This window comes from Adiantum capillus-veneris, chromosome 12, assembly GCF_014529385.1.
Source record: "Adiantum capillus-veneris isolate H3 chromosome 12, ASM1452938v2, whole genome shotgun sequence".
NCBI classification, from domain to species: Eukaryota; Viridiplantae; Streptophyta; class Polypodiopsida; order Polypodiales; family Pteridaceae; genus Adiantum; species Adiantum capillus-veneris.
Window position 1 is genome coordinate 7,383,477 of NC_140942.1, and position 144,179 is coordinate 7,527,655.

Genomic DNA, 144,179 nt, shown 5'->3' on the forward strand with positions numbered 1-144,179 from the left:
ATAAAGAGAACCCTCACTCATGAAGAGTTGAAACCAGATGGCTAGCCTATGAAGTCTGCAACCGATGTAGTCAACTATCTAAATGAAACATTTCAGCATAGATCCAATACACAAAGAGTTTTTTGGCTAGTTTCCAAGGATGCCGTGCGACGCAATGTCCAATGGTATTGTCAGCATATTACAGGCTCACAATCATTTCATTGCATTGATGGATATTCACAGGATAATTCATGCGCTCTATGATATCGAACACTCTCATGTTTTCGTGATTCATGTATCTGTGGGCAACGGAGAAGATGCAAGAACAGACAACATGTAGAAGAATGGAAATATTTGATAGTCCAACCATTATTGGAATCAGACGATCCTTGCAGTGATGAAGATGATGATGCCGAAGAAAACAATAGTTCTGATTTCAATTTGCCAATGCATAATGTCTCTAACCTCCCCATTATGAAGGGAACCCTGACTGTTTGTGTGAATTGTTGTTTACTACTGACAACTTTCAGTCAAGGCAGCAGAGAAAGGACATGATTTCTATCTGATCAAATGCACCAGAAATATGTACCAGATAGTGAAGGCACAAAAGGATGCATTGAACAACAAAATTGTTAGAGGGGGGAAAGTAGTTGAAGGCTTGTACTTGGCCAAGTTGAAGGCAGTTTTAATACATACAGCCTTCTAGATCATACACCTCTAGTTATGATCTACTCACACCTTGTAAGAGCAATACGGTTTCCCATGGACTGAAATTTATGAAAGATATACAATAGCATGCCATATGATGATGAGAGTGATCAAGATGCACTAATCATGTAACAAACAATACCAAACACAGAGGCAGAAAGTACCAATAGATTTCTATTACGATCTTTGATAGTACTTGGGTTAATTACAAAAAATTCAACCATGTACTTCTTTTGATAGCCTAATATCTTTTTGTTTCTCTCTTGAGTTTCCTCCTCGGGGGGTTCACCATTTAGTACCCCCCTGTATAACGTGCATTCGTGGGGTATTAAAAAAACCCCTCTTTTAACATGTCCGAATAATAAAATGACCCATTATTTTAGGAAATTCTCCCAAAGTTGAATATAAAAACCCCTTATTTTAGTGTATCTCTGTAAAATTGCCTAAAATTTTGCATTTTAAAACCCCTCCTTTCGAACTCACGTTATACAGTAACATGATTACATAGTGCATCCCTCGAAGTTTCCTCTCTTTCTGTTCTTGTGTTCTGATAGCAGGTACCAAAGAATAACTTGGATTAATCACCTAATCCCAATAACTTAGCATAATTACCAAAAACCAACCATGTCCTTTTCATTGCCTAATATATAGTTTCAAACTTGGCACTGTATAGTACCAAAATTGGTAATGTACAATCCCAAATAGTTATTGAACCAAATGTTGCAATACCAAAGATGAATAGTACCTAGTACCAAAATTAGTATTGTACCAACTGTAACCCACTTGCATGATATTTTAGTGCATCCTCTCTTGATGGCTAATGTCCATAGTACCAAAATTGGTAGTATGGTGCTATGAAGTACCAAAACTGATACTATGAAGTATCAAAATTGGTACTACGAAGTACCAAAATTGGTATTGTATATTGCTATTGTACAATACCAAATAGTTACAGAACCAAATGTTGCAGTGCTTAACATGTATAGTACCAAAATAGTACATAAGAAGACCAAATTGAAGTTAACAAGTTAACAAGTTAACAAGTTAAAAAGTACTCTACTGCAAGTAGTTGGAAATATCAAAATTACCATAAATGGTAGTAATATTAATAGTTGGATATTGAACATTAGTCAGTAGGTCAAAGTAGTGACAATGTTCTGTATGTTAGTAGCCAATTAGGATACATTATATATTTGGGGGGTCAAACCGATACGAATAGCCTTCCATCTCTACAAAGTAATCAGCAACCAGTGGGGACAAATCATCTTCAACATCATGGGTGTTTCATAGAATAGGCAAGTGGGCAGGGATCTCTGATCCACTCAACTAACCAAGGCTCTACTATATCGGCGAGATACGAGGAACCATCGGGCTCCACTCTTGGCTCAAAAGAACGGATTGGCAAGCAATTGTCGTAATTATTATTCAAAGACTTGTAGCTGTAAGCTTTCCAGTTTTTGAAACCTTAAAGGTTGTATAAAGCTTAATCAAACTGATATGATTATTGAAAAATCAATGTAGAATTGTTCGACCATGGCAAATTTTGGTATTTTTGGAATCTTAAGCACAGCAAACCCCGGGCTAGAAATTTTCAAATTTAAATTCGAACAAAAACTGATCCCGCTAGTCATTCCGGAAGATTCAATGTAAAATAAATTATTAAGAAAAGTTGAAGGGTTACAGTAATCTGAAGACTTTATTAAAGGTCTCCCATATATTTACAAGATATTTACCAATTAAGCAAAAATAGGTCAAATTATAGCAAAATTGACATTTTAAAAGATGGCAGGTAATGGGAGGGTCATCACTGACCAGCCAGGGACTCATTTAGTAGTAAGGGGCGCCATCTGGAGCTATAGGGCTGCTTGAGCTACAAGCAACTGCTTTTTCCAGCCTGTGAAGAGATTGTGGGTGCCAAAAAACTATAAATAGGACCCCTTGCTTCATAATTTGACAGACTCGAAGCCTTGACACACTCTCTCTCATCTGGAGAGACCGCTACGCAAAAATCACTATAGATTAAGCTCTAGTTGATTAACTCAAACGGTAATTAGCCTAATCCTTTTTAATTAGCAAGGCTAGATTAATCTATTTTCTTAATAAATTAAAGATTAGGCCTATGTATACTCATAAATCCTATCTTAATTAAATATTCTCTATTTATTATTATAATTATTCTTGGAAATATTCAGCTAATTAATTATCCTATCATATTAGGACTAAAATTATTCAAATTAACCATAAATTAATGGAAAATATATTAATTAAGCTTAGATTAAGTTGAGGTAATTATCAGAGCTGCATTAAATAGTCATTAAGCTAGTAAAATTATCTTATAATTTTCTAAGTAATTTTCATAATTGATTAGGCAGAATTGCACTATTTTTTAAAGAAAATTAAAGGGAAAAATAACCAAATTGATTCCAAAAGCTTTGAGTTATTTACCAGTGGTTAATTATATGTTAAGAAACCCTTGATAATTATTTCAAGCTCAGATAATTAATTTACCTAATTACTTTAGCAGAAATACTCTATTTTTAAGACAAATTAAATAGGAGAAATTAGTAAATTGATTCCAAATGCTTTGAGTTAATTATTAGTGGTTGATTATATCTAGGAAAAACATGATAATTAGGAGAAGCTCAGATAATCAATTTATCTAATTACTTTAATATAAATACTCTGTTTTTAGGATAAATTAAATAGGGGAAATTAGTAAATTGATTCCAAATGCTTTGAGTTATTTATTAGTGGTTAATTATATGTTAGGAAACCCATGATAATTTGGAGAAGCTCAGATAATTAATTTACCTAATTACTTTAGCAAAAATACTCTATTTTCAGGACAAATTAAATAGGGGAAATTAGCAAATAGATTCAAAATGATTTGAGTTATTTATCAAAGGTTAATATGTGTTAGAAAACCCGTGATAATTATGTGAAGCTCAGATAATTAATTTATCTAATTACTTTAGCAAAAATATTCTATTTTTAGGATAAATTAAATAGAGGAAATTAGCAAATGGATTCAAATTGAATTGAGTTATTTATTAGAGGTTAATTAAATGTTAGGAAATTTGTGATACTTAGTTCAAGCTCAGATAATTAATTTATCTAATTACTTTAGCAGAAATACTCTGTTTTTAGGACAAATTAAATAGGGAAAATTAGCAAATAGATTCAAAATGACTTGAGTTATTTATCAGAGGTTAATTATACCTTAGGAAACCCGTGATAATTATGTTACTCTCAGATAATTAGTTTACCTAATTATCCTAGTAAAATTATATTATTTTTAGTGGAAAATAAAAGGGGGAATATAGTAAATTAATCCAAAAACCCTTGATATAAATATCAGAGGTAGAACACACCTTGGGGAATCCATGAGAAATACCCAACCTCAGATAAATAGTTTAGGTGTTTATCTTCAATAAAAGTAACCGATTTTGCATATAAAATAGACAAGGAAAATTAGAAAATGAATAATTCCTAAAGATAGAACATTCAATTACAATTTAGGGTGAGTAATCCATTAGCCAATAGAAATTTATAATTCACTAAGGCTAAAATGGAATACAGACTAAAGATAAACCTAGTTAAAGGGCTTCCCAAATTAAATGGTAATTATGGAAAATTACTTATAGCATAAATAAGTTACATGAGGAATATCTCATCAAATTGACCATTAAAGATACCTACTTACTCCAAAAATCCTTATTTTTTGGTACAAATGGAAAAAGAAGATTATTCAATTAAACTTCTAATGGATTAAGTCTGTTTATAAGGCGTCCAACATGGCTCCAAAGAGAACCAGGGAAAATCCTCTTACCGAGGAAGAGGATGTTATCAACAAAAGAAACAAGGCCACTAATGACCATGAGGCTGGTCCTAGCCATAGGCCAACGGAGGAAAGTCTACTGGCTCCCGCCCCACAGCACATGGACGAGCAGTCCCAGGTGGATTTCTATCTTGTTCATTTAAAATCTTTTAAAGTTTATTTTTAAGTTAGCATTGCATACGTAAGGTTAGGAAGGATAAGCTGGCTGAAAACGGAAGGTAACTTCCAACGTGCATTTGTTTATAATGTAGGAAAGAATTGTTTGGGTTAAAATTGGCTGAAATAGGAAAGATATGATTGATCATCCTTAAGACAGCTTGTCTCAAGACACCTCCGACTCCTTAGTATAAATTGATGATAATGATTGGCTTCCTAGCCATGGATAAGTCGGTAACCCCCATGAACGTTGAGTTTCTACTCCGTGTCATATCTTGATGTTTTTACATAAGTTAGGATACCGTTTTTTATCTTAGGGGAGCCGCCCGGTTGTATGGGCAACTGGTTTGGTGTATGGGCACCCGGAACCTTGGGTGGGGGTTTATCCACTCCGGATTGTGAATAAGGAATGGGTGCCGTCTTCTTCACCCTTAGGTGGTCTTGAAACAAGAAGAGTACTGGTCATGGTTATTATGGACAATGTTTTGATTGACAGTACCCTGTTTTAAGTTTAAAGATGTCTGTTTGCTAAAAGAATGTTTTCAATACTGTTTTCAAGGGCTGTTTTAATGAAATCTTGTTATGAAGGATAAAAGGAATCATTAGTTTAATTGTGATAAGAATGTGGTAGTAATTAAATAACAAAATAATCATGTGTGAGTGCGGGGTGGTAAGTGGGGATTGATTAAGGTTGTCAATCATGGACGGGTGGACCTGATTAGTTAGGTAACTATCCATCCCTGAGCACTAAAACGTTTAGAAAACTTCTTCACTTGGAAGAGGAGTCCACCAGCGGCTGTGCCCTCACTTCTATTAGGGGGAAAAAAGCGTTGGTTGAGGATACCTTAGCCCAATTGTGGCAGTTATAGGGCCGAAATAGTTTTTTTTGGACTTTTAAAAGGTTGTCCCGTTTCTGCTGCGAGACAGGACTAGGTCTTCTTCTAAGGCTATAGACCCATGCCATTGTCAATGGTAAAGGTCTATTCCTTGGATTTTTCTTGTTTAGAGACTCTGATTTTTATCAGACCTAGAGACCTGTCAAGGATCCCATCCCGATCTTGGTATTGGCGGGTTGGGGATTTCACAGTAGCACGTGTCTTCAAGAACGATCATGTTGCTAGCATTGAATTGTGGGTGTTTTTCCCACACTGTTTACAACTTCTTCAGGAAAATAGGCTCATGCCATAATTTATTGTCGACGTACGGAACTCATTTATACTATCCCATCAAATCTCACGATCCTCCTGAGAAAATATGTCTGCTCATACAAAAGAAATCATATAAGACTTAATCAAAACAAGGCTGCATATCAGCTTATTACTGACTTACTCCAAGTTACATTACCTTTGATGAATTTTGGGTTCTTCATAACTTCTGGGAAGCAAGTACTCAAGATTTGCATCAGCTTAGGCTTCATGCAACAACTCCAAATCATAATGCTTGCTCGAGCTGCCAGTACTTCCAAGAAATCTTGGGCACCTGGCCTCAACTTACAAAAACATAAATTATTGGCACATATTCCTTGTAATGCTTGCTTGAGTTCCTATCAATCTTTTGGTAACCTAGACCAACTCTTCAAGACCACCCCATTGACATCAAGAATAATCAGTCTGTTCTTTAATGCAGGAAGATCCTTTGGAGCATTATACTCTATAACAGTAGGCTCATCTAACCCTAACAAACAAGAATAGGCAAAAGAGACAAAAAACATATAATTGCTTATTAAACACTAAAAGTAATAGGCATATCTGGCTCAGAACAAATGGCTGAAATAAGATCGATAATACAATGTGACACAACACATGCATTACATCTTACACGCACGGGTCTTAGTCACACACACTTGAGAGAGCTTCTTTTTTATACAAAATATATATGCTAGAGGAGCATCATCATCACCTGTTTATGCTCATTAACATCAACCCTTATAGGGGGGTCCTTGTCTCCCAAAAACTAGGCCTTGTGCACTGCATCATCAAGAGGTAAGCATTCCTCAAGCAGCTCCTTGCTCACACCAGTATGATCCACCTTTGGGTCCTCTTCCTTTAACACTTTATTCCCACCCGTGTCCACCTTAGGGTCTTCCATAATGGGATCCCTGTCTCCATCCTTCTTCTCCGGTAGTGACTTGTCATCATCTACTTCCCCCTTCTGGTCCTTGCCTCCATCCTGTTGGTCCTTGTCTCCAACCTTCTGGTCCTTGTCTATATCCTGTTGTTTCTTGTTAAGATGGTCCTTGTCTACATCTTGCTGGTCTGGTAGCACCTCATGGTCTGACTCTTCCTTGCAGTCATTTACTCCCTCATGGGCCCCTGTGGTGGTGTCCTTGTCTTCATCTAGCTTGTCTGATTGCACTTTTTTGAAAAGTAACATTTTGTATAGCTATACACCCCTTGCAACATCAAACATTTTGATTATAAGATGAGAAAATAGAGCAAATTCAAGTAAAATGAGCCAAAGGATTCCACTAATATAATTTCATTGCCTCCATGTCAAATGTAACTCCCAATATAGTCTTTTTATTTCACCCACAATTATAGAAATCATTGTGTATGTCTAAGTACATTCAATCCAATCTAGTTTTCTTAAAAGTAGCATACCAAGACCTAAAGCATACTTCATGCTTTAGGTCCTATATTTGACAAAATTAAATACTCTACCAACCATAGTGATAATTTTTTAAGGTAAGTTCAGATGATGACAATTGGTTGTGAGTCTAGCTCTACTTCCTTCTCTGCCTTCTTCTCCTCTTTTATGGTCTTCTGCTGATGATCTTTTTATAAAAAAATTTTCTTCTTGTGAAACGTGCATCCTTAGCCATATTTCTATCCATATAGCTCATTCTAAGTGTGGAAGAGTGAGTTTGGGAAATGGGGGTGAGCTATTTATAGTTTCATGAAGCAAGGGAATGATGAGACTGTGGTATGATAGCACTATGGTATTTGAGCATACAAAACCTTACAATATTGAAAGCATGACATTGGCATACCTTTTCATATCCAACCACACAAGTGTTACAAAATTGAAACCAACAAGATTAACAGTTCTCACAAAACAAGTAACTGTCGTTGATATCAAAATATTTTATATAGAATGCCAATTGTAGGCAACAATGGGTACAAATTGCCAACACATTTGACAATAGGGTAGGGCTCTACTAAGGAGTATCCTTTAGCTTGGAATTAGATGCACAATTCCTTTTGGAACTTCCTTGCATAAAACTTTCTTTTCACTCCTTCTTGGAACCTGCAAGCCATATTATCAAAGGGAGAAAGTAAGATTATGACATATACCAAACAAAAGGGATATTATCAAAGGGAGAAAGTAAGACTATGACATATCACTATCTATATAGCTTCTTGCCATCTATCTCAAAATCAAAAGCTAAAGACAAGTCTATCTCATCATTTTGTAGATCCTGCCTCACTTGTTGCAATGTGCAGATGGATCTTATTTTAAAGTGGCTACTAGGTATTCAATGTTCATCCACACATCAAAGTCTTTGATGGGATTCTCAATATAATCATCCATGTTTTGATCTAGAGGGATTCATTGACCACCGACATGATGCCAATTGCGTGTAATAAAATGACAAGATGAAGCTTTTGGTGTGGATCACATCTTTACAAGTAATGGAGCTATATTGCACTTTGCTAATCACTTGATTTACTATTTTATGAGCCCAACATTCATCTGCAAATTCTAACACATCTTTTGTGTCCAAGAACTTTATTGACATCATTGTTTTAAACATTTACAAATCTACCTTTGCAAAAAAATCCACAAATACAATGACGAGCATAAAATTTGATAATTTCCTCTATTTGCCTACGATGTTAGCCTATACACATTTTTGAATTTCATAAAATATTTTTCACCTGTAGTTTTAACTTATTCTCAAGCTTGGTAATGGCCACTCTCCACTCCTTAAATCAAGCAGTGCAAGCTTAGAGACTCTACACCAATGCTTCATGGATCTTGGTGATTTATAGAAATGATAAAAAAAGAATACCCCCTCCTCTGCAAGAAACCCACAGGTTCTCCTTTTGTAAATCTTCTCGCTAATGGAGCCATGCAAACATCTAAAATGTCAATGACACACTTGAGTGGATGCATTCCTCTATGCTTCAGGGAACATAGTAGCACAAAATACTCATAAAAAATATGACAACCATAGGAGCATAGTAGCACAAACAAGAAAAATAAAAGTGGATAGAACAATCAATAATCTAGTGTAAACATATGAATCACTTGCAATTTTCTCTATGCAAAGGAAGTATGGATCTCTTGAGATAGAGTTGAGGCTCCATGTGCAAATAACCGTGTTGCACTAAAACTTCCTTCACTATCTTTTAGCTCCAAAAAGCTTGAAATATTTTGCTCTTCCTTTCTAGCATAGCAAGAATTGATTTTTCAAGAAGTATTTCCGTCTCTAGCTCTACTACATGATTATTTAGCTTCCCTTGGCTATGGATATTGGGATCCACAAATTATATTCATCTAATGTGTCAAAGGTGGTGATGGTTTCAATGGATGTGCTATAGCATTTCAACCAAGTGAACTACATTGCTTGAAGAAGATGGCACACAAAAGATCAAGGTAAAGAGAGGGTAGCAGGAAGAGGAGGGAGAAGAAAGTGGTCAGATAAAGGAGGGAGGTGGGAATAGAAGGAAAAAGAAGGTCATGAGAAGATTCAAAAATTTCTTTTGGCCAATGAAAGATACCTTCTTTAGGTAAAAGGATCGCGTAATGGAAAATTACCTCACATTGTTTGTCAAAGAAAATTCATGTTAGAAATTCAAAAGTAATTTTTAAATAGAAGGTTTTGTAACAAAAGCCCTCCCTCATTGGTGTAGAGTACTCTCTATCTAAACATTGAAAGGCAAAAAAATGACCTCAAACTTTTCCTATTGACAAAGGGGAGTGAGGCATGTTGGACTGTGTGAGATATTTTTCACCTTCATATGGAGCCTTTCCCTAGGCGTTTATGTATTCCTGGATATCTGAAATGATGCCCATACATAGGTACATAGCCCATGGATGTTTCTACACATGTTCCACTTGCGAGCTTCTAAAAAGACGCATATAGTTTCTCCACTTGATTCTCCCCATTTGGGCTCATCCTTGAGATCTCTCACGCCTCATCATGATGCAAGAAAAAAGCTCTAGCCTATGACTATATAAGAGGCACTCTTGTAGTCATTTTCATCTTCAATGAATCAAGATCTAGTATGTTATTTTCATACATGAATGTCTCTTGTGTGTATCCACCATAGCTTCACAATCAATATCATTGTCTATAGTGTGGTTACCATTTCCTAGTTGCCCCCTAGATCCCAATCTACTCATATCTATGCTAGACCTAGTGTGCACACACTTTGGTCTTCATTCAACTTTCCTTCTCTCCCTCCTAGAATAATCCCTAAGTAATCCTTGTTCAATTTATTGAAGGCACTTCCATGGGCCACTACCTTCATAATGTCAATAACAAGAAGTAGTGCATAATAATTAGCTTTCTCCTCTAAGCCATATTTATCTTTGCCCCCATTTTAATAAGCCCTTTTTTCTTGAGTCCAAGAGTTGATAGGTATCTACAAGATCTCTTTGATGCATGCTTAAGCTCATCAAGGTCTTTTAAGCTCCATTATCTGCTCATTGCTCTTTGGTAGACCATCTCCTTTCTTTTGGACCCTCAATGAGATGTAGCCTTCTCTCCCTTTGGTCCCGTGTTGAGATAGGTCTAAAAGCACATATCTATATTCTAACTCTTGTTCCCATTCCTTTTCCCACATTAAATGATCAGCTCAATACGGAAAAATCATTTGGGATAGGTAGATATTAGAGTTTATGACAATTATTCTCATCCCAACTGGTATCAGATCCGCCTTCTGACCCGAGCCACGTCCCTCTCCTCTCGTGTGTGCAGGTCTCCTAGCTCAAGAATGGAATTGAGAGTAATTGACCTTTACAAAAATCAAAGTAGCAAGAAGAGGGAAATTGTGTGCGCATTAAGCTAAATCGGGGCAACGGCAAGGGTTGCATCACAAAAAAATTGGAGTAAGCCTTGCAAGGCAAATCAAAGAGAAAATTCAAGGCAAGCGAGTGAGCTTGAGGGCTCACAAGTGAAATTTGGGCAGCCAGTAAATCAAATAGGGAGAATTGGGCAAAATTTGCAAGCAAAACAAGTTAGATTAGTGGACACCATTAATGAGCAAATCGAATCGATAAGGGGCAGTAGAAATGACCTAGCGCAGATCTCGATACGCAGTTAGCAATAAATTGGGGCAAGCTCGCATCGATCAGCCTTTGTGAATGCATTTGCAGTAGGTGGGTGCCCCCTCTTGCAATTTCTGATCACGAGATAGCTTCAAGATCATCTCATTGGCCCTTAAACGGCATCTGATGTTCCTGTCTCATTTCACACATCATCTTATATTAAACACACTATGTATAAAATTTTCTTTTGAATAAGGTGTTTTTTTAATTCTTTGGTGGGCTAGTGGAGCTTCACACATCAAAATTAGGCAAGATCAAGCCCAACATCATTGCAAAGCTCGACATCAGCAAACTCAATAGTGGAGCTTCACACACTAAAAGTCACCATTAGCTCAAGATTTTGATCTCCACACACACATGCGTACGTGCCTCAAATTAAGAAATCTTGTTTTTTGGCACCATCAATCTTCAAGATTTAAGCAAGTAAAAATTGGCAAACTCATTATCAATCAAGCTTTCCAACCTTTTTCTTTCTCAAAGCGGATAAAATTATTTAATCCTTTCCTGTGAAGAGGTGCTTCATTATTTTTATTCATGAAGAGTGACTTCACAATCAAGATTATTAAGCTCACATCTGCACTATTTTCTTTTTAAAATTAGGCAAGACACTACCATAGAGAGAATCTCTCTATCGGTAAGACCAAGTCCTTGACATTTTTCACTAGCACTTGCATCATGGAAGAAAAAGGAATTATAAAGTTTAATGGGGAGGGCTTTCATAACTGGAAAACTAAGCTAAGGGTTTATTTAATGAAGGAAACATTATCGGGCATAGTAAAAACACCTCTTAGTGATCACAAAGGCTCACAAACCAGGGCATCTACTACACTCAATCAAGAAAAAAATGAACATGCACTTGGCATCATAATTACTACACTCCATGATAATTATGTACATTATGTAGATGAGTGCACACATGCAAATGAGGACTAGCAAGTTCTGGAGAAGAATTTTGGAGCTAGAACCAAACGGAGTAAGTTTAGCCTAAAAAGGAAACTTTACAAAGTCACTATGCTCAAGGGGGAAGACATAGCCAGTTTGGTCAATAGGCTTAAAGCATGATCATACAATTGACCTACATCCAATGCCAAGTAGAAGAAGACAACAAATTTGCAGTCCTCATTAGTGCACTTCCTTTCAACTATAACCATATAGTCACTATTCTTGAAGAAAAGGAGCCAATTCCAACACTTCAAGGTGTGGTAAGCTCACTTCATGTAGAGAAAAAGAAGCAAAAAAAACCATCTCAGGGAACAAATGGAGCTTTTTGGCAAGGGGAGGCAAATCGTCCATAGATATTACATCATCTTTCAACGTTCAAAAGAGCTACGACTGGGGTAAAATCAAACATGTAGCTAAGGATTGTTACGTCAATAAATTCTGGAGAAACTGCGGTAAGAAGGGGCATCCTCCTTCTAGGTGATATTCAAAGGATCAAAGTAATAACAGCAACAACAACAACAATAAAGGCAAGAAGCCAATGAAAGGAGCGGTTCATGTAGTCAAAGAAGAAGAATCAGGGGAAGAAGGGGAGATTTTTTTTGTTACATATATAGTTTGAAGATCCATTTCTACCTTCTCTAGTTCAAGGGGGAGTATTATTTGTCATCTTGTGTGGATAGTCCTTGTCATCCTTAGTGGAGCGTCATCTTGTGTGGATAAATGGGTCTTCATTATTTATTGCATGCCCAAGGAGAGGATTGGAAGGTGGGCATGGGAAATCCTTCTACACTTAGTGCAAGCTTTGAAGTGACACATAATATATATATATATATATGCTTTGGCTACTTTGAAAGACGCCTGGAGATGAGAGTTGTCAGATATTGGTTGTCAAACCTTTTGTATATATAACCCTATATACCCCTCCTTTTTGTATATGAATTATTCTATGTTGTACAGATATTGCATTGTACATTATTGTACATTGAGTGTGAGACTCTATCTCTCTATATTTCCCTCTCTCTTTCTATATTGTGTGTAGTTATGGATGCTCTAGCCTTCAAACCTCCCTAAGCTTAATTGCACCCACCACCCAATCCCGTCAATGATTACCCTTGCATAAAACAATTTGAAGACATGACAATGCATCTACAAAGCAATAGCCAACCAATCCAATCAAGATCAGCATGCAAGGAATGAGGCAAGTTTGGGTACCAAAGAAGATTTTGCAAAAAAACCTAAACATATCTAGATACTTGAACAACAAACACACAACAACATGACCTATCGTATACAATCCTCTAAACGAACAAACCAACAAAAAGGACTTCTCTAGTAGAAGAAACAAACTCCACTTGTCATTCAACACTTAGAGAAAATACAAAACCATTCCTCAATTAATGTGATCACCATCACCAAGACCATTAAGAAAGATTCCAAAAGTAAAATTCAATGGATTTGGAAGCACAAGCCACTTACCCAACAAAGTCTTACCATCAAGCAAAGGGCTACAAGCCACTTTCCCAACAAAGCCTTACCATCAAGCAAAGGGCTCTACAATTGCAAAATCTCTTATTTGGTAATAATTTACAAAAAAACTCACGATCAGACACCCCTTGAGTACATTTCTCAAGACCACTAACTTGCACATCATATCCTTATATCTCTCAAAGCCACTACTCTTGACCGTTACTTTGTTTCTTTTGGGTGGTTATGGGTAGTGGTGGAGGTGGTTGTCAAGCCCATTGAGGAGCCTTCATTTTTACTTTTTCCTCCTCTCCTCTTGTACCTATTACTCTTTGGGAGTTGGCTTGTCTTGTTTCATTTTTTCACATTTATTTAGACATTGTAGGATCCTAGTGGGGTTGGAATTCCGAGCTACACCTTGCTGGGTAGCTCATTCCCATTCCTCAATTGTCATTATTTCTGCTTCTATCCTTGCTTATAAATTGGAAAGTCGGACTCTCTCATCCTCTACCCTTGTCCACTCCTCTTATTCCTACCTTCTTGTTTCCTCCTCTTGCTTCCTTTGCATCTCTTTTTCTACCTCTTTCTTCTTTTGCTTCTCTTCCACTCTCTTGATAATTTTTGCTTCTCTTGATGTTGATTTAGGATCACTTGGCATGACCTTCCTAGCTCTTTGTTGTATGCATGGGAGAAACTTCCTTGGTGTGGGTTTATTAGTTGCATGCACTCCAAGTTGTGGATCTGGTGGCATCATCTCTGAATTTAGAATGGGCCCCGTGCTCTTCTTTGGTGGCCCTTCTTTCATTTGCCTCTCTTTTTTCTTCCTCCTTTTTTCCTTTGAGCCTAGAGAACTTCTTCAGTATGAAGTACAAAGACGGGGATGGGGGATATAGCAAAGGTGTACAGGTGGCATGCATCAAGGGTGGTAGATCACTAAAAATCTATCACATGGTGGTTGAATCAAGGGTGGAAGATCATTGAAAATGTATCACATGGTGATTGAATCAAACCTTTTGGATGGTGGTGGACGTTGTGGAGCAAGGGGAGAGGATACTCCAAGATGTGGAGGTTGTGGAGCTTATGCAGGTTTCTCTATCATTGGTGTTGGTTTCAAGTTCTCTGTGGTGGACTAGGTTGCATTTATACATCCATATACTTATTTATAAACTACATATAGATCAAAGTATATTTCAGTTAAAATAAACTTTGATTGAAGCCTGCTTTTTTAATTTGATCAAACTACATATAGATCAAAGTATATTTCAGTTAAAATAAACTTTGATTGAAGCCTACTTTTTATATTAAAAAAGGCATCGAGAATTCAGACAAACTATCAAGGGCCCTCCATTACCTCCACGAGTGCTCTTCAAGAGGTTGGGTCCCTAAAAAGACATAAGAGAAAGAGGAGGAGAAAGATCAACCAGAGGGAGGGACTAAGGAGAAGAAAGATGATGCAAAGAGAGAGGTTGAAGAGGATGAAGAACTTGCAAAGGGAGGGGTTGAGGAAAAGATGCACCATGCAAAGGGACGGGCTAAGGAGGAAGAGATGAACCATGCAGAGGGAGGGGTTGAGGAGAAAGATCATGCAGAGGAAGGGGTTGAGGAGGAAGATACACAACATGCAGAGGGAGGGGTTGAGAAAGAGATGCACCTTGATACTCCTAACCCTCAACCAAAGTTCTCGACCATTCAAACATAAGACGCTTAGCCTCCTCGTGCTACAATCGTGCATGAGCCTCAAGCAGACCGTACCAATATAGAATCCAACACCTCTGCTATGGACACCTCTAGGATGGAAACACAAGAGTCTCAAGGGCCTAAGGAGAAGAACCTTGACAATATCGGCACTGGACATGTCAACTTCAATAACAGTCAAACCTTGTATGGACCCTTATTAGATGTAGACATGGTTGTCTTGTTAATATCGAATGTAGTAGAATAAAAGAGTCATCCCAGTTTCTAACTACTTATACATTCCACACAATGTTTGTAGAGAGTGATTATTTTGGACATCAATGGATTGCTACTATTGCGAGAGACATATGTATGAGTTGTAGTCTACATGGAGTTGAGCACTTTTTGGATAGGCAATCATAGGGTCATTGTTTGACTAGACACCAACGGATTTTTTAATTTTCTTCTTCCAAGGTTTAGGATTGTAATTTGGACTTCCATTTAGTCCCAAAATGTGATGGAAATGGACCATGAACTTTGAGAATAGCGGAATTAAGAGAATTAGAGTGAGCATTTTTATGAGACTACTTTGAGAGGATAGAGTGTGAATTTAATTAGTGGTAGCAACATAACCATTATACTTAATTAACTTGGCATGAATAATAATTTTGCAAGAGAGAGCATTTAGAGAACTTGACAATAGTTGAAGACCGGTTCATGTGGATCCGGTCCCCCCTCCAATAGGCCTTGTATTATAGATTCTTCCATAAAGAGAAACTTGGTATAATACAATTTTTGTGTTCCTTGTGACCTAGGTGATGCAATGAAGATGGAAAGCTTCATGCATCACAAACATAACATAGACTTTGTAGAAAGAATTAACCATCCCTGGCCTCAGTCCCAAGGCCTCAAACACCTTCAAAGGTGGAGAGAGCTAGCGGGGAATGAGGGTAGGGTAGAGGAAGAAATAATATTCATAGGAGAAAGAAATAGTTCCTCACTTATCATTAGTCTTCTTGCTTATCATACATAATAGCATAGTAATGAAGATGGAGAAGATGGCAAGCTTAAGCATTGAAGCATGGCTCTTGGTTGGATTTGCATTCCATAGCCAAGAGTGTTGGTGTAGGCTCTCAACTTCTCAATAAGCTTGGGGAAGGAGATGGAGTTCCTCCACTTTCACCAAGTGAGAATGTGTGAAAAATGGGTGTGTGAGAGGGTGTATACCCCCAAGCACACCCCTTGCTTGCTTTTCTTGAAGCTCATTGGACCCCTCTAAGCCTAGCCAATCACATGCACAATGCATTTCAAGCAACATGGGTAGCATTAGGACAAGTGTCCTTCTTACCTCTTTGAGAGAGAGAACTTGAAAATATCTAGATATTTGTTGAATTGAACTAGAAGCTCATTGGACCCCTCTTTAGCCAAGCCAATAGGATTCAAGCACACCATGTGGCTAAGCATAGGGAGAGCTTGACATGTGTCCATGTGCCCCTTGAGAAAGGGGGTTCCCTTTGGGTGAGTGGGAGGTTAAGTCAAAGATTCCCCTAACTTTGGGGCTTTCCCCCTCCTTTTTAGGGTCCATTTTTGACCCAAGCACCTTACCCCCCATGCACGGGAAGCTTCTCAACCACCTTCCTCATCAAGCATGACAAGCACCTTAGTCACCAAGAATGACAAGCACCTCAAGCACCTTACTCATCAAGCATGACAAGCACTTTAGTCAGCAAGCACGACAAGCACCTCAAGCTTGGGCCGGGTTCCCACCTCAAGCACAGCCCTAGCTTGCCTAAGGTCTAAGGACTTTTAACACTAACCTTTGGAGGCCTTTAATGACGCTAACCCTAAGGTATTTTAAGCTCCATTAGATGCATGTTTCTCTTTGATGGACTATCTCCTTTTGGACCGTATTGAGATGTTACCATCTCTCCATTTCTCCTTTTGGTCCCCTATTGAGATAGGTCTAGAAGCACATATCTATATCCTAGCTCTTGTTCCCCTTTTATCTTCCCATATTTAATGATCAGTTTAATATGAGAAAATCATTTGGTAAAGTTAGATATTATATTTTATGACATTACCTCTCTCTTGAAATCATAGTCGTCCTCGACTATGAGGTAGAGAAGATAAAGTCTAATCATTAGTCCATGTTTCTTAGCGGGTAGAGGATCCCTTTTTACCCTACGACATCATTCAAGAATGGATGAATAATCCATTTGGTGCTCAGAAGACTTAGTTGCCGCAAGCATATCTGCTCTTTAGTCCATATCATACTTCCAAAGTAGAGTGACAAGTTCCACTTGGTGTTTGGAAGACGTCACGATTCTAAGCATGCATACTATTTAAATTTTTTCACAATAAATAGAGAACTAGTCTTATAAGACGAAAACATTATTCATTTAAAATGCATTTTCATATGCTTACTTTAAGGCATCATTGTAAGCATTGACAAGGTTCATGTTATCCTTAATCTAGGTTCCTTGCAGTCCATTTAGCATCTTTAAAAGGATAATTCTTTAACTTAATAAGGTGTTGTCAAATAATCTTGCTGTTTCTTAATACCTTGTCTTCATGTCATAGGATGGACTCAGATTGAAGTACTTCTTCTTGATCTTTGATTTTTGGAGGGTCTGCAACTATTGCTTATTTTGGTGGTGCTCCTATGTAAGGCTTACGTAGGCTCTCATGAAAAACATTGTGCATGAGCCAATGGTTGGGCAACTTTAATTAAAAAGCCATCTCATTGATTGGCTTAAGAATTTAAAAAGGACCATGGTATCTTTTTTCTAGTTTAGCATAATACTCTTGGTGGCCCGTAGTATGCCTTAGACGAGTCTTGAGAAACTTTAACAAGGCCCAATCATTTTCCTTAAAGGTTAAGGCTCTTCTGTGCTTCTTAGAAGCATCCCTTTTTGCCTTTGCTTTGAGATGGATATAACCTCTTTAATCTTTGGAAAAGATTTTTGTGAGTCTCGACTATATTCATCAGTAGCGAAGATCTTCTGTGGGACGGATATCTAACCTCACTCCTATCTTATTGCAAATGTAGCGAGAACCACGAATAAATTATCAATCCATGGGACGAAGCTCACTCGACTAGTGCATAGAGGTTACAAGAGGTTGTCAATCTCTTGGAAAACAACAAGCGACTCACATCTAACTCAGGCTACACTCAAGTGACTAAAATCACCAAAAGCCAATCGCTCATCGGCAAACAATTCACATCCGTTACAGCATCAAATGACATCCAAACGTAACGGAACTTCTAGGACATGTTTATAAGACCTAATCACACATGCTTATGGTCTCAAATCCACTTTAGATTAAGTGCAAAAATCGTGATTATTAACAGCAGTGGATTTTTGACCTAGTCATTTTCGACCCAGAATGCATCTAAATGCTTAACAATGATGCCCCAATACCTCGCCTATACTTAGTTTTTTATTTTGAAGTGTAAATTCCTACTTATGATGAAATTAGGCTGTGGGTTGGCGATGCCAAAAGCTAGAAATACCGTGAAATGCTTACGTCAATGCGTAGAGCTCTTACCTGCAACGCAACAGACGCAACTGCAATGTGACAACCAAGGAGGGACTAGGAAGTGCGGAAGGAGAGAAGTGAGCGTCATTAGCTCACGCTATGTATTTCATTATCCAAAACTTAGTAATAACTTACAAAAATTGGCTTTTATACCTTAGCCAAGGTTTTTGGTGGTCAAAACTAATAATCTGGGAGCTCTAACTAAAGACAGGTTGATACAATCTCGAAGCTTGTAGCCCCAGCTCATCAATTACAAAGTTTATCTGGAAATTAGGAGTTACAATATTCCCGATTCATCAAAATAATAATTGTTTTTACAATGAGAGCTCCAAAAATAGTATCCAGGTTAGCTTGCTACTAACATTCCCCCCCTCCTCACCTGTGTCGTCCCTTGACACAACTTTATGGGTTGAAATAATCTTCGAGTTGACGGGGCTGGCGGGGTGGTCTTTAAGTGCATGTAAAGCTTTCTCATATCTGACCTTTCTTTCTTTGTCTGGAACCTACAAAAATTGCATAGTGACTCTGTTCTTGAGCTCGATGATTGAGTAGCCTACGAATTTGGAAGTTAGGTTGTTGATCATTGGCCCAAAAATCTTCGTTCGCCAAGTAAAAAACCATGTGTAGAAGACTTCCTCAAATGCCAACATATTATGACATGGCAAGAACATGCAGCGGGCGTAGAAGCCATACAGGACTTCTTCAAAAGGTTGGCCACTTAGGTGGTAGCATAGACCCTTATTGCCCTCAAGGAAGGACATCCATGGTGCTCCTGCTTGCTCTGGTTCATGAAAAACTTCAATGCATGTGAGCAGCGTTCGGCAATTTTGTAGAGCATAGCACATGAAAGATCACGGAGACTTTTGAAGAATGCCATGGCGCCCATTAGGGTTTTCACCATGTATTCCTTTTTTGGTGTTCCCTTTTCTAGATCTGGCAATCTCGGATAATTCAGCCAGGCAGACCGCTTCTTTGTCATTGCCTCATGTGCTTGCCACGTCCTTACTCTTGGTACAGGGCAAAAAGTTGGGTCTTTTTTAAGTGCCGCAGGTGCTCTTGTGGACAGAATAAACTATCTAGGATTCTTGTTCAGCCACCTCTTTCTCCACTTGGGGTGAACTTCATTTGCGCCTTCTGCTTGCATGTCTTTATATAGTCGTTCCTTAACATGTAGCACCTCTACCTTGATCAAGGGATATGGTAGTGATTGTTGATGCCATTGTGCATTGATTTGGTTGGGAGGGAGTTGAGTAACATTGATAGAATGGAGAACTCTCAACTCCCAATACATTACTACTTTCCATTGCTCATCTGTCTCCTAGGCAACCTTCTCCTTAAGTGCATCTTCTTCAGCTTTTGACAGCTCGACCATTGGCACTTCATCGGCTTCTGTTAATGGTACCTAAAATTCATCTCTCCACCTATCCCTTCTGTCGGCTGTGTTTCCATCTCAATGAAAGAGACTGAGGGAATATCAATGGGGTTGTTCTGATGTACCTGCTTCTTCCTGCGTCTCTTGCTTTCCATCTCGCAGTAGCTGATTAACTCTCTTGAGCTCTGCTATCTCCTTGAGCAGCTCTTCTTCTCTTTGTACTCACATTAATGCAAGCTCTCTACGTTGTGACTGCTCTAGCTTGAGATCTTTATTCTTTTTCTCCAGTGCTTTATACACTTCATATGTACCTTTGATCGAGGCAATTGCAGGATTTTCTCTTATCTATCGCAAGAAGGTTGCCTGATCGTTGATCATCTGCTCTAAATATTACAATGAAGCATTTGCTACGTCTAGCTACACTTGAATCTTTTGAACTGACAGAGTTGTACTTAAGAGTTCGTTGGTAACCTCTGTCAGTTGTTCGTCTTTGGTTTTACTGGCATCTGTTAACTTCGTGAGAAGTTCTAGCTCTTCCATTTCCTTTTGTTGCTTTTCTCTAGCCAGCTCGTTTTGTTCAGCTTCAGCTTTCAACTCTTGGATTTGTCTCTGTAGATCAGTGATGACATTCATCTTGTCCTCCAGTTCTCCTTGTAGAGCATCTATCACCATCTCCAACTCTCTAGCCTTAGCACTACGGCTAAGTGCTGATGATCGCATTTTCTCTATCATCTCCTACATCTGCTTTGCATATTCATTTACTTGAAGAATTACTTCATTATTTGTTTGCGATTCTTCAATTTCTGTGAGCTACCTAGATGTTTCAGCAATCTCTTGTGGCTCCGTTGGTGGGGTTGTGGCGGTTGTTTGTGGTAATGACTGGGTTTGTTCCTCCCCTTGAGGCTGTGTGGTTGCCTCAACTGCTTTGTCTTCTCGAGGCTTCATGGATGCCTCGTCCGTTTCCTATTGGGTGGTGGTAGATGGTGTGGCCTCGGTTTCTTGTGCCTTTGGTTGCTCAAAACTTGTTTCCTCCTTGGGTTCAGGACTTGCTGCTCTTTCTGGTTCTGGCTCTTTTGCTTTGGTTTGTTCATAAGTAGTTGGTGATGGTGGAGGGCTTGGCATGGGGTGGTCTTGTTGTTCTGTAGTAGCAGGTGATGATGGTCTGGGAGACATCTCACTTTGCTCGTGTTGGGCCTCACTTTGTTGTGTCACTTCGGCTTGTCTTTCTTGCTCGGCCGCATCTTCTCTAGCTTTTCTTTTAGCTTTAATGCTTCTGCTTCCGCGTATATTTTTTCCAAAAAATCCCTAGGGTTTTCTGCTTCTTTCCTTGCAGGGTTCTTTGTTCTCGGTCCCTTTAGCTCTTTTGGTACCCGCTTTCTAGGGTCAGCACCTGCAGCTTAGTGGCTTCTTTCGTAGGTTTATTTTTCCCTTTCAAACCCCTTTTTTTTTTAGGCTCTTCTTGATGTGCGGCCACTGCTTTCCTTTTCATCTCTTCAACACGAGCTCTTCTTTCCTCATTGTCTAAGCTTTTGCTGCTATGTGCTACAGGAGAGCTCTCGTCAGATTCTTCATCATATTTGTAAGCTCTTTTTGTGGACCTTGTGGTTCGAGGGGATAGCTGTGTAGACACTATCCATGTGTTTTGATATGGGATAGGTGGCAAATTTTATGTCATGCTAATAGCATGGTATGCTATTCTTGTGAGTACCTCAGGTGCTCCCAGATAGGTTATCTTGCCCTCTTTCTTTGTACCCTTCAGTGTGGATAACACATACTGTGCGTGATCAAAGGGTTACCTGGTTGTCAACTTCAACACTTGTGTGAAGATAGTTGCAAGTGCATGATTGGGTGTCGTATACCTTGGTGGTCTCTTTGCTAGAAAGTGGAAGTGTTGGTGATACAATCGTGCTGGCTCTTCCACTTGTTTCTCGATGAGATCAGCAAATGTTGCCACAGCAGTCTCCTTGGTGAAGGTACCTACTGTCTTTCTGTCTCTAGCTCTCATGGTCATCCCTTCTATCGGCAACTTGAGAGCTTCAGCCACTATTTCTTTCATAATTACCACTTCTACCTTGTGCCCTTGCTGGTCAGTAATTTGGGTTGTTCCATCTTCCTTGATTGTGGACAAAAGCTCATAGGCTTTCTGAAAATCTACACCACATGGCTCTTGTTTGTAGAATTCTTTGAGTCGAAGCCTTCTGTTAGCTTCTTTCATTTTGGGCTTTGCCGTGACATCATAGACCTCTTTTGGCAGAATCTGTAGTTCTACCTTATGTCCTTCTTCACTTTTAAATCTACCTGTGAAAACCGTTGTGTTGTTCTCCTCAAGCTGTTCTTTGGACAAATAGGTTGCTTTTGCTGTCTTTACTGAACTAGGGTCCAGTTGGTATGGTGGCAGCTCTTGCAGCTTCTCCTTTTGAGAGACCCTCTTCTTGGCCTTTTCCACAGCTTGCATGGCTCATGTTATGTGAATAGAGTGCCAAAGTTAGAAAATTTCTGCAAATTCGCTATAAAATTCCTTCAGTCTGAATTGCTAACAAATTGAGTTTATTTTGCTTCAAATCAATTTTTGAACATGCATAAATGCATAAAAACATGTAAAGATCAAAATCATGAAGTCCAAGCAAAAATTTGCAACAAAAGTAAATAATCGTGATTATTTACAGCTGATGAATTTTTCCAACTTTTTGCAATTTTGGCATCATAGACTTGAAATACATATCAATTAGATACTCTGAGGGAAGTGCGGGCTCATTTGAGTGCACAGGGTAAGAATGGTGCCAGTGTTAGGCTTTCAGTCTTTAAAACAATAGATATAAAGAAATTTTGAGATTTTGAGCTCCAAATTTGTTCAAACTTGGTTAGTGGGCTTACGACATCATGTGCTTTGGTCCCATGAGGGCAAAGTTGCAATTTCCCCCCATTCTGGCAAGAAAGTAAATAATCGCGATTATTAACTTTTTCATCAAAATGAACATTTTTTGGTGCAACTTGGTTCTACGCATGATGTAGACCCTGTGTATGTGATATGAGGAGATATGGATCAAAAAATGTTACTCATAACTTAGAAATTGTTTTGAAAGGACTTCTTTGCGTTTTTTGACAATTTTCCAAGTTATCATTGATCAATTTGGCTCATACTTGAAATGTGACATGTAATAGGTGTGCACAAGTCATAGGTAAGGTGATGGTATCATTTTCAAGCCAAAATATTCCAAAAGTAAATAATCGCGATTATTTATAGCAGTCAACTTTTTCTTGCAAAACTTGAGAATTTTGACCTAAACATATTCTACACACCTAAAACAAGTCATAAATTGAATTTGGTAAAGTTTTGTGTTGCTAGCATCACTTCGTTCTTTGTCGACTCTGAAATCACCGATTTTTGTGACTACATGGCCTGTAGAGTTGCTGCAAGGCTCACTTGCTCTTGTGGCAACAGAGCAAGTCGGATGATGGGCTCGGCGGGGCTGGGCGAGGGACTTCATTTGAGTCTCTCTGTGGCGGAGCACGAGTGTCTATTTGTGTCTGCTACTGCTGGCGGCCGGGACGATGGCGCGACCTTTGCTACTGCAAGCTGTTTTCTGCTTTCTGAGGGCTTTCCTTGATTGATTTTAAGAAACCAACCATATACATTGTATATAGACCCAGTCTATAAGCTATCAGTGGATGGCATCTGCCAAAAACCTAGATTTTCTACTTGGGACCCCCCTTGACCCTTGCTGAATGGTCAGCTGTTGATATAGAAGTGTTCTATCATCTAGGGGCATGCTACAATTCAAGTCTCGTCTAATTTGGTTGAGTTGATAGGCCGCTATGGTCAACTTTTGATCATAGGTCTTCGTGTACTGCTTGAATTCTACGGTTTTTTCCTGGGGTTTAGAATAGCCACCAACCGTACATAATGGATCATTGATAGGTATAGAACTTACCCTTCATGTCTTGTGTGAGACGGCGTTGTAAACAGGCAACTGTGGACTCCAGAAAATGCACGCAAAGAAGGTCGAAAAGCTCTCTCTCCATAGGCGACAAGTGGAAATGAGGTGATTTTAGCCGACCTTGGGTATCTATACTCGGACTTCCTGAACCATTTTTCCCCAAATTCTCATGTTAGTCCTACTAGGCCGTGAAATCTATGTTAGACTCAAAAAAAATTCCAATTGGATTCCTGTAGCTCATTCTACAAGAATTTTGCAAAAGTAGGTCTGGCCACCTAATTTAGGCTTCCCACTTCCATTGCCGATTTGATTGAAACTTTTTGTGTATGTCCGCATTGTCCTTTTGATCATCAGTATGTCTTCGAATTTTCCATCTGAGCTCATTTGCTATTTATTATTAATTTTTGATTTGTTTATTGAAAACATCAAAGAAAATAAAAAATGCACTAAAAAAGCAAAGTGCAAATCCAATAATTAAGAAAAGCCATTGAAAAACACAGCTTTATTGTTTTTGTTGGATTTCTCCATTTTTAAGTCTCAATATCAAGAAAAACGATCAAAATTAACCAAAAAATACTACTTTTTGACGATTTTCTCATAGTATATACACTATTTACACTCATCGGGGAGATGTTATCAGTTAAATTTCCCCTGTTAATGGTTTATAAGGGTATTATTAGGTAATTTTGTAAAAAATCACACTTTAACATCAAACTTTTTTCTCTCTCTTCAAACATTGCCCTTAATGACTTAGTTCCCTTCCACCCCTCCTAGATGGCATACTCCGGGACGACTATGTGCATGGGTTGAACAATCGTGTCTATGCATAGCATTAGTTGGCTCTACCATACTTTGAAGATCAATGCAATAAAAACCATTATGTTCTGCAAGAGTTAGGTCTTGAGTAATTAACTCAAGGATTTTTTATGTCGAGGTTTTCTGATGTTGCCTTCCAAAGAGTATGTAGCTTATGTGCTCGTTGCTTGATTGTACCATCAGGATGCTTTCGCACGCTGATTTCCTGAGTTGTTGATATCAATAATGATTGTTGTCGAGCTTTTACCCGCCATTGATATTTTGCTTTGTCTTGGTCAGAATGGTGTGGTGGAGTTTTTTGAGACTTAACTCTCCATTGCTTGATCGGTTTTACAGTTTGCGAAGAAGATAAATGCTCCTTATTCTTCCAAATCCATTTTGTGCTAGGTTCCTTGCTTGGAGATGCTCTTCCTTGTGTTTTGAACCTTGGAACCATCTTTGTTACTATCGATGATGTTTTGGGCACCCAAATTTGATTCGGCTTGTCCTTAAGCTATGCTTTTGTACCCAAGTTTACCTGACTCCTTGCATGCTACTTGTAGCATTTTTGTCGATAGGATGGATAAGATTGATTGCATCATGGTTTGCTCTACTGGTAACCTCCTTTCCATTTCTCTTTGCTTGGTGCAATTGGAACGATGAGTTGTCTACCTTTAGGTGATAGCTTGAGTTGATTAGTATCCCAATCTGGTACTGCTTTGTAAGTCCACATCCATGGAATTCCAAGAATCGTTGTCTCATTCATGTGTTCATCTGGTAAGCATACAAACTGATGAGGGCATGAACATCCATGTTCTATCACATTTAAGTTGACTACTCCCAATGTTGGTGTTGGGTTCTTGTTGCATCCTTTGATAGTCGTTATTCCTGCTGTTAAAACTTGACTCGTGGCTTTCTTGTAGGTGGAATAACTGACTGCATTTACTCGAGCTCCCATGTTGACCAATGCATTTGTGTATGACTATTCAGTTGTACTTTGATGCGAAGGTCCATTCCATCTAACCATTCATTATCTATTGACACTGCATCTTTCTGCAGTTCCCATTGTCGGTCATCTATTTCCAAACTGTTGATGGGAATAGGTCACTTTGTCGATTTTTGAGAGCAGCTTTCCTTTTGAGTACTCAAAGCCAAGCTTCTTCTTGGGCTTCATCACTAACCTACTGTTGTTTTATCTTTCTTTGCTTAGCTGCATGCATCCTTTCTAGCACTTCATTGGTTAGTGGCAAATTGTACTTCTTTAAACGACATTTACTAATCCAATTGGCCATTGGTTCACCATCTAGGGTGGACAACTTAACTGCTCCACTTGGAGATACATCTTCAATGCTAAACGGTCCGTTTCCCTTTTTCTTAAACTTGGGAATGTCTTGCTTAAGGGAATAGACTAAAACTAAGTCCCCTTTTTTGAAGATTTTTGTAATTAGATGGGAACTAAAAAAGTGTTTTTGTTTTTGCTTTTGTGCATAGATGTGAGCTACAGTAGTTAGCTTTTGCTCATATTTTCCCAAACTTGGAATGTCTTTACTAAAATAGACTAAAACTAAGTCCCCTTTTTTGAAGATTTTTGTAATTAGATGGGAACTAAAAAAGTTTTTGTTTTTGCTTTTGTGCATAGATGTGAGCTACAGTAGTTAGCTTTTGCTCATCAATTTCTAAATCTTCAACCCGTTCAAGTCCGTATAAAGATTCTTAGCTACCCTTAGTGTCGGCAATAGAAAATTGCAATATGGCATCAAGACCATAAACAGGTTAAAGGTTGTTTTTTGGATAAGCCCATGGAGATTCATTTCCCAGTCTGTAACCACATACTCATATAAGTATGCGCTTGTCCAGGGGTTGTGGGAGTTGTTGTTATATGACCATGAACCCGTTAAGCAGATACTCAATTACCTCATGAGAGAAATGAGTTCCCTATACTCAATTTGATTGGTATTCTCTTGTGAAAACATACTCATATAAGAATGCGGCAGTGGTCCTGGCATCATTCTTTTGAGTTGCTTTAGCCTCGACCCACTTGGTCAAATAGTCCTTAGCTACAATGATATATTGATCTTGGGTTCTATAAGTAGGTGGTTGTATTGGCCCAACAAAATATATACCCCATTTTGCGAAAACTCTAGCCCCCATCATTGGTCTTAAGGGCATGCTATCTACATAGGTTGTCATTTTTGCTCGTTGACATGCATCACACCTTTGACATTTTTGCTCGTTGACATGCATCACACCTTCGAACATATTCCTTGGCATCTGCAAAGAGTGTTGGCCACCATATGCCTGCCATTAAGATTGCTCTTGTGGTGGTCTCACTAGAAAAGTGACCTCCAACTAATCCAGCATGTGCTTGTTCTAAATGGAAATATATTTGTCTTCATTTGCACAAAGATGCAGATGTTGATCCTTACCTCTCTGATACAATTGGTTTGCAATAAGAGCATAGTCTCTTGCTTCCGTTTCAATTGCTCTTTGACGACGTTTACTCATATCCTCAGGAAATGTTCGGCTCGATAAGTAAGTAACTAAATAGTTACTCCACTTAGGAACAGGTTTCATTTGGAACAATGTTACATGAGGTATGGGTGTTTGTTTTTCACATTGAGGACAATATTTCACAAAAGAATGAACATCCCTCCTCATAGTTGGCCAAAATACTCCAAGTCTCAAGATCCTTTGCATAGTTTGATCTTTTGCAAAGTGAAGTCCTACTATAGTAACATGTGCTTGACTTAGGTATTGGGTTTTCTCCTCAAGATTAATGCACAACAGCATTATTCCATCTTGATTTCTTTTATATAGCCTACCAGCTAGTAATTGATACATAGTCGGTTGCTCAATTAGTCCGATTGTAATAGGAAGTGGTATTTGTGAATCCACTTGATCTATGATCATCAATGATACCATATTTTTCGACCATCGAGGTATCATTTCAACGGAGAACAGATCCGCAATCTCCATACAAGGATTGTACATCCATGTCCATATCAGGAGATAGATTGTCTAACCAAACTTCCTCTATAGAAGCTGACTTCAGAGTTAAGCTCCCATCATTAATCTCTCTAACTTTATCCCATAAGTGTCCTGGCCAGTCTTCTTCTATGAATGGAATTCCGACTAAGGCATCTTCACTGTCCGGCACTATTTTGGTTCTTTTGTTTCAGGTGGGGTTCTACCACCACGTTGAATTTTTCCTTACTGGTTCCTACCACGAGCTCCTCAGGTTTTGCCATACTTTCGAGCTTGGGTTTTTGTTTTTCCAGCATCTCTTGCGTGATTCTTACCAAATTTTAATAAGCTTCAAGCTTAGTTGCTTCCATGTCTGGAAAAGGATATTTTTTCCATTTGTTTTCCATGTTTTGGCCTACTTTAAGTCCTGCTTGGTAAGCTTCCAAGGCTGCATTAATAGGCTCAAAATTTTTGTCTACCAAAATTGATCTTCCAGATTTCATGATGGTTTCTTTGATTTTGTGTCCAATTTCTTTCACCTTTTCCTGGAACAGCTTCTTTGCTTTCTCCTCGATTTCAGCCCTTTGTTTCTGTTTTCACATCTCATACCTTTTGTTTCTGCTTCTTGATCTTTTGAGAGAAAATTTTTGTATTTTCTGAATGATCAAAGGAGTTATGTTTCTTTTTCTTAGCTTGGGCTCTGGTGATTACCTCGATTGGAACAATCGGTTTCCTCTCAGATGAGCTACTAGGTATCACTTGGACTACGTTCAATACTGTTTTACCCTTGTTTAAAGGATTTTTTGGACAATCTTCAGGGAAGTGTCCTCCCTTTTTGCAACATTGTATGCAATAAGCTTCAATTGGCTTGAGGTTCTTGTCAGGCTCTGGGAATTCATTCTTCCAATGATCATCTGCACCACAGTTATGACAGTTTCCTATTCTTGGCTTAATCATGGGTCTTACCATAGGAGGTCTAACATTTGATTAGTTACATAATACATTGGTGCAAGCTCTGGTGTTGCATAAGTCACAGGTTCTTCCAATGGTGGTGGATGCGAACTATACCAATCTCCTTCTACCATTACTGTAGATAGACTAGGCTCAGCATAGGGTGTAACAGGCACTAGTGCTTGTTCATCTATGACTCCCTTTGGATGCATGTACTTTACAGACACTTCATTATGTCCTGGATATGGAGGTTGTTGGCCCAACACATGTTGAGGTCTTTCTATACCCATCGGTGGTCTTTGAGCTAGGGCCATATTAGGCTGATATCTGTACATGGGTTATCCTTGCGGCCTCATAGGCACGTACTGAACATTCCCATCATACTTTGGTCATTGGTCTCATGGTTGGTCCATTTACCCTCAATTGTACACCATTTCTGCGGCCTAATTGGTTGTCCTTGTTGAGGTATCCCTTGTCCTGGTCCCCTCATAGGTGCTTTTTGCATGTTATCCATCATGTCATGCATCCTTTTGAGCATGTCTTCTATGGCTGAAAGCGGTGCTGCAGCAGCCGTTCCTACTTGTGCTGGTTTAGTGGATGTTGTTTTCTTGCTTTGGTTATCCTTAGGAACATCTTCTTTATTGAAAATATCACAATAGCATTTGACACACACTCTTCTAGGGTTGTATGCTTCTTGCTATACAGTATAGCATGAAGTTCTTTGTTTAGCAGTCCCTCTAGAAACAATGATACTAGTCTTTCTTCTGTAGGTATCTCGAGCTCTGGGCATCTTGCAATGTATTGCTATCGTATTTTGTTTGATCCCCGTTATGGAACAAGCAGCAAATCCTTGAGCTAATGTATTTAAGTCCATGATTGACCTTGGTGGAATGTTTTGGAACCATGTCAATGCTTTCCCTTCTAATGTCATTCCAAACCCCTCGAACTGAGTATGGAAATCAAATATGCATTTTGCACTTAGCACTTATTTAAAGCTTGCTAAGTGGTCATATGGATCCCCATATCCATTGTATTTTTTTACCCATTTCTAAAAATCAGCCGTTCTGACACGTCTATAAGTCCCAGTCTCCTAGCAGTTGGGTCTTGTTCCGATTTTGGAAATAGTGACTCATGTAGCCCTGGATGGCCTTAGTGTCACCCGATTTTCTTCGTGATGAGGTGGTTTCTGGTTTCTTAACATTACTCTCAGAAGATCTCTCACGCTATTCTTCTCTTGGAATAGTTTATGGTCCTTGGCCCAACATCCAATCCCTTATGGAGTACCCTTGGTATTTGATTTGTTCCACCTCCTCAGGAGTCATCATAGCAAAGTTATTGTTATAGCAATCCCTAAATAGGTAGGTTGATAGATCTATTGAACCCTTATCTTTGATCTTGAAGATATAGATGATCTTTATGGGTGTTAGTTATCCTGATTTTGCATGTGAAGTCCATAGCAGATCTTTGACGTTTCTATCCTCCCAACAATAGATTCCGTTCCAAGGATTATCCGTACTAGGCCGTTTTAAAGCTTCAAATCAACTTGATCATATCCCTCACATTCTAAAGTAGGTGGTCCTTCTTTTGCTGCCATATCCGAAATTATGGTATTTACTTCTAACCCCCATTTGTCTATCACGTCAGGGTTTTCAACTTGTAAATACTGAGTTCCGTTTCTATCCATGTACCTTTTTTTCTTTTTTTTTTGCCGTGATTTCCTCTTCAAACTCAATAACATGGTCATCAATGCGAATAGCATACTCTTCATTAGGATCCAGGTAAACCTGAGCTACATGGCAATTAGTCTTATAAAAAGAGAGTATATGCTTATAGCGCACTGTCATTCCGATTTTTGAGTGAGTTGAATAGGAAGACATTTCAGATGTTGAATCTAAAACAGTGTCTAAGACATCCTCAAGGATAGTGTGCAAGGGATTGCCTTGATTCACACTTTCTTCGGTGGATACCCTACTGGAGGTTTCTCCAAATATGCCTTGGTTTTCTAGTATACGACTAGATCTAAGGTTCATAAATACTTGTGAAGCCTTGGATAGAGTACTTACCGTCGGATTGACTTGTTGTCAATTTCTTCCACTTGGCTTGATTGCAACTTCTGTCAAGCTGCCAATTCCTTGTCTGCAACCTGATTCTTGTATCAATTTTGATCAAGTTGGCTATTCTTTCACAAAGACTGTACAATTCTTGCTAACTATTGTGACTGGTCTATGTGTGAGTCAGCAATTGAGACTTTCAGATTCCACTTTTGCAAAAAGTCAAAGGACTAATCTGCACCCTGAAAACTGAGTGAACATGTACCAATTTGGATTCAATTGAACCCACAATTGCCTGATGGCCTTGTGTTATGTTGGTCTAACACTGTACAAGTTCAAAAGTCAAAAATGGTGTCTCTGTGTAGCAGTAGTAAATAATCACGATTATTTACTTTTCTCAATTTTTTGTACTTTTTGGCTTGATCTACCAAGTATACACTCTGTTAAGGTCCCTATACAATTTTCACTAAGTTTGAACTAAATTTGTTCAAGTTTAGCAATTGTTCGTATCCGCAGACTCGGTTTTCAAGAATCTGGCTTAAATCTCATTTTTGTGATCCCAATTTCACAAAAATTGACGTGTGTGGTCTACTTGATGTGCTTTAACTGGTGGTATACTCAAATGTGCAAAATTATCAACTTTTGTAGTAGATGTAAATAATCACAATTATTTACTCTAGTTATTTTTTTGCAAGCTTTTGTCCCAATCTTGACACAGGTCTGTTAAGCACCTCAACTTAAGCTCCCTAGCCAAGTTTCATCAAGTTTGGATTTGTTCAAATGGTCATCAGTTTTGTATCTGCAGACTGACTTTGCAAATTTGGCCACAATTTTCAATCCAATGATCCAAATCTTACCAAATTTGATTTGTGGGCTTATTATAACATGCTAAAGCAAGTGGTATGCTGACTTGGTCAAAAAAGTTAAAAAATAGGGCAGATGTAAATAATTGCGATTATTTACTTCTGGTAAATTTTTGTATCTTTTTTATCAACTGAGCATGTACACATGTCTATCACATCAATATAAGCCTATAAATCAAGTTTCATTGAGTTTGAACAAAAATTTTCCCAATTTACAGTCAGTGTAGACTTTAGTTTTTACCCAATTTTTGGTCAATTTGGTGATCCAAGTTCTAAGGTCCTTTACAAAAGTTGTTTGTACATATGCATAGAGTCTTTGGTATTAACCTTGGTTAGTTTTGAGCTGAAAGTAAATAATCGCGATTATTTTCTTTAGGCCTAAAATGAACACTTTTTTAAACTTTTTCAATGGACAGTCTTTTTATGAGCTATTTTAAGCCTCTTAGTCAAGTCAAAACTTAATTTGGCCTAAAATGTCAAGAAAAAGTAAATAATTTGAGTTTTTGCAAACTCTTGAATTTTTTACCTCAATGTGTCCTTGAGCTTACCCACTGGTTCATATAACTTTTAAAGCATACTCTCTAGTCAGATTGGGTGGTTGGCAATCTTCTCGTGCTATTTATGGCCGTAGTCTTGAAGTTTTGCAACTTCACATAACAACTCACAAGTGATTCTTTTGGAGGGAGCAGTGTTCTAAAACTCACCTCGGAATCTACTTATCCTACTCCTAGGTTCTACTGCAATGGGGTTGTGGAAAGTGTCCACAAACACTCGTTTTCTTTTTCTTTTTCTTTTCTTTTTCTTTTTCTTGGTTTCTTGAGTATTGATCTTAAGACTTATTTCATCTACCAATCATTCCCAAAATCCTAATCTAATTCTACAATCCTACAATCGTCAAGACACTCAGCAAGTACGATAACTTCCAAGATACCTCTACACAGCAAAAGACAACAATCTCAAGCTATGCGGTTTTAAAAAGAAAGTTTTTACTCTATGAGATCCTAGAGGAAGTTAAAGGATAACTTCACAACGCGTTCGTGTTTTTCCCTAATTTAGGTCTCTTCGATCCCCGACAGCGGTGCCAAATATGGGACGGGTGTCTAACCTCACTCCTATGTTATTGCAGATGTAGCGAGAACCACGAATAAATTGTCATCCATGGGACGAAGCTGACTCGACTAGTGCATAGAGGCTACAAGAGGTTGTCAATCTCTTGGAAAACAACAAACAACTCACATCTAACTTAGGCTACACTCAAGTGATTGAAATCACCAAAAGCCAATCGCTCATCAGCGAACAATTTACATCCAATATAGCATCAAATGACATCCAAATGTAATGAAACTTCTAGGACATGTTTATAAGACCTAAGCACCCATGCTTATGGTCTCAAATCCCACTTTAGGTCAAGTGCAAAAATCGCAATTATTAACAACAGTGGATTTTTGACCTAGTCATTTTTTACCCAGAATGCATTTAAATGCTTAGCAATGATGTCCCAATACCCTGTCTATACTTAGTTTTTTATTTTGAAGTGTAAATTCCTACTTATGATGAAATTAGGCCACGGGTCGATGACGCCAAAAGCTACGAAATACCGTGAAATGCTTACATCAATGCATAGAGCTCTTACCTGCGGTTGCAACACAACAGACGCGACTGCAATTTGACAACTGAGAAGGGAGTAGGAAGCACGAGACGAGAGAAGTGAGCACTATTAGCTCACATTGTGTATTTCATTATCCAAAACTTAGTAATAACTTACAAAATTTGGCTTTTATACCTTAGCCAAGGTTTTTGGTGGTCAAAACTAATAATCTGGGAGCTCTAACTAAAGGCAGGTTGATACAATCTGGAAGCTTGTAGCCTCGGCTTATAGATTACAAAGTTTATCTGGAAAATAGGCATTACAATATTCCTGATTCGTCAAAATAATAATTGTTTTTACAATGAGAGCTCCAAAAATGGTATCCGGGTTAGCTTGCTGCTAGCATCTTCCCATGTACTTTAAGTAGAAAGGGACTTTTGGATCTTCCCTCTTTAACCTTGAAAGGTGCTTTCTCCATAAAAGTATGTACAATGTCATTGTACGCATACTCTAAAAGAGGTAGGTACTTCTCTCATTGAGAACGTTGATCTAATTCCATGACATAGGCTTTTAGTAGATTCAAGAATTGTTAGATTAGTTATTTCGCTTTGGTCATCCGTTTTTGGATGTTTGGCAAGCCATGATACTTGAAAATTTGAGATCTGAAGAGGGTTTCCGTGTGATGTGTCTTAATAGTCAGCAAGCGTGACAAGCACCTCAAGCACCTTAGTCACCAAGCACTTAATTGTCAGGCAGCAAGAATGACAAGCACATCAAGCACCTTAGTCACCAAGCATGGCAAGCACCTCAAGCACCTTAGTCACCAAGCACGAGAAGCACCTCAAGCTTGGGCCAGGTTCCCACCTCAAGCACAGCCTTAGCTTGCCTAAGGTCTAAGGATTTTTAACACTAACATTTGGAGGTCTTGAGTGAAGCTAACCCTAAGGTATTTTAATCTCCATTAGATGGATGTTGCTCTTTGATAGAGTACCTCCTTTTGGACCCCTATTGAGATGTAACCATCTCTCCTCTTGGTCCCCTGTTGAGATAAGTGTAGAAGCATTTATTGCACATTGCTCTTTGGTAGACCGTCTCCTCTTAGACCCCTATTGAGATGTAACCATCTCTCCTCTTGGTCCCCTACTGAGATAAATCTAGAAGCATGTATTCCACATTGGTAGACCGTCTCCTTTTGGACCCCTATTGAGATGTAACCATCTCTTCTTTTGTTCCCTTGCTGAGATAGGTCTAGAAGCACATGTCTTGATTGTAACTCTTGTTCCCGTTTATTGTCCCACATTAAATGATCAGTTTAATATGAAAAAATCATTTGGGTTAGCTAGATATAAGATTTTATGCTTTCCCCCTCCTTTTTAGGGTCCCTTTTTGACTCAATCACCTTACCCCCCATGCATGGGAAGCTTCTCAAGTACCTTTCTCATCACGCATGACAAGCATCTCAAGCACCTTAGTCAGCAAGAGCGACAAGCACCTTAGTCAGCAAGCACGACAAGCACCTTAGTCACCAAGCATGACAAGAACCTCAAGCACCTTAGTCAGCAAGCACGACAAGCACCTCAAGCTTGGGTCAAATTTCCACCTCAAGCACAACCCTGGCTTGCCTAAGGTCCTAGGTCTAATGACTTTTAACACTAACTTTTGGAGGTCTTTAGTAAAGCTAACTCTTAGGTCTTTTAAGCTCCATTAGATGCACGTTGCTCTTTGATAGGCTATCTCCTTTTGGACCCCTATTGAGATGTAACCATCTCCCCTCTTGGTCCCCTTTTGAGATAAGTTTAGAAGCACTTCTTACACATTGTCTTCGGTAGACAATCTCCTTTTGGATCCCTATTGAGATGTAACCATCTTTCCTCTTGGTCCCCTGTTGAGATAAGTCTAGAAGCACTTGTTACACATTGCTCTTTGGTAGACAATCTCCTTTTGGACTCCTGTTGAGATGTAACCATCTCTCCTTTTGGTCCCATTTTTGAGATAGGTCTAGAAGCACATGTCTCTATTCTAACTCTTGTTCGCGTTTATTTTCCCACATTGAATGATCAGTTTAATATGAGAAAATCGTTTGGGTTAGCTAGATATGAGTTTAGAGAACTTGACAAAAGTTGAGGACCGGATTCATGTGGGGCCAGTCCCCCCTCCAATAGGCTTTTGTATTATAGATTCTCTCCTTTTGGTCCCCTACTGAGATAGGTCTAGAAGCACATTTCTCTATTCTAACTCTTGATCCCATATATTCTCCTACATCAAATGATCAATTTAATATGAGCAAATCATTTGGGTTAGCTAGCTATGAGTTTAGAAACCTTGACAATAGTTGAGAACTGGATTTATGTAGAGCCGCGGTCCCCCCTCCAATAGGCTTTTGTATTATAGATTCTCCAATAAAGAGAGACTTGATATAATACAATCTTTGTGTTCCTTGTGACCTAGGTGATGCTATGAAGATGGAAAGCTTCATGCATCACAAACATAACATAGAATTTGTTGAAAGCATTAACAATCCCCGACCTCATTCCAAAGGCCTCAAACACCTTCAAAGGTGAAGAGAGCTAGCGGGGAATGAGGGTAGGGTAGAGGAAGAAGAATCATTTATAGGAGAAAAAAAATAGTTCATCGCTTATCATCACTCTTCTTGCTAGCATTCATAATAGCATAGTAATGAAGTTGGAGAAGATGGAAAGCTTAAGCATTGAAACATGGCTCTCGGTTGAATTTGCATTCCATAGCCAAGAGTGTTGGTGTAGCCTCTCAACTTCTCAACAAGCTTGGAGAAGGAGATGGAGTTCTTCCACTTTCACCAAGTGAGAATGTGTGAAAAATGAGTGTGTGAGAGGGTGTTTATCACCAACACACCCCTTGCTTGCTTTGGTATATCCCTCCTTTTTGCTCAAGATTGAAGCTCAACCTGGACCCCTCTAAGGCTAGCCAATCACATGCATAATGCATTTCAAGCAACATGGGTAGCATTAGGACAAGTGCCCTCCTTACCTCTTAGAGAGAGAACTTGAAAATATCTTGATATTTTTTGAATTGAACTAGAAGCTCATTGGACCCCTCTTTAGCTTCATTAAAGGCCTCCAAAGGTTAGTGTTACAAGTCCTTAGACCTTAGGCAAGCTAAGATTGTGCTTAAGGTGGGAACCCCGCCCAAGCTTGAGGTGCTTGTCATGCTTGGTAGCTAAGGGTGCTTGAGGTGCTTGTCATGCTTAGTGACTAAGGTGCTTGAGGTGCTTGTCATGCTTGATGAGGAAGGTGCTTGAGAAGCTTTCCATGCATGGGGGGTAAGGTGCTTGAGTCAAAAAGAGACCCTACAAAGGAGGGGGAAAGCACCAAAGTTAGGGGAATCTTTGACTTACCCTCCCACTCACTCAAAGGGCACCCCCTTTCTCAAGGGGCACATGGACATATGTCAAGCTCTCCCTATGCTTAGCCACATGATATGCTTGAATCCTATTGGCTTGGCTAAAGAGGGGCCCAATGAGCTTCTAGTTCACTTCAACAAATACCTTAGATATTTTCAAGCTCATTCTCTCTCTCTCTCAAAGAGATAAGGAGGACACTTATCCTAATGCTACCCATGCTGCTTGAAATGCAGTATGCATGTGATTGGCTAGCCTTAGGAGGTGTTGGTATACTTGCAATGCCCACCTCTCTCAATTTTGCCACCACAATATATGTTGCATAGTTTGTAAGGCCCCCATATGAGGAGAAGCCAATGATGCACATATATTTGGTGGATTCCAGTTTTGCACGCTAATGAGATCTCTATTTGTGATCATGGATGGTACGGAGCAAATTCAGGGCCAACTTTTTATTCCTTTCGCCAGAATATTTTGGCCGGACGACGATCGAAAGACAATCGTAAAATGGTTGTCCGGTGGTCGGTGGCTGGTTGTTTGTAGTCTTTGGCCGGTGGCCGAATTTCCTTGACCAGTGGTCGAGTTCTAGAAGGACTTGTCTACCCAAAAGAGGCTACACATGGGCGCATGGGTGAGTCTTAGTTGGACGTGGCTATCTAAGGGTGGCTGCAGATGGGCGTTTAGAGGCTCCCTTACATCTATATAAGGAGGCCTTCTCATGAGTAATTCGATAGAATGGTGTGCACACTTGACGCACACAACACATCCTTGTGTAAGGATTGTTAGTCCCTTATATTCCTACTTGCTCTAGTTGTCTAAATCGCCATCTAAGCTCTACCTTGAGAGTGCATGGATGGATGACGCCATCACTTTGTAATAGTGTGCTAATCTAAATTTTTTGATTTGCCACTAATCTACTTTGCATCGTATCTCTCTTTACTCTCCTTGCTACTAGATCCTTATTGTATTCCGTATTTCTTACATGGTATCAGAGCACTAGGTGCTCCTAGCTAAAAAAGTACAAGAAGTACTTGTATTACTTTTTAAAAATCGATTATGTTGGCGTCTTCAAGTGTTGTTGCCGGTGCTATTCTACTTCGCATTTGTCCACCAGCATTCACCGAAGGAAAGCTTGACGACACCAACTACACATTGTGGAAATTCAATTTTTTTGCAATTCTGGATTCATATGAATTTTTGGATACTGTGTTGGGGCCAAATGGAGCAGACCCGGAGCCCACTGCAACAAATGATCCGGCAAATCCAAGAGTTGTAATTCCCCCGGATGCTACTCTTTTACATGCTTCAAAAAGAAGGAATGCAGATGCATTATGCGCCATTGTCCTGTGTGTAAGATATTCTGTCCTCACTTTGGTTCAGAATACCACTAAAGCACATGAAGGTTGGAACATATTGGCTCGCCAATATGAGGCGCACAATCACACCAGAATTCAAAATTTGGAAAATCAGCTTGCTGCTCAGAAACTTGCCCATGAAGAGAAAGTGGAGGCCTTTATCAAGCAAATTAAGGACCTCCAAGATCAATTAGCTGATGTTGGTGTGGCTATTTCTCCGGAAGATTTAGCTCAGCGCTGCATTCGCATACTTCCGAGACCAGATATGATGGTCTTGTTACGACACTCAACACTCAGGTTCGTCCAACCCCTTTTATGTTTGAAGAACTCAGTGCAATGTTGCTTGAAGAGGAGCTGCAACTCAGGACGAGGGATGGTGGAGGTGATGCTGCCTTCACAGCCAATGCAAAGGCAAGGGGACTACGTCAAATGCTTCTAAGAAGAAGCCCAAGAAGAGGAATTTTCAAGTAGTTGTTTTTACTGTGACAAGAAGGGTCATGCTATTAAAGACCACAGAAAGAAGAAAGCAGACAAGAAGAGCGGCACCATGAAATCTTCTTGGAAGGAAAGAGAATCCGCCAACAATGTTGAAATAGACCTTGAACTATGGGCCGTCATACAAGAGATATGCTCATCAGTACAAACTCCGCTTGTTGATGGTTCCTGGATTCTAGATAGTGGTGCATCCCGACATAAGACTAGTAAGAAAGACTGGTATAGTTCCTAGAAGCCTCTATAGGAACCCATAAGTGTAATTGTTGGGAATATGCCAAATGTCTAGCCGAAGGGTCTGGGATAATTTCTTTTTTAGTAGCTATAGGTGAAACTAAAGAGCTCTCTAATGTGTTGTACGTGCCTCAAAACAAGAAGAATTTGTTGTCCATTGATGCAATCACTGATCGTGATCTTGAAGTCCGTTTCAAGAAAAATGGAGCAAAAATCTTGGATTCTAAAGGCAACACAGTGGGAAAGGGCGTAAGATGCAACAACCTCTACGAACTTTCTGCACTTACGGTCACTACAGAAAAAGGTACAACTCAATTATGGCATGAGAGATTTGATCACTTAAGCATTGCTGTGCTAAAAGAGATGTTAAAATCTAGGATAGTGGCACACATGCCTCAAATCTTAGATATGAATGAAGTTTGTGAAGCTTGCATGATGAGCAAGCAACAAAGAAAGGCATTTCCACAAGAGAGTAGAAATACTCAGTCTCCTCTAGAGTTGGTACACGTAGATCTCTGTGGAAAAATGTCTATTGGGTGGATCTTTCTACTTTTTGCTGTTAGTCGATGACTTTAGTAGAAAGATGTGGGTATATTTTATTTGTGAGAAGTCTGAAGCTTTTGGAAAGTTTAAAATGTGGCAAAAGCTTGTAGAAAATGAAACAGGAAAGAAGGTGAAGAAGCTTCGTACAGATCGAGGAGGAGTACAGATCAAGGAGGAGAATTCATCTCAAATTAATTCAACAACTACTGCAACAAGCATGGCATAAAACAACACCTTACTACAGCTTACACACCACAACAAAATGGAGTTGTGGAGCGTTGTAATCGGACGGTGGTAGAAATGGCAAGGTGTACGCTCAAAGCGAAGGATATGCCAGATTCCTTTTGGGCCAAAGCAATAAGTACATCAATGTACATTCTCAATCAAAGATACACAAAGGCTTTGAAAGGGAAAACCCCTCAAGAAGCCTATTCTGGTAAGAAACCTTTGGTCTTGCATTTCAAAACATTTGGGTGTTTCTGTTATGCACATATTCCTGATTCACAAAGAATAAAGCTAGAAGCCAAAAGCAAGAAGTGTGTATTTCTTGGATACAGTGAAGAGTCTAAGGCTTATAGACTCTATGATCTAGAGGCAAAGAAAATACTCACCAGCCAAGATGTGGTTTTTGAAGAAGGGCCACATACGGTGGAGAAACCAGGTTCGTCCACTTTCTCACAAATGAAGGAATAACTCACCATGTGCCAGACCAAAGTCAGGTAAAAAATTAAGAGGAGGAGTTGTTCAATGATGATAACTCAAATAAATCTAACCAACCTATCGCAGCATCACAGAAAAAGCCACTACCAAAGTGGGCTCAACAGCATTTTGATGCTTGAAACCCTCAAGTTCACAATCCTCATGAAGAGGAGGGGGGTTTGCGACGATCAAAGAGAATAGAGGAGCAAAGGAGAGCCTCCGAACACATCGTCAACATGGCTTTCATGACAGAAATTGTGGGCTATGTGAAGGAGCCAGCCTCCGTCGACAAGGCCATGGCTGATCCAAAGTGGAAGGAGGTGATGCAGTCTGAGTATGACAGCATCACAAAGAATGAGACTTGGGAAGTAGTGGGTCGGCCTTCAAAGAAGAAAGTCATCGGCACAAAATGGGGGTACAAACTCAAGCATAAAGCTGATGGCTCTTTGCAAAAGTACAAAGCCAGGTTAGTAGCACAAGGATTCTCTCAAGTCGAAGGGTTGATGTTTGTGACACCTTCACTCGCATAGCTGGAATGACAACTATTCGTCTTGTGCTTGCTCTTGCTGCTATCTATTTATGGTTTGTTTATCAAATGGATGTTGTGTCTGCATTTTTGAATGGAATTCTCAAGGAAGAGGTGTATATTGAGCAACCACCAGGGTTTGAGATGCCCCATTCAAAATAGAAGGTTTGTAGATTGAAGAAGGCTTTATATGGCCTGAAATAGTACTCCGAGAGCATGGTATGTCAAAATTGATAAATTTTTAAAAAAACTTGGCTTTAGAAGAAGTGCTTCTGAAGAAAATTTATATGTGCTTAGAGAGAATGGAAAACAAGTCATTTTATCTTGTACGTGGATGACTTGATAATCATAGGTGACCACAAAGAGCTCATCCAACAAACTCATGGAGTTTGAGTTCTGAATTCAAAATGACAGACTTGGGTTTGTTGCATTACTGTTTGGGGATTGAGGTTTGGCAATCCTCAAAAGGTATCTTCATCTCTCAACAAAAGTATGCAACAGAGATCCTAAAAGCTTTTGGCGTGATGGATTGCAAACCTGTGAGAACTTTAGTGGAGGTGAATGCAAAACTTTCCATGGAAGATTTTTCTTCCTTAGTCGACATTAAAAAGTATAGAAAACTTGTGGGAAGCTTAATTTTCTTGAGCAACACTAGACCAGATACCTGTTTTGCAGTAGGTGTTTTAAGCAGGTTTTCCAACCAACCAAGAGAATCTCACTGGAAGGCAGGTATGCGAGTTCTTAAGTACATCAAAGGTACTCTGGGCCATGGCATTGCCTATGGCATTGGCACAAACACTCTTAGTGGGTATTGTGACTCCAATTGGGCAGGAGATTGTGACTCTAGAAAATTAGTTTCTGGATTTTGTTTCTCACTTGGTTCTCGAGTGTTTTCTTGGATCAGCAAGAAGCAGCCAACCGTCGCTCTTTCTTCAATGGAATCAGAGTATAAAGCTGCTTGCTTTGCAGCTTGTGAAGCAATTTGGCTAAGGCGAGTCCTCATGGACTTAGGTGTTTCTCTTCATTCAGCAACAACACTTCAATGCGGCAACCAGAGCTGCATGGAAATTGCCAAGAACCCCGTCTTCCATGCACACACAAAGCATATTGAGGTTCAGTATCATTATGTTCAAGAGCTAATTGAGGATGAAATTGTGGAGATAGAGTATTGTCCTACTGAAGATAATTGTGCAGATATCTTCACCAAAGCTCTAGGAAAAGACCAGCTACTTCGACATCTTCATCAACTTGGAGTTGGCAAACGGCCAACATAGAGCATCTTTGGGTGTTCATTGAGGGGGAGTGTTGGTATACTTGCAATGCCCACCTCTCTCAATTTTTCCACGACAATATATGCTGCACGATTTGTAAGGCCCCCATATGAGGAGAAGCCAATGGTGCACATATATTTGGTGCATTTCAGCTTTGCACGCTGATGAGATCTCTATTTGTGATCGTGGATGGTACAAAGCAAATTCAGGGCCAATTTTTTATTCCTTTCGTCAAAATATCTTGGCCAGATGACGGTCGGAAGACAATCGGAAAATGGTCGTCCGGTGACCGGTTGTCCATGGTCTTTGGCCGGTGGTCAGTGGTGGGTGGTCTTTGGTCGGTGGCCGGATTTCCTTGGCCGATGGCCGAGTTCTAGGAGGACTTGTCTACCCAAAAGCGGCTACACATGGGCGCATGGGAGAGTCCTACTTGGACTTGGCTATCTACGGGCGGCTGCACATGGCCGTTTAGAGGCTCCCTTACATCTATATAAGGAGGCCTTCTGTAAGGGCATGGGTCGTACGGGCAAGGCCACCGGCACGGCCGGACAGTGTGTACACTAGGGGGAGGCTATAAGATAGCACGGTTGGGTGGAGACTAGCACACGTATTACCACCGCCCTTTCACTGGTATTAGAGCTATTTTTGAGAAAGAGGAAAAGCGGGTTGCATGTGCATGCGATGTGTTGCTTCTCTCCCATGACCTGCATACAGCGACGCCTCCCCTGTGCAGCAAAAAGAAACAGACACAGTTTTTTGTGCTCGCACAAAGACAGACAACGATAGTGCCCCATCTACGTCCTCCACAGTACACGACTAAGGCGGGCGACCAAGGCAAACTCGACGGCACGGAGGCTCCGAAGGCTTCCGGTGGTGCCCTTGGCTACGCGCATAAGAAGGTCCGCTTAACTCTTGCATGAAGGAGGGTTGAACCCACCCCATGAGGATAAGAGGCCAACACTTTACCATCAAGCTATTGACCCTTGTTTTGTATAACAAGGAAAGATAGCATACTTGTGTTGAAAAGAAAGCTAGAAGGAAAGGGAAAGCTTCAAACTTCAAGGAAGTAGTTTCACCCTTCCTTTTCACTTCTTGGAGGAAGGCAAGTTTTCCTCCAAAAATTCTTTTTTCCTCAAAGAGGTAGCTTCAAAGTGAACAAAAGCCTTCAGTAAAACGACAAGTTTTTGTGAAGAATCAACAAAGGTGTTCTTACGAAGAACGAAACATGAATCGCTACAATTCTCGCAAGGCGAAGTTCGCATGTAATGCAAATCGCGGAGCGTAAAAAACACAAAGACTTCAATTTCACAAAGTACAAGTTGAAATATTTTTTTTCTCTCTTTACATTAGTGTGTGTTTATCATGGCCAGTGAGGATATCCCACCTACACATACTTTTGATTTTGAGCACATAGATCAAAATCAGAGCACCACGGGTGCTGTTGACACTAATATGCATGACGATGATGACCTTGGAGATCATGACCTTGTAGATATGGCTACTTTCAAGATTTTGGAAAATTGCCGGCCAAAGAAACCCAAGCTCGCATGACTCAAGGAGTCCAAGAGACAAGTGCTTCAAAAGATGCAGGAGGTAGCAATGTATTACTTAAAAATATTACCATTCCTCAGTTTCACGGGGAAGAGCGTGATCACAACAAGGATGCGGTCAATACATTCTTACACAAATGGAGTGATATTCATAGATTAAAACACACCCCGAATATAAAGACGACTGCAAAAACAAGTCTATCTCTTAAAGGCAAGGCCTATAAGTGGTGAATGACATTTCCAATAGATGCATGTCCGCCGTCTTGGGCTACGTTTTAAGCTTCTTTCTCCAAAGAGTTTTTGGACTCTAATGAAGAAGATAAGAATTGGTTAGCATGGGATGCATGCCGCATGTCTGGCCTCTCTCTCATACAGTACCTTTCAAAGTATCAAGAAATCATATTGAAACTAGAAGGTCTAGATGAATTCCAAAAGATACGGGGTTTTATAGGGATCTTGACAAAGACTGTCGTCTTCATGTCAAGACCCAACATCCAAAAACTTTGGAAGCCATCAGGCATGCCCAAAGATATGATGATGACCAAGAGAGGAAGGGAAATGTTCCCTACTCTAAGAATAATTTTGCTAAGAGCAATGTGGCTAAGAGCCAATGGGGGTGAGGTAGATCTCCCACATGTTCCAAGAGGAATAAGAGACAATCTAACTCTCCACGCCCACAACAAGCTAAGAAGCCTAAGCAATCATGAGATACTTCACGTGGGTCTCTCAACACTGCTGATTTTTACCGTGCAAAGAAACACAATTTGTGTTTTAGATGTCTTTCAGACCAACATAACAAGAAATATTGTCCTCTTTTGCAAGGCAAAGGAAAGGCCATGCACACGATGCAATGCCTCACATTAGATTTATCTCCTAAATATTGTGCTTTAGAGGTTCTTCATATGGAAGAAAAGCACAATTGTTGTGTGCCTGCTTCAATGTGGCAGCTCACCTTTGGCCCCCATGATTTGATTCGCATGCATGGTACGATTAATGGAAAGCTAGTCAAGAAATTGAAGCTTACATAGACTCCCTGCTCCCACAAGTATGTGGTGGAGCAGATGTCTGGCAATGACAAAGAAGTATGGGACACAGTAGTTCGAGGGGTTGAGCTTATTGTTTAAGATCATACGATGACCCTTGACTTTCAAGTTATGAACATGGACCGTGCTGATGTAGTTTTAGGATGGGAGTGGTTGCATGGTTTAGGGCACACATTGCACACTAGTTATGAACACAACTCCTTATCCTTTATGGCCAATGATAAACATGTGCTTTTGCTTGGTGAGAAAAATATACCATCTGCACCTCTTATATGTACAGTCAAGCTTTCTATTTTGCCGAAAGCAGATTTAATAGTTGTGTTACTGCTTATCTCCAAGTCTTGTGAATTCTCAAGAGCAAAGTGTGGTGAATTCTAGTAACAGTATGCAAAGTGCAATGAATTTAATGATAAGCAAAGTGTTAACAAATCTAACGAGCAAAGTGCTCTCAATTTTAATTCTATAGAGCAACGTGCAACTGTTGTAAAGCAAACATTACAGGAATTACAAGATTCTCCATCCTAGCATAACTCTAGTCTACTTTCCCCTTTTGCATGGCGAAAGTTGACTCACTTACTCAGGGAGTATAGTGATGTATTCCCAAGTGATCTACCGCCGGGTTTACCCCTACACGTGATGTGAAGCATGGCATAGATGTCTTGCCAGGCACTAAACCGGTGAGTAAACCACCTTATCCTATGACTACTAAAGAAGCCAAGGAGGTTGAGAGTCAGTTGGATGACTACCTCACTTGTGGTTTCATTAGACCTAGCACTTCACCTTGGGCATCACCAATTCTATTGGTAAAAAAGAAAGATGGTACTTTGCGCATGTGCGTAGATTATCGCGGATTAAATGCCATAACCAGCAAGAACAAGTATCCTCTGCCTCGAATGGATGAGTTGTTTGACCAACTCCATGGGGCAAGATACTACACAAAGATAGATCTTCGTTTAGGATGCCACCAGGTGCGTATCCTTTTGCAAGATATCTCCAAAACTGCCTTTAGAACACGGTTCAGGCATTTTGAATTTTTGGTTATGCTTTTTGGTCTAACCAATGCTCCAACTACATTTATGACACTCATGGATAGTGTCTTACCTATCTTGGAAAATTTGTTGTGGTTTTCCTTGATGACATTCTCATTTACAGTAAGACTGAAGATGAACACATAGAACACTTACGATTAGTGTTCAAACAGCTACGAGCTCACGTGTTGTTTGCTAAGCAAAGCAAGTGTGATTTCTTTAAAACAGAGATACATTACCTCGGTCATGTGATCTCTTATTTTGGCATCAAAATGGACATTGACAAGGTCGCTGCCATTCTTTGATGGCCACATCCCAACATGATTGAGGTGCTTCAAATATTTTTAGGCATGGCTGGTTTTTATCGACAGTATATGCGTGATTATGCCAAAATTGTTGTTCATATGAAGGATCAACTTAAAGCAAAAGGTAAGACCTTTTCTTGGGAAGAAGCCCAAAAACGTATTTTTGAATAGCTCAAGGTAGCCATAGCCACTACTCCCATCCTAGCAATCGTTGACCCACTTAAGCCGTTTGTGGTAGAGACTGATGCTAGTGATAAATCAATTGGTGTGGTACTTATCCAGGAGGGAAGATCTATAGCCTTTGGAAGTAAAAAGTTAGATAGAGCTCAACAGAATTATTATGTCTATGAGAGAGAGCTCTATGCCACAATTCACGCTTTACGAAAGTGGCGACACTATTTATATGGTGCCGAGTTTGAAATAGTTTTTGACCATAAGAGTATCAAATGGTTTACTAATCAAACGGACTTGAAGGGCCGTAAAGCTAGATGGGCAGAAATCCTTCAAGTTTATGATTGTAAGCTATGATATTGCAAGGGGTGATATAATGTAGTAGCGGATGCACTAAGTCAGATGCTTCAGATTAATTCACTTGCTTTCACGGAAATAAAGAGTGGATTTTTGGAGTCATTACGTGGCAAGTGTGCACAAGATCAATCATAGACTAAAGTGTGGAGTGCAGTTTTAAAAAGAGATCCCTCACACTCACATGTCTTTGTACAGTCAGATCAACATGTCTCTGCACGCGCAGATAAAAACTCAAACACATAGAGCTCCATCCCTACTCAGGAAGAGCTTAAGCGATGGAAGAATTTTTTAGTTAATGATGGCTACTTACTCCACAAGGGTAGAGTATGTGTGCCAAAGGACTCAGACACTAGGTGCCAAATCTTATTTGAGTGTCATGATAGGCAAGTGCTGGTCATCCAGGTATTTGTAAGACGTATGCCTTAGTTCGATGGGAATTTTATTGGTCGGGCTTACATCATGATGTTCAAGAGTACGTACTAAACTGCCAACATTGCCAAGTTAATAAGGCAAAGCACCTCAAGGTAGGTGGCCTTTTACATCCTTTAGAGATTCCACAAGGTAAGTGGGAGAGTATCTCTATGAATTTTGTAGTAGGACTACCTACTACAAATCATAGCCATGATGCCATACGGGTAATTGTAGACCATCTCACAAATATGGGTCGATTCATTCCCACTAAGACTACAGTTAAGACACCGAAATCAGCACGGCTATTTGTAGAGCATATATATAGACTCTATGGTCTTCCAACTAGTATCATTAGTGACAGAGATTGAAAGTTCAATAATTACTTCTGGAGAGCTGTGTTTCAAAATTTGGAAACTAAACTTTATCTAAATACGGTTGATCATCCAAAAACAGATGGTCAAATCGAAAGAGTTAATCAAGTGCTAGAGGATATGCTACGAGCGTACGTTAGCAAGAAGCAAACCAATTGGGAAGACTACTTACCTATATTGAAATTTTCTTATAATAGTTCAAAGCATGTGACTACAGGGTTTAGTCCATTTATGCTTTTATATGGATTTCAACCTAGATTACCTGTTTCGGTGGGGTTGGCTAAGGAGAAGATACAACAACGGAAGGATTTTCCCGAGACCATTTTGACATGCTTTGAGTTGCTCGACAGAATGTTAAGCAAGCTCAAGATCGTTATAATAAGTGCACAGATGAGCATCATCGTATTGCTACTTTCGAAGAAGGAGACAAGGTTTTCCTCAAAGTTTCGGAGCATTCAAAAAGTGAAGACGGAAAAAGTTGTTAAACTTTCACCACGCTATTGTGGACCGTTTACCATTCTCAAATGTATAGGTCAAGTAACCTATAAGTTAGCTCTTCCAAAGCACTCACGAGTTCATCCTGTTTTTCATGTTAGCCGTTTACGAAACAGCTAGGACAGAATGATGATGTCATTAACACAGCTGTGTTAGTTGACCTTATCAAACCGCCAAGCATCCCTCATGAGCCCGAAAAGATTTTTGATTCTCATGAGCTTCGCACCAAACATCATGTCAGACGACATGTGTTGGTAAAATGGCTAGATAGACCTGAAGAAGATTCTACATGGGAGAATGTCTCTGCACTTAAGAAACATTTTCCTATGTTCGTTTTCGAGGACGGAAATGGTTCTCCAAGGAGGGGGGGGGTAATGTAAGGACATGGGTCCTACGTGCAAGGCCACCAGCACGGCCGGACAGTGTGTACGCTAGGGGGAGGCTATAAGATAGCACGGTTGGGTGGAGACTAGCACATGCATTACCATCACCCTTTCACCTTCTCATGAGTAATTTGGTAGAATGGTGTGCACACTTGACGCACACAACACATCCTTGTGTAAGGATTGTTAGTCCCTTGTATTCCTACTTGCTCTAGTTGTCTAAATCGCCATCTAAGCTCTACCTTAAGAGCGCATGGGTGGATGACGCCATCACTTTGTCATAGTGTGCTAATCTAAAGTTTTTGATTTACCACTAATCTACTTTGCATCGTATCTCTCTCTACTCTCCTTGCTACTAGATGCTTATTGTATTACGCATTTCGTACAAGAGGGTCATATGAGCTTCAAGCTTGAGCAGAAAGGAGGGGTCTACCAAACCAAGCAAGGGGTGTGCTTGGGGGTATAAACTCTCTCACACACTCATTTTTCACACATTCTCACTTGGTGAAAGTGCAAGAAATCCATCTCCTTCTCCAAGCTTTTTGAGAAGTTGAGAGCCTCCACCAACACTCTTGGCTATGGAATGCAAATCCAACCAAGAGCCATGCTCCAATGCTTAAGCTTGCCATCTTCTCCATCTTCATTACTATGCTATTATGTCTGCTATCAAGAAGAGTGATGATAAGTGAGAAACTCTTTCTTTCTCCTACGAATGTTTCTTCTTCCTCTTCCTCTTCCCTACCCTCATTCCCTGCTAGCTCTCTCCACCTTCGAAGGTGTTTGAGGCCTTGGGACTGAGGCCAGGGATGTTTAATACGTTTACAAAGTTTATGTTATGCTCGAGAAAAATGAAGCTTTCCAGCTTTATAGCATCACCAAGGTCACAAGGAACACAAATATTGTATTATACCAAGTCTCTCTTGATGGGAGAATCTATAATACAAAAGCCTATTGGAGGGGGGATCGGCTCCACATAAATCTGGTCCTCAATTGTTGCCAGGTTCTCTAAACTCTCTCTCTTGCAAAAGTATTGTTCATGCCAAGTTAATTAAGTATAATGTTTATGTTGCTACCTCTAATTAAGTTCATGCTCTATGTTCTTAAATATGATTTTCTTATATTAACCTAATCATTTAATGTGGGAGAATAAACGGGAACAAGAGCTAGAATAGAGACATGTGCTTTTAGACCTATCTCAACAAGGGACCAAAAGGAGAGATAGTTGCATCTCAATAGGGGTCCAAAAGGAGATGTTCTACCAAAGAGCAATGTGTAATAAGTGCTTCTAGACTTATCTCAGCAAGGGACCAAAAGGAGAGATGGTTGCAGCTCAATAGGGGTCCAAAAGGAGATGGTCTACCAAAGAGCAATGTGCAATAAATGCTTCTAGACTTATCTCAGCACGGGACCAAGAGAAGAGATAATTACATCTCAATAGGGGTCCAAAAGGAAATAGTCCATCAAAGAGCAATGCACATCTAATGGAGCTGAAAAGACCTTAGGATTAGCTTCATTAATGACCTCCAAAGGTTAGTGTTAAAAGTCCTTAGATCTAGGACCTTAGGCAAGCTAGGGCAGAGCTTGAGGTGGGAACCCGACCCAAGCTTGAGGTGCTTGCCGTGCTTGCTAACTAAGATGCTTGAGGTGCTTGTCATGCTTGATGAGTAAGGTGCTTGTCATGCTTGCTGACTAAGGTGCTTGAGGTGCTTGTACTGCTTGATGAAGAAGGTGCTTGAGAAGCTTCCCATGCATGGGGGGTAAGGTGCTTGAGTCAAAAAGAGATCCTACAAAAGAGGGGGAAAGCCCCAAAGTTAGGGGAATCTTTGACTTAACATCCCACTCACCCAAAGGGAACCCCCTTTCTCAAGAGGCACATGGACACATGTCAAGCTCTCCCTATGCATAGCCACATGGTATGTTTGAATCCTATTGGCTTGGCTAAAGAGGGGTCCAATGAGCTTCTAGCTCAATTCAACAAATATCTAGATATTTTCAAGCTCTCTGTCTCTCTCTCAAAGAGGTAAGGAGGACTCTTGTCCTAATGCTACCCCTGTTGCTTGAAATTCATTATGCATGTGACTGGCTAGCCTTAGGGGGGTCCAATGAGCTTCAAGCTTCAGTTACAAGGAGGGGTTGACCAAATCAAGCAAGGGGTGTGCTTGGGGGTATACACTCTTCCACACACTCATTTTCACACATTCGCACTTGGTGAAAGAGAAATTTATCTCCTTCTCCAAGCTTGTTGAGAAGTTGAGAGCCTACACCAACACTCTTGGCTATGGAATGCAAATCCAACCAAGATCCATGCTTCAACTCTTAAGCTTTCCATATTCTCCATCTTCATTACTACACTATTAGGTATACTAGCAAGAAGAGTGATAATAAGTGAGCAACTATTTCTTTCTCCCATGAATGATTCTTCTTCCTCTTCCCTACCCTCATTCCTTGCTAGCTCTCTCCACCTTTGAAGGTATCTAAGGCCTTGGGACTGAGGCCGAGGATGGTTAATGCTTTTACAAAGTTTATGTTATGATCGTGATGCATGAAGCTTTCCATCTTCATAGCATCACCAAGGTCACAAGGAACACAAAGATTGTATTATACCAAGTATTTCTTTCTGGGAGAATCTATAATACAAAATCCTATTAGAGGGGGGACCAGCTCCACATAAATCCGATCCTCAACTATTGTTAAGTTCTCTAATTCTCTCTCTCTCTTGCAAAAGTATTGTTCAAGCCAAGTTAATTAAGTTTAATGTTTATGTTGCTACCGCTAGATAAGTTCGCCCCTCTATGTTCTCAAAGTAGTCCCACAAAAATGCTCTCTTTAATTCTCCTAGTTCCGCTATTCTCAAAGTTCATATGCCATTTTCATTACATTGGTATCATAGCTATTGGTTTCTCTTTTCTTTCTTGAGAAGAGATGTCCTTATGTTGTCCATGAAAGGTTGGGCATGTTTATTGCAATAGGGTAAGTGGGACAGGGATGTATTATCTTGGTTGAGAAGGACTTAGTTCGAGGTACACCGTTGGGAACTATAGTCTTCATAATGAAGTCTCTCGGGACTTGCCATTGGCTTAACCATTAGTGAGCTACTAGCAAGCTCAATAGAAACTATAATCAACCATGCAATGTTAGACCCTCTCCACTAGTCTTTGCAATCAACAGTGTCTAAAACACGGGTGTGGCTTCTTGAGAACTAATTTTCAAAGGTAAAGAAGAGTAGCGACTAAGGTTTTTGAGGGTACCAAAGCACAAAGTAATTTATGCTTAACTTTAATTAGCATGGCTGACAATAACCAAGATAGTAGAATGAATATTGACAACTTTGATTTTGCACATGAAGGTGCTATACTAGGTTGCAGCAAGCTATGGGCAACCCTGCTTTGTAAGCCGAAGCTACTCAACAACTTCGTGCTTCCTTTCCACTCCAAGAGGAGAGAGAGCTTAGGAGGCCTCTTAGTGAGACTCCCAAAAGAAGACTCTCTCCCATAACAAAAGAATCCAAAGAACGAGAAAGAAGGGAATCCTTAAGTTCCTCTAAAGATGTGGGTCCACAAAGACGGTGGTCTAGACAATCGCCAACTCCTCCGAAGAGGAAACAGTCAACCCACAGTGCTTCTCCTCAACACTCCAAAAGGCAAAAGAGGAAACAAAGGAAAAAAAGGGTAAGAAAGAGGTCTCCCTCTTCTTCACCTTCCTCCTCTTCCGACGAAAGCAATAGCTATTCTCCTAGAGAATACAAGAGGGGAGGACATCGCAAATCTTACCCTGCATGGTGAAGGTACCAAAAGCTTAAGAAGTTCAAAGAGGGAGAAAAGAGTATTTCTTTTCGCAACTATGGTGGCACCTTTGGTGCTATCAATAAATTATTGGCCTTCATCCAACAATTTGATGTGGCCTTTGGAGACAAGGGCTTCACGGAGTCCTCTGAGCTACGTCATGTAGCTATGCACTTCTAGAAATCTTCTCGTCATGGTGGGCTAGCCTTCGTGGCAATGGCAAAGTCCCAAAGACATGGAAAACTCTACGAGTTTCCATCATGAAGTAGTTCCTTGCAAGCGATGCAAAGGACAAAGTGCTTATCGAGTGGCAGAGTTAGAAGCTTCTCTCCCATGAGTCTATTCACATGTATGTGGACAAGTTTGGGGATTTACATCTCAAGGCTACTGTCTTTATAAAAAAAAAGACTTCGTAGAGCAAAAGCAACAATTATGTTCGGGATTACCTAAATAAATGGACGAGTATGCCAACTCCCAATGGCCTGGCTCTATCACTGAAGTAATCCACCACACTATGCTTGATTCGCACATCAATTTCCAATACGGGGCTAAAAGGAATTCCAAGCCCATGGAAAACAAAGATCGAAATGAAGCAAAGGGGAAGACAATGCTTAAAATTCTTCCCAAGGCAACTCTATCAGCAATAAAGCTAAGGAAAAAGGAGTCTGCAAAGGCAAGAATTGACTTTCTCCCGAGAAGCTAGAGCGTTATCGCAAAGATAACCGGTGCTTCAAGTGCAAGGAGCAAGGACATGCCTATCATGCTTGCCCCCAAAGAAACGTATGCAATGAGCCACCTAAAGCCTCTATGGTTGAAACTCCAAAAGAGGGTGCTCATTGCCCAAAGATTTCTCCTTTCCTATGCTTCGGAAAAGATGCAAGAGCATGATGCCTTTATTTTGTTTGACCCTGGTTCAACTCGCAACTTCATAACCACGGAGTTGACCACCAAGCTAGGCATACAAACCCACAAGATGGCAGATACATTGAAATATGATGGAGCTATCAAGGGATAAGAAATCTCAGTTACTCCCTTGATTGGAAAATGAGACTTCATGTACAAATCTATGTGGACAAAGAGGATTTCTTCATCTCTCCTCTCAAACATGAGGATGTTATTGTTGGGGCACCATGGTTTAACCGCATGGCTTCCAACATGAAGTTCCCTGAAAGGAGAATCTACTGCACCTACAGGGAAAAGAGCATGTATGTAGATGCTAATGAGTCAGGGAACACCATATCCCTGGTAAATACGCTTGCTTTTTATACATAAATGAAAATCTCTATTTTTGCGTATATGATTTGTATTAGAGAATTTGTAAATGATTCTAATGTTTTCATAAGTAGCAATAAAGGGAATCAAGAGGAATTAGAGTTGTCTAATTTCCTAAATGGATTCCAAGATGTTTTCATTGATGACATCCCTAGTGAGCTACCTCCAAAATGAGGGATGATGACCATGCAATTGAGCTCCTACCAGAAAGCTCACCGCCTAATAAACCTCCTTACTTAGTTTCACAAGCTCAACAAGAGGAGATCACGAGGCAAGTGCAAGAATTGGTGGAAAAGGGGATGGTGAGGCCTAGCTCCTCTCCATTCCATTCACCAGTACTTTTACTTCAAAAGAAAGATGGCACATATCACATGTGTGTCGACTATAGCGCATTAAATAGGATCACTATAAACAAAAGTATTTCCTGTGCCACGGGTAGAAGATCTATTTGATAAATTACAAGTTTTGGCCTGACAAATGATCCAGAGATATTCAAGTCCATGATGGACAAAAATCTTCCGGCCACTCAAATTCTCTTGAGGAGTACAAGCAACACCTCCAGGTAATCTTTTAAGTTGTGAGAGAGAATAAGCTTCTCATCAAGGTCACATTATCTCTAAAGATGGCACCCGTATGGACCCAACAAAGTTAGAGGTGACAAAAGGATGGCCTAATCCAAGGAATCTACAGGAGCTACGAAGATTTATAGGTATGTGTGCATCCTATAGATGCTTCATCAAAAAATTCTCGCTAATAGCAGGCCCATTACATGACTTAACAAAAAAGAACGTTAAGTATTCATGGACTACAAAAGTGCAAGAAGCTTTTGAGAAGCTTAAGAAGAAGCTTATCTCTCAACTTGTGCTCACACTACTAGATCTCTCAAAGCCATTTGAGGTCCAATGTGATGCTTGTGGTCATTACCTTGAAGCTATTTTGCTTCAAGAAGGACATACCATAGCGTATAATAGTCAAAGACTCAACTTCGATAAGCGAGCATTGGGCAAATACAAAAAAGAACTACTAGATGTTCTATATGCCCTAGACACATGGAAACGCTATCTCTTGAGGACTCCATTCATCCTACGAATGGATCACAAAGCCTCAAGGACTTCATGAAGCAAACCAAGCTCTTTGACAAACAAATAAGGTGGGAAATTTTTCTTTTGCAATTTAAATTTCATCTTGCTCACATTGCTGGCAAGCACAATCAAGTGGCCTTTACACTTTCATGACGGCCGAGGGTAAATGTGGTGTCTATAGCAACTCACAATGATCTATCTTTTATGATAGATGAGTATGCTATTGACGAAGACTTTAAGTATGTAATTACATCCTTTGCATTAGGAAAGAAAAAAGAGCCATTCACCTTGAAGGATGGTTATCTTCCAAACGGCAATAGGCTATGTGTTACTACTCACCATAAAATAAGAAAGTCATGTATGAATCTCATGCTTCTCCTTATGCGGGGCAAAGAGGGATTCCATAATCTACTCTTCGAGGAGTAGAAATGTATTTATGTTGGCCTACCATGAAAAGTGAACATACAATGAAGAGTATGTTTCAAAATTTGTGGTATGCCGAAAGTCAAAATTTGACTGAGGGAAGCAACTTGGATTGTTTTAGTAACCAGGCTTAACAAGAAAACACACTCTATGCCTGTCAAAAAATACTATTAAGGCACATCAAACGGTAACCCTCTTCAGATCTCAAATTTTCAAGTATCATGGCTTTCCAACATCCATAGTGTCGGACAAATATCCTAGAATGACCAGTAATTTCTAGAAGGTATCCTTTTCTTCCTCTGTTTCCTCTCTTCCCTTTCGGAGTGACGAGGAGAAGGAATGTGGGTTGACTGTTTCCTCTTGGGAGGAGTCGGCGATCACCTAGACCGCAATCTTTGTGGAGCCACATCTTCAGAGGAACTTAGGGATTCATTAATTTCTCGTTCTTTGGATTCCTCCTCTTGTATGGGAGAGAGTCTTCTTTTGGGGGTCTCATCAAGAGGCCTCCTAAGCTATCTCTCCTCTTACAAAGGAAGGGAAATGCCATAAGCAGGAAATTGTTAACTTCGTCTTGCAAATCAAGGTTACCCATAGCTTGTTGCAACCTAGTAATAAGATAATTCACAAACATGTGGACATCATCATTAGCACCTTCATGTGCAAAATCAAAGTTGTCAATATTCATTCTACTCTCTTGGTTATTGTCAGCCATGCTAATTAAAGTTATGTATAAATTACTTTGTGCTTTGGTACCCTCAAAAACCTTAGTCACTACTCTTCTTTACCTTTAAAAGTTAGTTCTCAAGTAGCCACACCTGTGTTTTAGACACTGTTGATTGCAAAGACTAGTGGAGAGGGTCTAGCATTGCTCGGTTGATTATAGTTCCTGTTGAGCTTGCTAGTAGCTCAATAATGGTTAAGCCAAAGGCAAGCCCCAAGAGACTCCATTATTAAGAATATAATTCCCAATGGTGTACCTCAAACTTCCTTCTCAACCAAGATAATAGATCTCTGTCCCGCTTACCCTATTACAATAAACAGGCTCAACCTTTCATGGACAACTTAAAGACCTCTCTTCTTAAGCAAGAAAAGAAAAACCAATAGCTCTGATACCAATGTAATGGAATTGGCCCATACGCTTTGAGAATAGCGGAATTAGAGAGTTAAAGAGAGTATTTTTGTGGGACTACTGAGAACATAGAGGGTGAACTTAGTTAGCGGTAGAAACATAACCATAGTACTTAATTAACTTGACATGAACAATACTTTTACAAGAGAGAGAGTTTAGAGAACTTGAAAACAGTTGAGGACCTGATTTATGTGGAGCCGGCCCCGCTCCAATATGATTTTGTATTATAGATTCTCCCATCAAGAAAGACTTGGTATAATACAATCTTTGTGTTCCTTGTGACCTTGGTGATGCTATGAAAATGGAAAGGTTCATGCATCACGAGCGTAACATAAACTTTGTAAAAGCATTAATTATCCCCAACCTCAATCCCAACGCCTCAAACACCTTCAAAGGTGGAGAGAGATAGCGAGGAATGAGGGTAGGGAAGAGGAAGAAGAAACATTCATAGGAAAAAGAAATAGTTCCTCACTTATCATCACTCTTCTTGCTAGCATACATAATAGCATAGTAATGAAGATGGAGAAGATGGCAAGCTTAGGCATTGGAGCATGGCTCTTGGTTGGATTTGCATTCCTCAACTTCTCAGCAAGGTTGGAGAAGGAGTTGGAGTTCTTGCACTTTCACCAAGTGAGAATGTGTGAAAAATGAGTGTATGTGTGTGTGTGTGAGAGGGTGTATACCCCCAAGCACACCCCTTGCTTGCCTTGGTCGACCCCTCCATGTAGCTCAAGCTTGAAGCTCATTAGACCCCTCTAAGGCTAGCCAATCACATGCATAATGCATTTCAAGCAACATGGGTAGCATTAGGACAAGTGTCCTCCTCACCTCTTTGAGAGAGAGAACTTGAAGATATCTAGGAGAAATTGAATTGTCCTTCAAACTTGGAGAATACAGCTAATGTTGCCTTCTCGTAGCATGCACGACTTTGTTTCTCCCCCTTTCTCTATCCCATGCTTTGCACACTAGGCTCCTCCCTCTAATGTGCTAGCATCGAGGGTCTATACTCCCCTAGCAACCCTAACTTGAGCTTGCTTAATGGAGTACCCTTCTCGCATGCTATGGATTGATGTCAACTCATACACAAGAAGGCCTCCCCTCCCCCTAAAAGGCATGGGTTTTCATTGTATTGCTTCAGTCCTCACCTTGGAAAAACTAAAACCTTCCATGTATGACTTACTTGGTTGTGAAGGTGTGCCTAGCCGGCTAATGGCAATTGACTTCTTTGTTCCCCTTGTTTGACCTACATAGATGGTTTGGACAAGCCTTTGGCCCCTTCTCTACTACCCTTACTCTCATAACCTTGAAGGTATGCCTAACTCACTGCCATTCTCCAATCAACTCGTGCTAAAATTTTGCACCCAATGCTTGTTTGAGTTATAACTACTCTTTGTTTGGTGCTCACTCCTTTGGTGCTAAAATTTTGCACTCAATGCTTGTTTGAGTTATATCTTCTCTTTGTTTGGTGCTCACTTCTTTGGCAGTTTGCAAGTGATGGGAATGTTGTTATGATGGCCTCCTATCTCCTCATGCCTTCCACCTCTCTAAAAGGTGAAGGATTTTTCATCCCTCACTTAGCCTTGGGCTATACTTGTTGTTTTTTCTTGCTATTTCTTTCAAGTAAGAGAGTCCAAATGGAAAAGGAAAAGGATATGGTTGTGCCTTCTAGTGGTCTTTACTACTAGTGGCTTCTCTCTAGTTCAATTGGAAATTGTTTAGGTTGCGTCTTCTTCATAGGTCATTCATTGTTTTCAATTTTAGCTGCACTTTGAAAATTTCAATTCTCTACCCCAAAGAAATTTGCTATGCTCAAATAACTTGGTTCATATTATGCTAGCTTTGATAATTTTTCCATTAAGCATTGAATAGGTGCTACTCTTCAAACACTTGTGCTACTATGATGTGCTTTGGTACTAGCATGGGTTGCTTACACCTAAGTGGATAAATTTGTGGAGTTTACATTGGAATGGTGGAGGAATATGCTGACTGCACTTTGGAATTGCTTCAATAATTTGATATTGAAGTCAGAAATTTGGTCTGCTTGAGATATATGGTTTCAACTAGGCTTTAAATAACAAGGCTTTCTTCCTTCTCTTATACTATTCATACTCGGCATAGTTCTGAGCTTAATTTGTTAAAAAATGACTGTAGATTGATATGCTTTTGTCTTTTGGTGTTGGCATGTGCTAGCATAGAGGTTGCTTAATTGGGCTCTGATTGATGTCTATCTGTAATCATCTCTAGATTTGAGACCTTTTACCATGACCATGAGACCTTTTAACATGTAATACTGATAAGGTTTGGGTTCATGAGGTTCTTTCCCTTTGGAACTCATCTTAACTTGGAAGTCTAATGGGTGTTGCTAGGTCTTTTGGTTTTCTTTGTCTATATTTTCTTGACTCATAATGTTATCATGCACTTGGAATCATGATATGCTTTTAACATTGATTTTTTTGTTTTAGAAATGCCTTACATTTTATATGTTGGCTTTGAGTTTTACCAAACACCGATCAATTCTTTTCAAGCAAAGGGAAAACTATGCAAATCCCATCAAAGCTAAAAAGGACTAACAAGGTGGGTTGGGAAGGGAAAAAGATGTTTATAGATGGATTTTCATATTTCTATAAAGTTACAATAGCCCATTACCATGCATGATGTCATAGGATCTATGGCAACCTTGTGTCTCCCGTGGCCAAAACCTCTCAATGGACTTTGACTCTCTCTCTCTCTCTCTCACACACACACACACACACACACACACACACACACACACACACACACACACACACACACACACACACACACACACACACACACACACACAAAATAATAATTTATGAGCCATTGCATGCACGGATGAGTTGACCATGGCAAAAGATTGCAACATTTAATTTCCTTTGTGTGTGTGTGTGTGTGTGTGTGCGTGCGCGCGCACATGTATCTGCACTTCCTCTTCCAACCACCTTAAATACCTACTCTTGGCATGAACACGGGCCCTTCCCTCTTGCTTTTGCTCGCTATCTTCCCATGAAGCTACAACTTGGAACTATCGCAACCATGCACATGTTGCGAAAAGTGTGTCAAAGCCTACATATATGCTCAAATTTTTTTGCATGTCGTGGCTTCAGTGGGTTGTCATTCCTAGGGTGCACAAGTAGCTTCACTTTGAGGGAAAATGAATGAATATAAGGTGCATAAAGGATTTCCACGTTAGTGGTGCATGGTGACAAGACAAGACAAACAGTAACCAAAAGCTTTAGAAGTCCTTCCTCACTCTCCAGATCCACATGCACCTAGCTGTGATCATACCTTGAATTAAAAAGGAGGGCTTAAAGTCTACTAGATTTGACAACAGTTCGTTGCGTGATGCTCACAACAATAACCAATTAGAGCTAGGGGGTGCTAACTATAGGTGTTCGTGTCAACAAGGGGTTTTGCAATGCCCAATGATGTCAGTAAGAGTGATGACACTAGTCAATGGGTGTGTGTAAGGGTGATGACTATGCACGCACACGATGAAACAAATGGCATGGCTCAAGAGAATAGAGAGTACCTCATGAGCTCATTTTTTTGCAACTTTTGTAGAAGGTGGGAATCAGCTCTTAGAGATGCCTTACATGAGGGTTTACCTGAGCTAGTTTCTTGCGGAGTTACCATCAGTTTAGTCGATGTTGTATGAGTGTGCGACTAGTCTGAATCTAGCATAACACCTTTAAATAGGAACCCATTAATCACATTTTCGGGACTCTTGAGACTCTCAACATTCTAACTCTTTAGACATCGAACTCCTGATTCAAAGTTTTGTATTTTATACAACTTAGGATCACTCAATCTTGAGCTTTGTAATAGTTGTACTTTCAGGTCAATCTTTCCCAGACCCTTGTATCTGAATCTCATTTTGAATGTGAACATATATTTCCAATTGTCTCATTCCATATCTATAATTTGAATTCTTTTAGTTCAATTGAGTTCCTCTTATTCATTTGGTCTATTTGCAAGTCGGTGGTACTCGAAATTTGTCATCAGATCATCATAAGTGTGAAGTCCTTATTTGGTCATCTGATAGTCTAAACTCATTCAGTACTTTGAGTCTAACTTTAGAATATCTATCAAAGCAATCCAACTCATTCCAACTTCCTCATTGGAAATGCATCAAAAGAAAACTTTTATGATGCGAAAAATGTTTTTTTATAAACATTCTTGTAAAGTTTTCTTTAGACCATTTTCCTTTCTTCATACATGCTAACATCAACTAGGTGTCATTAGCACTTAAATAGTTACATCTTGTAGTTTTTTCATACCATTGTCAACATGGTGGGATTAAGGTCATCTTACTTTTCCTTTTCTTTCATGTCCTCTTTTTTTGTATGAGAATTGCTACGGTTATTAATTAAAGCACCATCCATATTGTCGATTGGCCAAGTAGATAATGTTGGTGACATTATCACCTCAAAAGGTGTTTGAAGTCCAACTTCTTGTACAACCTATGTCTATGTGTTGCATTCATTGAAAGTATGAGAGAGAGAGAGAGAGAGAGAGAGAGAGAGGTGCTCAAATCTGAGCCAATAAACAAGGTGTGAGAAGGTGGGAGGATGACACACAGATGGTTTGAGTTGTGCTCGTCATCATTCGCTGCTACTCTCTCTCTCTCTCAGCAAAAAGGATGGAAGCCATTAGGACGATGCTTTAGGCAATCAAGGGCTTACTAGAGAAGAGAGGGGAAAGCACCTTGTGTCTCACGTCTCAAAACTGCAAGAATCCATTCACATTATTTTTAAATTTATGTGCACAAGTGTCCTAAGGTTACCACAAGGGCTCTTTCGTATGCTTCTCAATTTGCAAGATAAGGCATTCGTGGGAGGCATGCAAAAGACGCTTTTTGGGACCAAAATAATAATTCATTGGAACCTCCTTGCAATGTTGATCTCACATGAGTTATCCAACTCAAAGTAATTGATAAGGATCTAAAGCTCTCTCCACACATAGTATGTGAGATAAAATCGATCTATAAGATCAAACCGCTTCAACCGTTCAAGGCTTTAATTTAGTTTTCTACTGTCAACATGCATGGTATATGGATCTTTGAAATGTGAGACTTACCGATATCCATTTTTTCAAAGAGCTCACTCATGGAGCATATTGTTGGCACATGGAGGAAGACAAACTTGGAAAACCATGGAGTAGACAATTTGAAAGATTTTAGAGCTTTAGAACATGCAACCAATCCTCTGAGCTCAAGCAAGGGCTAAAGGGTTTTGATGGGCCCCAAATTTGGAAACCAACTCGAGGTTTACATGATGAATAAACAAGGCAAGGAGCATCATTTCATTCTATAAAGTTACAAACAAAAGCTTGGATGTAGTGCATGGAAGACTAGTAGTCTTGCCAACCATATGAACTATACTTGACTACTAAGGTATCCATTGACACTTCATGGAAGGCATGCAAGTATGATGGAACTAACTCCACATAAGAAGGCTTTATATTTTACTCGTTCTACAATACATGGCCCTCTATCATCAACATCATATCTAAACTACGAATGATCCTAATTTAGATATGCAAGACATGCACAAGGGTGCATAAGTATATAGCTTTTTCGCTAAGGCTTTTTGCACAAGGGTGCTATAAGATTATACATATTGGTGCACACAAAGTTTTTGATTGGAATTAATTTGGCCCTATACACATTTTCTATTATGTTTCGAATATGGAGATTTATATGACGATATTTATTTTGCCTCTATAAATGAGAAGCAACTCAATTATGATTGGCTCTTATCATTTCTATATTCATGCAACATATATTCATGCAAACTAGTTTGTAGCCGCTTTTATAAGGTTTCATTAGTAAAACACATGCACTGTCCGGGTTTAGTTGTTAAATCTATACTATATATTAAGGAGACTGGTTTTCCAATGCCACGTGTCAAAGTTTGCTGCATCCGGTGAGTTCCGGTTAATATGAGTGAGGGGGAGAGGGGGAGAGAGAGAGGCCGCCGAAGGCGGCCGGCTATAGTAGTTGACTTAAATGACTGTGATCTTCCCGGCTTTTGTGCATGGACTTCCTTGCCCTTACTTAGTCACGAGGGTACCTTGTGGAAGGGTACGTTTACATACAAAAAATCTTGGAGAGCGTCGTTCTTCGACTAAAGGTGCACACTCCTCGAAAATTTGCTCCTTCTCCTTCCTTGCAGATAGACTCTGCTTGCAGGCTTGCCTTCTAATGTTTGCATGACATAGATTCTCTGACTATTCTGCTACGTGCGCTCGTTTCCCTCTTAAAAAAAAAGTAATTTTGGTTTCCATTCTACATGTTCTTTCCATGGGAGTTTGCCTCTAAAGTGATATATTTCTCCTTTGTTGAACAGGTGTTCTGTGGAAATAGGGAGACTCTGGGTTTGGCATGGACATAACTTTAGATTCGGAAGAGTCTGCCTTGCCGAACGAGTCGCAATCAGTGGTATACATTGACAATTCTTGTTTCAACTCTTAGCAAAAAAATATTTGGCTGCTATATACACATTTACATGCATGTTGCGTACAACTCATGTACTTCTGTACATACAAGTCCTATGCATGTACACACAGATACCTAGCTTGGTTTATATGTGGTACATCGTTCACAATGGTTGATGTATGTGGTCGAGAGGGAGATTTTTATCATCGTAAGAACAATCTTCAAAGACTATAAAGATTTTATCCTGCAAGTCTTGAACTTGATTATTCAAAATGGAAATGGAAGAGAGAAATGAAATGAAATGAATGAATGTGTGTCTTTGTGTGTGTGTGTGTGTGTTAGCGAGAGAGAGAGAGAGAGAGAGAGAGAGAGAGAGAGAGAGAGAGAGAGAGAGAGAGAGAGAGAGAGAGAGCACAGAGTTGCTTAGCGCTTTCAATTCCCATGCTTGCTTTCCCTTGTATAATCACACCCACCTGCTTCTTTGCGTTAGCCTGCTTAGTTAGACTTTCCCTATATAGCCACATCTCTCCTTCATGCTTTTCGAGCTCTATCGTGCATGAATTTTAATAGTTTAGATTCTTGTCTGGTGTTGGCTCTAGTATCTCTTAGGAGCAAATTAGGGAGTGTCTGGACGCAGAGTCTGAGAGCAGAGGATCCTTGGGAGTTGTACCCTCGTTGTGATCAATGAATAAAGAAATACCGAAAGGGGTGCCAATCTTTGGGGCCAATGCTACTGGGCGTGGAACTCCATCATGCCATGTCGACTCTCTCTCTCGCTCTCTCTTTCTATTAAAGTTCAATGGTTTTGAAGTTTTCGTCCGTGTGTTGCTATTGATTTCTTGCTTGGAGTGTCCAAGCTTGTTACAAACTCTTTGTCCAAGCAAGTTACGACAATCCAATAGCGTATGGACTGGTCGGCTACAAACTTATGAAAGAAAGATTGGTATTTGCTTTTGATTGCATAAATGGAACGTACACGCATGCAATACCTAAATGTAGACTCTACTGACTCGAATGGGGAATGTTGCCGCGGTAACTCTTCAAAACGAAGCCCCTTCGGGGCTGATTTGATGCACTTTTGGATCTGCCTCGATGAGGGGTTACTGTTAGCTACCAAGAGATAGATCTAGGATTGAATTGCAATCCTAATGTGAGGAATCAAGGGCTGAAATCTGGCTGCAAAAACGCAGCCGATCTGCCACCTAAAGCAGGGCTGAAAACGCAGACGATGATGATGCCGATGATGGACAACAATGGGAGCACTCGATGAGCTAGGGAATGGCTGAGCAGAGACTCAAATGGCTGCCAAAGATTGGGCTGTAGCAGGGAGATTAGCGTTAGCGGATCCGGGCTGTATCCGGCGAGCGGAAGGGTTGAAAATTGAAAACGTTGGTCTGATCTTTTGCTAGCTGGAAGCATTGAGTTGATCTGCAATCTCGGAGCAAAAATGCTAAGAGTATGTGAAAACGTTGGGGCTAGTTTTGGCGCTAGCTCATCTGTCCCAAAACATTGGCTTGCTTGCTCCTCTATAAGGCAAGATACCGGTTATAAACTTTTTAAGACTTAGATAGGGCAAGTTTGGAAGACAGTTATAAAAATAAATCATTAGAATGATTTATTAATAAACTTGACTCCGGTAAAGTTTTTAGGTGAAACATATATCCACGTGGGAATCCAATTGACGCGGGGAATGGCTCGTTGGATTCATCTAACCTAAAACTACATGCATGTCATGCCAGATGACCACAGTAGTGTAACAACATGTCACGTGACACACCCAACCCTATGTGTCCGTGGACAAGCTACAGCACGACCAGGGTTCAGTCAGTCAAGTCAGTCTAGAATAGGAAGTGATCTGGCACTTTTGTGAGTCTATTCGTAGACGGTGCATGTCAAGACACTTGGATTAGATGAATATCCTCTGGTTGCACACATCATGATCATAGAATTCCCATCAGAATCCTTCAGGGAAAATTTCCAGTGCATTTAGCCTATTTTCCCTATTTTTGACATTTTTCACTTATTATTTTTAAGTGACTTTTGTTGGAAAGTAGGTAGGGCAAATTGAGTAAGTTTGTATATAAGCAAACCTAGACTAGTACTAATTGGCAGAAGAGGCAGCAGGAGTACATGCTCAACATGCACCTTCTTAGCAGAACCCCCCAAGAGATCTAGCGTTTTTGGAGCAGATCCGGTACCTAGCGTTTTAACACCAGATCAGCTAGCGATTTGCACTTGCAGATTCCGACGACAGCAAAACATTAGATCAGCCTAGCGTTTTGCATTTGCAAGACAAACGGCGACAGATTTGCAGATCCTCAGCCCTAGCGTTTTTGCATCTGTATCCAACCTTAGCGTTTTGCATATTCTCCACGACGGAACCTCAAGAACCATCAACGTTTTCAGTTTTCAGCAGTTAGACACCGCAGATCAAGTCCCGAACCTCGCAGATCTCACCTTCCCGCAGCAGTTCCTCGCCGCACGGTCAGTTTCCGCAAGGTTTACAGTTTCAGCAGGGAGAACGCAGATTTCAGCATCTGCGTTTTCAGCGTGTCGTCGTCGCATTGTCGTCATCGACATCGTCACCGACATAGAGTCAGAATTCAACAGATAAAGATTTGCAGATTTCAGGCCTTAGCATTCTCAGATTTCAGCCCGTCTCGTCGTCATCCTCATCGTTGTTGACATCGTCGGCAATCCAAGCATTGTAGAGATTTGTGCAATTATAAGTAGACCGCTCTCACCATAGAGAGTGGGGACTTCGGAGGAGGGTTTTACAACGTCTCTGGTGTCGTATTCTCTTCTCTCTATCTCTTAGTCTCATACACTTTCACGCACAGTGTCCATTCACTTTGTTTGTGTCCATTGCACTCTCTCATTAAGAACGGAAGGCTCTCCCTTCCATAAGAACAAAAGGAATCTTGAGCACAGTTTGGAGCACTCATCTTGAGCAAAGTTCAAACATTCATTCCGCTGCACCTAACACAATATCTATCAAAACGCTTGAACAAACCGTTTATGCAAGAGGGAACTGGAAAAGCTAATCTAATGGACTTGTCCGGACATGCAAGTCTTGTGAACAGGCTCACAAACTTGCTGATACTACTACTCCTAGGATTCTAGACACTCCTATCTAGGGATAGGTAAAAAAATTTGGCTCTAGCAATCGATGAAGCATATCCACGTGACACACAGAGCCATGTGCACGTGGCATCCCCTCCCTGCTTAAGGTGAGGGAACTCCATGCATGCCATAAAATAGTCTCAAATGAATGGCCTTATAAATTATGTCCTCCACGGCTACTTTTGAGAGAGAAGCTCCCCCGAGTGATGTGAAAATGTCCGAAACAAAGATAGCGATGATACATCTACTCGCAACCAATGGACTGCCTTCTAGATCAACGATTCCCGTGTTGGTTACCGGTGAGTCTTTGCTACCCCAACTCGGATGGTGTGAACCAAACTATAAACCGAATGGATGCTCATAGAGCGAATGGTTGGATATGCAAACGCTGATGCTCTTGAAGGGTACCAACCAACCAACCTATGCTGTCCCTACGCGGGAAGATTGGCTAGAGCAAGCAGAATGGGAGATGAAGTTGGATATGTCCTCTGAAATGTCTGCGAACCATGGCAAGTCCTCTGTATGATGTCTCATGAAACCGCTTGTAAGGTGCAGCGGAATGAATGTTATTCTTTCTCAAGATGAGTGCTCCATAATGTGCTCAAGGTTCCTTTTTGTTCTTATGGAAGGGAGAGCCTTCCGTTCTTAATGAGAGAGTGCTATGATCACGAACAAAGTGAGTGGATACTGTACGTGCAAGTGTATGAGACTGAGAGATAGAGAGAGAAGAGAATACGACACTAGAGACTGTTGTAAAACCCTCCTCCGAAGGTGTAAGTGCAGCGGAATGAATGTTGTATTTTCTCAAGATTAGTGATCTTTATTGCTCAAGGTTCCTTTTAGTTCTTAGGGAAGGAGAGATTTATGGAGAGTGCTATGATCACGAACAAGTGAATGGATATTGTGCGTGCAAGTGAATGAGACTGAGAGAAGGAGAGAGAAGAGATACGACACGAGAGGTTGTAAAACCCTCCTCTGAAGTCCCCACTCTTGTCGGCGAGAGTGGTCTACTTTGATTGCACAAAGGTGTACAATGCGAATGCAATGGATTGATGCAACTTGGACTATGCCGATGACGACGACGGTGGTGACGACGACGACTTGATGGCTAGAATTTGAGATCTTCTAATCGATGAATTTCGGGACTGTTTCGGTGGCTGAAAATGACTGTTTTGGCTGCGTTTTCTTGGGCTAAAGATGGGGGACTTCTGCAACCAACTGGGGGCTGATCTGCTACTGTTCCATAGGCTGAAAATCTCTGTTTTTGTCGAGGGTCCTTGGTTGAATAAAAACGCTGGAATGATGCAAAGCTTGGCTGCGTTTTGATGGCTGTTGTCGCAGGTTAAAAACGCTGATGATCTGTAGGTCCAGGCTGTGTTCTATGGCTGCAAACCTGCTGCAAAAACGCCACCAAGGCTGATGTCTGCTAGCGTTAGTGCTGGGCTGAAAACGCTGGACAGGGCAACATGTCTGGCGTTAGTAAAAATGCTTAGGCTGAGGTTGTGGGTCGTGGGAAAAATGCCAGAGAAGAAGCTTATGGCGATGCTAATGCTGTGGGAGAAAAATGCCCAAGTGAGGGAGATGCTGTCGATGGGAATCTGCTGAGGGGGTGTACTGCTGAGAAGTTGCCTGTTAAGCGGGAAGCTCCTGCTGCCTCTTCTACCAGAAAGTGCTAACTTGGGTTTGCTTATATATTAACTTAGCAAAATTGCCCTACCTACTTTTGTTGGAAAGTCACTTAAAAATAATAAGTGAAAATAACCAAAAATTGGAAAATAGGCTAAATGCACTGGAAAATTCCCCTAACTGATGCTAATGGATTCTGATGGGAATTCCGATGATCATGCTGTGTGCAATTGGAGGATATGCATCTAAGCTAAGTGACTGGGCATGCACGGTCTACGAATATACTCACAAAAGTGCCATATCACTGCTAATCTAGACTTGACTAGACTGAGTGAATCCTGCTGTGGTGTAGCTTGTCCACGGACACATAGGTTTGGGATGTGTCACGTGACATCCCCTTCTTTTCAAAGTGAGATACTGGTACCGAACTGTATGGCGTCGGGGGAGATCGTCAACAACATCCGGAATCTTGGAAGGGACTCTTCGTCGGTCCACTCTGATGTGTGGGTCGTGCGGTACTTGAACTTCATAAAGGTCTGCAAAGCTTGCTTCTTTGGGCCGTGCCAAAATCGACTCAAAGTCTTCTGTGGCTCCTTTGATGCTTCAACTTCGTCTAGAGTCCTGCTTCTTTCGTCTTCAAGAATCTCCATGGCTGAAAATTCTTGAAACCATCTCCAACACAAAACCATGAACATACCCATTCCATGTAAAGTGAAGGAAAAAAATAGTCTTCTCGAAAGACTGTGTATGCAATGTAGATGAACATAGAGACGGAGTGACAACCCGTTCATCAAACACATGCAAACAATGCGTTCGAATCTTTTCTGTTTGATTGAAATCAATCAACTGTGGCAAATCACAATGGAAATGCCCATGCTTGGTGCTCATACAATCATGTGCTCTTTTGAAAACTGTGTCATGCCAAGGAAGAGACATGGAATGCGACTTCCTGATATACAAACTTGTCAACTTTTAATGAAAAATCCGCATACATTCGTGCTCATCCATGAGAGAAACGTGCTCAACATACAATGTGTCATGCTTAGGAAAAGGGATCACATAAAGACGTCGACTACAATATAGGAAACGATCACGAATGAAACACTCGAACAATGCGTGCGTATCAATCATGCGAACACATAATACTTCTTGTGAGGGTTCCTTGGACCTAGGCTCGAGAGCCAAGATCGGTTCTTCCTGAATGATCGAATCGTCCTGTGGGGGTTCTTTGGACCTCGACTCGAAAGCCAAGATCGGTTCTTCGTGATTGAACGAATCTACAACGAGGTTAGCTTCGCTAGAAAAAGCATCCACTAATACATCATCCTTGTGAACAATCACATCATCTTCATGCAACTCATCATGCTTGTGAGAAATCACATCGGGATCATGCAAATCATCATGCTTATCTTTGTCAATCATCATGCGGAACATTGTCAATCAAATCATCATGCAAATCATTGTCCTTCAAATCATCATCATGCTTCACACAATCATGCAAATCCTGTGTATCATGCTTTGGAGAAGAAGAGATTGAGAGAATCTCCTTATCCCGAATCCTTGCAATCTTGTCCTGCATATTAGCAATGAGAGATGGAGAAGGAACAATGTCCTCTCCATGAATGACAATGGGAGAATCACTTTTGGCATTGAGAGTGAAGGTGTAAGCCTCCCAATCAATGAGAGGGTTATTATCACGAAACCATCGAATGCCAAAATCATATCACATCCTGAGAGAGGAGAAACAACAAATCTTGTAGTGAAGGCAGCTTTTTGAATTGCAAACAACACATCAAGGCATTCCTCCGTGATGAGAGCGTCCATAACGGGAAGAAAGCCAGAGACCTCCATAGGAGATCTCGGACTAACTTCGAGGCTGGCTCTCTCAACAAGAGAGGGATTGATCACGTCATGCATACTACCTGGGTCAAACAATATGACAAAACGGTGCCCCGACGTACGACCATAACATTTAATGAGAGAATCATCAATGGGAGGGTCTTGAGAAACTTTGGGTACAGCTGTGTTATCATTCATTGCATTGACAGATGTAGTGGGTGCTGTGGGTTCTTTAGATTCATTCGATTCAAGCTTAGGACATGTTCGTTTTATGTGACCCTTAATGTGACAATGAAAACAACGACCTTCCTTAGAATAAGTGCTTTGTTCTTCCGAAGTGATGTATCCTCCTACAATTCCTTGTGCTACCTTTTCATCTGGAGTAAGCTTAGGTTCAACAATTGTGTTAGCCTTACCCTTAGATTCATTGGAAGAATTCTTTGATGAGAGACTGTTGGAAGATTGGTTAGAAGAGTTATCATTCTTACCATTCTTACCGTTGTGAGGGTTCTGAGAAGTCTGCAAGGTACTTGTGGAAGTCTTGTTCTCCTTAGGCTTTCCCTTGTTGTGCTTCATCTCTTGGGCGAGAGCAATCGCTACCGCCTTGTTGAGATCGATTAGATCGAATACCTCGACATCGCACTTGATATACTCGTCCAATCCAAAGAGAAGCCTCTTTGCGTTCATCATCCGACATGCGTAATTGGGTACCTAGCTGCAAAACATGATTAGAAAAAGACATAACCGGCATACCATTTTGCTTGAGAGCGCGCCAATCGTCCTTCAATCGTGCAAGGTACTGAGGTGGCATAAACCGCGCCTTGAGTTTGTCTTGGAAATCAGCCCAACTAAAAGAGAGGGGCGTGAAATCGTCGGCTGTCTCTAGGTGCACGGCTAGCTGTGCCTCTTGCCATGTGTGGTACCAATTGATGGCATCACCGGCAAGGTACATAGCTGCCGTCAAAACTTTGCTATTTTCTGTTTTCTTAGTTGTCGCAAAATAAGCATTAAATTGATGCAACCAAGAATGAATAATTGTAGCATCCATCTTACTGTCATACTTACTGAAAGTCAACTTTTGTGTGACTGGATGGTTGGAATCCGCATCGTGGCTCGCGCCACTTGATGAACTTCCACGATCTTTGGGTGGTTCGGTCTTCGAAGCTAGGATGTGGGAAATAAATTCTTTATGACGAATCTCCCTTTGAGCTTCACGTTCATCGCGCTCGCGTTCGAAAGCAAGTCGATTTTCTTCTTGTTTTGCGGCAAGAGCAAGGCACTCACGTTCCTGAGCAAGGCGATTTGCTTCTTGTCTATCCATCATGGCCATCATCTGCGTGACCATTTCCTCTATAGGGTTTGGTGCACTTGGTGGCGTAGATGGCGAAGGGGGAGGGTTGAAGAAATCATCTCCAGGTGGGGACGAGTCTTCGCCGCCTCTCTCATGCTCATCACCTATCACCAGGAGGTGTATTTTTCCTGTTGCCTTCCGTAAATAAGTACTAGATATTTTTATTTATTTTTATTTTTACTTGTTTTCCCTGGAACCCTTGAAAAGGTGCAAGTGGACATTCGATGGCCAGTGTGAAACGGCTGTGGCCGAATAGGTTTCTCACAGCGGGAGTCTTGGTCGGTCAGTCTGGGATTGGTCGGGCCAGTTAGCACTGAATTCTGATGAGTATGGAAGCTTGTGTGCGCCAAATGAAGTTTGGGCCACTCAGAAAGTCACTTATAACTTTATAAGTCAGTGGGAACTAGAGAATTAACTCAAAAGGGGCAAACTGGACACACGGCGGCTCCAGGCAGTTTTGCCACTTCCAGCATGAAGAGGGGGCGCCCAATTTGAGAGAGGAGGCTGATTTTTGAACATAAGTGAGCTACAGTGTGTGTGTGAGTAGTGGGTGTAGGTCTACAGCTTTAATGGAAAGCTTGCCTTCTCCTCTGTCTCATGTAGCGCGATGATTTGCTCTCGTGCATCTCTCTCTCCCCTCTGGCACATATGGTAATGCCCCACTAGATGGCCTACTCAGATGAACATGTATAGTTCTAGGGGTTTATGCGTGTTTGCCAAGGCAAGAGCCTTCTGAACAGGAACCGGATTAGCTAATTGCTAATCCCCCACAGGTACGCACAGTTCCATCGCGAAAGATTGCGAGTTTGGAGAGTTTTCTCGCGTGAAAACTCGTCCGATTCACAGGGGAACTGTCCCATTGCGTGCGGGAGCCCTTGGGACACGCGTAGGCGTGTTCGCTCCGCTAAAAACGATCTGAAACAGCGAATTACAGCCTGCTGTGTTTTTCTGCAGGTTTAGGGTTTCGAACCTAAACTGCAACGGAACACCGGGGGAGCCTCGTGAGAGCCTTGGGATGCGTGTATAGGCTTTTGGGCACCCGGCAACGAAAAACAGGGAATCACAGCCCGCGGAATTTCTGTGACAGCTCACCAGAAAGCTTCCAGATAGCGAGGGAATTCGTCCTAGGCAGGTGCTTTTGACCTACAGGGGTTTTTGTGCTGTTATGCTGCCAAAATCAGGTCGAAAACCTGCGTTTTCAGCCCTCGCTAGGTTTGGACAGCTTTGTGAAAGCTTGTGCGAAGTGATCGGATCGTCTACCTTAATTTGAATAAAGAAATACCGAAAGGGGCGCCAATCTTTGGGGCCTACAGGGTGTCGGTCTCATGTGCGCAGTGACATTCTAGTCGCTGGACGCAACTGTGTTCTCTTCCCTTCTCAGTGCTCTGTGTAAATTTAACAGGTAATTGAAATAGTACCGCCCTCTACGTTGTACAGGCCGGTTATATCACCTGTATGCGAAGTATCCATTCCGCTTCGGGTGACGACCATGCACTATGATCTTGGGGTCTTAAGCTCGCGAGGAACTTGGGTTCTTGAGGGTCTTGAGGTTCTTGAGGTCCTTGATTCGTGAGAATCTTGGGTTCTTGAGGATCTTGAGGTTCTTGCGTCTTGAGGGTCTTGGGTTCTTGGGGTTCTTGAGGTTTTCTTTCGCTTGCAAATCGCGTTGGAGAAGGATCTTCTCTTCACCCGAGTGCTACTCCTTTCTGCGGGCCCACCCCTTGGCAGCCTTGTGCTCACACCAAGGTTGCTTTTTCCCACCTCACGTCGATTGGCCGGCCGCTAAGTGCACGGTCCGCTCTCAGTGAGTGAAAAGAGACACAAATGGAGGCTGGGCAAGCCCTTCTTTCTTGGGATTCCTGTCACTCTTCAACAACACACGATCAGGAATCGCCACGCCCAAGTAAACTTGGGTTCGTGCGACCTCAACAAGCAAAAAATTTATCTTGTGGTTCTTTCCTTGAGTAATGCAGAACACTTCCAAAGCTCTGATACCAATGTAAGGTGCAGCGGAATGAATGTTGTATTTTCTCAAGATTAGTGATCTTTATTGCTCAAGGTTCCTTTTAGTTCTTAGGGAAAGAGAGAGCTTTCCGTCTTATGGAGAGTGCTATGATCACGAACAAAGTGAGTGGATATTGTACGTGCAAGTGAATGAGATTGAGAGAAGGAGAGAGAAGAGATACAACACCCGAGAGGTTGTAAAACCCTCCTCCGAAGGCCCACTCTCGTTGACGAGAGTGGTCTACTTTGATTGCACAAAGGTGTACAATGCGAATGCAATGGACTGATGCAACTTGGACTATGCCGATGCGACGACGACTTGATGGCTGAAATCTGAGATCTTCTAATCGATGAATTTCGGGGCTGTTTCGGTGGCTGAAAATGACTGTTTGGGCTGCGTTTTCTTGGGCTAAAGATGGGGGACTTCTGCAACCAACTGGGGGCTGATCTGCTACTGTTCCATAGGCTGAAAATCTCTGTTTTTGTCGAGGGTCCTTGGCTGAATAAAAACGCTGGAATGATGCAAAGCTTGGCTGCGTTTTGATGGCTGTTGTTGCAGGTTAAAAACGCTGATGATTTGTAGATCCAGGCTGCGTTCTATGGCTGCAAACCTGCTGCAAAAACGCCACCAAGGCTGATGTCTGCTAGCGTTAGTGCTGGGCTGAAAACGCTGGACAAGGCAGCATGTCTGGTGTTAGTAAAAACGCTCAGGCTGAGGTTGTGGGTCGTGGGAAAAACGCCAGAGAAGAAGCTTATGGCGATGCTAATACTGTGGGAGAAAAATGCCCAAGTGAGGGAGATGCTGTCTATGGGAATCTGCTGAGGGGGGGGGGGGGTACTGCTGAGAAGTTGCCTGTTGAGTGGGAAGCTCCTGCTGCCTCTTCTGCCAGAAAGTGCTAACTTGGGTTTGCTTATATATTAACTTAGCAAAATTGCCCTACCTACTTTTGTTGGAAGTCACTTAAAAATAATAAGTGAAAATAACCAAAAATAGAAAAATAGGCTAAATGCACTGGAAAATTCCCCTAACTGATGCTAATGGATTCTGATGGGAATTCCGATGATCATGCTGTGTGCAACCGGAGGATATGTATCTAAGCTAAGTGACTGGGCATGCACGGTCTACGAATAGACTCACAAAAGTGCCAGATCACTGCTAATCTAGACTTGACTAGACTGATTGAACCCTGCTGTGGTGTAGCTTGTCCACGGACACATAGGTTTGGGATGTGTCACGTGACAGAAGGCCCCACTCTCGTTGGCGAGAGTGGTCTACGATTGATTGCACAAACTGGTACAATGATGTTGCATGAAACTGATGCAAGTCTAGACTATGTGGACGACGACGACGGGGATGACGAGGCCAACACTAGGGCTGAAAACTGAATGTCTTTATCTGCTGTCCAAAAATGCCCAAGGTTGAAATCTGCTGCGATTCAAACGCTGAATTCGGGGGCTGATTTATGCTGCTGAAAAAAACGCTGATTTGGGCTGATGAAAAACGTTGAATTCTGCTGCGTTTTGGTGCTGAAAACGCCAAGACACAGAGGGCGAAGATGGCTTTGGAAATGCTAGGTGCAGGGGGCTTAAGCGATCTTGGGTTTGCTGAAAAACGCCAAGGGAATTGGTTGCTGGCGATGTTGAGGGAAAAATGCTAGGGATGCCTGCATGGGGAAATCGCCCAAGGGAAATTGGGGAGTCTTGCTGAGAGAGAGGGAACCTGTTGCCAATGGCCTGCTGTTCTCCTTACTCATCTCCCATTTAGTGCTAAGCTTGGTTTGCTTATATATTATATTACCCAATTTGTCTACATACTTTCCAACAAAAGTCACTTAAATTAATAAGTGAAAAATGTCACCAACGTGTGACTACTATCTATTCTTTTTGTTGATTTCTTTCTTATTATTTATTTACTTTCACTTTTTTGGAAACACCCCTCGGGAAATCTAACTGCCGTGCATTGCATAGCTAGTGTGGAACTGTCCAGAGGGAGTCCAGGCTTGAGGGCAAGAGAGGACTAAGGTTGGACAAAGACTATGGTTAGCCAAAGTGGGGTCATTGACTAGCCAAAGTGGAATCCTTTGCTACAGAGGCTACATTTCAGTTTTGGGTGTGGCTCCAGTGTACAAAGGGGGTTAGATGACCTAGAAAGATACAATGGCAGCATCTCCTAAAATTTAGGAAACTGCTATTTTGGGAACTGAAAATGTGTTTGCATCATTACCTCCGGAATGACAAGGGGAACATTTTCTTACTCTGTCGTGAAGTCAACTGGGCAACCGGTTGGGAGATTTTTAGGCGGCAACCCCGAAACGGGAAAATGCTTGTAAATGTGCCAAGTGGCACCTTCTGGTGCACTTTCCTCATGCAACAAGAAGTGGTGCTGAATTTTAAGGTGAGAGAGGCTCATTTTCAGATTTTGTCACAAGTTAAGAGCTATGGAGTGCTTGCTTTCCCTCTTATGTACAGTGCGGTGCCAGGAGTGATGCCCTGCACGCTACGCACTGCCCTCTCTCTCCCCTATGGCAGTATGTTATGCCCCTCTAGTGGGCTTTTCAATTGACCAATGTACAGTTGTGTGGGTTCATGCGCGATTGTCGAGGCAAGAGCCTCTTGCACAGGTACTGGATTAGCTAGCGGCTAATCCCCCGCAAGTACAAGTGAATTCGGAGAGGTTTCACGCCAGAAATCTCGTCCGATTCAAAGGGCAAGTAGCCCTACAGGTGCGGGAGCTCGAGGACTTGCTACGGATGCGACCGGCACGCGAAACGGAACCCGAAACAGTAAATTACAGCCTGCTGTGTATTTTTGCAGGTTTAGGGTTTTGTCCCTAAACGGTCCCTAATACCCCCAGGAGGTTCGGGGACGCGAGGGGACCGCTGTACAGGTGATCTGGCGCATTTTCGGGGCTGAAAACAGAGAATTCAGCGTGCTGCAGATTCTCGCCAAGTTTTGCAAAGTGCCCGCATGCGTTGGGAAAGTCGTTCAATGCGTGGGAATATTGACTGTGAAGGGTCCTAGTACAGTTATGTTGCCGAAATCGGGCTGGAACAGTTGAAATTCAGCCAAGCTTGTGCGGGGCAGCTTGTAGGGAACCACAGCGTTTATTCCCTCTTTTAAACAATAAAGAAATACCGAAAGGGGCGCCTAAGTTAGGGGCCAATCTGGTGTCGGTCTTCTCATACAGGTGCATTCTAGCAGCCTGTATCCCTTTCCCTCGTGTTTTGTCGTGAAAGTACAGGTAGAATAGACGACTAATAATGGGTGAAAGCTAAATCAAGGTTTGAAGTAAAGTCTACCGCCCTTTTTGGAAGTACAGGCCGGTTTCAAAAAATGTCAAAGATAGGTAAAATAGGCTAAATGCACTGGAAAATTTCCCTTAAGGATTCTGATGGATTTTGATGGGAATGCTTATCATCATGCTGTGTGCAACCAGAGGATATGCATCTATACTAAGTGAGTGGGCATGCACGGTCTACGAATAGACTCACAAAAGTGCCAGATCACTTCTAATCTAGACTGACTGGACTGGCGGAACCCTTGTTATGCTGTAGCTTGTCCACGGACACATAGGGTTGGATGTGTCACGTGACATGCGCTCCTTTTTAAAGTGAGGTACTGGTACCGAGCTGCATGGCTTCTTTGTAGTCTGCCAGCAACTCTGGATAATTCTTCGTCGACCCACACCGCTTTGTGGGTTCCTCGATCCTTGAACTTCAAAAAGTATTGTCTCACTTTTCGAACCATGTTGAAACCGATGCAACAACACTTGCTTCGGCTCCATGACTTCAGCTTTATCAATGATATCCGGTTCTTCTTCTTCCGAAATGTCCTTTGGAGGTGTTCCCTGAAACATTTTCAACCAAGAAACATGGAAAACGTTGTGCATTGACCATGAGTTAGGCAACTGCAATTTCATTGAAACCTCATTTATCTTTTTAATGACTGGAAATGGACCATACATACGAAAAGACAACTTGGGACACGTCTTTCCAACTTGCTTAAGACGATGCGTCATGATTCTTAAATACACCCAATCTCCTTCCTTGATCGAAACATCTTGACGATGCTTGTTAGCCTGCCGTGAATAAGATTCCTGAGTCTTGCTTAGCCGAAGCTTCACTCTCTCTGAAATCTCATCCAATGACTGACTTTCAGCGTTGGCATCAGGCATTTGATTGACCGAACGAGTCAAAAGTGACTGGAACGGATGGCCAAAAGCTACCTCATACGGAGTTCGACCAATAGCAAAAGAAAAAGAGTCATTCAGTACCAATGGGAGATAGAGCTTCTGCTGAGACTGCTGATCATGCACTTACGACTTTAAAAGATCAAAAGCCAATTGATTGTAAATTTCTGTTTGACCATCTGACTGTGGATGAAAAGCCGATGAATTATTCGACTTAGTGCCAAAATTTTCAAAGAGTGCGCGCCAAAAATTGGACGTGAACTTAACATCCCTATCTGAAACAATTGATTTTGGCAAACCATAGAGGGGTACCAATGCTTAATGAACAACCGTGCTACATCTTGTGCAGTAACTGTGGCTTTACAAGGAATCAACATGCAAAACTTGCTGAAACGATCAACAATTGTCAAACACTGAGTGTTCCTTGAATGCAAACTTGGTCCATGGAAATATCTTGAAAAGGTCCATCGGGAATAGGTAGCGGAAGCAAGAGGCCTTGCTGCTTACCCCGAGGAGCTTTTACCTTTTGACATATAGTGCAGTGTGTGAGAGAACGAAACACATCTTTTCGCATTTTAGGCCAATAAAAGAATCTTTCTATTTTTTCCAAAGCGTTGTTCATCCCCTGTGCCCACCCGTGAGAGAATCATGTGCATCATGCAATATGGTTGGCCTGAGAGAGGGCAACACACATAAACGTTGACGAAAATACAACAAGCCATCACGAATGAGATAGTTGCTTGGCCCTTGGGAAGCAAGAGCTTGCAACCAATGCTTACCAAACTCGGAATCGCATACTGATTCTTCATGCTGTCAAAAGACTCATTATAACCGGCTTGTACAACGTAGAGGGCGGTACTATTTTAATTAACTGTTAACTTTACACAGAGCACTGAGAAGGAAAGAGAACACAGTTGTGTCCAACGACTAGAATGCCACTGTGCACACGAGACCGACACCCTGTAGGCCCCCAAAGATTGGCGCCCCTTTCTGTATTTCTTTATTCAAATTAAGGTAGACGATCCGACCACTTCGCACAAGCTTTCACAAAGCTGTCCAAACTTGGCGAGGGCTGAAAACGCAGGTTTTCGACCTGATTTTGGCAGCATAACAGCGCAAAAACCCTTGTAGGTCAAAAGCTCTTGTCTAGGACGGATTCCCTCGCTATCTGGAAGCTTTTTGGTGAGCTATCACAGAAATTCAGCGAGCTGTAATTCCCTGTTTCTCACTACCGGGTGCCCAAAAGCTTGTACACGCATCCCAAGGCTCTCACGAGGCTCCCCCGGGGTTCCCTTGCAGTTTAGGTGCGAAACCCTAAACCTGCAGAAAAACACAGCAGGCTGTAATTCGCTGTTTCAGATCGTTTTTAGCGGAGCGAACACGCCTACGCATGTCCCAAGGGCTCCCGCACGCAATGGGACAGTTCCCCTGTGAATTGGACGAGTTTTCACGCGAGAAAACTCTCCGAACTCGCAATCTTTTGCGATGGAACTGTGTGTAGCTGTGGGGGATTAGCAATTAGCTAATCCGGTTCCTGTTCAGAAGGCTCTTGCCTTGGCAAACGCGCATAAACCCCCAGAAGTGTACATGTTCATCTGAGTAGCCCAACTAGTGGGGCATTACCATATGTGCCAATAGGGAGAGAGAGATGGACGAGAGCAAATCATCGCACTACATGAGACAGAGGAGAAGGCAAGCTTTCCATTAAAGCTGTAGACCTGCATCCACTACTCACACACACACTGTAGCTCACTTATGAGTCAAATCAGCCTCCTCTCTCAAATTGGGCGCCCCCTCTTGCTGATGGAAGTGGAAAACTGCACCAGGAGCCGCCATGTGTCCAGTTTGCCCCTTTTGAGTTAATACCCTAGTTCCCACTCACTTATAAAGTTGTAAGTGACTTTCCGAGTGGCCCAAATTTCATTTGGCGGGCACAGGCTTCCATACTCATCAGAATTCAATGCTAATTGGCCCGACCAGTCCCCGACTGACCGACCCAGACTCTCGATGTGAGAAACCTATTCGGCTGCAGCCGTTTCACACTGGCCATGCAATGTCCACTTGCACCTTTTCAAGGGTCCCGGGGAAACAAGTAAAAATAAAAATAAATAAAAATATCTAGTACTTATTTATTGAAGGCAACAGGAAAAATACACCTCCTGGTGAAACTTACTCTGAATAGAAAATGTGGTCTTGACTCAAGAGCCAAAATCTGTCCTTTGCGACTCAACGCATCTGCAACAGGGTTAGCTTTTCCAGGCACATACTCAATCAAACTTCCAAATTGCTCAAAAAATTGTAACCACGGTGCTTGGCGATCACTCCAATGTGCACTAGGCATAGATTGGAGCCACTTGAGGGCTTGATGATCTGTGCGAACTGTAAACTCTCTACCATAAAGAAAATGTTTCCAATGTTTAAGAGAGTGAATGACAAACAAAAGTTCTTTATCATAAACTGAATAATTCTTTTCTGCACTATTGAGCTTCCGGCTAAGGAAAGCTACTGGACAACCATGCTGCTGAAGCAGAGCGCCTATGGCGACATTGCTCGCATCCGTCCATACCTCAAAGGGATCATTCCAAGAGGCAAGGATAAGATACGATGCTTCTGTCACTGCAACCTTGAGAGCTGCGAAAGCCTCAATGGCTGCTTCGGGCAAGTCTACGCGCTGACGGCGAGTCTTTACCCCTTTCAAAACATCAGTCATAGGTGCAACAATGCGTGCAAAATTCTCTATGTGCGAACTATATGCTTGACATAACCCAAGAAAAGAACGCACATCATATGCAGTTTTGGGCAAATCCCAATTATGAACCTGTTCCACCTTCGCGGGATCTAGCTTGACGCCTTCTGTAGAAATGATATAACCTAGATAAGTGACTTCAGTAAGAAAAAATTCAGACTTCTTAGCTGCAATGTATAATTGACACTCATCCAAACGAGTTAGTACCCTTTCGACATCTCTTTCATGTTGTTCCCACGATGCAAAAAAAAAGAGAATATCATCCAAAAAAATGAACACACATACACCGACCATGTCGCCGAAACGACCTACCATGAGACGATTAAATGTACCCACGGCACCTGTCAAACCAAAAGGCATAACAATATACTCCCATTGCTCTCGTCGGTGCGAAAAGCGGTCTTGAAAATGTCGCCTTTGAATACCCGTACCTGATGGTATCCACTCTTGAGATTGACCTTCCTGAAAACCTTTGTCCCATTGAGCCCATCTAGGATATACTCAATGCGAGGCATCGGAAACTTGTTCTTGACGGTCATCTTTTTTAATGCCCTGTAATCAACACACAAACAAGATGAACCATCCTTCTTGCGAACAAACAAAATAGGGGCAGCAAAAGGACTTACACTAGGGCGTATGAATCCTCTAGTCACCAACTCCGTGAGTTGTCGCTCTAACTCTTCCTCCTATGTCTTGTTCAAACGATAAGGAGCCTTACTGACAGGCTGTGTCCCCTCCATAAGCTCAATGCAATGGTCCTCCGGCCGCTCGGGTGGGAGACGAGGTGGAAGATCATCTTGCAAAAAGAGATGTTCAAACTTGGTAAACAAATCTGAATACTTAGCTGGAGCCTGAATGTTCTGGGAAACTGGGGCAGCATAGATGAATGTTGCTTGTGCTCCTCGTCGTATTCACGCTTTACTTGCACATGAGAATGAGAGCCAAAGAATGCAAGCCCTCCTCAGCACGAATGATGAGGAGGGAGTCAGTTTTGGCATGTAAAGTGAGAGTGTTAGCCTCCCAATTAATTAGAGGGTTGAGTTCACGAAACCATCGTATGCCCAAAATCATATCACATCCTGAGAGAGGAGACACAAGAAATTTTCTACTGAAAGAAGCTTGTTGAACGGTAAACATCACATCAAGGCACTCCTTCGTGATGAGAGAGTCCATACCAGGAGCGAAGCAAGAAACCTCGAGAGGAGATTTCTGACTAACCTCTAGGCGGGCTCTCTCAACAAGAGAGGGACTAATCACATCATGCATACTGCCTGGATCAAACAATATGATAAAACGCTGACCCTTTACATGACCATAACACTTCATGAGAGACTCATCAATGTGTGTGTCAGAGTCATGAGAAGATTCAGCGTGGTGCGTTATAGTGCTTGTGGTTGCTGTGGGTGCCTTTTGTTCTTTAGGTGAGGCTGTCTTAGAACAAGCCTTCTTAATGTGACCCTTGACGTGACATTGAAAACATCTACCTTCCTTAGCATAAATCACTTGTTCTTCAGCCGTGATGTATCCTCCTACAATTCCTTGTGCAGCTTTTTTATCTAGGGTTCGCTTAGGTTTTGCAGGTGCTTTAGCTTTACCCTTAGATTCATTGTTAGAGTTCTTTTCCGAGGAATTAGAGGAAGAAGGGTTAGAAGAATTACCATTCTTACCATTCTTACCGTTCTTACCATTTTGAGTGGTCTGAGAAGTCTGAGAGGTTCCTTGAGAAGTCTTGTTCTCCTTGGGCTTTCCCTTGTTGTGCTTCATCTCTTGGGAGAGAGCAATCACTACCGCCTTGTTGAGATCCGCGGGGTCAAAGACTTCTACATCAAACTTGATGTATTCGTCTAACCCAAAGAGGAAAGCCTCTTTGCGCTTTGCAAACCGTGTTTGAGAAGGATCTTCTCTTCACCCGAGTTCTTCTCTTTTTCGTGGGCGCACCCCTTGGCGGCCTTGCTCTCACACCAAGGTTGCTTTTTCCCACCTTACGTCGATTGGCCGGCCGTTAAGTGCACGGTCCGCTCTCAATGAGTGAAAAAAGGCACAAGGGGAGGTTGGACAAGCCCTTCTTTCCTGGGATTCCTGTCACTCTTCAAAAACACGATTAGGAATCGACACGCCCAAGCGAATTTGGGTTCGTGTGACCGCAACAAGCAAAAAAAATTCTTATGATTCTTGTGGTTCTTTCCTTGAGTGATACAGAACACTGCCAAAGCTATAAAACCAATGTAAGGTGCAGCGGAATGAATGTTGTTCTTTCTCAAGATGAGTGCTCCATAATGTGCTCAAGGTTCCTTTTTGTTCTTATGGAAGGGAGAGCCTTCCGTTCTTAATGAGAGAGTGCTATGATCACGAACAAAGTGAGTGGATACTGTACGTGCAAGTGTATGAGATTGAGAGATAGAGAGAGAGAGAAGAGAATACGACACTAGAGACTGTTGTAAAACCCTCGTCCGAAGGCCCCACTCTCATTGGCGAGAGTGGTCTACGATTGATTGCACAAACTGGTACAATGATGATGCATGAAACTGATGCAAGTCTAGACTATGTCGACGACGACGACAGGGATGACGAGGCCGACACTAGGGCTGAAAACTGAATGTCTTTATCTGCTGTCTAAAAACGCCCAAGGCTGGCGATTCAAACGGTGAATTCAGGGGCTGATTTATGCTGCTGAAAAAAACGCTGATTTGGGCTGATGAAAAACGCTGAATTCTACTGTGTTTTGGTGCTGAAAACACTGCCCTTCTGTTGCGGTTTGGTGCTGAAAACGCCAAGACACAGAGGGCGATGATGGCTTTGGAACCGCTAGGTGCAGGAGGCTTAAGCAATCTTGGGTTTGCTGAAAAACGCCAAGGGAATTGGCTGCTGGCGATGTTGAGGGAAAAACGCTAGGGATGCCTGCATGGGGAAATCGCCCAAGGGAATTGGGGAGTCTTGCTGAGAGAGAGGGAACCTGTCGCCAATGGCCTGCTGTTCTCCTTGCTCATCTCCCATTTAGTGCTAAGCTTGGTTTGTTTATATATTATCTTACCCAATTTGCCCTACCTACTTTCCAACAAAAGTCACTTAAATTAATAAGTGAAAAATGTCAAAAATAGGTAAAATAGGCTAAATGCACTGGAAAATTCCCCTGAAGGATTCTGAAGGATTTTAAATTGGAATGCTTATGATCATGCTGTGTGCAACTAGAGGATATGCATCTATACTAAGTGAGTGGGCATGCACGGTCTACGAATAGACTCACAAAAGTGCCAGATCACTTCTAATCTAGACTGATTGGGCTGGCGAAACCCTTGTTATGCTGTAGCTTGTCCACGGACACACAGGGTTGGATGTGTCACGTGACACCGCCAAATAACTCTTCAAAGATAGAGGCTCATCTTCGGGCTTCGACCAGATTGCTGTATGATCGAAGCTCTAAATGAATCCTCGTCTCTACAACGGATGTGGCTGCAAATGTAAGCTCGCAATGCGTGTGAACTCCCGTGGTGGTTGCCTTGGATTAGAACCCTTGGGCTTCGGATGGATGGCCTCCGATTGTTTGCTAAGAAGCGGCAGATGGTGTGGACCTTTGGGTTACCAAAGATGTGTATAGATCAATGACGATGCAATGCCTCTTCTTGAATGATGGAATTCTCCAAGTAGATGGGAGAGATGGTTGTGCAAACAATGCCAAGACTCCAAAGGTAATAGGTTGATATGGATGACACCTTTCTTTGTCATCATAGGCCGCTAATAAATCTTGATACTTGCAATCAACATCTCTATGTTTCCAATGCATGTCTTCGATGATGGGATCTGTTATGTCGAAGAATTTATGACCTTAAATATCCATGCTAGGATTTCTTTATGTTGATCATCGCTAGGATTTCTTTATGTCGAGGTGATCGAGCGTGCATACCAAGTCAACTACCCTCTCGCAGGCGCACCACACTGTAACCCTCGATATACAGTGTCCGCATTTCCTACGCTCAAGGTGCACGGTCCTACAAGCATTGGCAGGTTTTGCTGTCAGAGGCTTGGGCACTCCAAGTCGAGAATCTGGTACGACACACGAGAGAATCACTTTTAAAATACTTCACAACTTAATAATCACAGTTCAATTTGGTAGACCCGGCTCGACGTAGTTCCGTGCCCAGAGGTATTGGCCCCAAAGATTGGCGTCCCTTTCGGTATTTATTTTTCTATTAATGCTTGATCAATCATCAAAGTACAACTCCCGCGGGTCCTCGGCTCTCACACTCTGCGTCCAGATGCTTTGAAGAGTGAGGCCCTTGGGCCATTTTTATTCTTACAAGGGATGCCAAAAGCAGAGCCCCAAAAGCAATAAACTCAAAAGCAAGGAGTCCCGAAAGCAATTGGCTTCAAAATCTTCTTCCAAAACGCATCAGCGCAGTTTTCAGAATTCCATATAGTTCTCCCACGTCAACAGGCTGTCAGCGCAATTTGCAGACATCCGTATTGCCACGTCAGCAGTCATTGCGAAATCCGGATTTTTGCCATGTCAACTATGTCTGCCCTGTCCGTGGGTAGTCATGCCACGTCATCATTTTGTGACATACCCCTCTCTTGAAAGAATTGTAATTGCCCTCAATTACGCCTGCAAAACAGACAGTGGCCATAAATAATTCAGTAGACACCGACTCTAAGTACCAACGCACTAGACAACACTAATCTAGTACTTGCGCAAAGACGACTGAGTCAATGCACATTCACATCACATCAATAACATAAAAATTGATTCCAAATCTTAAACCATGATTCCTGGTAACTTAGTTAGCAATTGCATCTAGATCCATCTCGGACCTCACAGATGTCGGATTAAGTTTTGTTGCGATCATGTCTATAGATTCACAAGACCGAAATGCCACAGACATTCTGTCTTCCAGTTCTTGCACTCAAACATAACACATGAGAGGGTACACTGTAACAGACTTGGACACTCCAAGTCGAGAATCTACGGCGACAACACAAATAACCTCTCCAAAACAGTTCACAGTTCACAATTGATTCGACACTGGCCCGACGGATTTCCGTGCCTAGAGTTATTGGCCCCAAAGATCGACGCCCCTTTCGGTATTTCTTTTTGTATTAATATGAGTTCAAAGTACAAGAGTGCGGGCAGGCACTCACACTCAGACTCTGCGTCCAGATGCTCAGGGCCTGCCCACGTATTTAAAATACAAGGGATGCCAAAAGCAGAGCCCCAAAAGCTTCTCATAAAAAGCTGTCCATAAAAAACTGCCCATAAAGCACTTTCAATCTTTACCTCTCACAAGCCCTCTTATGGTGTTTAAAGCAAGGCTTAAAAAATTACGTAGCTTTCTCTCTCTCTCCCAGCAATTGCGTAAACAAAAGCAATCCCAAAAGCTGAGCGTTGTCGCAAATCTGTTGCCACGTCATCAACTGCCTGTGAAGTGCGCTACCACGTGTCACTGTTGCAGCCACGTCATCGCTCTGCCGAATCTGCCACGCCAGCATTTGGCCAAGGGAGGGTGTCTGTGAGCGAGCACTGGGCAGCCACGTCATCATTTTGTGACATACCTCCCTCTTGAAAGCATTGTAATCGCCCTCGATTACGCCTGCAATACAGACAGAAGCCATAAACTGCCTTAGCAGACACTGATTGTTAGTACCGATGCACTAGGAACACACGTCTAGCACATGTACCAATCGACAGTCACATCACACGACATCACAGGACATCACTAGACATCATAGGACATCACATGACATTCAACATTCATTCGGATCTCAGACCATGATCTATCGGCAATGAAGTTAGCAATCGCATCTAGATCCACTCGGGATCTCATAGATACCCGATTGACTAACCCCTATTGCAACCATGTCTATTCGAGATCATTTAGACCAAAATCTCCAGTCATTTCGTCTATCAGTTCTTGCACTTAAAAACAAGTCAAGAATAAATCAGTTTCATATTCAGGAATTCCATTTCCTAAAGTCATACAACAAAATACTGTCAGCTCTCAGTATCCCTGAAGCTTAAAGAGACATCAGTGACTCTAGTATTCTAAAAATCAAGGCATCTGTTGACAAAGGAGCGGAGTAACTCTCCTCTTGTGCATCCCACTGCACCAGATCTGCGGCCAAGCTGAATTTTGGGTTCCATTTGGAATAGACTATGCTAAACCAAAAGCTTCAAGGTAAAGGTTCATAATTTGAGGAGTATCTTCTAGGTCCTCCTCCTCTATCCACTTTGCATCCAATGCAAGATAGTTCTTGAATTTAACCAAGAACCGCCTTCTTACTTTACCCTTATTCTTTGTGTCCTTATGTGTCAAAATCGGTCCAGGAACAAGGATCTCCTCGTTTTTCTCCACTTCCGGTTGCTCATCGGGCTCCCCATCTATAGGCACATCACCTTTGAAAGGTTTCAAGAGACTCACATGAAATGCATTGTGAATCCTCCAAGTGTCGGGCAGTTTCAATCGGAAGGAGACATCATTGATCTTTTCGGAGATCTGGAAAAGTCCGTAGTATCTCATACTAAGCTTTGGAAAAAGCCTCTCCTTTCCCTTCTTCTTTCTTAGGCGTGCCTTCTCAAAATGTAAGAGCACCCAATCATGCTCCTTCAATTTCAAATCACGACGATGGCAATCCGCTGCATTTTTCTGTCTTTCTTGAGATTTTTGCGAAGCCTCGCGGACCTTGGCAAAAGCCGTGTCTAAGTCGCGTGTATACTCATCAGCTTCAAAAATCTTGTCGTTCGTGCTTAGGAAGGGTGGAACCTTCGCAACACCTTCAACAATCTCAAATGGCGCCTTCCCCGTCGAAGAGTGTATCGTGTTGTTGTAGGCAAATTTCACCGAAGGTAGATACTTTTCCCATTGAGTCTTCTGATCCGAGATATAAGACTTCAACAAATCTAAAACCACTGAATTGGCAATCTCAGATTGCCCGTCAGTCTGTGGGTGGAAAGATGACGAGAACTGCAACCACGTGCCAATGTTCTCCCAAATTGCCTTCCAAAACAAACTCGTAAATCTGGGGTCCCTGTCGGAGACAATCGTCTCAGGCATGCCATGTAACCTGAAAATCTCGGCCACAAACAGTCTCGCTAAGTGATCCGGCTTGACAGTTTTCTACACTGGAATGAAATGAGCCTACTTGCTAATTTTGTCAATAACAGTCCAGATATCATCGTGACCACTCTGTGTTCTCGAGAGATCAAAAATGAGATCCATTGCGATACTTTCCTTTGGCGGGTGGGTATGGGCAAAGGCTATAACAATCCCCGTGCTTTATGCCTGTCAAACTTGACCTTCTGGCATACCAAGCACCTGCGCACAAACTCGTCCACATCCTTCTTGAGTCTCTGCCAAAAGAAATCTCTCTCTACCCCTTTCTTGGTGGTAGCAATGCCGTGGTGACTCGTAAAAGGCGGACAGTGGCATTTAGTCATAACCTTTTCCCTCAACGGCTGTGTAACGTACAACATGGTTTTCCTCATCAAGTAGCTATCCCGAATGGAATATCCCGCTATTGTCTCCCCATCCTGTATCCGTGTGAAAACGTCCGCAAAATCCGGATCTGTGCTTCTGTGACAAGAAGTAGTGTAAACTCTGATGGTCTGTAAAGACAGTAAAATCCACTCCGAGTAGGTAGTGCCGCCCCTGAGTAAGAGCATGGATAACCGCCAAAAGCTCTTTCTCATAAATCCGTGCTATCAATTCTGGCCTTGAGAACAATCGGCTCTCGTAAGCAATGACATGGCCTTCTTGCATTAAGACCGCACCCAGACTACGACCACAAGTATCACAATATACTTCAAATGACTTCTGCAAGTCCGTCAAAGTCAAAGCTGGTCCCGTAGTCAATTTCTGTTTCAAAATTTGAAAGGCAGTCATCTCTGTGGGTCCCCACAAGAAAGGGACTCCATTTTGTGTCAAAACATGCAAAGGGGAAGCAACCTCTGCAAACTTTTAAATGAACCGCCTGCAGTACGAACACAGTCCCAAGAAGCTTCTAACTTCATGGACATTCTTCAAATCGGGCCAATCACGGATAGTCTCTTGTCACATGACACATCCCAACCCTATGTGTCCGTGGACAAGCTACACCATAGCAGGGTTTCTGTCAAGTCCAGTCAAGTTAGATTAGAAGTGATCTGGCACTTTTGTGAGTCTATTCGTAGACCGTGCATGCCCAGTCACTCAGTGTAGATGCATATCCTCTTGTTGCACATTGCATAAGCATAAGCATTTCCATCAGATTCCATCAGAGTCAGTTTGGGGATTTTTCAGATGACTTTATCCCATTTTTTCCTATTTTTGACATTTTTCACTTATTTACTTTTGTTGGGTACTCAGTAGGGCAAATTGGGTAAGTTAATATATAAGCAAACCCAAGTTAGCACAAATTGGTAGACGAACAAAGACACAGCAGGCTTCCCCAAGCAACAGGTGTCCCACCCTCTCTCAGCAAGACCCTCTCCAATCCCTTGGCAAGGCCCTCCCTTCCGTTGGTGTTTCCAGGATCAGCATCGCCATCCCTCAACCCTCAGGCCTTGCGTTTCCATTCTCCCCTGGCAGCAGCCCCCCAAGAACTGCTAACGCCAGCCAGCAGTCATCAGGAGTAGCGTTTTCCCCCTTCAAGCTTACCACAGCCAACGTTTTCTGGGATCGCTAAAGATCAGCCCTTGCAGCGTTTTTGCTTCAGGCATTATAGCGTTTTGTTGTCAACCATAGAAGACCTGCAGCCAGCGTTTTTCTCAGCCCAGGAACAACTCAAAAACGCAGCCCAAATCAGCAGCTATATCAGCGTTTTTCTTCACCAATTCAGCCCCTACAGGGACAGTCAATTTCAGCCGACAAAACAGTCATTTTCAGCCTTAGGACAGCAGTAGAAACAGCCCATCTCAGCCCCGAAACAGTCCATGAAAATCAGCAGATAGAAGATCCCAATTTTCAGCCACGAAGTCGTCGTCGTCATCGGCATAGTCCCATTGCATTCGCATTGTACGCTTTTGTGCAATCAAGTAGACCACTCTCGCCGACGAGAGTGGGGCCTTCGGAGGAGGGTTTTACAACCTCTCGGTGTCGTATCTTTTCTCTCTCCTTCTCTCAGTCTCATTCACTTGCACGCACAATATCCACTCACTTTGTTCGTGATCAGAGCACTCTCCATAAGACGGAAAGCTCTCTCTTTCCCTAAGAACTAAAAGGAACCTTGAGCAATAAAGATCACTAATCTTGAGAAAATACAACATTCATTCCGCTGCACCTTACATTGGTATCAGAGCTTTGGAAGTGTTCTGCATTACTCAAGGAAAGAACCACAAGAACCACAAGAAATTTTTTTGCTTGTTACGATCGCACGAACCCAAGTCTACTTGGGCGTGGCGAGTCCTAATCGTGTTTTGTTGAAGAGTGACATGAATCCCAAGAAAGAAGGGCTTGTTCAGCCTCCCCTTGTGTCTCTTTTCACTCATTGAGAGCGGACCGTGCACTTAGCGGCCGGCCAATCGACGTGAGGTGGGAAAAAGCAACCTTGGTGTGAGCGCAAGGCTGCCAAGGGGTGCGCCCACAGAAAGGAGTAGAACTCGGGTGAAGAGAAGATCCTTCTCCAACGCGATTTGCAAGCGAAAGAACCTCAAGAACCCAAAATTATCACGAATCAAGGACCTCAGGAACCTCAAGACCCTCAAGAACCCAAGTTCCTCGCAAGCTTAAGACCCAGGATCACAGTGGATGGTCGTCACCCGAAGCGGAATGGATACTTCGCATACAGGTGATGAGAATGAGAGAGGTGACGATGACTCGTTCCCACCCGGAGATGATTTCTTCAACCCTCCCCCTTCGCCATCTACGCCACCAAGTGCTTTGGAGGCAGTGGTCATGCAGATGATGGCCATGATGGATAGACAAGAAGCAAGTCGCCTTGCTCAGGACAGTGAGCGCCTTGCTCAGGAACGTGAGCGCATTGCTCTTGCCACAAAACAAGAAGAAAATCAACTTGCTCAGGACCGTGAGCGCCTTGCTCAGGAACGTGAGCGAATTGCTCTTGCCGCAAAACAAGAAGAAAATCGCCTTGCTTTCGAACGCGAGCGCGATGAACGAGAAGCTCAAAGGGAGATTCGTCATCAAGAATTTATTTCCCACATGCTAGCCTCGAAGACCGAACCACCCAAAGATCGTGGAAGTTCGTCAAGTGGCGCAAGCCACGATGCGGATTCCAACCATCCAGTTACAGAAAAGTTGACTTTCAGTAAGTATGACGATAAGATGGATGCTACAGTTATTCATTCTTGGTTGCATCAATTTAATGCTTATTTTGCGACAACTAAGAAAACAAGAAATAACAAAGTTTTGACGGCAGCTATGTACCTTGCCGGTGATGCCATCAATTGGTACCATGCATGGCAAGAGGCACAGCTAGCCGCGCACCTCGAGGCAACCAACGATTTCACGCCCCTCTCTTTTAGTTGGGCTGATTTCCAAGACAAGCTCAAGGTGCGGTTTATGCCACCTCAGTACCTTGCACGCTTGAAAGAAGATTGGCGTAATCTCAAGCAACATGGTATGCCAGTCATATCTTTTTCTAACCGTGTTTTGTAGCTAGGCACTCAACTACGCAAGTCGGATGATGAGCGCAAAGAGGCTTTTCTTTTTGGGTTAGACGAATACATCAAGTTTGATGTTGAATTCTTTGACCGCGTGGATCTCAACAAGGCGGTAGCAAACGCTCTCGCCCAAGAGATGAAGCACAACAAGGGAAAGCCTAAGGAGAACAAGTCTTCTCAAGGGACATCTCAGAATTCTCCGAACACACAGAATGGTAAGAATGGCAATTCTCCTAGCCCTTCTTCCTCTAATTCCTCAGAAAAGAACTCTAACAATGAATCTAAGGGTAAAGCTAAAGCACCTGCAAAACCTAAGCTAACCGCTGATGAAAAAGCTTCTCAAGGAATTATAGGTGGATACATCTCGGTTGAAGAACAAGTGATTTATGCTAAAGAAGGTAGATGTTTTCAATGTCATGTCAAGGGTCACATTAAGAAGGCCTGTCCTAAGACAGTCCCACCTAAAGAACCCAAGGCACCCACAACTACCACAAACTCTGTCACAATGTTGCTAAATTGGCTTTATTTGACAAGAAAATAACTCTAAATGAATTATTGGATTTATAAGTGAGAGGGTTTTCTCGCTTGGAACAACAGGAAAAATAATTCTAAATGAATTATTGGAATTTTAAGTGAGAGGGTTTTTCTCACTGGAGACATCCGAGTACAGAGTATTCCTAGTGCGTCATTTAAAGTAATGACGGGAACACTGAGAACGGGAATATCTGTAAGGTCACTAGGAACAGGCACTTCTGATGCGTCACATCGGATGGGTGACAGGGAGCATCGGAAAGAAGTATCCGACCATCTGGGAACGGACATCTCTGATGCGTCATAGGATGGGTGACATAGAGCATCGTGAAGGAGATTGTACCGTAAGTTCGGTAGGAAAGGACTAGGTGATGGGTATTCTTGATGCGTCACAAGGTGGGTGACGGGTGCATCGGAAAAGGGGATATCCATAGTCGAGAGGAAATTCCGAACTGTGTTAGAATTGTGCACAAGGAAAAAGCAAGCACTTGAATGAAGATGGGTTCAGAGGAAACTTTGAGGAAAAACAGATGCTTTTTGAGAAAGCGGGATTGCCTTTCGGGAAAGCAGATGCTTTCTCGCGAGGAAGTCTATGTCTGCATTGCAACTGTGCATGTGATTGCATCTAGGGACGCTTGGGAAGTGCTGTGAAAGCATTGTTTTTAACTTATAAGGTTTTATTGAGTTTTTTGGACAGATTCAGACCATTTTTAAAGGTGACCGACCGCCCACTTAATAAGTGGGCAGCCATCTGATAAATAAGGCAACAGATCAGCCAGCATTTTCTCTCTCTCTTTTTCTGGCAGAGCAATGAAAAAAAAAAAACGATTTTTTTTTTGAAAAAAAAAAAAACGGCCGCGATCTCTACGCGAGCAGCTATTCGTGCCCGTGGCTAGGAGCTATAAAAGCATCACATGCCCTTACTCAGGGAGGAGGACCAATCTTTGCAAGGAGGAGATGCTGCTGCAGATTTCAGCCGTAAAGAAGACGTTGCCGGTGATGACCATGGCTGCCCCAAGTGTACCAGATGTCGCCAAGACCTAGTGCGCGAGTTACCTCGCGAAGAAGTCCCTACGGAGCGTGTTTCCATCGCGACAAGTTGCTGTTTTTCTCTGTTTTCAGCCCATAAACGTCATAGACGGGACTGATTTACGAGAAGGAACCCGAGAACACACCTCTTTTGTGTGTAGGATTGGAAGAGAGGATTTTCTATGGAGAGATCTCTTCTGGGGAATTGCTTTTTCGAGAACGGAGTTGCGTTTCGAGCGTCGAGACTTTGAAGGTAACGATTTTCATGTTATGATCTCTGAGTATTTGATTGCAGGTTTACTTTCTCTTCGTGAGGGAGTAGGAGCAGAGGAAGGCATGAGCCTCTGCAAGAGAAAAGCGCTTTGAGGAACTAGAGCCAGATCAGCCGAAGGGTTTCGTACCCTAGTTGGGAAGTAGATCCACGGATCGGAGAGAGGTAGTCTCTCAAGTTGTGATCCGGAAGTTGGGATTCCCAAGTAAGGACTTTGTGTCCGGGAAAGCAGAGTTGTTCTGCGGGAAGAGGACTTTGGAAAGAGAGTTGGAAAAGAGTTGCAGGGATGCCATGCCCTGAGTCTGGAAGGTGAGATCCAGAGGCGAGAAACTTTATTCTCGAGGAATTGTAATAAGGAACGGAAGTTCCTTGGAATAGGGTTTTGCCCTAGGAATCAGAAGTTGAGGCTTCCGGGAACCATCAAGTCTTATTCTAGAACGAACGTGGTAATACGTTCGGTTCAAGTGCTTGTATAGACTTCTCCTCAATAATAAAGATACTATTATTGGGGGGGGGGGGGGGGGGGGGGGGACCAACCCATCTTCTGGTCCCAGTACTGCGTCGATCTTCTCACTCTCTATCTCTCTCTCTATTTATTTCTCTCTATATCCTCTGGCTTCAGTAATAAGTGATAAATCCTATTTATCCGAATGTATTTTATATTGTTACGCGCTCCTGTTTGTGACACACAACACAACCTGCATCTTCTTACGACTCTGACACACACATTGATGAATCTCTCTTGAAGTGTTATGGTCATGTAAAAGGACAGCGTTTTATCATATTGTTTGATCCAGGCAGTATGCAATGTGCATGATGTGATTAGTCCCCCCCTCTTATTGAGAGAGCCCGCCTAGAGGTTAGTCAGAAATCTCCTCTCGAGGTTTCTGGTTTCGCTCTTGGTATGGACTCTCTCATCACGAAGGAGTGCCTTGATGTGATGTTTACCGTTCAACAAGCTTCTTTTCGTAGGAAATTTCTTGTGTCTCCTCTCTCAGGATGTGATATGATTTTGGGCATTAAATGGTTTCGTGAACTCAATGCTCTCATTGATTTTGAAGCTAACACTCTCATTTTACATGCAAAATTGGATTCCCCCCTCATCATTCGTGCTGAGGAGGGCTTGCATTCTTTGCTTCTCATCTCGCATTTACAGGTAAAGCGTGAATTATGACAAGGAGCACAAGCGGCATTCATTTATGTTTCCCTAGTTTCCCATAGCATTCAGGCTCCGGGTAAGTATTCGGAGTTGTTTATGAAATTTAAACATCTCTTTTTGCAGGATGATCTTCCACCTCGCCTATCACCGGAGCGGCCGGAGGACCATCGCATCGAGCTTATGGAGGTAGCACAACCTGTCAGTAGGCTCCCTACCGTTTGAGCAAGTCACAGGAGGAAGAGTTAAGAGTGACAACTCACAGAGTTGGTGGCTAGAGGATTTATACGTCCTAGTGTAAGTCCTTTTGCTGCTCCTATTTTGTTCGTTCGCATATTCAGCATGAAGAATCAATCTTGCTTCCCAAGGGCCCAGCAACTATCTCATTCGTGATGGATTGTTATTTTTTCGTCAGTGTCTATGTGTATTGCGCTCTCTCAGACTAGCCATATTGCATGATGCACATGACTCTCTCACGGGTGGGCACAGGGGTATGAACACCACATTGGAAAAGATTGAACGATTTTTCTATTGGCCTAAAATGCGAAAAGATGTATTTAGTTATGTCACACATTGCACTATTTGTCAAAAAGTAAAAGCTCCTCGGGGTAAGCAGCAAGGCCTCTTGCTTCCGTTGCCTATTCCTGAGGGACCTTTTCAGGATATCTCTATGGATTTTGTGACTAACTTACCATCAAATCAGCATTCAAGGAACACTCAATGTTTAACTATTGTTGATCGTTTCAACAAATTTTGCATGTTGATTCCTTGTAAGGCAATAGTTATTGCACAAGATGTTGCACGATTGTTTATAAAGCATTGGTACCCCCTCTGTGGTTTGCCAAAGTCCATTGTTTCAGATAGGGATGTTAAGTTTACGTCCAACTTTTGGCGTGCACTTTTTGAAAATTTTGGCACAAAGTTGAATTTTTCATCCGCTTTTCATCCACAGTCAGATGGTCAAACGGAAATTTATAATCAGTTAGCTTTTGATGTGTTGAAGTCTTATGTTCATGATCAGTAGTCTCAATGGGAGCTCTATCTCCCATTGGTGTAGGCTATTCTCAATGATTCTTTCTCTTCTGCTATTGGTCGAACTCCGTATGAGGCAGCTTTTGGTCGCCGATTCCAATCACACTGTTGACTCGATCGGTCAGTCAAATGCCTGATACCAATGTTGAGAGTCAGTCATTGGATGAGATTTCTGAGAGTATGACTCGATCGGTCAGTCAAATGCGTGATGCCAATGTTGAGAGTCAGTCATTGGATGAGATTTCTGAGAGTATGAAGCTTCGGCTAAGCAAGGCTCTGGAATCTTATTCTAGATAGGCTAACAAGCATCGTCAGGAGGTTTCGATCAAAAAAGGAGATTGGGTTTATCTACGAATTATAAAACAACGTCTTAAGCAAGTTGGAAAGAAATGTCCAAAGTTATATTTTCGTATGTATGGTTCATTTCCAGTCATCAAAAAGATTAATGAGGTTTCAATGAAATTAAAGTTGCCTAACTCATGGTCAATGCACAACGTTTTCCATGTTTCTTAGTTGAAAGTGTTTCAGGGAACACCTCCAAAGGACGTTTCGGAAGAAGAAGAACCGGAGATCATCGATGAAGCAGAAGTTATGGAGCCGGAGCAAGTCTTGTTGCATCGGTTTCGCTATGGTTCGAAGAAACAAGTACGACAGTATTTTTTGAAGTTCAAAGATCGAGAAACCCATGAAGCGGTGTGGGTAGACGAAGAGTTCTTCAAGGATTATCCAGAGTTGTTGGCAGACTACAAGGAAGCCATGCAGCTCGGTACCAGTACCTCATTTTAAAAAGGAGGGGATGTCACGTGACACATTCCAACCCTATGTGTCCGTGGACAAGCTACACCATAGCAGGATTTCCGTCAAGTCCAGTCAAGTTAGATTAGAAGTGATCTGGCACTTTTGTGATCTGACACTTTTGTGAGTCTATTCGTAGACCGTGCATGACCAGTCACTCAATGTAGATGCATATCCTCTGGTTGCACATTGCATAAGCATAAGCATTTCCATCAAATTCCATCAGAGTCAGTTTGGGGATTTTTCAGATGACTTTATCCCATTTTTTCCTATTTTTGACATTTTTCACTTATTTATTAAGTGACTTTTGTTGGGTACTCAGTAGGGCAAATTGGGTAAGTTAATATATAAGCAAACCCAAGTTAGCACAAATTGGCAGATGAGCAAAGACACAGCAGGCTTCCCCAAGCAACAGGTGTCCCACCCTCTCTCAGCAAGACCCTCTCCAATACCTTGGCGAGGCCCTCCCTTCCCTTGGCGTTTCCAGGATCAGCATTGCCATCCCTCAACCCTCAGGCCTTGCGTTTCCATTCTCCCTTGGCAACAGCCTCCCAAGAACTACTAACGCCAGCCAACAATCATCAGGAGTAGCGTTTTCCCCCTTCAAGCTTACCACAGCCAGCATTTTCTGGGATCGCTAAAGATCAGCCCTTGCAGCGTTTTTGCTTCAGGCACTATAGCGTTTTGTTGTCAACCATAGAAGACCTGCAGCCAGCGTTTTTCTCAGCCCAGGAACAACTCAAAAACGCAGCCCAAATCAGCAGCTATATCAGCGTTTTTCTTCACCAATTCAGCCCCTACAGGGACAGTCAATTTCAGCCGACAAAACAGTCATTTTCAGCCTTAGGACAGCAGTAGAAACAGCCCATCTCAGCCCCGAAACAGTCCATGAAAATCAGCAGATAGAAGATCCCAATTTTCAGCCACGAAGTCGTCGTCGTCATCGGCATAGTCCCATTGCATTCGCATTGTACGCTTTTGTGCAATCAAGTAGACCACTCTCGCCGACGAGAGTGGGGCCTTCGGAGGAGGGTTTTACAACCTCTCGGTGACGTATCTTTTCTCTCTCCTTCTCTCAGTCTCATTCACTTGCACGCACAATATCCACTTACTTTGTTCGTGATCATAGCACTCTCCATAAGACGGAAAGCTCTCTTTCCCTAAGAACTAAAAGGAACCTTGAGCAATAAAGATCACTAATCTTGAGAAAATACAACACTCATTCCGCTGCACCTTACATCTCTATCTTGGCCGGATCCATTTACACTTCCTGCTGCTGACACAATGTGTCCCAAAACGTGTATCTCTGGTAGGAAAAATTCACTTTTCTTCGCATTAATCACTAACTTGTGATCTCGTAATGCTTGAAAGACCTGAAGCAGATGATCACTATGTTTTGCCTCATTCTTGGAGAAAAGAATGATATCGTCAAAGAAAGTGCCAACAAATAGCTTGTACTCTCGAAAAATCTTGTCCATCATCCGGTTAAATGTTGCAGGAGCATTGGTTAGGCCAAAAGGCATCACCAAAAACTCAAATAACCCAAAAGTCGTCCGAAAGGCTGTCTTGTAGACGTCTCACGGCGTGATTCGGATTTGATGATATCCACTCTTCAAATCAATTCTGCTAAAGGACGAGGATCCCTATAATCTGTCGAGTATATCATCGATCTTACGAATTGGAAATCTGTTCTTGATGGTGATTTTGTTGAGAGCTCTATAATTGATGCACATTCTCCAAGACCCGTCTTTCTTCAAAACCAACAACACTGGAGAGCAGTACGGTGAAGTACTAGGTTGGACAAGACCCTTTTCCAAGAGGTCTTTCACTTGGTTCATAATCTCTTCGTTCTGGGCTCGACTCACACGGTAAGGTGGCCGGTTTGGTGGCGTGCTTCCAAGTATCAGATCAATGGTATGATCTTCAGGACGAACAGGTGGTAACTCGCCTGGTAGGCCCTGTGAGAAGCAATCGGCATGAGACTGGAGAAAATCTTGGTGTTCTTTATCAAGTTTAGACATATTTGTCCTATCCTCATCACTCAACTCTTTCAAAAAGATCGAGTAAACAAACAGATTGGATTTTATTAACTTTGAAATGGCCGAAGCCGATACAATAGGGACAGACTCGCCCTTAAATTTAATATCAAGTACAATGTTTTTGCCCTTCTCTATGGTCAATGTCGCTTTCCTCGCTCTATAGTTGACCACGACGTTGTTCTTGTGGTAATAGGGAATTTCCAAGAGAACACCACAACCTTCCAAAGGCATTATGTAAAAGTCCTCATGCCCCAAATACCCCTGACAATGCAACCGAAGTTTGCCAATGACCAAGTGTGAGGCGGGTAGAAAAGAGCTCCAGAATCTCTCGCAATAAGCGTCCATTGTATCCTTCTTGGTCATCCGAAGATGGTTCCAAGTAGTTCGTATATCGCGTTCATACTCTCGAGTCAGCCAAGAAGAAATAAAAAGCCTCTTGGATTTCAGCCATTTAACTGGCGCAGTCTTGTTTAATAGAGAGTGGACCACCAAGTTCGAGCATTCCCCTTAAAGTAAGAGGCAGCTCTCTGAATCTTAGAGTGCTCTGAGTAACGCCCTCCCGCAAAAGCGATGTCAAATTGCTGTGCAAAAGACAAAGCCTTCGAAGCATCTCTATAACCAGAAAAAGTGTCAAATTTAATTGACTGTCCACCTTCCTTAAACTCTCGGACTTTCTTGCTTTTGTCTTCCAGAAAGTCATACTGGTTGGCCTATAAAAATTCTGTTTCCTTTGCATAAAAGTTGCTGTCATCAAAGTGCGAACTGTCTGAAGACGAGTCCTCTGTAGAACTGTTACTCACATTTAGACTTCTTTGCCTTTTTCTTGGGTGATTCCTTGCTTGAATCCATTCGTACCGCAGTAAAATAGGATTGGATTTCCATGTGGAAGGATAATCGACTCGCTCTGATACCATTGGAACAAACTTGGACACCCCAAGACTGGAATCGGGTCGCGACACGAGAGAGAAGAACACTTCAATTTAATCACAGTTCAAATTTAGACGACACTGGCCCGACGTAGTTCCGTGCCTAGAGATATTGGCCCCAAAGTCTGGCGCGCCTTTCGGTATTTATTTTTATATTACTCTTGAGCAAAGTACAATCCAATAGGGGTCCTCTGATCCCAGACTCTGCGTCCAGATGCTTTGCAGAGTGAGGCCCCTAGGGTCCCTATTAGTCTTACAAAGGGGTGCTAAAAGCAGAGCCCCAAAAGCTTAAACTCAAAAGTAGTGGGTTCAAAAAGCAACTGGTCGTCAAAAGCTTGCCTAAAAAGCATCAGTGCTTTTTGAGGAATTCCGTATAGTCTGGCACATGAGCAGCGCAAATTACAGGCATCCGTACAGTTTGCCACGTCAGCGTCCGTACAATCTACCCAGGTCAGCAACGCAATTTACGGGCGTCTGTACAATATCAGCAATGTCATCATTTTGTGACACCCTTTACATATTTAAAGGCTCGTGGCCTTGGAAAGCACTGCTATGGAAAGCTCTACTTCTTAAAAGCTCCTTGGCCAAGGCTTTGGCGCCCAAAAATCTGGTCTACAAATTGTGAAAGTCCGTACACTGTCACATCATCATCCTCCATGCTCTACGTTGCGCCCGTACAACCATGCCACATCAGCAGTTTCACATTTTACGGAGGTGTCCATGCTAGCATGTCTTTATGTTTTGTGCCCATTTGTCTGATTGTCCACAATTGTGGTCTTCAATGGCTCTAACCCCTTAGGGATGCCACGCCACCAACTTGTGACAAGTTTGGTATAAAGAGTCAAGTCAAAAGCATGAGGTCCAAAAACAAAGCGCCACCCAAAAGCATTGCAGCTTAAAACAATTACCCTTTAAAACTTCGCCAAAACTGACCCAAAAGCTTACGGAAGGACTTGTAATGTCACTAGCAAAAGATGTGCCGCGCTTTATGGAAATTAGCCATGTCAGTAGTACGGCGAGCCATGCCACATCATCACTGTTATTTTCCATTTTGTGTGTGCGCACGCGTGTGTGGTATGTCTTGAGCCATGCCACATTATCACTTTTGTGATATTTTACTTCTTAGAGAACTTAAATGTAGGAGCAAATTTTTATTTGCGCGCGCACACACACACCCCTATTTTGTCAAATATCAACAATTATATCAAGGAGGATAGTGGGGTAATGAATCAATCATGAACTTGCCCATGCTTGATTAAATAGTCATAGATTAGAGTGGAATCTAGAGTATACTACTTAACTCAATAATTAGTAGTAGGATTGGAAACTGCTTATGCTTGTCAAGCTCTAATACACTTAAAAGGGTTAGGGAGGATGAGGGATGAGAAAGAGAACCATTCATAATGAGAACATAATCGTGTTTGATTGGTAAAAGAGTGTGTATATCAAGCTCTTTGTACAAGAGAAGGTAGAGTCTCTAGCAGAGTTGCGGGATATGGAAATGCGGAAACGGAAACAGGGAGAGAAACGAAAATGCAAATGGAAAATTTTGAGAGGGTTAAAAGGGGAAACACCATGTCAATGAGGATGTGCTACAATCAATGTTTCAGAGAACTCAAAGACTCTTAGATTTAGAAAAACCATACAAATGTGGATCCTGTAGAAAACCAAAAGGCGAAGCTGAATCAGTTCTAAGATAGAATATCAAGGGAGTTGGGACCAACTGTTGAATTTCAATTCATCACTTATAACAAGAAGTGGTACCGAGAGTCAAGAGAGAGGAACGATTTTTTTGCCAAAAAGAGAGCAACTTGAAGGTAACAACATGAGTCTAAGAAGACATCTTTCTTGTACGTCAATACATGCATCGATCACACAAACCACCTCCTTTACAAAATGAGGATACAACATCACGTCTGTGTTTACCTTAAAATAAATTTTACCCTGCCAAGTCAGCCCAAAACTCTGCGTTTCATATATCTGAAACATTCCAAAATGCCACGTGGCAGCTGCTCAAGAATTCTGAAACGTTTCAAGATGGTAAAAGCATTCTGGAAGTCAGGCTGTGTTTCAGTGTGTCCCCCTCCCAAAGGGGGTGTTTTGGGTTGTTCCTTCAACTATGGTCTCTAGGGTTGACTCTTGATAACCCCATAGGTTCATGCAATCATGCATACATAGGGAACTTCAACCCACCTTGAGAGGAATGCCTTTTGGTTCTCTGGAGATGCAAACGATGATTTTTTGACAAACATGAGAACAATTTGGAAAGGTAAACTGGTGATCGTCTTGTGTCTTTCAGCGAGTGCACTCTCCCGAGTCTTGCAAGATTCCTTTTTTTTTTGGAGGTACGATTGAAATTTGAAAGATGCTGCCGGGTATCAAACCTGGGGCCTTATTCACCCACACATCCACCTTAACCACTAGGTTACTACCGCATTGGCTGAGATTCAATTTGTGTTTGGGAAAAAACTTCTCAATTTTAAATCATTTTCAGTATAAAGGCTTTGTTATGTGAGACTCCCACAATACTTTCATTGCCGAATGGACAACCTGATTGTTTGTCTAATTGAGGCCAAGGATACTACTACTGTTCACTCAAAAATTGTGTTGACCTCTGCCTTATTTTTTGTAAGGTGTTCCAGTTTAGTTAATTCTGCTGATCGGTTTAGAAAGTTTGCGTTCATATAGGCTCCCTCTCCACGCACAAGGATTGCTGAAGTCAGACTTGTTGGACGCCATCCTGAGGTGTACGAGCCTTGTGATGACTCTTTTGCCCTTGTGGATGCACTCCTTGCAGACAAAGCACAGCTAGAAGAGCTTAAACCAAGTTTATGTTTGGAAGTGGGTTGCGGCAGTGGCTATGTCATTACATCCCTGGCTCTTATACTTGGAAATTGCAGCAATTCTGAGGTGCAATTTCTCGCTACTGATGTGAGTGAGGCTGCAGTTCACACCACATGTAGTACTCTTGCAGCTCATCATGTCAATGCAGAAGTGGTAGTAGCAGATTTGGTGTCAGGGCTGGAGAAGCGTCTGGATAAGGTTGTTGATGTGCTTGTTTTCAATCCTCCATATGTACCTACACCTGAGCATGAGGTGGGTGTAGAGGGCATTGCTTCTGCTTGGGCTGGTGGTGATAGGGGGCGTATGGTGATTGATCGCATGCTGTCAATCATCGACTCACTCCTTTCAAGTAAAGGGATCTTCTATCTTGTGGCTGTGACAGAAAACAATCCTGGGGAGATTTGCCAGGTCATGCGCTGCAAGGGTTTTGCCTCCAGAATTGTCGTACAGCGCCACACTGACGAGGAGAGTTTGCATGTGTTGAAATTTTGGAGGGTGGATGACCCTCTTGACCAGGAGGGTCCTACAACGCCTTCTGTTTCTCCACGCACATCATCTCTACATCGCACTTTCTCTCAACGTTTGGCCCGACTGGTATCATTCAAATGATGTTTTTACTCTTTTCAGTTGTACATAATTTCTGTCTGAATGTATGCATTTGCATTGTTGTAAATTGATACATTGATAGTGCATCAGCCAATAATGACGTCTGTGAATCTTGAGTTAGAATATTGCCTAGTTTTTATTTTGACACTATTTCACTTTTATCATGGTACATGTAACATGTTATTTTCATGTAGTAGTCCATTGGTTAGGTTCATACATCCCTGGTGTGGCTTCACGACTTGTTACAGGGTGACATGAACTTGTCACACACTATTCCCCCTGGTCTCAAGAAAAGACTTCCATCTTCATGGAAGCCAAGTTTACTAACAGTTGATGCAAATGACTGCAATGGGAGGAGGTGCATTTGCAAGCATGGAGTGCACAAGGTCCCGGTGCAGATTTTTGCAAAAATAGGTGGCTATAAGAGTTGTGAGTGCTTAGATGTAGGATATGTGTCATGACCTCTGAGAAAAATTGATGACTTATGTACCAACGGGGTACCAACTTGGTGGCTATTTTTCATGCCGATGCCAAGGATGACCAAGGAGTGATTTCTAATGGGGTCAGTAATATTTTTGTCAATATGTTAGCAAGGGTCCGAAAGAGTCTTTGATGGGTAGGCATGGGCTCAGCTACTCATATGAAAATTCTGAACCACTCCAAAATTACACTACCTTGGTTTTTGAGCAGGTGCCACCACACAAAGCAAACATCACAATCAAAGGGAGTATATGCACTGTGTAGCTCTAATTTTAAACAATTCAATTTCATTGGCTCTTTTCTAGTTTTTGGCCTGCCTATGGCAAAGGCTTTAGTGTTTGGGTATGTTTTTTAGCTTTGGACTTAAGGTAATCAGTGGCGATCCTCAAATCATTATTAATTCTTAATGTTAAATCTTGAACTTGAGAAAATCAATGCTAATCATTAACCATTGCACTCATTGACCTCTCTCTCTCTCTCTCTCTCTCTCTCTCTCTCTCTCTCCCACCCACCCTGCATTATTGGCTCTTGGCTCTTGATGAGTGTTATGCACAAAAGGTCAAGCTTGGTGGCTTGTATCAGCTTGACATTTGTGGCATTGGAGATGTGAAGTTATGCATGCGTAAGAGCACTAGATTTATGCTTTGAGGTGTCAGATGTGTCCTAAAGTTGATTAAGAGCTTAGTGTTACTAGCAGGTCAACTTGATTATTTTGGCTGTAAGTGATGATATAGTGTGTGCGGAGAGGAAGAAAGAGAGAGAATGAGAAGACATGATGTGAGGACCCTTGAGCCGGTGGGTTGGGGCTTTCAGTGTTGGAGTTATGTATTGCATAAATCGAGACTCTAATTTTGAGGTGAGCTAATATTGCTGGATGAAGCTTCTTACACATGTTAGAACATCAAAGTTGAAGGTGGCGATCTACCAATCTGCAAGAGAGAAATAAAGAGATTAGTGTTAAGCTAATGAGTTCGACACTTAACACAACAACAAAAAGTAGGCTATACTCTATATTTGTATAAAAAGTAGGCTATACGCTATATTTTTATAACATTTTGAAACTTGTATTGGTTACATGCCAACGTTTATTATTGTATGTGGAAATCCGTTACTCTCTCTCTCTCTCTCTCTCTCTCTCTCTCTCTCTCTCTCTCTGCACTATGTTTTACCAAACTGACACCCGCATTTGACTAGCAGTCAAAGCTATCAATACAGGAGCAAAGACCAACTCTTCGCATTTACAAGCAGTCAAAGCTATCAATACAGGAGCAAAGACCAACTCTTTGCATTTACAAGTTGAAATGAGCTAGTTAGAGCAATGCATGAGAACTAGACAAGAGTTCAAGAAAGAGCTTCCTGGGAATAGCATCAAAGAGGAGGATTAGGATGAAAATGGCTCTTCTAGGTGAAGATGGATGGAATGGGTGAAAAGAGGCTTAGTTGGAGAGCCATCAATTGGAATATGATCTATGTATGTGGGAAAAAGGGGTAGCAGTGCTCAAGAAGAGCATCACTATAACGAGTGGAATACGAGTAGGAGAATGCAAGCTAATGGACGAGTAGTGTCTCAAAGAGAGCAACATGGATGAAAGCTACAAGGTAGCAAGAGATATTTGTGGGCATACAGACTATAAGCTCAAGCAACACTACGTTAAGATGTCTGACTTGAGTATAAGAGAAGACGGCCAACACAGGTCCATGAGAATATTTGGGATGCATGTGGGGTGTACAACAAGAAGGGATGTAGCAAGGATGGGGTGTTGGAGGTGGTTGAATCACATGAGGAAGTGGGTGTTTGCCATCATGGGGCGCATTTGACGTGCAAGGTGTTTTGGATGCTTGAGGACTAGCAAAGGCCTAGTGTGCTTAATGGGTGTACAAACCAACATGGTTATGCAATGTGTTAGTTGTTGGGAATTATCTTTATGTTCATTGTTGATGCTTGGGGCGTATTACCATATGTCTTGGTGGGCAGTTGTGATAAGATTTCGGTGTTGGAAACCCTTGTGCATGGCTGTGGCAAGAGGCTCTTGGGCTATTGTGGAACAAAGAAAGGCACATAAAGGGAAGAAGTAGAGTTGACTGTGACCAAGGATAGTTTTTGAAGTTGTTGCAGCATGATGGATGCATTGGAAGTAAGTGCTGATGCATAAAGATTGAATCCAGATGAGGACGTCGTGGTGAGAGCATTCCAGATGAAAATTTTATGAGAAGGAAGTTTGGTAGCCATAGCAATCTCATCTACATGCATTTGGACTTCCATATGCTACAAGGTGTCCTCACAAGGAGTAGTAGACTTCATGAAAACACCAAGGAGTGTATGGACATGCATCAATGAATGGCATGTCCAACTAAGTATACATAGCAACTAGGTAAGGAGGCTAACAACATTTTCAAGACATGTGACATCATGCAAAATGTTGGTCTTATCACAATAAGATCGTGATGACATCATTAGCAAGGGTTTGTCGAAAAACAACATGCTTGGACATGCTTTAATTGGCATGTATGGAACTTGTGTACTTTTGAAAGCATAACAATTTTTGGCCATGGCTTATCTCCAAAATGTGGCTAACTTAGCTTGAGTTTTGGAGGCATGTGGACATTGACTTTCACAAGTGACTGCATGGCGAGGGTATTAAACTAGTGTCACACAAGTCCAGATCCAGCTCCGCATCGGATTTGTTGCGTTTTCAGTCATTGAATATGTATCGTTATCACCATCAATGCGGATTAGTTTGGTAGCCATGGAAAGCTCATATGTAGGTGTTTGAGCTTCCTTGTGCTACAGTATGTCCTCATGAGGACCAGAAGTAGACTTCATGAAAGCATCGAAGAGTGTATGGACACGCATCAATGAATGCCCTACCCAAGTAAGTATACATTGCAGTTGGGTAGGGAAGCTAGCATCATTTTCAAGACATGTGAAATCATATTAGCCTTGTTAGAATAAGTTCTTGCTAAGATCATTAGCAAGGGTTTGCCAAAATACAACAACATGCTTGGCCATGCTTTGATCGACATGTATCAAAATTGTGTACTTTTGAAAGCATAACAATCTGTGGCCATGGCTTCTCTATAAAATGTGGCTAGCCCAGCTTGCATTTCGGAGGCATGTGGCATCATCCAACATGTTGACCTTCACAAATGAAGGCATGGTGAGAGACTTAAGCCTGGTGTCACACAAGTCCAAATCTAGCCCCATTTTCAGCCCTTGAAAATGCAGCCAGACTTGTGTTTCTTTCAATCATGGGACATGCTTACATTGCATGCTAAATCAATGCTAGATTTGGTCTTGGGCAGTTCTTAGTGGCAATACCAATTCAAAACCATAAGGAGGCCCTCCTTAAATAACTAATTTGATCTCAAAGGAGCTAAGACTAGTCATTTCACCAAGCAAGGGGGGCACAAAACAGCAACATTTTCAACCTTGAGAAGGAGAAGAATGTTGTGCATCATTTCGGGCTAGTATGGAAATCGATTGCCTACATTTTCAGCCTATTCGTCACCTAGACAATAGCACTAAACCTGCCGTTTCTTGAGCAAGGCAGTGCCTAATAGGAGCGATGATAAATCATTCATGCAAGAATGGACAGAGGAAGGTTGGAGCTCTTCCTTAGTTTTCAGCAGGTAGACAATTAGAAGGGCAAGGTAATCCATCACGTCGAAAACACCTAACGCTATAAGCTTCTCAACTTCCCATCCCTCAGGTGAACTCATTCTCTTTGATTGTCGCCTAGCCGAGCCATTTTCATCCTGATCCGCCTCTTTGATGATAATCCCAGTAAGCCCTTTCTCATGCACTCCTCTAACCAACTCATTTTCAACTTGTAAATGGGAAGACTTTGTCTTTTCCCGTGTAGTGATAGCTTCGACCGTTGGCCAAATCTTTGTGTCTCACTAATTGCATGCTCCTTCCACTCTAACATGTCGTGCATAGAGTCCTACACCACAAAGCTTCTAAGTTTGATTCCCGCTCCCGTGTTTCTAGCATGGGATCTTCCCAACAATGCTTTATCCCCTACATGATGGAATCAAGCATAGTCATTTGCCTAATGCTCTCCCAAGTCTCTCCTTGTTGAGCTCTTTGAATTGAACCATCTAGACATCCTACGATTTCCATAAGTGGCACATCACCACACGACCTTTTTTGCCCTTTTAAGAAGGCTGCTTTAGGAAGCTCCTCATCGGCATCTTCGACGATACAAAAATCTAAATTTAGTATCATGATTGGGGTGATCCGTCACATCTTTCAAAATGTTTGACGCTATTAGCTGCTTATCTTCCCATCTCTTAATTGATCTCATTCTCTTGAATTGTCGCCTAAACAAGCCATTTTCGTCCTAATCCTCATGTTTGATGGTAATCCCATTAAGCACTTTCCTGGGCTCTTGCTTGGTTCTCATGCACTATTATAACCAACTCATTTTCAAGGGTTAAATTGGAAGAATTGGTCTTTGCTTGTGTAGTGATAGCTTTGACCGCTGACCAAATGTGGGTGCCTCACTTATTGCATCCTTCTTCCACTCTAGCATGTCATGTGCACAAACTCCTGCACCACTAAGCTCCTAAGTTTGATGCTGCTTCTCTATTTGTGCCATGGGATCTTTGTAAGAACAATTCAACTCCCATGGATAAAATCAAGCATAGTCCTTTCCTGATGGTGTCACAACTCTCCCCTCTTCAATTAGCAGAACAACATGAGATTTGTGAGGTAAAACATGGGTGCACAAAACCTTTTTTGGCATGTCGAGCGCAAATTGTCCTACACTACGAAGTTCTTGAGTGAGATATTGCTCCCCTTTTTCTAGTATGGGATTTTCCCAAGGAAAAATGACATGGAATCAAGCACAGTACTTTGCGGATGCTCTCCCAAATCTTTCTTCTTTGTGGCTAAAGCATATTAAATCATTACAGCTTGCTAAAGTGAACTGTCTAGATTTCTTATGATTTCCAAAGGTGACGAATTAAAGGAGTACCTTTCCTGTCCTTTTCAGAAGGGTGATTTTTCAAGCTTCTCTTTAGTGCCTTCATCTTGATACAAAAATCTAGATTCAGGAGCATCATGAATGGGGTAATCTCTCACGTTGAAAACGTCTATTGATGCTATTATCTGCTTACCTTCTCATCTCTCAGGTGAACTCATTCTCTTTGCATTAGCATGCCATTCATTTTCTCCATCTCCTTTTCCATAACCACTTGCTTTTTGACCAAGCTCGACATATCCCACAATGAACACACCCCAAGAGATGACATTTCGGGCAAGGGCATCACATTTGACATACATACAAATTTCTTTCCACAATCGTGCTAGGAATATCTTGTAATGAACACGTTCTAAGGGACGACATTTCAGGCAAAAAGCTAATCAAGGACTGTGAGTGCTTTGCAAGGGCACCACATTTGTTGTACATATTGATGAAAGCATTACGAATCACAACATCTTGCTCGAACAACGTGTGGGTAGCAACCTCATCATGAATCCTCTCATGCATTCCATAGCCATGATGTGCATATGTTGCAATGAACATTTTATCCAACAATCCCTAACTAGCAAGCTCATCGTGAGACCCTTTGTGTGTATGTGTGTGTTGTGGGTAGCAATCTCATCATGAATCCTCTCGTGCATTCCATTGCCATGCTGTGCATATGCTGCAATGAACATTTTCTACAACAATCCCTAACTAGCAAGCTCATTGTGACCTACCAATCTCGTCATGGATCCTCTTACACATGCCACAGCCATGTTGGGCATATCTTGCAATGAAAATGCTCGAAGAGACGACATTTTGGGCAAGGGCATCACATTTGGCATAGATTTCGGCCAAGGCATTGCTATTCACATCATGTTTCTCCAACTAACCTTGACCATCAATCTCGTTGTAGCTTCTCTCACATATGCGATAGCCATGTTGGGCATATCCCACATGAATACACTAAGAGGTGACATTTCGTGCAAGGGTATCACATTTGACATACATATATGCTAAGGTGTTCATGATTAAACCTAAGTTTCATTTATACTCTTGTATATGCATATATATAAATATAAAACATTTTTAAACATTGTATATCTGTATTGTACGTGTATTTTTGTCTGAAGTCTATTTTGATCGAACTATATATTGATTGGACTATATTTTGATTGATATATAGTTTGATCAAAATCGTATTTTTATGTTAAAAAAATATGTTGACAATTTGAAAAATTTGTTAGGGACCCTCATTTTCTAGCTTGCTAGAGTACTTTTGAGAGTACTTGTCGGCCTTTTGACACCTTGTTTTCTGCTTGAGGTGACTAATAACTTTTTTTAAAGCTAACCCTATTTTATGTAGAGCATAGTCTCACACTTTGGGGTTAGTTTGCAGGTTAGTACCTTTTCCTTGACTGTGTACGTAACGTCACACTGTAGGGGGGGCTTATAGCTTAGTTATCTGTAATGGAAATGGCCTATGAACTTTGAGAATAGGGGAATTAAGAGAATCAAAGTGAGCATTTTTGTGAGATCACTTTGAGAACATAGAGGGTGAACTTAATTGATGGTAGCAACATGAACATAGTACTTAATTAACTTGGCATGAACAATACTTTTGCAAAAGAGAGAGTATTAGAGAACATGACAATATTTGAGGACCGGATTTACTTGGAGCCGATACCCCCTCCAAAAGGTGTTTGTATCATAGATTCTCCCATCAAGAGAGACTTGGTACAATACAATATTTGTGTTCCTTGTGATTTTGGTGATGTTATGAAGATGGAAAGCTTCATGCATCATGAGCATATCATAAAATTTTCAAAAAGCAACTATCCCAAGCTTCAATTCCAAGGCCTCAAAAACACCTTCGAAGGTAGAGAGAGCTAGCAGAGAATGAGGGTAGGAAAGAGAAAGAAAAATCATTCATAGGAGAAAAAAATAGTTCCTCACTTATCATCACTCTTTTTGCTTAGCATAGCATAATAGCATAGTAATGAAGATGAAGAAGATGGCAAGCTTAAGCATTGAAGCATGGCTCTTGGTTGGATTTGCATTCCATAGCCAAGAGTGTTGGTGTAGGCTCTCCACTTCTCAACAAGCTTGGAGAATGAGATGGAGCTCTTGCACTTTGTACTCCACACAATCAGAGAATGTGTGTGTGTGTGTGTGTGTGTGGGAGAGTATACCCCCTCAAGCTTGGTCTCTCTCTCTCTCTCTCTCTCTCTCGTATTATTTAATCATATCATTTAGACATGTGTCCTCTTTTTCCTCTTTGAGAGAAATAACTTAATTATTTATTTTTATGCATCTAAATTCTGATTGGACCCTTTTAAAGCCATCCAATAGGATTCAAGCACATCATGAGTGTCACATGTGGAGGATTTTAACATGTGTCTTTATTGCTTCTTAAGTCATTTGGTTTGAATTGAACATTTCAAACACTTAGTCAATTAAGGATGGAAACCGTTTATGCCTCTTGAGAGTTTATCTTTGAATTGAACACTTCAAGAACCTTAGTCATTTAAGCATAAAACCCACCTCAAGCTTTGGGCAAGGTTCCCACGAACACTTAGCAAACCGACAAGCACCTCATGTTTGAATAGGATTCCCACATCAAGGTCAGCCTTAGCTTGCTTAAGGTCAAAGAAATTTTTAACACTAACTTTGGAGGTCTTTAATGCTTTGATTGACATGTATCAAAATTGTGTACTTTTGAAAGCATAACAATTTGTGGCCATGGATTCTCTATAAAATGTGGCTAGCCTAGCTTGCATTTTTGAGGCATATGGCATCATCCAACATGTTGACCTTCACAAATGAAGGCATGGTGAGTGGTGTCGCACAAGTCCAAATCTAGCCCCATTTTCAACCCTTGAAAATGCAGCCACACTTGTGTTTCTTTCAATCATGAGACATGCTTACATTGAATGCTAAATCAATGTTAGATTTGGTCTTGGGCAGTTCTTAGTGGCAATACCAATTCAAAACCATAAGGAGTCCCTCCTTAAGTGACTAATTTGATCTCAAAGTTCTTGAGAAGAAGCTAAGACTAGTCATTTCACCAAGCAAGGGGGACACAAAACAGTGGCATTTTCAACCTTGAGAAGGAGAAGAATTTTGTGCATCATTTTGGGCTAGTATGGCAATCGATTGCCTGCATTTTCAGCCTATTCGTCGTCACCTAGCCAATAGCACTAAACGTGCCATTTCTCGAGCAAGGCAGTGGCTAATAGGAGCGATGACAAATCATTCATGCAAGAAGGGACAGGGAGGAAGGTTGGAGCTCTTCCTTAGTTTTCAGCAGGTAGACAATTAGAAGGGCAAGGTAATCTAACGCTATAAGCTTCTCAACTTCCCATCCCTTAGGTGAACTCATTCTCTTTAATTGTCGCCTAGAAGAGCCATTTTCATCCTGATCTGCCTCTTTGATATACTTGCTTAGTTCTCATGCACTCCTCTAACCAAGTCATTTTCAACTTGTAAATGGGAAGACTTTGTCTTTTCCCATGTAGTGATAGCTTCGATCGTTGGCCAAATGTGGGTGTCTCACTAATTGCATGCTCCTTCCACTCTAACATGTCGTGCATAGAGTCCTACACCACAAAGCTTCTAACTTTGATTCCCGTTCTCGTGTTTCTATCATGGGATCTTCCCAACAATGCTTTATCCCCTACATGATGGAATCAAGCATAGTCATTTGCCCTAATGTTCTCCCAAGTCTCTCATTGTTGAGCTCTTTGAATTGAAACATCTAGACATCCTATGATTTCCATAAGTGACACATCACCACATTACCTTTTTTGCCCTTTTAAGAAGGCTGCTTTAGGAAGAACCTCCTCGGTATCTTCGTCGATACAAAAGTCTAAATTTAGTATCATGATTGGGGTAATCCGTCACATCTTTCAAAATGTTTGATGCTATTAGCTACTCATCTTCCCATCTCTTAACTGAACTCATTCTCTTGAGTTGTCGCCTAAACAAGCCATTTTCATCGTAATCCTCATGTTTGATGATAATACCAGTAAGCACTTTCCTGGGCTCTTGCTTGGTTCTCATGCACTGTTCTAACCAACTCATTTTCAGGTTGTAAATTGGAAGAATTGGTCTTTGCTTGTGTAGTGATAGCTTTGACCGCTGACCAAATGTGGGTGTCTCACTAATTGCATCCTTCTTCCACTCTGGCATGTCATGTGCACAAACTCCTGCACTACGAAGCTCCTAAGTCTGATGCTACTTCTCTATTTTTTCCATGGGATCTTTGTAAGAACAATTCAACTCCCATGGATGGAAGCAAGCATAGTCCTTTGTTGATGGTGTCACAACTTTCCCCTCTTCAATTAGCGGAACAACATGAAATTCGTGAGGTAAAACATGCATGCACAAAATCTTGTGAAAATTTGACATGTCGAACACAAAGTGTCCTACACTACGAAGTTCTTGAGTGAGATATTGCTCCCATTTTTCTAGTATGGGATCTTCCCAAGGAAAAATGACATGGAATCAAGCAGAGTACTTTGCCGATGCTCTCCCAAACCTCTCTTCTTTGTGGCTAAAGCATATTAAATCATTAAAGCTTGCTAAAGTGAACCGTCTAGATTTCTTATGATTTTCAAAGGTGACACATCAAAGGAGTACCTTTCTTGTCTTTTTTAGAAGGGTGATTTTTCAAGCTTCTCTTTAGTGCCTTCATCTTGATACAAAAATCTAGATTCAGGAGCATCATGAATGGGGTAATCTCTCACGTTGAAAACATCTATTGATGCTATTATCTGCTTACCTTCTCATCTCTCAGGTGAACTCATTCTCTTTGCATTAGCATGCCATTCATTTTCTCCATCTCCTTTTCCATAACCACCACTTTGTCGCTACTGTGGAGACCATAGTGTCGCACTATAGGAAGAGTTTAGGGAGTGTTAGATTCCTTATCTGTAGCTATGAAAACCATCGTGTTGCATCACAGGGAGGGTTTAGGTTTAAATAACTACTCTACCTCTAGTTGTGCAAACCATCACGTTGCACTGTAGAGAGAGCTTAAGGAATGATACACTTATTTGCAGTGAAGTAATTGATCACTTGCTCAATACAACTCATTACAAACTAAATAAGAAATTGAAGAGTTGCACTATTGTCATATCTACCATGTTTGTGCATACACATCCGCGTAAAGGGTTGCATGGCCAGTTGTGCAACCCTTTAAGCATGTTTTTGTGCGTGTTCAAATATGAAAGATGTGCTAATAGTACATATTTTTTATTTCTCATGAATTCATAATCATTCGTTTTGAACAAGTGGCTTTACTTCATAGTTCAGATAAGAAAATACCTTGTCCTTGATTCCATAGACCACCACGTCACACTGCAGGCAGGGCTTCAATAAAAAACACTTTGTCTTTGACTGTGCAAACCACTGTGTCGCTACAGATAGGGCTTAAGGAGAAATACACACTTATTTGCAGTGAAGTAACTGATCACTTGTCCAAAACAATTTGTTATGGACTCGTGAGAAATAAAAGTTGTGCACACTTTGCACATCTCTCATGTTTAAACACACATACAAACTTGCTTAAAGGGTTGCATACCCAATTTGTGTAGCACTTTAAGTAGGTTTGTGTGCATTTTCAATTATGATAGATGTGCACAATTGACAAATGTCCCATTTGTGTACATCTTCTATTTTTTATTGTTTGTGGTTGATCGTTTTGGACAAGGTCACATACTTTACTTCAGAGTCCAAATAAGTGTGTATGTTTATCCCTGATTGTGTAGACCAACACCTCGCACTACAAAGTGAGGACCGTGGTTTAATAAACACCTTGTTCTTGACTATACAGATCTTCGCGTCGCATTGTACGAAGGGTTGTCATCTCTTTGAGTTTGTCATTTTAAATTACTTACATCAATTTAGATCTTTCTATCTTTATGTTTGATGTCATCAATTTTCTATAGTCACTAGTGGTTATTATGACATTTTCATGCATTAATTTTTAGGTTTTCTTTTCTATTTTTCATTTCATATATTTTCAAAATTCGAGTCATGGTAGAGACAAAGCGAGGACAAAGCTATCATGTGCCCATCATAAACTCGTCATTGATGCTCCTGTACTCTACCTATATCATGTTACAGAGGATCTTATATAACGAGCATTTAATTTGCTTGTGTTGAGGTTCAAGGACTTCATAACAAAGCTTGTGAGACACTATTTTAGCAAGCTAGAAGCCTCATTTCTTTAACATCATTTGACACAATCATGCTGACAAATGGAGTCATGCATGTAGCGATCAAGTAGCTCTTAGGACAAATTATCAGGACATTCGAGAGCATCCAACGTCCTGAGATAAAAATTCCTCAAGGGTTTCTAAATCGCATGCAGCTTATTTCACAGGTACATTCAAAGCTCAAGGGCAAAAACGGACAAGAAATCCTCCAAACATCCAAGTATTGAAGAGAAAGTACACTTTGCTCATGAAGCAATTATTCAACTTGTAGCCCAAATTCCATCAGCAGTTGCATCATCTACATGTCTCTCTACCACAGAGGCAATTGATTTGGATGAAAGCTTGACCCTCCCAATCCTTCACTTGCTTGGTGAAATTTCAAATTTTCACCTATAGGCTCCCCAACTTGGTGAAGGTCACTTTGTTGTTGTGGAGCAAATGAGAGTGATGCATCCAAAATTCAAGGATGTAATGTACGCAGTCAAGATCTACAAGCTCATGCCACACAACAAATACCCTATATAAATGGCAGTAGAAGAGGGTATTGCCATGACTGTTCAACACCATGGCATGATCCTAGCCAAAAGGCCTTGTATGCCATAATGTTAAGCCAATTCTTATTTTTAGAATGTGGAATGGTGGCCACATGAATTAGTGGATACAAGCTCGCCACCATGATGGAAGCAAACCAGTTATAATAGAGTTCCAATACACCTCTTGAACTTTGTAGCACTTTATTTAGAACATCTTGCCAATCACAAATGCTCTCTTACAAAAGCTAAAGTTTTTGCACAGCTACAACTTCCTACAGAACGATTTGCATGCTCGCAACATATTGATACACTTTGGCACAAAGGTTGTATATACCGGCATTGCTAATTGGGGATCAAGCATTGTCTCAAACATTTCGTCGCTTGTTACAACTATCCGCAGAAGCGAGAGCACAACAAGAGAGAGAGAGATTATCCATGGATAGATGCTGAAAACATAAACACAAACCTCCCTCCCTTCACTAAGGCCTTTTTTGGATTCTTAAACGCTAGATTTTGTGTATCCCACAACCTTCTGAACATGAGAAACAAGCTTTTTTGCGCAATGTATTGCAACATATTGCCAAAGGAAAAGAAAGGAATCACTCAAATAGGCCTAAGTCATGGGGTTTATTGCATTGTATGAATGGAGTCCATAATGTTGGCTACAATTGGCTTACGGCCAATCGATGATTGAATTAACAATGAATCATAAGTTTTGTGCCATTGTTGCGACTGTGTAACGCTTTTTTCAAGTTGGGTCTTAAAAAAATTTCAAGCGCAAGCTTTTAATTGTTTTCAAGTTCAGTTTTAAAAACATTTCTAGAGAAAAAAAATCAAGGTTTAAATAGCATGCTCATTTTATGTCACTAACATGTGTTTTTTTTTCTATGTACAGATAGAAAACGTACATGAGCATGATGACATACCACCTCAACGCGATTAAAATGCATTTCAAGATATCTATCTCAACCATGAACCACTGCAACAAATCTACAAAGAGGGGGATATTCAAGTTGCTAAAGGTGTGATCTAAGAGGTTTAACAATAGGAGGAGTCAGACTACGATGGAGAGTTGTTGAGCTACAAGCAATGTAAAGAGGTTTCCAAACCATTTTGTGCGGCACATACTTTTTAGAGCTACTGGTAGCACAAGGGGGTCCCCTCCTTCAAAAATACGTGACTTGCAACACACAATTTTGGCACATCATATGCACGCCAGATTTTTACAAGTATACAAGCAAAACCCAAACAAACATATAGCCATTTAGTTTGTGCAGCAATGCTATTGTTATTATGTTTTGGGACGCAAAGTAGATTGGAATGATTCTCCTAGCATGGGAGAGGGGGCAAGGGGCACCGAAACAACGAGCTCACGCTTGGGAAGCAAATCAAGGATAGCCTCCATGCAAAAAGGGCTGCACCTATCTCCTCGAGGAGACAACAATCCTTGAGCAACTGGCAACTCGAGGCATAGAGCTAGCCAGCCAAGGAGAGACTACACAAGCATTTTACGCTTGCTACGATGCATTGCAAGTTGATAATGCTGGATTGAAGCAAAAACTAGCAAGATACAAGGCAAAGGTTGGTCCCTTGGAAGAGGATATATTGGAGCAGGGACAAGTGGGTCCATCGAAACATATGAGTTTCGTTTATCAAAGATCATGGAAGATTACACGCAAGACCTAGACTAGGTCTTTTTGATGTAAAGGCCTCTTTTTGTAATTATTCTTTTATGTAAAAGTCTGCTCTTTGTAATAACCAATCAATGAAATTTTTGTGAGTCGCGAGAGAGAGAGAGAGAGAGAGAGAGAGAGAGAGAGAGAGAGAGAGAGATGCTTGACACTAAAACAAACTACATGATTAAAGGTATGCTTTATTTCTCACCCACACATAGTCATTACAAAAATAGAGTGTCTCTAAACCATCATTTACAAAAGTGTTAGTCATTACGACAATGGAGTGGTTTATATAATCTTGAGTATCAATCACATGCACATATCATCCACTTCCTCCACATATGAATAGTTTGGATCCACATCTTCCAAATACCACTCAATTTCATCATCATCATCATCAGATTACGCTTCACCTGCAATTGCTTCGTGGGTCTTGATCCACATCTTCTAAATCCAACTCAATCTCATCATCACCAGACTAGGCTTCACCTACAATTGCTTTGTGGATCTGGAAACATCCAAAGCTTTGCTTTGTAGCTCATGTGGCTATTCTTGTTGGCTTGTGCATTAGTTGCTTATTGCAAAAAGACATACACTATGTCTGAAACTCATTTTGGAATCAATCAGTTTCTTTTCTTTGTTTGCACAAAGCAAAATATGACTAATATCTCTCACAGGTTCCATTAGGGGCGGCCATTTGCAAGACCCTGATAGCCACATACTCTAGCTCCATTTTCTCCCCTCCATATTCCTTCCACCAAATAGGTGCACTCAGTGTCTTAATCACACCTATGTGCCATGGATCCCCAAACGTTCCTTCTCTATTGGTATAGGCTATCTTCTACGTGTAATCTACCTTGCTTTCTCCTCTATTGGTGTAGGCTATCTTTTATGTGTAAGCTACGTTGCTACCTGCATCACCTAATAACTGTGTATACACTTTCTTAAAATTATTGATGACCTTATTATAAGCAGATTGATTGTACATTTGAAACTTTGGATCCAACACAAAGTCTGCCCCATGTAAATGATTGTGCAGTTGATCTCAATGTTTTTTTATGAAGGGCGCTATCATGTTTTTTTCTCATGCTGCAAAGGATGTACTCTCCTTTAGCTTGTGAATAGCTTCATGTATGTACCAATTGACCCCCCAAGTATGAACCCGTGTTTATAAACCAAGCGCACTAAATGCACAAAAGGCTCTATAATAGTGATAATTTATACTCATTTCTCCAAAAGTTTAAAAGTTGATAGCACTTGGTGGCTATAGCCTCATAGTGGGGATACTTATGAATCAAAATATCCCATCGTTTTTCTACAATTATTTCATAAAGAGTTGGCTTAACCTGTTGCAACGTTTCGAGAATGTAGTACGCAGTTGCAAACCATGTCTCATTAAAGATTTGCAAATTCTTGTTGAGTGATTTAGATCTAAATAGAGCACAAGTAAAAGCATGTTGTCTAATGAACTTGACAACATGATTAGCATTTATTAGAGTCTGCCTCATTGAAGATACTTTCCCAGAGTCTTTAAGAAGCAAATTCAAAGTGTGGGCTGCACATAGAACTTAGGTAATCTCACGATACTTGATTTCGATTGCACGCCTTGCACCTTTATAGTTAGATACATTGTATATGACAATAGCAAAATAACATTTTTGGCCCCAACAAATTTTCAAATTGCACGTTCATATATGCCTGCTAGAAAATTGCTTGTTTTTTCTTTCAAAGATGTATCAATTACTTCAATAAAAATGGATTCTCTTAAAATTCTTTCTTTGTTGTGCTCATCTAAGCAGCCTTGAAGATATGATTACGGATAACATTAAAGAAAATTCTGCATGCGACAAAAGCTTGGGTTCACTTGTTGAGATGTAGCTCAAGCAACCATTGCTTGTCAAATACTTGATGCAAAGCAAAATCACTATGCGTCTGTTGATCATAGACCGATGCTACACCACATCCTTTTAAATGAGAAGTGGAAGGTGTGGGGTTTGAGCTACCAAACCCTTGATTGTATGCTGTAGTAGCGGGGGAGCATTGTTCACCTCCTTGTGCACACGCAGGCTGGCTTATTTCATCTTCAAAAGTCATCTCCACATCCCTCTCAATTGGTGAATTCATCACTTTTGGACCAACCTTTTTTTCCCCTTCACCAAGTATTCTTTTTGCTTTGTGTGTCCATTGAGGAAATTTTTCGTGGATACCATTGAGAGGGTTTTTGCAAGCTAGCACATTTTTAGGAATTTTGAACACGTTCATTTATCCTATGTGCATTTCCACTAAATTTATGGCCACAAGATTTGCACTTCAACCTCGATGAGGTCTTTCTTGTTGTTAGTTCATCTACGTAGCTCCACATATCTTTTCATTATATTGTAAAAGGATCTTCGAACGTCAACAAAACTATCTATCAATATTATAACTCAACTTAGTTTCAATCTATACCAATCATTACTATTCTATTTAAAAATCATATCATTACCATTGCTATCTTAGTTAAAAATCAACAACCATTTATGGTGTCTACAAACATAATCATTAACAATTCTATCATTTCTTGAATTTTAAATCTTTGTTCTTGACTTTCGCTTCATAATATATATATTTTTTTAATCCTAAAAATTCATCTCCAGTGTAAGCTTTCACTCTATACATAAAGAATCATTTAATTTATATCTATATAGCCTTCAAGTGTGAGTAAACTCTATACATGACAAGCAACTTTAAATCTCCTAAATCTACTTAAATGGCCTCCAAGTGTGAGCCAAACTCTACACGTGACAAGTAATTATTTTCCTACTTAAATCACTTTCAAATGTGAATCAAACTCTACACAATGCAAGATATTACTATTCTACTTACCTAAATCACCTCCAATGTGAGCATTGCTTTAGGCAACCACGAAATAAACTTACCTAAGTTAATTTATGTGTGAACATGGCTCTACACAAAGAAGTAACTATTATTTAAGTTAACTTAAATCAGTTCAAAGTGTGAATTTTTTCTACACATGGTAAGAAATCACTAAGTTTATTCTGACTAACTTATTTTCAAGTGTGAGTGAAACTCTACACAAGATCTATTAACCATATTTTCTATTCGCTACATTGTTTCTACCTAACACAATTTATACTGAACTTTAAGCTTTTCTTTTTTTTACTTAAATCAAATATTTATTTCTAATTTAAAGCTCAGTGACTACCAAAAAATATTCTTTTTTGTTTCTTGGATTTTAGAGTTCACCTTTACAATAAATTCGAGGCAAACCTTTTAAAAAGATGCCCACAATGTGTAAGGGACTCATGGATGTCTCCGATATAGAAGTACATATTTTAATCGAGCTATATTTCTATCAAATTGTTAAAAAATTATACAAAATGGTGTTTTTGTTGATGTGGCACCATATAATATGTTCGTTCAATATGGGACTGTGCATTATACGTACATTGTATAACGTGTATGCAACTTACATCATAACGTGTTTCTCCAACAGCCTTTGACTAGCAATCTCGTCGTTGATTCTCCCACACATTTACCAGACACAAATCTCACCAAGAACGTGTGTGTGTGTGTGTGTGTGTGTGTGTGTGTGTGTGTGTGAGAGAGAGAGAGAGAGAGAGAGAGAGAGAGAGAGAGAGAGAGTTTTAGACAAAAATCTCACCGAGAATTTTTTGTGATTTCGCAAGGGCACCACAACTATGATCGATGTGTGCATAAAGACACATGCCTTCAAGATACAAATATAGGTAATTGCATCTAAGGAGGGCTTCCTTATGAAATCATCAAACGCAGTGCATAGATTTCTTGCCACAACCATGATGGGAAGATCGTGCGATGGACATGCTAAGAGATCATCACGAACTTTGTGTGCTTTGCAAGGGCACCGCATTTGATGTACATATTGACAAAAGCATTACCAATCACAACATCTTGCTCCAACACCAAGTGGGTAGAAATCTCATATTGTATCCTCTCATGCATTCCATAGCCATGTTGGGCATATGTTGCAATGAATATTTTCTCCAACAGTCCCTAACTCGCAAGCTCATTGCAAGACACTGTGTGTATGTGTGTGTGTGCGTGGGATCATGAATCCTCTCATGCATTGCATAGCCATGCTGGGCATATGTGGCAATGAACATTCTCTCCAACAATCCCTAACTAGGAAGCTCGTCATGAGACATTGTGTGTGTGTGTGTGTGTGTGTGTGTGTGTGTGTGTGTGTGTTTGTGAGTGTATGTGCATCTAGTGGTGAGAGTGACGGACTCTGGTTCGCAAGAGATTCTCTGCTCACCTTTGTGCCTTCAGGCCCTGCGCGTCTTCTGCCACTGTGTGCCTTATGCTCTACATGACCACCTATGGCGGGTGCTGCTTGCCCTGCTCTTTGTTTAGCTTCGCTCTTGGTGCATAAGGTTGTCTCAAAGCAATTATCTGGCAGAGAGATAAATAGCTTGCATGTTCATCTTGCTACAACAGCACATAGCATAGCAGCAGATTCTGTCAGTGCAGTGATCAACTCTTGTTTCAGGCCAACCCTATAGTGAAAGAAATTGGATTGTTTTTTAGAAGGTACTCTCTTAGCATACACAGTGCATGTTTTATACAGAGTTTTGTGGAGTAGTGACAGGTTTATGTACAGTTTTTGTGGGTTTTGTACATAGAAAGTTTGATCTAACAAAAAAAAGTGAGTGCTCGACTAGTGTGTACTTGACGCAGTAGAATTTAAATGAAGTAGAGCTTCGCTTCTAGAAAGTGCTGTATTGGTTGATTTATGGCAGAAGAATCTATATATAAGCATAGGAAACAAGTTAATCTCTCCTCGATGGATGCTACAAGCATCATTAAAGAGTTGTCAGAGGATTTTGCGGATGCTCGGAATGCCTGGGAAGGTCAACAACCCGCTACTGAAGTGGTTATTTCGATGCAACAACCTATAGATCCAATTTCACAATATGCGTTGAATGCAATTATCTTGTTTTTCCGTGGCAAGATGCCCTCGACACAAGATGTCTGTTAGTGGGTTGATTTTTTGCTGAAAACACAAGAAGACTGAGGGGTATATTTTGGTGGTCGTGGTTTTTATGAGGGGTTACTCGCAAACATGGATGCTTGTTTGCAATTGTTGGAAATGTCGCCTTTGTTTTTCAACATGACAATGACACATGTATTGCCATGGGCGCTTACTAAAGACTATTAGAGTTTGATACGACAGGTGTCCAATTTGGGTGGAGATAGTCGGATTTCCACGGACTTGGAAGCATTGCCTGCTCAGTTGGGCAAATTGATATGTCCCTCAAACTTGGATACTAATTCTGATAGATTTTGTGTGTTGTGGGATACGAATAAACCGATGCCATCAGGAATCACGGTTGACTTTGGTGATCCAGTAGTGGACAAAAGACCATTTAAACTTAAATGGGAAAAGTTTACAGGTGCATGTTTTACCTATGGTAAATTTGGCCATATGCAATCTGAATGCCAAGAGTCTTTGTTGAAATTGCCACCTTTTGTTGTTCCTACTTCTGGAACGCATACTACCTTTCCCTCCTCTTCGTCTATGAAGACAAAGTTGGGGGATTCTAATGGAAACATGCATGTCCAACAGGATAAAGACAAAATTAAGAATTTGGCTAATGTGCATCTTGCTGCAAGGGCTGATACTAAAGGTAAAGCCAAAATGGACATTCCACTGATGGTTTCAAACTCCAAAGAAGACTTCTAAGCCTTGGGTTTCACGTGTCTCAAGAAATTATGTACCTACTTTGGATGGGAGAAGTGGTAGAACTTCTGCATCTGCATCTCATGATCATAAGTCGCTAGCTAAAGCGTGGGATAGAGTGGTTCACTCATGTAAACATACTCTACTTGGTTCCACATCTGTGTCGTTGTCTATGCATCAAAATCCCCCGCAAGCAACGTATATGGAGTCTGCTTTATTAAGTGTTAGTATGGAGGCAGATGTGCCTATGGGCAATTTTGCTTGATAATTGTGCCTTGTGGTTCTCTTGTAAATACTATACATATGCATTCTCCTCTTAGATGTTTTACATATAATGTGCACGGGTTGTGCAACCACGACAAGTGGAAGCTAATCTTTGTAATATGCGGGAGGGATTGCTTATGCTGGTGCTGGTTATTTTTCGTGTATTTCAATCATGGTGCGACATGAATTGCATCCGGTCTTAGCCCATAATGACCCGATGGGGTGTTGGATGGTTTTTCAATGTTTGGTACAAGGAAATATTCTTGAATTTGCTGGTGTTTATGCTTATACTGCCTTGACACAAAGAAGTCATCTTTGCAAGATTTGGTCAAATACCCCTGGCGTTTGCATGCTTTTTGGTGCGGGGATTTTAATAATGCACGTGCAAACACGGACAATACTGTTGGTCATTCCCATATATTGAGTTTTGAGTGTTCTTCTTGGAATGTTATGGTCAGTAATACAAGTGCCTGTATGCTTTGCCGTACGTGTCGAAGTTGGGAACCTTCCTGTGCACTGTGTGCGAGCCTCAAAAGACTGCAAACACACAAGTAGAAGAGCCTAGCAAGCTCAAAGGGGCAGGGGTGTGTCACTCACTGCTCAATGCTTCCGTTGTGAAGGATCCTGTGCTGCGAAGAAGAAGGAGCCACCGTCGATGCCGCGCTCAACAGCCTTGCCGCTGTCGATGGCGCCGCAATGCTCTCTCTCTCTCTCTCTCTCACACACACACACACACACACACACACACACACACACACACACACACACAAACACACACACACACACACACACACACACACACACACACACACACACACACACACACACACAAACACACACACACACACACACACACACACACACAAAGGAGAAGGAGATAGAGATGGAGCAAGAGCACTTCTTAGCTTACACCTCAGAGAATGAGGATTTTTAGGTCAAATGGACCGTTTGTAAGAGTTTGGCCCTTTCACACATGGGCGTCCACATTGGTTGGTCCTTGTAAAACTACTGTAAAAATAAGATAAGTGGTGCACCTCTCATCGGTGATCACCTACACACCTATTGGACCGACAAGCCCGGTCCATGACTCAATCAAATAAATAATATGCGTTCGTCGAAGGTGATCGGGTGTCTGTGAGGGTTAACATGCCCCCCTTCCTAATGTAGATTCCGTCCTCGGAAGCTATTGAGATGAAGCCCGTTCGTCGAGGTGGAAGAGCATCCGAGATTGAATGTCCTTTGCCTTCTTCAATCACTACAAAATCAACCAAAATTGGCACAGTAACTGCATTTTCATATACAATTAAAAAGAATATGCAGTTGTAGGCAGAAAAATTGATTTGGTAATAGAATATTAAACAATTTGTCAGCAATAAACATTAAACTGTAATATAATCAAATGCATAAAGAGTTGCAAATGTAAAAAACTAAACAAGTCTGGGGTCGCTAGTATAACGATCGGAAGGCACTAGAGGTCAAATATTAATACCATGGGCAAGCTTCTCAATTTTTTCTGGTCAATTAAGCTGTCTAATCGTGAGAGCCAAGTATTTCATGTGCGAGGGCTGACTAGAGGCTATACTTAGAAGACCTTGTAGTTAAGCTACGATAAAAGGAATTGCTCATGAAATCATCGCCTGACTTATTTCCTTTTCTTTGACCCCCCAAAGTCTTTTCACATTGATTCAATTTTAATGTGTGTACTTATTTTGTATGACTTGGGTTTTTTGCTTATCAAGCAAAAGCGCCCACATTGGGAACCTCTAGGGCTCTAGTACCATAAGCAATACATGTGAGTGAAGTACCAAATTAAGATTTTACAATGTGGCACTTTTGATTTTTTAAATTTTTATTTTTTGTTTTCAACATTTCAATTTTGTAACTTTTGGGGGTTCATATGACACTAATACCTTCTCCAAGCTTATCACACTAGTAAACTCCCTTTATAATACTTAAGCTAAAGGTTAATATGGACTAAGCCCACTAGAAAGCCCTAGTACATTGCACACAATGATGCCTAAATCGGATTAAGAACCTAAAGTAACTATTGATTATTAGGAAGGCATTCCCCATGGTATTAAGAGAAGATCTCTAACTCCTAACTTGGTCAAACTAGCTTAGTCAGACTGCTTGATTCTGAAACCTAGACAAGGAATTATGAAAAAAATTTATATAGAATCTAATGTTTAATCTAAGCAAATGTGTCGAATATTGTGCTACCAATCCATTTAAAGCAGGAAAACATGGATGCAAAAAAAAGAAGACAAGAGGCAATGCTAATGGACAAGAAACACCTGTTTGTGTTGATGATCGTGCTCGATTCGAAGAGTGAACGAGAGAAAGATTCCATGAAGTTCAAAATCCTAATAACAGCAACCCATTCCTGTACGCACTAGGAAACACAAAGAATACCTCTAGGAGGCACATCAATGGGAAGAGGCATCAACCCTTAATGAACACAATCAAACAACATAAGGAACCCTAACTTAACTATTTGCACACACCCCACACCCCCCCCCAAAGAATCAAGGGAATAGGATATTGTAAAGATGGGGAGGTAACCCTAAGGCTAAACCCCTATCCTCTTCATCATCGAGAAAAACGAAGTCATCATCCATGAGACCATATGTGTCATCCGTGTAATCATTTAACTCTTCCTCATCATTAGCACAAATGCTCACTAAGAACATCACTAGACGTCTATACGTCTATAGTGATCTTGGTCAAGAGGGTAAGTTTGTTCAATTGGAAATACATCCTCTACTAAGTATGGATCAGTCGTGGTCAAGAGATGTATCAGCCATTCTAACTCCCAAAATTCCTCTCACACACTAGTGTATCTACCAAATCCCATTCACATGCAAGCACCGGGTAGACTCTTTGAAACACTTGTGCAAAGTAAAGAGGGTACCTCTCACCCAAGGTAGGAGTGGATGACTCTATCGTACTAGCCATATGTGTACACACAGATAGATGATGGTTAGAGTGCAAATATTATAAGGGTTGCGTCAAAAGGTTGTGTCCTTGTGCATAATGTGTTTTTATGATTTTGGGTCATGTACAAGAACTTGTAGGTTTCCAAATTTTTGTTTGGTGGCTCTTGCTCTTTTACTTTTTTATTTTTGTTCTTAGCGAGTATAAGGCTTTATATATACATTCCCTAAGATTGGGAGATTGAGAGGTTGGGGAGGAAGGTTGAGAGGGGAGTGAGTGAATGATGAATGTTAGTAAACACACCCCCCTTCCTTGGGTAGATCATACCTTTTGGAATGGTATCATCACCTTTTGAAACCAATTGTTACAAGTTTTCTTGGGTAAAGACTTTGACCAATAGTTTTCGACTACCCTAGGCATTTCATCTAGTTGCAAGGGTGGTAAGGTACTCTCCCATGATTTTATTTGCAACATTGTTGTAGGTGGTGAACTTACAACGGGAGGTGAAAACTCTTTCTTATTTGTATGGATATGTACAATGGTAGGTGGAGGTTGTGTCAAAGCTTCTATTTCCGTATAGGAACTACATGAAGAGCAAGAAGCTTCATTCGTTTTTTCTATGGTTGAGCTGAGCGAAACAAGCTTTTCTTGCTTGGGAACCCATACTAGCTACGGATCCGGTGTATAGTGTTCTGTGATTTTTTCTTTCGCACGATCTTTCATCAGCTTTGTCGTCACAGGATTTGACTCACATGGGTTAGGTGACACGTAAGAACACAATTTACGTTTTGGCACCCATATTTGATTATTTCCTTGATAGTAGCTTTGGGCTTCCAATACCCGTTTAGGAATCCAACGCCACGTTTTCTTACATTTCTGGGAGCAAGTGGGCTCTCAAACACTTTTTGTAAACATGATAGATGTTCTTTCCAAGAAGAATAAACACAAAGGTCAACTAAGAAAGCTTCGCAAAACTACCTCAAATATTCTCTAAAAGCGGTGTTTATTAATCTTTGGAAGGTAGCACGAGCATTGGTTAAGCCAAAATCCATAACAAGAAATGCGAAGACTCCAAATTCGGTTATGAAAGCCATTTTAGCTTGGTCCTCTTGTGCAATTGTGATTTAATTGTATCCAGAGTACCCGTCTAAAAAGCTATAAGCTTCCTTTCCTGCAACTCTTTCAAACACATGTTCTGAATATGGAAAGGGGTAATGGTCTCTCCTAGTGGTGGCATTGACCTTTGAGATCCATGCACACTCTGAGTTTCCCATTATTTTTTGACACAATCACTATTGGAGACACCCATTCTGAGTGCTCAATAGGGTATATGAATTAGCATTTGACAAGCTTTTCAATCTCTTCTTGAACAATCTTTGCATACTTAGGATTCATTGGGTAGGGTCGTTGCTGGACTGGTTTAGCCACGCTATTCATGGGGATTGTGTGTTGCAACATGGCAAGTGGAACACTTTCATATCATGATATGTCCAAGCAAATATATCCTTGAATTACTTGAGAAGTTCTTTAAATACATACTTCTCAATCTCTGTCAGATCTTGGGCAATGAAAACAGGTTTGGACCCTTCTCTTGGGTCTACTAACTCTATTTCCTTAACTATCGTTGGACCGTCATAGACTCCATTGCTTCCATTGATAGGTTTTCTTTGAGCCTTTGTATACACAATCTTACGCTCCTCCGTGGTGCAGGGTGTAAGTTTGTGGGGTCTTACTGTTCTATGGACTGTGATTTCTCTTTTGCTTCCTTTTGTTGTTGAGTTAACTCTTTATTTTGTCGACTCCTTATGGTACGACTCAACTTTGGCTTCTCTGTAGCCTCTAGCTATGCAATGTCAATGGGTTGTGGACTACACCACTTAACGCTTTGAAGGTATTTAACCCAGTTATCTACCAGCTTCCGATGAGCATCACATGCCCCTTTATAATTAAGCCATTCCGCGATAAATTTCTTTTAATTTATTCTAGCATGCACATTTTCTTGATATCGTCGCCTCTTATATCTCTTACTCTTCTTGTCTAATTTTTTATTGCGGATGGTCTCTAATGAAGAGTCACTAGATGAATCGCTACTTGTGTCTTCTGCTCTCCTGGATAGATTGTCATCTAGGGTACCACTGGGCCCTGAATGGTTTGTCCCCACATTTTCATTAAGATTTAACTCAGATTCTTCGTCCTCATAGTCAATTTCAGTTGATGATTCTGACTTAGAATCGTGTGGGCTATAGTCTTGTGAGACACTACTGGTTCCAATGTCAGTCAAGCCTTCATCCTATAGGTCATTAAAAGCTATATGCATTGCTTCTAGCATATTTAAGGGTACAAGTTGTGGCATTTCATCCCCCTCAAGTGTTACCTAGGTCATCCCCCTGTTTCCCCAAGTGTCTATGGTTGCTACTAGGTGGACCCAATCCACATTGTCAGACTCAGTCATCCCAGGTAGAACATCCATATAAGGAGAATTTTCCCCAACATCAGTGTCCACTTTACATGTGTAACAATACTGCAATGGGGCCAAGTGAACTGTGGTGTCAGATCTATGATCAATTATAAACCTGTTTCCTAGAGGATCTGCTCGACCAGTTACAAGATCCACTCGAATGACAAAATCTTGGAACTACAAGTAGACACGGTTTTAGACCAGTCATGCATCATTTTTGCTTCCCTCATGAAAGGACTTCCCAAGATCATCTCAGATGTCATAGTGTCCTTGGAACAATGAATGTATTTCTTATTTTGTGTCTAAAGACCTTGATCTTGAGATCTTCTAGCATCCCAATAGGTTTAACAATAGTCCCATTGGCCATTTTTACTACTATGGTTGTGGTCCCAAGGTGAGGTCTTCCCATAGTTTTCCCAGCAATTTTTAGTCACAATGCTAACCCCAGCGCCACCATCAAGGATTCCCTTCACAGTTCATCCCTTGGTAGTGATTGGTATGGTCGCATTGGATTCATCGCCCTCAGAGTATTGTCCCAACTTGTTAACAGGTATTTCTACAATAGAGTTCTCATCTAGGTTGGGTTGTGGATCTAAGTGTTCCTCCTCTATTGGCATCTCCCTAGCTCCATCCATATGTGCAAATTGTGGTAGCCTGACTTTCAGTTCTCCATTGAGGAAAGCTCGAAGAGCTAAGAATAGCTCGGGGTCTCCATATAGTTTGGACATGATGGTGGTTCTAACTTCTCAAGCCATGAAATCCATCAATTTGGCAATGTTTAACGGCACCTTTTGGGCTTCAGTCCCTTGATGTGGGAAAGATGGGATCTCCATTTCTTTGATAGGGTCACGTAGTCCCTCTGTAAACATTCTTTCCAACAAGAAGTGAGTACGTCCACTTTCCCATGACTTTAAGTCACTTTCTTCTTGGATGACACTAGGTATGGTTAGGGGTCTATGGACTTTTGTGAGGTTGTTGTTGCGTAGGGAACACTGTGTCTGTAATTTGGATCTACCTAGGTGCTGGCTCTAGATCCCTTTGGGTCTCTTCTACCAAACTCCTTAATCGCTTGACTCGCTCAATCTCCTTTGTAGGGTTTGGGTAAGTTCCTATCTTCTTATTGGGTCCTGGTCATTGTGGCTCATGACGATCTTCCTTGTTGGTTTCTTTCCTAGTCATTTTGGTCTCCATAGTTTCACCTGAATCAGAATCATCTTCAGCATCGTTCATATATACGGGGTCGTCACTAGTCCCTATGTTGGTCTTTGAACTGGGGTCCGACTTCGCTACTTTTTGTGATCTCTTCCTTCGTGTGTTCTTCTTCTTTTGAGATTGGGCAATCAATGTCGTGTCTCTTTCTTCAAGAATATAATTTTGTTTTTGGAGCATCGATCGTGTGAGTACATTTACTGATACCACATGCGTACTTTGTGATGGCTCCTCGGTAACCTCAATCAAGTTTAATGGCGTGATCTTCAATGCATTTGGATTATTTGGACATTGGGCAATCAAATGATCTATGCCACATCGATTACACGTGAATATCGGCATTGTAGACGTGCTCGCTTGATTGGCTTGCATTTCTTTTGTAGCCTAATAGGACACTCGACTACACGATGTGGACCTCCACACTCATAGCATTGAAAAGATGGTCTCTTGGCAGTGTAATTGATATTTTGGCCTCTTGTAGCAAGAGCAGCTACTTGATAGACAGGTTTGACTTGTCCCCAATAGTTCTCCATGCAGTATTGTGGACTTTCTCCAAGTGCACTCATAGAAATCCACATTGCATCTAGTTCAAAGGACACCCCTAGCACCTCAATCCTAGATGGGGCGTTCCTAAATAAGAACAAAAAGTACGAACTACAAACGGAAACTCTAACCGACCTATACACAAGTCACACCTATCACGTGGGTTGGTTAGATGTCCTACAATCCACAACGGGTGCTTCTAATGTAGAGGATCAACAACAAAGAGTTTGTGAGGTCATCCATAGGGTTATTGAGCTAGAAAGACAAAACAAGGGGATCCACATGCCTTCAACGGGTCTCAGGAGATTCTTGGATACAGGGAAGGCTAAACAACCAACCTTATCGCAAATGGAGACTCCCTCGATAAGTCCGATGGATCCTCCATATGTTGTTTCGCTAGGGATCTCGGTGCAATCTGAGCCCACAAGTGATAGCTTTACCCTTCCAAGTCTAGCTCATCTTTCCCTTGATGACACCACGTCTACCATGCCTACCCCAGTGATGGGCATGCCAAGAAACACGCCATGGACTTCCTTTGTTAGTAAAGCACCGCTACATGGTAGCTCAATGCCTGCAATAGTACCTACAAGTGTGTACCAATCGTATACACCTATGGGTCCTCGTACTCATGTAACTCCTGTCCCTCCCATTGTTTCAACAACCTATGCTCCACAACCACAAGACCCAAGCTCTTATTTTAATGGGACCATACCGGCTAGCATTAGCATTTCACATCCGACGTCTGCTATGCCTAGGCCCCACATATGAACTTTGGGCCGCCGCATGGCACAACACCGTACCAAACTTGGAACCCAAAGGCTTCCTATGCGCCAAGCCAAATGCCAATACCTACTCCACATGTAGTCTTTGGAGCGCCTTCACCCACGGTGCCTACTCACTTAGGTGACTTGGCAACATTTCCTCAAGCTATCGGTCAATCTATTGTTGAGAATATGCGTAACACGCCCGATAGAGAGCCTAGAAGTAAGGCAGTACAAATAGACAAGCTCACACAAAAATTTAGTGGAGGTAGGGATGTGAATAAGCATATCGAAGTGTTTGAACAAATATGTGATTTTCTAGGAGAATACAATGACCTACATAAGAGTAATGCTTTAAGCCTAACCTTAAGTGGGAAGGCTGGGGGGGCTGGGGATTGGTATAGAACCCTAAGGGTGGAAGAGAAAACGATTTACCCTACTCTTAGGAGACTGTCCTTGAAAGAATACATACGAGAGGGGGTGCTTTGGTGTAGCATCTCAACTCTAGAAAGCCCAACGAGAGGAAGGAGAGTCCGTGAGAGACTTTATTAGTCGCTTGAAGCATTTGAATTCTCATTGTAATCCAAATGAGCGCTTCAATAATAACGAATTTCTTGATAAATTCATCAGGGATTACGACATGAGGATATCTATAATGGCCTAGTCATTAGAGGTATCACCACTTGGGAAGTAGTCACCACCAATGCGATCCAATTGGAGGATAATTGAATGATTCAAGGAGAAAAAGTGTCTGTTGAGCCTAGATCTACTAGCTCGCAAGCATCGGGCATCAACCAATGGCCCTAAAGCCTATTGCTAAGGAGCCAAAGATATTTGAGATGACTTTAGCAGATCTCACCAAGGCCATCCAAGAGAGTCTTAGAGACAATCGTGCTCCGCATAACAACCATATGTATCCAAGAAGGGAGCAACAATGGTGTTGAGTTTGCTATGGTCCGCATAGTACCACTATTTTTAGAGTAAAATTTAATGGGAATTGCAATGCCTGTGGGAGTTATGGTCATCAAGCTAAGGATTGTATAGTATTTAAGCATGCAATGGCTAATAGACCAACCTTAGCATGGATAGACACACCTCGAGTACCTTCATTGATGCCGGCCCAATCTCTTGAACAAACGTCACAACACATGGTCCCTAGGGCCCAAGATGTTGTTCAAACAACACCCTTACCACCTCCAGTGTTAGGAACGCAACCACCACATCCGAGAATCACTTCTGTGAATCAAGTGGGTTGTGAGTCATGTATTGTTGGTTTGGAAGGCTGTGAGGAAGATATAGAACCTAATATTGCCTATGTAGCTCCTAGGAGCTCTGTCTAACCTCTTTGAAGCTAATTAAGAACTAATTAACTGTATAACACAAAATTACACACTCACAGACAGTCAGCTCTACTGCTCACTGTCTACTCTACTTCTCACTGTCTACACTCACTAACAGATCTGCTAACACCTGCACATTATAGATCTTGCAAAACTAACAAAAACCAGTACAATGCAGCACTAACAGAGCTTACAGCCGCTAGCAGAATCTAACAAAAACCTACTAAAATTGTGCATTACAGTTACTTAACAGAATCTAACGGAAACCTGCTAATCTGCCCATTGTAGCCACTTAACAATTCTCACAGAACTCAACAAAAAACAAAAAACAGATAGAAGAAAGGCTTCCAGAGGTAGCACTGAGTGCTCCTCAAGCTTAATGCAAGGCTGTCCCCGACAGCGGCGCCAAAAATGTACGCTTTGCCGTACATGTCGAAGTTGGGAACTTGCATGTGCACTGTGTGCGAGCCTCAAAAGGCTGCAAACATACAACTAGAAGAGCCTAGCAAGCTCAAAGGGGTAGGGGTGTGTCACTCATCGCTCAATGCTTCCGTCGTGAAGGATCCTGTGATGAGGAGCCACCATCGATGGCGCGTTCAACCGCCTCGCCGCCGCGGATGCTGTCGCAATGCTCGATCGGGCGCGCGCACACACACACACACACACACACTCTCTCTCTCTCTCTCTCTCTCTCTCTCTCTCTCTCAAGCGCGTGCGTGCACACACACACACACACACACACACACACACACACACACACACACACACACACACACACACACACCCCTGTGAGCACATGAAGGAGAAGGAGACATAGATGGAGCAAGAGCACTTCTTAGCTTACACCTCAAAGAATGAGGATTTTTAGGTCAAATGGACCTTTTATAAGAGTTTTGCCCATTCACACATGGGCACCCATAGTGGCCGGTCGTTGTAAAACTAATGTAAAAATAAGATAAGTGGCGTGCCTCTCATCGGCGATCAACTACACACCTATTGGACCAACAAGCCCGGTCCATGACTCAATCAAATAAATATTATGTGTCCGTCGAAAGTGATAGGGTGTCTGTGAGGGTTAACAATGCCTTAGATCTGTGGGCCATTACTCACTCTTTAGAGTGGGGTTATACTTTTACTCATGATGCTCACTCTGGATATAGAACACGATTGGATCGTTGGTATGTGTTGGGTGCTACGAAACATGATATGTTTGCATGTGATATGAGGATTGATTGTTCCTTTCTTAGATCTGATCATTTTCCTCTTTGGCTCTTGGTCCATTTTGAGGCATTGGGTGGCTACAGATTCTTTGCTTCTCCATAAGTGCTTGTTGCATGTTAATAATGCATATCTTTCACACAAAGCCTTCCAAATCTTGGTTGAAGGCGATGATTCCTCTGCTTGTCTCTCATATGTTTATCGATGTGCATGTGGCTTATGCAAATTCAGGCAGTCATAAAGGATTATGGCTTGTGGTACATGTATCAGTTGAGAGATAAAGTGCAAGAAGATAAGGAAACTTGTCAATCTTTGGAAAGTCTTTCGGATACTAGACGGCTTACTGATTCATAACAAGAGGAGTATGTGCGGGTAAAGAGTCTTTGATGCATAATAATAGGAGGAAACTTGAAAAATGGAAGGTTAGATCGAGATAGCATGCTTTCATGGATAAAGGTTGTTTGACAAAACAATTTTTTAAGCATTTGCATCACTCATGGCAACATGTCACTATCAAAAGGGTTAATGACAATATTGGGCAATGGACAACCAATAAAATTTAATTAGAAAATTCAATGGTGGATCATTTTCAACAGGGTTTTTCCACTCTTGAGGCTCCCTCAAGTGAGGTTTTGCAAGCCAACTGATGTCTACTGTTGTCGTATGTACATCCTATATTGACAATGAATAGTTACCCTTGAGGTCAGTTTTACTGAAGCCGTATAGCATAATAGCTTGTTACATCTTGATCATTGGAAATCACATGGATGGGACGGTCTTACGGCTGAATTTTTCCTTTGTTTTTGGGAGTCCCTTAAGAAGCCTCTACTTTTCATGATAAATCATTTATGGACTACACAATCTTTGTTGCAATCGTGGAAAGAAGACCTGGTGAAATCGTTTCCCACGAAAGAATTATGTGAATCCTTCTCACATTGGCCTCCTATTACGCTTATGCCGGTCATTTACAAACTAGTCGAAAATGATAGCTACGCGTATTATTTGTTCTCTGGCATATATCCGGGTCAGTATGGATTCATCCCTTATATTGCCAATGATTTCATTGGAATTGAGTATGAAAATATACTCGACAAGATGTACTTATCATGTAGGTTGATATAGAGGAAGCATTTGACATTGCTCATTGGGAATTCATTGCACATATCATGTTGGCTTTGGGCTTTGGGTCCAGAATGCGCCGGGTGGTCTATTTTCTTTATGAGCATAATCAATCTGCCGAAGTAATTGCTGGTGAGCTGACTCATTCATGGGTTCTTGGTCGATCGGCCAGGCAATGATGCCCTTTGAGTGCTATATTGTATGTTATTGCTACACATCCTTTGCTATTATATATGGACTCCTCGATGGCATCTGACCATTTACATGGATTATAACTGCCATCTCGTGATCATTTTGTGGCGCAAGCATGCGCGGATGACTCCATGTTTTGGCGTAGAAATCAACCTGAGGATGTTCGATGTATCATGGAAGCTACAAGTTTATGTGTTGGCTACAAGTCTGCAAGTGAACTTCCAAAAATATAATTTGTTACCATTGTATCAAATGGATTGGCACTCTATATTATGGCCAGGTGAGATAGTGAAGCCTGATCAAATTGTGAGGCATCTTGGATACCTGATGGCTTGGTCAGTCAACAATGCCAAATTATTGGATTGGGTTGAAAATAAGTTGAGGTCTAAATTGAACTATTGGAAATTGTTTAGTTGGCTGCTACATGTAAGACTCATAATAGTGCAATCCATCTTGGTGGCATATATGCAATTTTTCTTGCCATTGTTGCATTGGCCACCCTGACGTCTTTCGCCCTTCATGTATCGTATTTTAGAGCACTCTTGGTCTACTTGCTCCCAGAAAACGGGTTTGCGATTGCTCACGATGGATGAGTTGTGTACTCTAAAGCGTTGTGGTGGTCTGAATGTTCTACATTTGTGTTCTCATGTCACAACAAGGAAGGCTACTTTGTTATTGGTACTGCTTGAACAAAAACAGTCCTGGACGCAGATGTTTGCATTTTTGTGCTCTCATGCGGTTTCTACACCAGCTTTTGGTCATTGACAACCTTCATATTGGGATATAGTATTTGGTAATTTTGAAGCTACAATATCTGGATACCCCCTAGCTTCCAGTCTTGTTGCTGATTGGAAATTAGTCACACAGTTGTGGCATGGAAGAGATGACGCGTGTGGCAATTCACTTTGGTTGGAGAGTTTGCATTGGAGTCGGATTTTTGATCAGATTCTTGTTCAACGCTCTCCTACACAGGCTTATTTTCTCTCCTAGAAAGGTATTGATATGATAATAGATGTAATAGATGCTGATGGATGGGTGCTCTTGTTTAGACATGTTGCTCTTACTTTTGGGCTTGGGATGCACTACAGGCGCATTTAGAACACCATTAAGGATCTAGTGGACTACGTATCTCCCATTCCGCTGCTGGTTTTGGAGGATCGAATCTGTGATTGGCATTATGTTGGTTCTTCGATCCGCTCGATATCCGTAGAGAAGGTGTATTTTCATTTGCAGTCACTTTCCTGGATACAAGAGCACTCTAATAATGTATGGAATACGAATAAGGCTCTACATGGTGGCAAATTAAAGTTGTGAAGGTGTGCCATGTTAAGCTACCTCTAAAGGAGTGATTATTCATGTGGAGATGCATTGTTGTGGGTCTCCCAAACTGGCAAATTTTTGCTCTCCAGAAGATTGGCCTCTTCGTGATGTGTTCATTGTGGTGTAGGCATTGAGAATATTCCACATTTATTGTGGACCTGTTCTTGTACGTAACAGTTCGTGGACTGCATCCATCACTCCGGTCGTATGCATACTTTTTTGGCTGGGTTAGATTCTGGGTGCTATGGACAATGTGGAGAGCACGTAATTTCCTCACGTTTCAACAAATTCAAGTGGAGTATGTTTCCTTCTTCAAAACATCTCTTTGATAGGCTCTTCAAGTTGCCTATGACTTGGATGAACTCCCTTTAGTCATTACAGCCTCTACTTTGACTGTTTTGATTTACTGCTTGCAATATTTTCTATGGGTTTTCCTCGTGTCGAAGTTTGCCATTTGTAATTCAATTTGACATTACGAGAGAGAGAGAGAGAGAGAGAGAGAGAGAGAGAGAGAGAGAGAGAGAGAGAGAGAGAGAGAGAGAGAGAGCGCTGCAATTCTTGTATGATTGTTGAAATCTTGCTTGCTTTCTTGGAGCATTGAAGAAAACCAATTGCAATCGGTGTGTGTGTGTGTGTGTGTGTGTGTGAGAGAGAGAGAGAGAGAGAGAGAGAGAGAGAGAGAGAGAGAGAGAGAGAGAGAGAGAGAGTATTCACATGATGGACATGAGTGCATGGAGCCGAGGAGTAGTATGTTGACCATCGCTTTTCGGTAGGCTATATGTATGGTGAATTATGGGGTGTCACTCAATGTCGGGCACAGGATTTGTCAATTATTAGTCTCGATGCCAAGGCATCTATGTCACGGACATATGGCTCAGAGGGGATATAGGGCCCTAATTTGGGGGGCGAGGCAGCTTTAATCTCAGCCATCGGATCATCCAGTGAACTAGGGTGAACTAGGGGTGACCTAGGGTGAACCAGGGTCGGGTAGACTAGGGTGTGATCGTGTGCCATGCGAACATGTGCCATTAACGACACACGCTAGCATAATGGTAAGGAATCCGTGTGGCAACCAGGAGGTCTTGGGTTGAACTAAGGGTGAAGTCGGAGCGCCATTTTTGCTCGGAATTCACCGCACGATTAGACGGCTTCGATCAAAGCCGCTGCACGCCCCCAAATTTGGACCATAGATCCCTCGTGGCTGACCCCGTGTGAGATAGTGAAGCATCTCTTAATTTTGAAAGGGATGATCAAAAGGCGCGGCTTTTCTTCGCAGCTGCGGAGCTCATCCACTGTAGGTGCTCGCGTGCGTGCGTAGAGGGAGAGAGGGAGACTCAGAGTGAAGGAGAATAGATGGGTTGGGTGGAGGCGCCCTGGGAGTTCGATTGCCCAGGGACGCCTCTTCTCTGACAAAAACAGAGAGATTTGGCTGCCGTGTCGGCTCTTATCTGACACACAGGGAGAGAAATGGCTGCCTCGCATTACTCGATGACACCCTCATCATCTTCATACACTTCTTCGACACCTGCATCATCGTTGTCGGGGACTTTGACCCACAGACTCGTGGAAAGAGCTTCATCTTCGCGCCTTGCAAGTGAGTATGTACGCACCAGCGAGGAGTTAGTGGGTTATGTTACTTACCTGGAAGGTGCTTTGGAGAAGGTACGTGCAGAAGGGCAGCGATTCCAGCAGGAATCATTGGATGCCCGTAACCAAGCCACTCTCGCTGCCCACCGCCTCACCCTGGCGCATCGTCAAGCACATATTCTTGCGGCAGACACAACCCAAGCTCTTCAGACTGCTAGCCAGTACAAAGAGCAGCTTGCTCTCACCCAGACCTTGCTCACTGAAGAACAGCACAAATCTAAGGTACTAGACATGACATCTGCATTACAGTGTCCATGCGTTCAATCATTTCACCAGATACCCAAAAGTGTCATTTGGCTCAGCTATTAGCCAGAGTTAGCTATGTGGCTCGCCTTGACCACGTCTGTACATTTTATAGCTTAAGTTGTGATTTAGCTTTGATAAAAAAGTTCTTAACTTGTCACTCCACTCGTAGAACATTATACTTTTTTTCTAACAGCTCAATTATGCATGCAAGTTTGCAACATCGATTTCATGGTGTGTAGCTAATGTACTAGCCAAGAAACCTTATTCAAGATGATTGAAACACCCTTATTACATGAATAAGTCAGAACTTGGAGTCCCAGATAGTGGAATTAGAGAAGGCTATAAAGAAGAGAGATGAACTGGTTGAAGCGTGCAAATTGAAGGAACGTAGATCAAGAAGAGTACTGAAGAAACAAAATGAGAGACTTATGAGAAAAGCCACCCTTTCGTGGATTCTTGCTTGCTTATCAAGTATTTAGCATGGCACCTTCTCAATGCATAACCGACATGACCATATGCTGTAGAGTAGGGAACATACCGATCTAATTTTGATTCTACTAGTGCGTTAGCTTGGCTTTCTTTTTTCAAAAGGAAGCAATGCATTCGACATGAGAGTTAGTAGGCTCCATCTTAATGTTTGTATGATGGGTTAGGTTTGTTTGTTTGTTTCTTTGTGCAGATCCATATCTTGAAGTAGATACATCAAAGGAGCGAGCTGCTTCATTGATCAGGATGGCCCAGGACTTACTTAAGTCAGAGGGTCAGTCCCAAACAGAAACTTCAGGATCACTCACATTCTCTGACATGAAGGCAAGAAGCTTGCGATTAGAGTGCGCCTATGTAGAGAATGAAATAAAGCATCTGTTGCAGCCATCTATCTCATCATCTCAAACATCAGAAGACCATGAGTCTGCAGGGATTCACACAAAAACTGTGAGCACTGAATTTGCATTTATCTTTGTCATTATGTTGATGTATCTAAGTTGATGTGTTCTGTGCCTCTTAAATGTGCTGGGAGTAGTTCTTTGAGGCTTTGTATGCCAGGAAGATTGCAATTCTGAGCTCTTTCCATGGGAAACTGCTTGCTAGTTCTCCGAGTATTGTTGAAAGGGCAACCAATTTCAAGCATGCAATTGTTGAATGCTTTATGCTTTTGTTATGGCAGCCAGAGCTCTTGACAGCAAGATCACACTTCAGTTCTGAAGTAGACAAGGAAGGAAGGTCCAGCTCTAGAGGCGATTTACCCAATGGATGCAGCCCTATAAGGAGCATTCTAAAGTAAGAGCTCCTCCAGGTAGCTAAACATTGGGAACAAGTCTCAGCAGAGGTTTCACCATTGTGTTGTTTTCTGTCAAATGTTTTTTCTTTGCAGGGCAGCTCAGGATTTCTTTGATGATGTTAATGGCCTTGATTGTATGATGGCTCGCGATCAATTAGAAAGTCGGGAGCTGCATAATGAAGAAAGCAGATATGGCCGAGATGATCATAAGTTCAATGGACATGGCTGCATTGCGGCTCAGTTGGAAAGTTGCAAGCTGCACAAAGTAGAATGCAGAACTGGCCCAAGCCACCATAATGTGACAGTGAAGGAGCGTTATGCACGTGCTAGGTTTAAAGTGCCTCCGCTTGATCTATCAAGCAGCACAAAATCAGCTGCCTTTGAAAACCCCTCATCTATTCACATGCAATTTGGTATGTTCTAGCATTTTTGTTTGTAGCCATGACAGAACTCAGTATGTAGACCTTTGTACTTATGTTCCTCGTGCATGCATGCGTGTGGGGTCTATGTGGGGGCAAACATTTTTCTCTGTCTCCTTCTGGGCACTGATGTTGTCACAACGTTACAGGTGATGTTACAATAATTAGCCAATACTCTGCATGATTTAGGTGATGGTTTTGGTTATTTTGTCTTGTGGATGACCACTATGAGCCTATAACTTGCACTTTGGTTGATATATGAATTTGGGTTTCTCATAGGAATTCTTGTAGCTCTAAAAAAATGGTTCAAAAGTCTTTACAATTTTTGACTTAAACCAGAGCTTTAATCATCTGGAGTACCGTTTGCTCATCTATGCAAATTTCCAGGTTTCGGGCAAGTTGGTCATCACTTTCAAGATTGTGGTGACGAGTTCGAGATGAGGGAACAAGATGATGAGTATTTACCAAGAAAGGAGGAGAGAATAGAGAAGAAGCAGAGGGTGCAGGTGGATGTAATCCGTCGAGGCAATTTGTTGAACACTAAGCGGGATGTCGAGAGGGAGGGCATCACGCAGTGCCAAACAGACATCATGAAGACACTGCAAGGCTTAAAGAAAAACATGGGATATCTATTGGATTTGGAAGAGAGAAGCCATTTGAAGCACTTTACTTGACATGCGATTGTCTTTGCTGGTTAAGGGTTGAACGGGCTCAATCCAGTTTGTGTGCCAATCCCATGCACAGGAGCACATTAGCTCATTGTTTTGGTTTGTCAAAAAAATTGATGGTTTTTCACACCTCATGCTTCAGATTGCTTACATTGAAGGACATCACACTCAGACTTTGTGTATGATCTTGAGTTTCAACAAGGAAACCTGAGATAAAGTAAAAGTCAGTCTGAAGGTGGGAGTCCCTGTGGCAATAGACTGGTTGGCAAGCAAGGTGGAGATTGAAAGCTCTTTGTTTTGATTGAAGGTGAGACTGTGCCTCTTTCAAAGGTGCCAGCAACAGACACCACTTACACAGGTGTTTGAGTGGAGACCATTTCTAAGGAAAAGTAGCGTGGCTCTACGCCAAAGCCAAGCCATCCCTAAAGCTTGAAGATGGTATGCATTATAGACAGATAGGGCCATACAACAGAACAACGTTCAGAGTTCAAGTTGTTTCCCTGGAATATTGTAGCTGCAGAAAAGTAAAACCTTTTCTTGGAACAATAAGCGCAGACAAAGAGCAATTGAAATTGAGGCTCAGAACTGTTCTCTACTGAGGTTTTTTGAAGGTGTTTTTGTAACGTTCTTTCATTCACTTAACATGTAAATTTAAATGGTATCATTGTAGAATGCTCCGGTCCACATTGAAACATTCCTGACCTCATTTGGCTATGGTTTTGGAAAGATGCTGCCTTGCCAAAGCACATCATTCGTTCAAGTCATGTGACCTTTTGTGAATATTTGCTGCACACATTGGTGTTCTTTTCTTATGGTGGATGCTATTGCTGTGATTAAGACACATGAGAATTCCAAGTGATGGAGAGTTGCTTTGCTCAATTTCTTTGCCCTCTCTCATTCAGATGCTCAAGGCTATGTGAAGTTGTTGCCTTGGATTCAATAATTTGATTTAGGGATCCTATGAATTTCTCACCTTTTCCAAATTTTTTTTCACTGATACAGTTTTGCATCCTTCGTTTTTGGGTATGGATGTCATATCTCGGCTCTAACAACAGTTGTTGCTTATTTTCATTTGAACTTAATAATCAATTTGTTTGCTATGATGAAAGATCTCTTGGATGACCCCGGGCCATTGGCAACCACTTTCTCCCCACAAAACCTCTTACCCCTTTCACTCACTATCCAGGGTTTACTTTCTTGCATTAAGAACCAAAAAGTTACATGAAAGATTATGCAGAGAAATTTTGATCCTTTAGATTTGGCATCGTTTGTTTGCTATTAATAATGTCTTCTAATTTTTGGATCACTTTTGTCAACACTTAGAATGCCTTGATACTACAGATCAAGAAGACCTTGACTCTCTTGTTTCTACTCTCCCCTAAGGTGGTTAACCACCTCTTGAAATCTTTTGGATTATCTCCCCTTCCTTTTATCTTTTATTGAGGTAGAACCCTCTAATCCCCAGCCGTAGCAAACCAATGGCAGCTTGCACCAACTCAAGCTTCTCATTTTGTTAGTAATTACCTCAAGTAGGATGCCTCCAGCAGCACTACCCATTGAAGGCATTCTAAAAACCTCTACCACACCTAAAGAAAAACTTCCTTCTTCCTCCAAGGAAACCACTCAGTCTCGCAAGATATTCGGATATCACCCATCCAAACAGACACTTGGGAGGATCGACATTCAAACCATCTCGAGTTCCATGGCAACACCTAAAGAGGTTAGGTCACTATCCACTTTGCCTAATGGCTTACTCCATTTTGAGACTTCTAAAAGGGTTTCTAAGATTTAGTTTCATGTGTTCATGTGAATAAAGCATTTGATTTTGTTGCACCGTTTGAGACCACTTTTAGATCGTACGCATCACCTTCTCATGGAAATTCTCCCTTTGTATTGGCTCATACTTTTATAACATTAAGAAAGTCTTCAACTTTTTCACTCAACTTGTCATGCATAACATGTTTATAGACTTTCCTTAATGACTTTCCTAATTTTGGCAAACATGTAATTACTAGTGACACTTCTATTTGTCATCATCCCTTTCTTAAGACTAATCTCGCTAAAGGGATTAATCATATTCCTTCTAATCCCTTTGTTGCCACTGACGAGTTATGCTCGTTTTGGTTTTGGCAAAAAAAATCAGTATTTTTATTCTAGAAGTCTTTATTTCTGAAAAAAATTCACAAGAAAAAAAATTCATAATAAAACATCTATTATAGTTCTCAAACCCCTCCATTATTGATGAAACTAATTGGCTTAAATCTCACCTTCTTGTCACAGGAGTTGATAAAGCAAGCAACCCTTGTATTTTTATTTGTAAATACTTGATAAGATCTTTGGCTTTTCAAAGAATTTCCTCAACAGAATTAACTGGTGTTACTTGTGATGAAGTAGAGATACCTTCTATCTTGAAAAACTCTTTACAACTTTGTTATATGTTAATCCTATTTTTGCTTTTACTCTTCTTTATATTATGGGTTCCTACTAGGCTCACAAAAATTCTTTTAGATGGCTAACCAATGCCCATAACTGTATTTTCTCAAATTTCACTTCATCTAATCTTCAGGTTTACAAGCTCTAAAAGGGGCCTTACACGAATATACCTTCTCGTTAAAACTCTCTTCTTCTCGGGTGTGTGGGTGTGTGTGTGTGTGCGTGTGTAAAAGAGGAAAAAGGTATAACCTTTCTATCACCCAAGTGTCTTAGACTAATTATGCCATTTCCCTCTTGAATAACAGGTCTTGAGTTCAACTCCTCGTTGGCTAGATCTTTAAGGTCTCTTGGGATAGTTTCCTACAACGTTAAAACACTCTCTTCTTCTTCTTTTTCTTCTCTTGGAACAAAAGGCGAATTCTTCCAAAAAAACCTCAATCTTCACACTTTTTGGAGTTTAGATAGCCATTATGACTTTATGACAGATCTTTCCAGAAAAATTTACTCCTTGTACACGTTTGATGTTTAGTCTTGTTTTGAGATCATCCCACACCATGGCCCAGATAGTCTTATGGAAGCCATTGAATGTATTGTATGATATATTAAAACACTTTGGATATATTTCATTTAAATATAAGAAGGATCTATTATGCATCAAAAAAAAGAAAGCAAAAGATTAATTTTCCTCTTCACATTTTCTCAATTACAACTCTCTTGCTTTAAGATTGTCTAATACCAAAGTTGGTGGTCTTATTCGTAGGCAAGGTAAAGGTATTCCCATGGGCTATCCTTGCTCACCTCATTGATGTAACCTTTACCTAGCTTCTTTTGAAATTAGGTTTATTCAAACATTATTGTAATTAAAAGCTTTTAATTCTTTGATTAAAAAAAATAAAATCTCCTCCATGTTCATGGGTGACACGTGCCTTATTAATAACCAACAAGTCCTTAAATACCTCAATCCACTTCAACCTCGGAACCATAATCACCCTAAGTTATTGGATATATCCTTGCGCGGATATGATTAATCTAAAGAGAGCTTACTCTACCTACTAGGTCCATACGGGGATTTTATGTTTGCAAGCTTTTGTTTTTGAGCTTTTGGAATTAAAATATTATTTTTGAGTTTTTTAATGCTCATACTACACTAACGATATCGTCAAATATTAGTGTGGCATAAGAAAAATCTACATTAGATTATGCAATCCTTCAATCAGCAAACAATCAAATGTAACATGGGTGGGGTAACATGCATGCACATCTTTGCTTGTGGAAATGTATGCTCAGATGCACATCTCTTGCTAGCTTTAAAAAAAGCCTTGTTTCTAATTAGGTTTCATTGAACATAATATTGTGAAGAATGCCAAACAACATATCTATCATAGTTTCAATGTAACCTAGCGAACCAACTCAAAAACCTCAAAACCAAACCCTTTGCCTTTGAGAAAGGTTTTCTTCAATCACCGTCTGACATGATAGTGCGGTGCCACACCAAGGCTATAATTTTGCGATAGACCTTAGGTTGGGGGACGTCCAAAAATGTAAGTGCAGTGTGACACATGGTCTTTGATTCAATGTCAAATTGTAGTGAGACTTTATAAGGGTGGGGAATACACCTTATCACTCAAAATTTTGTTTGCGATTGGAGTCTCGTGCCACACCAATCCTCCTACGCACAACCTCCGTAATGTTCTCATGATTATCCATATGCAAGCATTAACAATGTGCACCCCCTCTCTAAGGCATAATTTCCAAGAAAGGATTGTAGTGTATGGCTACTACCGTTAGCTAGTCATATTTCAAAAAGTGAGAATACAGCAATCAAGTGTGCACACTGTTAAAAATACTATCTCAACAACTATAGTATAAACATAATATGTATCATCATGGACACCCATAGTCAACTCCTTAAGCATATTTTTTTTTCTTTTAAGCTCTCTCTCTCTCTCTCTCTCTCTCTCTCTCTCTCTCTCACACACACACACACACACACACACACGCGCGCACACATCTTTAAGGTCTCTTCAAAGTGTTACTATGGCATTTCTTCTTCCTCCTAGACTCTTCTTCTTTTTCATCTTCAAAAATCCATAAAGGTAGTGAGAACCAGAACCACCTGTAGCAAATGGATGTTTCAAAATTGTGCCACCAAGTGGAATGACATAGATGCTTCCATTGTCGTATTTATCCCACCCGCCCACGATTACACCTACTTCAAGCAAAGAATTATTTTGATATAACAATTCACGCACAAGAGTTGTTGTTGTTTTCACAGTACCATATTGTCTTTCTACTTGGACTGTATGCTAACATAGTCTGAGATGATCAGAGAGTCGGCTACCGATCCTGATTGACAAAAAGATATACATTGTCTGTTAGACAAGTAACCTTGTCCGATGTTCGATTTGCCACATGTGTTCCACTGCTAGTGCGTGAATCTACTTCCTTAATGACCCCTTTGTCATATTGAATGGCCGATGGTGGGTGCTTGGGACCAATCAGGTGTCCAAGGCTCCATAGCTGCACTTCTCTTCTGTCGCAATCGCGTAAAGTGCCAGCTACTAACTCTCTCTCTCTCCCCCCCCCCCCCCCCCCCAAACACACACCCAATGGTTGCAGAAGCTTAGGGTGTGACCAACACTTCTGCCCACTGCGGCATATCGTAAAGCATCTTCTCTCGAGCCAGGCGGTGGCGCTCCGATTCCTGCCGTCTCTTCACCAGCTACATGCGCCGCCCAGGTAGGTACGAGGGCCTCTCCCCATGCTGCGCACCCATGTAGCACTAGTCGGCCAGCACCAATTTCCGCTCACGCATTTGACACCACTAGTGCTCCCCAGCCCTTGCTTCACATCGATGCCTGACAACACAACCCTGATTCGTGACATGTCATGATCCTGCTCCCTCACTCTGGCATCAAATAACAACAGTAAGAATATAATTTAATGGTTGGCCTTCGCCACACGCTTGATCTCATCCTTCTTCTTGATAGCATAGCTGTTGAAGAACTAGCTTTGACTGCATTGATTAGCTCATCAACAAGGCACTCCACCATAGTCTTGATATTTCCGAAAGCACTCTCTCGAGCACCACTAGTGAGGAGAGGAATGCAGGAGATCCGTAGCTATCTTGAGTATGATGTGCAAGAATCATCAGAGCGAGCGGGGACCATGACATGGGTGTCGTTGCGGATGGCCAGGCTAGTGTAAGTTTTGTCCGCCTTGGAGAAGATCCTCACAAGCTGGCCCTGGGGGGCATGAGGTTCCGGCTGCACAAGGTGGTGGGAAAAAGGGGCCTGCTGGTGCGGGTGGCCATAGTAAGCCATTACTGCTGCTGCTGCATGTGAAGACGTTAGCTCTCGCTCTCTCTCTCTCTCTCTCTCTCGAAAAAGGAGGCCTCTCCTCCCCCCCCCGCGCCGCAAAACAAACAATCATCCACGCGCATGCGGACGATGGGCCTCCCTTTTTCTTAGAAAAAGGAGAGGGGACAAAAGCCCCCATCATCCACGCGCATGCGGACGATGGGCCTGCCCTTTTTATCACAGAAACAAATTGTATAGATAAGGCTCTTGAGAGTCCCTTCCCACCACGTGGCTAGAATGATTGTAGATCCTCATTGTCTTTCATGTATATGTTATAATGTAATCTAAATAATAATGATTTGAATAAATAAAATTCAATAATTAATTAAATTGTGTGAAATGTATGATGTAATTTATAAATAATTAAAATAAACATTTTTTTAAAAAATTGGACATGCTTTGCTAATTAAACCCAAATTTTGGAAAAAAAGGGGGAGGGGCTTGGACCAATCCGAAGCGTTTTCTCTTGCTGCAGTAGTTGGAAAAAGTCGCAAATCTAGAAAAAAAGTTTCTATGGTCACGCTCAATACTGATACTAAAAACATGTTTTCTTAGTTTTCTTTGGGCCATTTGATTCAAAAGGAGCCATGTAGCATGTTGAAAGAATAATGGATCTCTT

The 144,179-nt window shown here is 41.4% G+C and overlaps 2 protein-coding genes across 4 annotated transcripts; both read left to right on the plus strand.

The window, feature by feature from the left end:
- The first annotated feature begins 61,417 nt into the window (after positions 1–61,417).
- Positions 61,418–100,668, plus strand: LOC147445273 (uncharacterized). 3 transcript variants are annotated; one of them, XM_086524836.1, is made up of 3 exons: positions 61,418–61,552; positions 61,769–61,860; positions 99,788–100,668. In XM_086524836.1, the coding sequence occupies exons 2-3, from the start codon at positions 61,804–61,806 to the stop codon at positions 100,550–100,552; spliced, it is 822 nt and encodes a 273-aa protein (XP_086380962.1). In that variant the 5' UTR covers positions 61,418–61,552; positions 61,769–61,803; the 3' UTR covers positions 100,553–100,668. The 3 variants fall into 3 exon arrangements, with proteins under 3 accessions (XP_086380962.1, XP_086380961.1, XP_086380963.1); XM_086524835.1 differs by lacking the exon at positions 61,418–61,552 and adding an exon at positions 61,553–61,689; XM_086524837.1 differs by lacking the exon at positions 61,418–61,552 and adding an exon at positions 61,553–61,661.
- Positions 100,669–134,755: 34,087 nt separating this feature from the next.
- On the plus strand, positions 134,756–138,548 carry LOC147445274 (uncharacterized). Its single transcript, XM_086524838.1, has 6 exons — positions 134,756–135,378; positions 135,708–135,873; positions 136,082–136,335; positions 136,568–136,680; positions 136,775–137,094; positions 137,488–138,548. The coding sequence occupies exons 1-6, from the start codon at positions 134,977–134,979 to the stop codon at positions 137,772–137,774; spliced, it is 1,542 nt and encodes a 513-aa protein (XP_086380964.1). The 5' UTR covers positions 134,756–134,976; the 3' UTR covers positions 137,775–138,548.
- Positions 138,549–144,179: the final 5,631 nt, after the last annotated feature.

Excerpts from the sequence above, each read along its gene's own strand:
- LOC147445273 (XM_086524836.1), top strand. The coding sequence starts at position 61,804 with ATGGACATAACTTTAGATTCGGAAGAGTCTGCCTTGCCGAACGAGTCG. Across the intron at positions 61,861-99,787 it reads CGAACGAGTCGCAATCAGTG|GCTCCCTCTCCACGCACAAG; the intron begins GTATACATTGAC and ends GCGTTCATATAG.
- LOC147445274 (XM_086524838.1), top strand. The coding sequence starts at position 134,977 with ATGGCTGCCTCGCATTACTCGATGACACCCTCATCATCTTCATACACT. Across the intron at positions 135,379-135,707 it reads AAGAACAGCACAAATCTAAG|AACTTGGAGTCCCAGATAGT; the intron begins GTACTAGACATG and ends TGAATAAGTCAG. Across the intron at positions 136,681-136,774 it reads CCTATAAGGAGCATTCTAAA|GGCAGCTCAGGATTTCTTTG; the intron begins GTAAGAGCTCCT and ends TTTTCTTTGCAG.